The 143,390-nt window shown below is 42.6% G+C and overlaps 6 protein-coding genes across 9 annotated transcripts; all 6 read left to right on the top strand.

Annotated features, from left to right (window-relative positions):
* The first annotated feature begins 22,687 nt into the window (after window positions 1–22,687).
* Window positions 22,688–29,853, top strand: snrnp27 (small nuclear ribonucleoprotein 27 (U4/U6.U5)). Of its 3 annotated transcripts, none has more exons than XM_021307500.2 (7): window positions 22,688–22,881; window positions 26,539–26,600; window positions 26,643–26,671; window positions 27,987–28,102; window positions 28,211–28,290; window positions 28,622–28,686; window positions 29,549–29,853. In XM_021307500.2, exons 1-7 carry the CDS (start codon window positions 22,845–22,847, stop codon window positions 29,601–29,603), a joined length of 444 nt encoding a protein of 147 aa, XP_021163175.2. In that variant the 5' UTR covers window positions 22,688–22,844; the 3' UTR covers window positions 29,604–29,853. The 3 variants fall into 3 exon arrangements, with proteins under 3 accessions (XP_021163175.2, XP_021163142.2, XP_012735432.2); XM_021307467.2 differs by having other exon boundaries at window positions 26,539–26,603; window positions 26,646–26,671; XM_012879978.3 differs by having other exon boundaries at window positions 22,689–22,881; window positions 26,539–26,671.
* Window positions 29,854–33,107: 3,254 nt separating this feature from the next.
* Window positions 33,108–56,487, top strand: mxd1 (MAX dimerization protein 1). Its single transcript, XM_012879749.3, has 6 exons — window positions 33,108–34,064; window positions 34,702–34,801; window positions 43,838–43,867; window positions 50,405–50,519; window positions 51,034–51,190; window positions 52,322–56,487. Exons 1-6 carry the CDS (start codon window positions 33,998–34,000, stop codon window positions 52,516–52,518), a joined length of 666 nt encoding a protein of 221 aa, XP_012735203.1. The 5' UTR covers window positions 33,108–33,997; the 3' UTR covers window positions 52,519–56,487.
* An 11,458-nt stretch (window positions 56,488–67,945) lies between these two features.
* Window positions 67,946–75,943, top strand: zgc:65851 (Filament_head and Filament domain-containing protein). Its single transcript, XM_012879521.3, has 4 exons — window positions 67,946–68,900; window positions 70,634–70,951; window positions 71,115–71,239; window positions 74,049–75,943. The coding sequence occupies exons 1-4, from the start codon at window positions 68,151–68,153 to the stop codon at window positions 74,419–74,421; spliced, it is 1,566 nt and encodes a 521-aa protein (XP_012734975.2). The 5' UTR covers window positions 67,946–68,150; the 3' UTR covers window positions 74,422–75,943.
* An 11,203-nt stretch (window positions 75,944–87,146) lies between these two features.
* Window positions 87,147–109,149, top strand: cds2 (CDP-diacylglycerol synthase (phosphatidate cytidylyltransferase) 2). The gene is made up of 13 exons (XM_012879635.3): window positions 87,147–87,391; window positions 92,603–92,745; window positions 92,888–92,984; window positions 94,893–94,990; window positions 95,396–95,535; window positions 97,393–97,451; window positions 99,031–99,113; window positions 99,293–99,380; window positions 99,501–99,569; window positions 99,662–99,814; window positions 105,389–105,508; window positions 105,668–105,771; window positions 108,425–109,149. The coding sequence occupies exons 1-13, from the start codon at window positions 87,320–87,322 to the stop codon at window positions 108,555–108,557; spliced, it is 1,359 nt and encodes a 452-aa protein (XP_012735089.2). The 5' UTR covers window positions 87,147–87,319; the 3' UTR covers window positions 108,558–109,149.
* Window positions 109,150–109,366: 217 nt separating this feature from the next.
* arhgap25 (Rho GTPase activating protein 25) lies at window positions 109,367–132,605 on the top strand. 2 transcript variants are annotated; one of them, XM_021307181.2, is made up of 11 exons: window positions 109,367–112,581; window positions 117,278–117,480; window positions 118,861–118,948; window positions 119,144–119,257; window positions 125,134–125,338; window positions 127,436–127,568; window positions 127,662–127,735; window positions 128,604–128,725; window positions 129,109–129,263; window positions 131,182–131,723; window positions 131,839–132,605. In XM_021307181.2, exons 1-11 carry the CDS (start codon window positions 112,518–112,520, stop codon window positions 132,038–132,040), a joined length of 1,902 nt encoding a protein of 633 aa, XP_021162856.2. In that variant the 5' UTR covers window positions 109,367–112,517; the 3' UTR covers window positions 132,041–132,605. The 2 variants fall into 2 exon arrangements, with proteins under 2 accessions (XP_021162856.2, XP_036000523.1); XM_036144630.1 differs by lacking the exon at window positions 109,367–112,581 and having other exon boundaries at window positions 116,907–117,480.
* Window positions 132,606–136,530: 3,925 nt separating this feature from the next.
* Window positions 136,531–139,971, top strand: bmp10 (bone morphogenetic protein 10). Its single transcript, XM_012879207.3, has 2 exons — window positions 136,531–137,603; window positions 138,150–139,971. Exons 1-2 carry the CDS (start codon window positions 137,195–137,197, stop codon window positions 139,199–139,201), a joined length of 1,461 nt encoding a protein of 486 aa, XP_012734661.1. The 5' UTR covers window positions 136,531–137,194; the 3' UTR covers window positions 139,202–139,971.
* Window positions 139,972–143,390: the final 3,419 nt, after the last annotated feature.

Here is a 143,390-nt window from a genome sequence, read left to right as displayed (position 1 = left end):
TCCAATAACCAAAGCCATTTGAAACAGAGTAGCATGCAGCAGGCATATCATTAACTTGTAGATATGAGAAAAATGTCAGAACAGGATCCCGGATCTTATGATATGGTATGTGTTCCTCTGATTCTGAATAAGACAAGGAATTTCTGCAACACTGAGGCAGGGCATGATGTCTGAAAGCCACAGGGGGCTGCTGCCCTGGTCCCACGGTTATGAAGGGACCTACGCTGCCCAAAGCAAGACTGATGGCAAAAACAGGAAAATCGAGAAGTCGATCTCTTAAGGCTGTTACACACCAGGATAATTAACTCCAATCTTGCCCAGATTTTCCCCTTCTTACAAGCCCCGACTATCTGAAGAGATATTCCTACCATGTGTGGTGTGTTAAGAGCGATCTGGTCCGCTTGGTGGAACGTCGGGACCGCTCCAACCTCAAATCAGGGATACTCAACATGTTGAATATCCCTGAATTAGAAAATGGATTGTGTTCCCCAAGGACAAACGAGCAGGCGGCCTGATGAATGTGACGTGTAGCCAATCAGAAAGTGAGGTGAGGGATTCCCTGAGGGAAAAATATCATAGTGCAGCAAGCGTAGCGCCCCCATTCACGCTGTCTCCACTCATTTAACCAACAACGCATTTTCTTTTTGTTGTTTTTTTTTTTTTTTTTTGTTAAAATCAGTCCACAAACTATTGCCATTATTCTTATTCAACGTCCAGGTTTATTTACTCTGAATTCACGTTTAATCTTGAGAGGTTTCGCAAGATTTCCCATCTGACATCTGACTGAACCTGAGTGAAATGTGTTTGTGTGTGTTGAGCTCGCTGTCTGACTGGACACCACACACTGTAAGAGCAAACCTGTTTTATCTACGATTTTACGTAAATCTTAACTAAAAAAAACGATCTTACCTAAAAAGCATTTTAAGAAGTTGATGGTCGCTGAGAGCTGCATGGGTGTGAGTGTAGGTGCACCGGCGCTCTGGGGGTTGGAGAGCGGGCTGTCAGCACCTGAGAAGGAGGTGTCGCAGGTCTCCCCTGCAGGTTAGAGCAGAACGCAGAATGCTCTGAGTCTAAAGCAGCATAACGGCCATCATTGGCCAGGAAATATTTCATCTCTGAAACTGCATTTCCTGCTAATTCTCCAATCTGCAAGGTCTTGCAACTGTGCCAAAGCATCCACCGCGTTGCATTACGCATGAGCGTATTTGACCATTTACGGCAGCTAAAGTAGCCTAACTACCTCACACCTTGTCACAATAATCTGTTAATCTGAAGATTTAAAATGGGTTATGGATTTTAATTAATTTCAAAGGTACTTCTGTAGAGTTATGTGCCACCAGTGCCAGCATGAATAACACTGCAGTTTTGAATGCTTATTATGAAGTTGATCTATGATTAAAGTGTGATAGGATGTGAAATTAAAGTTTGAAGGCAAACATGATTCACGATTCACCACTTTACCAACTGCGTCGCCAGGTTCCCCGTCTCCATTGTTTTTCTTTTATTGATCCCGTCTTTTGCGTAGAAAGTGACGTACGCACATTACACAAGCTTTATAAATAAGACCCCAAATCCAAAATATGAATTGTTGAAACTGTGAAAATTGTGAAATAAACAAAAAGCTATGAGGGCCCACACTACAAGTCCCCGCCCCCTCTGTAATGTGACACTGGCTTTGCGCCTGCACAGGGCATATGGGTTAGAGGAGTATGGAGTGTATTCAATTATTCAATTTTGTCCCATTTTACCATCCATAGAGGAGCAGCAATCTTCCTATGGTGTTATCCTGGCTCAGGTTTACAAGACAGCCGGTGCTAGGGTGCAGTTTCTAGGACGGTAACCAGAGAGCTGGTTTCAATGGCCTGGATGTGAAGATGATTCAAACTGGAGGTCATGTAGAGGGTAGAAGTTTCTACCCAGGGAGGTTGGAATTAATTCCACTGTTGCCAGTTTACCCTCATTCATCAAATGGCTCACTATCCGCCCCAGTGCCGGCGCTCATCAATCTCCTGCATCCACCCCACACCCCCACTCCATCAACCCCACACACACTTACTTTCCCAGCTGAGTCAACACCTACGCACTCAATTTTTGTCACCTCTGTGTGTGTGTGTGTGTGTGTGTTCAGCCTCTGTCTTTTGTCCACAGAGGATGGTGCATTACGGGGGATAGCCGAGGATCTGTGGTGATCCAGACAGTTTATTCTTAGACCACATCCTGACTTTATGCTGGACAACATTCCTTACATTAAAACACATCAGTTTTACATTGTTGTTGTTTTTGTCTGGTGACTTTAATTTTAAGTACCATGTGTGCACAGTTTCTGCAATACATATATGTTCCACTTTAATAGTTTAAGGACTATTAGATGCAAAAGGTTACGTTTGAAAAAGACCTCAAAATGAGAAACTTATTTTGGATTAAGAAACATTTGATTACATAAACAGGTGCATTGTACAAGTCATGTGACTAATATCAGTTTTAAAAAGTGTTTTCTTATAGTTAGAAGTAATAATGGCCAAATTGGGAGCAGACTTTGAATTATTGAATGCCATAAAGTTTCATGGTTCTGTTACGATAATTTTCAAGTGCAACTCACCCTGCTGTAAAAGCAGAACCACACTCCTAGACACATTTTGAAAAATGCCACCAAAGTGGGCAGTGCCAAGAGACCCTGAGGGGCGAGGCTAAGTGTGGGGATGAGTAATAGAGGTTAAACAGGGGTGTGGTCAGGACGAGGGAAAGTGGCAGCTAGCTTATTTTGACATATAGAGGCGCATAGAGCGTAAGTAGAATGATGCTGGTAGTTATGCCACGATTAGGTTTTTGATGTGGAAGATTTCTTCTACCTCTCATCACAGGAGATTAAGGGAGGCTTTGTGGAGCCCAGTGGAGGAGATGACTCAGCAATGCCAGTGCTGGTCTGGCAGTGGAGGGCAGAATGTGTCCAGTTTCTGAGTGGTAAAGTGATGTTAGCAACATATGAGCTAACATTTGCTAATGTTCAAAGCAGTAACAAGGTTCTGATAACTTATCTGTAATAAAATGCTAACCTGAAAAAACGCTATGATCATTGCTGACAATGCTCACAGTTTGAACTCCTGACTCTCTACGATTTATGGCAGCCTCACTTCAGTCAGTCTGCCCCAGGGCAGCTGTGGCTACTAACATAGCTCACCACCGTCAGGGTGTGAATGGGTAATGACTGTAGTGTGAAGTGCTTTTCGGTCATCGGAGTACAAGCCATTTGCCATTTTACCCTTCAATCTGAAAAGGGAAAACTGGGAACGTTACCATATAAAAGTAAATTATATTATATGGTGGCATGGCTCCATTGTTGCACTTTTCCTTTGTTACACACTTTCTAGTAAGATATCAAGTCTTTTCAAGTCAAACGGTTCAAGTCTAAGGAAAGTCATAAGTCATTGGTGTTAAAAGTCGAGGTCAAGTTCAGAGCCTTTTAGGATTTTTATCAAGCCAAATCTAAAATGATTGCATTTCTGACTGGAGTCGGACTCTTTTCAAAGTCACCAGACTCAAATCCACATATCTCCATAATAGAAATCTGGTTGGTGTGGAGCAAAGACGATGCTTGGCTATTGGTGTGTTTTGGGTCCTTATTTTCTTGAAAACCCCATCTCAAGGGCATTTCCTTTTGACCATAGGACAACATGACTTCTTCAAGTATTTGGAGCTATTCAAAGGGATCCATGATAGGTGAAAAATAGACCCAAGACCATTTTATCCCTATAGCATGATCCCTTAGCCACCATGCTACACCATGTACTGTGTGTGGAATTCAGAGTTTGCAGTCATCTGATAAACTCCATGTGTCCCCTACACCCAAAAAGAACAATCAAACTTTTATTAGTCCATTAAATATCCCACCGTTTCTCCTAACATAGGTTTTGTTACATTGTGATCTCTTCCGCATGTTGTCATTTTTTTTCCCAACAATGGGACTTTGTGGGACGATAGCTTGGCTTTACACAGGTATCTTCTTATTGTTCCAGCACTCACAGGTAACTGTAGATCACACTGGAGCTGGTCTTTGGCTTAGTCTGCTCCATTTTGGCAAATCTTAGATTTAACGAATGAAAGTCTTTCTGGATTTGGTTTCCATTTAAAGCATTTTAAGAACATTTTATTGGACCAGCCTTTCATTCTCTGCACATCTTTGCATGTCTCCCCCTATCCAATTGAATTCTTACCATAGTACACAGTTCTTCCAAAACATAACCTCAAACACGCCTTTTAACTCAGATTTCCTGAAAGGAATGCAAAGTAACCAGCAAGTGCAAGATCTGCTGTCTTCAACCTCAACAAAGAGACACCTGTTTAAAATGTCTTGTTTTACAGTGACCTCACTGATTGAATTACATACAGCTGTTATCCTTGAAGACAATAGTTCAGTTTCACAGGATCAGCAGCAACATCACTGTTTAGTGTGTTGGTTTACTATTACTCTTCTGCACCGACAAGTGATTTATTTGCCATGTATATGTATAATTTTGTTTAAAAACTTTTTTTTGATCTGGGTAGTTATGTTGGCATTGAATAATTTTAAGTAAACTGTATTGAAAATGATCAGAGTCAGTTTCTTTAAAATAATGTAAAATCTACAATCTGCAGTGGATAGTAAATACATTAGATCTAAAGGGACAATGTTTTACAGCACCTGAGTGGGGTTGGCCTCCACGTTTTTTAAATTTAACTAAAATGGTTTGAAACATTTGTGCTAGATAAGGTGATGGTAGTTGTTACTACCATTGCAATGCAGCAAAAAGGTAGCGGGTTAGAATACCGGCCTGGGATCTTTCTGCAGAGTTTGCATGTTCTCCCTTTGCATTACTTGAGTGTGCGCCTGCATACTCCTGTGTGGCTCTGCATTGCCCTGTTACGGGCTGGCAACCTGTCCAGGATGTACCCCGCCTCTTGCCCACGGACCGCTGGACCAGCACCACCATGACCCTGCGAGAACAAGAGGGAATGGACAATGGATGACTAGTACTGTTTGTGTTTCACATCAAGATAGAGATAAACATTTGCAGAGGTCATCAAAGGTCAAATATCCCTTAACTAACTTGTGTTGTTAAAATCTTCTTTTTGTGCTGACTGAGGGTTTCATTTGATCAACTCAAGTTTTTAACAGTGCTGTGAGTTGACCTCTGATGACCTGTGAAAACTTGTGTTTTCATTTAAAATGAGAGCCATACAAACGAAAATGTTTGTTGCACAAACCAGCACTAGCGTAGCACAAGCGTTTGAAACTATTTTTGTCACATTTGAAGAATGTGGGGTGAGAAGCTTCTCTCAGGCTCTGCAGGGTTGTCTCTGGCAGTAGATTCAGGTCTAAGAAGCTCCTTTACCGGTTCTTTCATGAAGTCATCTGGTTTGTCCTTTGCGTTATAGAAACAAAACAGAAAAACTCATTATGAAATTATAACACTACTTTTGCCATGACAACCACAGGGAAGATCTGCTGTGTACTGTCATCGACTGCCTCAGGGTTAACAGTCTTAGCTTGCTAGCAAGTTCAACAGTAGCATTGGTGGTATGTCTAAACCGATTATAGCTTGATACAAATTTTAATTACTGCTCCAACAGAAAAACATTTTGAACCTCAAGTCTTATGACTTATGCTCCAATGTATTCTTTCATAATATAACCCATATAATCACATCCGCCTTATCACATCTGGACCGCATCTGACAAATGAGAATTTAGTTGACAGAACCGATTACTTCTGTTGAAATCTAGTCAAAGTGTTTGCGTAGGATTTGCTACCAATAAGATGTTCATGACCAATATTGTACATTACACTTACAAAATAATTGACCTAATTTGAATAAAAATGAAATTGCTAGTATTTAAGATGCCCCCAAATTCCTTTTTTTACAGCCTGCTGGAGTTACATCAGCAGTCAGAGCAGTAGAACTGGAGCATCGCTGAAGTTAGGGACATTGACGGACGCTCTGTGCGTCAGAGCTAAGGCAGTGCAGAGAATGCCACTGTGAGGTCCGGAGCAGCGGCTGACAGGCTCGGTGATTAATGACGACAGGGTGTGGAGCTGCTCCTCAATTAGACGCCAGCTCTACACGAGCTCACCGTCGCTGATGACAGATTGGACAGAGAGGCAGGGGAAGGGTACTTGGTCTTTCTCTCTTTCTGGCTCTCCTTGTCTTCTGAACAAAACATTAACCTCAACTCCATGACTACCACCTCTGTGTTTAACATCAGGACACAATACAGAGTTCTCGGCATCCAACAGTGACCGCACTGTTAAAGCAACCCAGATGGCGTGAACACATCCCTCATCAGGGCCTGTCACACAATCTGTGCTTCATTTCTCCACATAAACCCTGTGATTGACTCTTTTTTACGTGCCTGTTTCAAATCCTCCCTCATTCATGTCTGCAGTCAGGCATTCTGTACAAAATAAAATAATGATAATAATCCCAGCAGACACAAAAAAAATGTCAAGGCTCTTTTTTGGTTTGGGTGAGTTCCTCTCACACAATTCAATTCTTATTCTTATGTTTTCCTGGATAAGAGGAAGTGCCTGACAGTTAAATAAGATCGCACAATACCCAGAATTAGCAGGGTATAGTAATAATGTTACAAAACATTGCATACACACCAAAGGTATTCATACGCTAAGCATTATATTAATGCTAGTTGTGTCCTTTTGTTGAAGGAATCTCACCACATGCCTAATCCTGTCCAGAGTTATTTAAGAGGCGTGGGGTTATGATGTGAAAGGAAGACAGACAGCGATGCATGTACACCTAAACACACCCAGAGAAACCCCATGCACGCACGCACAGAGAAGACACAAGCAAAGTTTACCCTTACATATTTGCCACTTGAACAAAGAGTAAATCCTTAAACGGTTGTATGTTTCCCTGTAGAGTAGCACTGCGTGCAGTTTGAAAGTATTCTATTTTTGTTAATCCAAACAAGTTTTCTCTTTCTGAATTTCCCAGGATGGGAATTTTTTCTTAATTCCTCCCACTCTTGGCGTTGTCGTTGTTGTTAATGATGATGATGATGATAGCAATGACGACAATGATGATGATGATGGTATAGGTTGTAGTGCAGCACAGTGGGGCTAATCTCATTACGGACATTTCATGGATGACAGTAATTCTGCAGAAACGAAGTGTCTGCTGTGTCTGTGGCTTTAGGCCAACTACAGCTTCTTATCAACAATAACCTTCTCCTCTCCACTCTTTCATGAAGGCCAGTTTGATGGAGTGCCAAACTATCAGTCCTATCAACGATTGTTCTTCCACCTGAGCTATGGTTCTCTGCTGCTCCTCCAGAGTCGCCATGGGCCTCTTTGCTGCTTCTTTGATCAATGCTCCCCCTGCCTGGCCTGTATGTGGAGTCTGCAGGTCATGTCTGAAAGTTGGCCGTTCCCTCTCTGTTTTCAGACTTTGGACTGAACAAATCTCTGTGAGATGTTTAAAACAGACCTGTGGCTCTCATGATGCTTTGTTCTTTTATGTTCCCCTCATAGAGCTCTAATAAGGATAAATTGCAAAAATGAGGTGCATTCCAAAGGGATTTCATTGTACAGAATGTGTTAGGGGAAGACAAAAAGGTGAATACATGCACGCCATCCTTTTCAGAATTTATTTGAAAGAAATTTTGAAAACCACGAGACCTTTTCCTTCTGCTTCACAGTTTATGTCCTACTTTGTGTTGTTCTTTGACATGACATGCTTAAATATACAATGAAGTGTTCCTGACATGAAAATGAGGAAAAAAAAGTTACTCAACTATGATGCAGCGGAACTCTTGATCATATCAGCTGTCTAGTTTTTAGCGAGTGCAACTAAATCCCTCCTTGGCAAACCCAGGATGCCCCCAAACTGACAGCTGCAGCAGTTTCTATCGAAGAGCTGCTTCTAGAGGTGACTGTGTGGTTCCTTTTAGAAAGAGTGCCTTTAGTCAAGTCACTGTATTATTTTATGTTGTTGACTCAACCCGCCAAAGGGACTACAGATGGAAATTAGCTTTAGGCTATAATCTGGCATATTTACATGAACATGTTCATTAATATGCATTGTCCCTTATTAAATAAATAAACTCAAACCCAAAAGATGGGAGGCAGCAAAGTTAACTAACACAATTCCCATATGCAACTAGAAGGAAAATAAACATTTCATTTACCGAATAATGTGCTACTAATAGCACTTGGACCATGTGACCAGCTGGATCTCATTTGCTGCTGTACTGGGGGTTGTGACCAAGTTATCATCATTAGAAAACGAACGTGCCTTGGCTTGGAACAAGCAGCTGCACTGCTGATCCTGATTCAAGCTCTGGTTGGATATGGGGTCTCCTCTGGGTTTTATGCTCATACTTTATACATCATGGGTCTGATGTGTGTTTCCTGGCTGCCTTGGGTCAGTGTCTACAGTCAGAGGCTGTAGCATTATGGTTATAATTCAATTCAATTTTATTGATATAGCGCCAATTTACAACACATCATCTCAAGGTAAAATCATACAGATTGGTCAAAATGTTTCCTATCTAAGGAAACTCAGCAGATTGCATCAAGTCTTGATACGCAGCATTCACTCCTCCTGAGAGAGCGTGGAGCCGCAGTGGACAGCCGTTGCATTGTTGATGGTTTTGCAGCAATCCCTCAAACTGAGCATGCATGAAGCGACAGTGGGGAGGAAAAGTCGTCTTTAACAGGAAGGAAAACCTCCAGCAGAACTGGGCTCAGTGTGAACGGTCATCTACCTCGACCGACTGGGGGTTTGAGAAGACAGAGCAGAGAGACAAAAAAAACACAGAAGCACACATTGTGCACAGAAGCACAGGAATCCTTTCTATGTTATATGGTAGTAGTGGATGATCTGCCTCCCCTGGATGGTGTCACAGCTGATAGAACGCCAGACCAAGTGTACCTGCTATGAAGAGAAAAATGACATAAGAACAAAAAGTTAAAAACTGAAATAACAACAAGCAATGCAAATTTGTTGAACAGTAGGAGAACTCAGCAGAGTGAGAGGAATAGACCCAGATGTCCTCCAGCAGCCTAAACCTATAGCAATATCTATCTTATTCTCTGAACTGCAGCCCTAATTGGACTCTTTCTTGTTTACTGCTAGGTTTATTTTTGCATCATTGGTCTGAGTACTTAAAGACCAAAAAGGCTCACAGTGATATAGAAAAAAAGAAGTCTCTTGATTTTATTATATGTTAGCTTGTTTTTAGAATGACATTACTCAGTCCTTTGCAAAACGAGAAAACATTTTGAAAAAGAAATCCAACCGTCTGGTTTGGGCTATTTTGACTGTTTGCTGTTCCTTGAGCCTTCATCTTCATTTTCCCCGGCCACTTCTGGTCCTTCGTGGCATCGCCATGACAAGAATCCTTTTCACCTACAGGCTACACAGTCCTACAGATGGAATCCAAGATGGCTCGGTTTGTTCAGTTTCTCTCAGCGGATCTATTTAAGTGAAACTCGTTCAGCACACCAATCTTTGACTTTTAGTTCTATGATATCCATGTCTAATCTAGGTGATGTACACCAGCTTCACTGTGTTTTAATGTAGCTGGGCTATGACCGGGTTGGTTTGCCTCGCAAAAGTATTCATCTCCACTGGCACCTCATACTTTTTTGTTTAGTTTTGTCAAATTACGACAACAAACTTCAGTGTATTTGGTTTTCATTGGGACGTTGTAAATGAGGATAGGTTTATAGGACACTTTTTTACATTTTCCCCATTTGTTTTTGCAAAATTCCTCAAACTCAGTCAGATTAGTTGGAGAAAGTCTGTGAAAACTAAGTTTCAACTCAAATTCCAATGTAGGTCTGACTCCTGCTGGGCTGTTTCAAGTCTTTTTCAGCCTCTAACAGGATTTCTATCATATTTAGCTCAATCCATCTTCCAGTTCTATCCGACAAGCTTCTCTGCTCTGCTGAAGAAAACAATCCCCACAGAATAATTCTGCCACCATCATGTTTTGCATGCTGGCAGGTCTTCCAGAATCAACATGGAGCTTTTGGCTGCATCATGGTTAAAGCGCTCCTTGTCGGGCCTGTCAGTTTAAGCGGATAGCGACGTCTTGGTAGGTTTGCAATTGTGCCAAACTCTTTCCACTTTCAGATTATGTGCTGAACACTAAACAGAGCTCTGTGAGATGACCTAACCCTGCTTTTATCTTCTCCACATCTTTCTCCCTGACCTGTCGGCTGTGTTCCTTGATCTGCCTCTAAAGCTGTTTGTTCTCTAATGTTCTCTAACAAACCTCTGGGGTCTTCACAGCCAGTTTACTGATTAGACATCTGTTTGCTCATTTATTTTCTGAATTCTGAGGGCAATTGGTTTTTGTTTGAGGATATCAGACTAAATTGGACTAAAACAAATGCACCCCAAAACTTTTCAGATATTTAATTGTAAAAAGAAAAAGAAAGCAGCAATGATAACTATGTATCTTTTTCCTTGTCTTTTAAAAGTACACACTATTTTGGGTTGGTCTATTGCATAAGATCCTAGAGCAGCTTGTGGCCAAATGTGAAAAAGTTCAAGGGCTACGAATGCGTTTGCAAGGGACTCAATGTTAGTCTATGTCTTCAGGTTTGTTAAGAGTGGGAAAAATCTTTCCAGTTTAATTTTTTTCTTCGAATCATTTGAGAATATGGGGGGAGGGAACCCCTCTTTCACTTCTAATCTCCCTTCTTTGTGTTCCACTCTTGTAACCGTGAAACACCCACACGCCTGTAAATGCGCTTGAGGCCTGAAAGTAAGGAAGAAATGGGGAGGGAACATGAGGACGGGAGAAAACGAGTGAGAGGGAGAGAGCGGGAAGGGAAACTGGGCTGATTATCCAAATACAGTCATTAAAGGGGAAATGTGTTTTTCAAGCTGTCGGGATGATTAATGAGTGAGAGAAAAATCCTCACAAATGCTCTTGTTTAGTCTAACTGGCAGACATGATCCTGCCCATTGATTTATGGCAGGGCCTGCTGTGTAAGACCATAGTGAGGTTATGGCGAGTAAGTCAGGACGGTTTTGTGTGTACATGGGTGAGGGCAAGCCTTGCGCTTGTGTGCGCACGCATGGGTGCATGTATGTGTGTGCTGCCTTTGAAGGGGGGAAAGAGGAGGCTGTTTGTTCACATGACCACAGGAGGTGAAGATCAGAGCGCAGAGAGGCTCTGGGAGAAAATTTACCTCATCAGCTTTCACACTCTGCTCTGACAAATCAACAACACAAACCAGAGACGGTTAGCCGAGGCCCTTTTCTATTTATTTTATGGCTCCATGATTGAACTTCAACGGCAAAAAAAATCAATGCTGCGCCCAGAATGAATCAAGCTGCTGTCCAGAGCTACTTAGGTTTTCATCGGTCATTTCCCAATATCCCTTCACATAGACCAGATTAGAACACAGTGAACAATATTCCTCTCATTCCTCATCTGTAACCGATGTCCATCCATAGTAAATATGGACTTTGTTGTACCTAACCACGCTCTGTCATTTAGGTCAGGGTAATACTTCAAATTAAATGAGCCCGATGTCTCCAAGAAAATGTTTGACATTTTGGGGAATTCATTTATTTGCTTTCTTGTCAACAGGTAGAAAAAATGCCAATACAGCATTCATACAGCATCCGCATCCCACATATAACTGTAAAGTCAGCTATAACAGCTAGTTTACCTAGCCGTAAAGATGGAGGAAAAGACGAGTTTTGCATTGGCCTTTGGAGTGTGTTTTTATTTGTTCAACTCCTTTCTATGCTTGTGAGTTTAATAATCAGCTAATTCTAATCTAATTTCTGTTGTGAAAGCTAGATCATTAAATGTTTATTTACAGCAGACATATCATGCTTTTCAATTCTTCCTTTTCACATTAAAATCATTCAGTTGTGGTCTATATAAAGTGGAACTGCAATGCTTTGGTCTGAGTTCCTCGTTTATCTACCTCTATCTTCCTCCTTCCCCCCCATGTTCTGAGGTGCATCTGAGAGCAACCCGTTTTGGTGCTGTCTCTTTAAATCTAAAGGTGGTACTTCACACCCCAACCCCACTCTAGGTCGCAGAGTGTTTAACTTCACCCCATTACACTATTTTTGTAGTATTCTGGGGGACGTTGTAATTAGGGTTGTCAAAAATATTGATACTCCGAAAAGTACAGATACTCAAACGTATCTGGATACAATACTAACTTGGTATGGTATCGATACTAAAGCGCCCGTCGTGATTGCCCGCGCCCGTAGTGTAGATCGCATGCACTCGACAGTCAGAGGGGCCAACCGGCCAGGCAGGCAGTCCTCACCGCGACCCAACATGGAGTTGTGCAGTCACGCATATGGACCTGCGAGTACAGGAAGGCCAGACCAGCCGGTCTTAGTCGAAAAAGAAAAAGGCAAAAGCCTTATTTGGAAAAGGTTTTCATACGATGTAAGCAAAGAAGGGAAACCCAAAGATCTCAACAAGCATGTGTGCAAACAGTGCTTTAAAGTGGTAGAAACAAAGTCGGGCAGCTCAACAAACTTGGCCAAACATCTCAAGGACCGACACCCTGGCCTTCATAAAGAATTCTGTCAGGTTAGTAAATTAAAGTTCACGTTCGTAATTTAATCTTATATGTTAAACGTATTACTGACGTCAGCGCGACCGGTGGTCTGCATCAATGTTGTGTGATAAGCTGTGGCTAGCATGCTACTAGACTGCGCTAGCTGCGTTTAGCTTGCTGCGCTATTATTGTTAGTTGTTTTATTTGCCTTCAGCTGCAGCTAGAAGCACTTGTTTGATAAGCAGAGAAAATATGACTTCAAGTCACCAGAAGCTGTGAAACTAAACAGGGCGGTGGCACAATACATCTGTCAGAATCGGTAAAAACTGGGTTCTAACAACTTCTCATGTCGCTAAATCCAGAGTATGTTCTTTCTTCACGGAACCACTTGTACAGTGAAATCCCAGAGTTGTACAATATAACAAAACAAACACTCATGCAGCAGCTTCAAGGGAAACTATGTTTTAAATGTAAAACTGACCAATGGACCAGCAGAGCTCCTTCCCTGTCTGTAACCCTGCATTTTATAACTGAGTTCTGGGACATTGAGATTGAAAAAGGTGAATTTTTTCACATTAATAATAAACTTCTTATGCCTTAAATTATTTGTCATTTCTTTATCTTTTATGGTATTGAAAATGGTATCGAGTATCGAATATTTTCGTAGGTATCGATATCAAGTTTGAAATTTTAGTATCATGACAACTCAATTTGCCGATTGACACTTGTAGCTTCTGCGTCCTTCAGCTTGGACTACAAAATTGCCCAAAGAAATAAAAAATGACGGATTGACTGGTAAGATGGAAGTTCATGGCCTTGTTTGGCAGTTCTGCAGTAAATACTGTGATGAAATATATTTAAAAAAAACTTGATAAAAAACTGTGAAAACTAAATGGCTTGAAAAGTTGGACCCAAAAAGAATATGATATCTCTACAGATCCTGGACAGACTACATTACAATTTTCTACTCTCCTAGAGACTTCAAGTTCATAACATAATGTATTACAGCAGGGCTTCCCTATAAGTACATTTTTGTTTTCCTGTTTACATGACAATGGAAACTGGGATTTAACCATTAGACTCTGGAACCAGTTTTCAAACTGTGCTGTTGTCAGAGAAAACCTTTGATGTCGTGTAAATGAATGGTACAAACTCTCGTTAATATTATTTCTTCATGGAAAAGAGATGCAGAACCAAAGTCAACTAAATTGCATTTATCTATAATGTCTGTTTTAATACAACACATTACTTTTTTGTCAAATGGTTTCCCTGACTATGCTCTGTTTTGCAACAATTTATGTGTGAGATGCTAGTGGTTCAGGATATTTTTTGGAAAGAAAATAGTATGATAATTTAACAATTTCAAAATGTGGTTTTAGAATAAGGGAAAGAAGTTTTATGTTTCAATGTTAATGTTAAAAGTTAAAGGTATAGTGAATTATCTTTTTCGGCTTCAAGTTCCAGTGGATCACCTCAAACATTTCTCGAATCAGCTAACTTCGCTAGTTTTTACATTATTCAAATCGAATCATTTCCTCTGATTATCATCAAAATATTTTGTCAAATTCCTCACTGTTTTACTGGTTTCTCTTAATATTTGCTCTAAAAATTAATATTGGCACTGATCTTCTGACATTTTTGAAATTCTGTTTGAAAGCTGTTGTTTGTTCTGACAAATAAATACAATTTGCAGAGGTGGAAAACAATGAATAAAGTATAAAGAATTACCCATGGGAGGTTTTGGGACTTGGCTGGAAAGATTTGAGACTTACATGTGACTTACAAGACAATGACTTGACACATTTGTATTTGTGTGTATGTGTATTTATGTATACATTTAATATGAACATTATTATGAGGAAGCCTTCTTTGGTTTCTCTATTTCTGAGTCCAAGAGATCAAAATCAGTTTGAGCATTTTCACAGCATCTGAGCGTTTTTATTTCCAGGATTTTGACGTGTATAGGAAGGTTTTCAACATTAATAAAGCTGCTATGCAAGACAGTAAAACTTAATTTTTTCATCCTTGGCCATGCTTTGTTTCATATTGTTGAATCTGAATATTCTAAACGTTACGTTAAAACCAATTTATTTGACATAACTAGTAGCAGAGCTCTGATGGAAAGTCCCAGCACACTCTGCAGCTCCTAAACACAGCACTGCTGAGCGGTCCGGTCAAGGCTGGTCCAGATGGATGGCTAGCAGCTGCTGGCCCTACAACCTCTTCCCTCAGCGCAGCCATTAAGCCTATCTGTCTGCAATTTCCTCGTTCTTCCCCAGTTCCCTCTGAAGTCCACAGTGATCGCTCTCTCACACCCCCGCAGCTCAGCGATGCACACTCTACATACATACACTGCAGCAACATGTAGCCCTAAGCCAACCAGAGCACTCTCACAGGACCATTACCCTTATCCACCCACATCTACATGGATACACGCAATGACAAACACATTTCCCATGTAAAAATAAATCATGCAGATTTCTGCCTTATTTCTTGTGCACTTCCGTTCTGATGTTTTCAGTATTATATGCAACTATTACAGATTATAATGCAAAAAAAATAAACACAATGTGTTTCCAGCTATCTCAGATTAAGGGTGTTTTCACACCTGTGGTTCGTTTACTGTGATCCGAAGGAACCCAAACCTGTCTCTTCAAACCACGTGGGAAAGGCAAGTCTATTCATTGGTCAGATCCAAATGTAAATACAGGAAGCAGGTGCTATGAATTTAAGAATTTGCTGAGAATTTATGCATATCATTAGTGTGTTTCTGGGTACTATTTGAGGCCTATTTATCTCAGCAGTGTGCCAAATGGATTTTGAAAAGATGTCTTGAAAGCTGCATCGGGCTTTATACTTTAAGACACAGACGCACCTGCATTAGTTTGTTAGTTTGTTCTCTACTGCATCCCACAATGCGGCACAAACATGGGTGGGGGAAGGCCTCAGCATGGCTGTTTTGCTCTGTGTCCTAGGCCTAGAAAACAGCCAACACGATGCAACAGTTACATCTACAAATTGAACATTTTTCAATGACAAAAACGTAATCCACTGATCAAACGAATCAGAAAGTAGTCACAGCAATTCTGTATTAGAATCTGTGGTTCTCTGTGGGTTTGGGGAGTTTTCAACAATTTGCAGGCCAGTTTGGGATATCTGGTCCACGGCTGGTTGGAATCCCTCTCACCTATTCCAAGGGTCCCATCAGGCTGTTGCTTTCAGCAAAAGGGCTCCACCAGCAGAAAAACGAAGTGTAACAATTCACAGTCAACCTGAGATTAGTACTCATCCGCTAAAGATCTTCAGAAACTAACTGTGGATTAACAGCAGAGTTAAAGTGAAACCTTTAATATGAAGACTGAAAAAACGAGAACAAATGACTTCTACTGCTAAGAATAAAAAGCTAAGTGTCAGAAATAAGAAATAAATCTTTTTACTTTTACTCTCACTACCTGCGTATTAGGTTCTCCAACAACCAACAAGGATAAAAGCCCCGAGGAAGAGAGCAGGGTTCTGTCCAGTCTAGGCTGGATGGTTGGATAGATGAGTCCCTGACTTAAAGGAAGAGTCCAGAAGTTTCCCCAATAACCTGTTCTTCCACTCCTCAGGGGGATCATGTGGAAAAAATCTCCCAAATCCACTCTGGTCTCATTTCTTTCTACTGAGGCCTTCCTCTTCTTCTCATAAACTTGTACACGGTTTGCCTCTTGCAACTCTTAGTCATTTTCAAAGAGCTGCAGAGCTACAATGAACGGCGAAGCTAACCGCTAAGCTAACCAGAAAACGCTAGAAGTGCGCATGCGCAGCCAGCAAGCGGAAACTAACAAAAAGTGTTTCTGAACAGGATTACCAAGATTTAACCAAGTTTCATTATAAGTCCAGATTAAATAAATACTTTTACAGGTGACACCTTCGCTCTGTTTAGGGAGTAAAGGTTCAATTAATGAAGCTTCCAGGTTGAAATATGTATTTCTCTTTCTGGCTTGCTGCCATGTTAGCGTTACCTCAGGAATGGACACAATACTGGAGCTGTGTTGGTCGAACTTATTTTAACACTTGACGACCCTGAAGCTAACCTTTCATACTAAAAAAAAGAACAAAAAAAAAAACATGTTTCACATAAGTCCCCCAAAACATCTTCAAAGGTCCATAAATCCTCAAACACTTTTAAATGATCCAACTATTGTTGTATGCATCTTCAGAATGACATTCGAGAACATGAAATAAGATAGGGTCAGTCCCCTGCATAAAACAGCTCACTCCCTTTGAAAGCATGACGCAATAATCAATATTTAAGGCTACAACTATCCATAAAATGTTTCAACAGTGTAGATTTCTCAGTTAGAAGAATATATTGTCGCTGTCAGGAAAAGAATAATGTAACTTTGACCAAACTCAATGAATTCACATTTGAAGCAAGGCGATTTTTAATTCCTTGAAAAGTTCAACCCATCAAGATTTAAGCTTTCTCACCATAAAAATGACAACTGGAATACTGAAGAGGACGTTCTGCACATGACCTGCAAGGAATATAATGGGTGTCACTTTGAGAGGTTGTATAAAAGATGCTTTGTCAGCTTAACGTTTGTAACTGCTATAATAAGGGTAAATATATTTTAGATTTTCAGCTGTCAGTTACTGTAGCTTTTTTAAAAGTTTTTTTTATAGTAACGACTTTGGAAACTGGTGATTAATAACTGGCGCAATCAATAATGGGAATTTAGATGTACTTATTTTGTTTATAAATGTTCAGATGAGCTTGTTCTACCGTCATGCTCTGACCTACTGACCCTCAAACCTAATAACTGCGTGTGTATGTGTTTTCACATGCCACAGAGCGGTGATTAATGGCCCACAGCTCTGCTTTCTTGTACTTCCTTCCTGCCCATGCGCGCCACATGCATCATCACGCCTCACTATAAGTGACCCTGGCAGGCGGCTACAGCTACTGCTTGGCCTCATGGCTGCAATTAAACCATAACGTTCTTGATATGGTGAATCAGACATACTTTTACTCAAAGCTCTACATGGAAACCTCACATATCAAGATTTTAATTTTTGCAACTCCCAAAAGCTTTTTCTCCCTCTGATCTGTGACACATAATGGAACTGTTTGTATCTATTAATCTAGCTCCCTACATTGAAACTCCTCATTTTACTATTTCCGTCATCTGATTTTCATTTACTATTAAATGATGCTGCCAATATCGCATAAATCTCATCTCGGTCTAAAATGGGAGTCCCTTCATTTACCTGTCTTTATAGATAAATTTAAGGGGGTCTTGGAGGAAACATGAGTCTCCTAAGCTCATGTCTGTTTTGTCAGAAGTTGTATCAACATAAAACACCATAACTTTCAAAATTATCTTGCATGATCAGTGCTTTCTAACCTAACTATTAGACATGTGTCCCCTATACACATACAACAGAGTTATTATAGCCAGATTTGTGGAGTGCACCACTAATAGTGATCCTGTTGACAGATTCTCCCACCTAACCAGCCCCTCTGGTTAGCAAGGGGCTCGTACTACTTGTCATAATAATTATCTCCTTGCCTGGCCTGTTAATTTAAGTACACAACAATGTATAGGTAGGTCTGCAGGTGTGTGTAATTACATTAGATACAGGTGGGCTCTTGCTAATTAGCTGACTTCTGAAACCCATTGGTTTTACATTATTTATATGAAGCCACGCTCCTAAGATGTCTATTTGTAAAACATTTTGAAAATCATTCATCTTTTCTTCTTTCCGTTCACAATTTTGCACTTCCATGTGTTGGTTAAAATCATAATATAACATATTGTAGTTTGTGGTTACAACAACACCAAAGGCGTTATGATTATTTTTGCAAGGCTATCTGCACACCATGCATCACACATAACCCAAGCCCATGATATTCTCAGACTACACATTTCACATTTCTGATCCATTAAGATTACCAGAAATATTTCTATTTACTAATTGCCAACGTTTTGCAAAAGTTGACACTTTTTAAAATGTATTCAACTTGATATTTTTGACCCGTTCTTCAGCACATACGTGGTATAACAGAGTCAGGTTTGTAGGCTGACTTGGTCACACGGTATTTCAGTTTCACACACAAAGTTTCTATGGAACAGAGACCGGCGATTTGTGATGGCCGCTCCAAAACAACAGGTTTGTAACTAATTAGGCGGCGAGCTTAGTCACGGACCATTTGGAGGACCAATTGTGCCCGAGCTTTAACCACCTGGCTGATGTCTGGAGACGGTGCTTAAATATTCCATCCATCCATTGTCTGTGCTTTCATATTTATGGACAATATTCTTTCCTCGTGTTGCCATTGATTTTGTAAAGTATCCAGTCCTTCCTGTAGCAAAATACACAGCTTCATGGTGCCACCCCCATACTTCACAATTGGGATGGTGTTCTCAGTCTAGCAAGCTTCTCCCTTTTTGCCTCCAAAGATTAGGACGGTCATTGTGGCCAAAACACTTCCATTTTAGTTTCATCAGATCATGGTGCAGGTCTCCAAAATTAAGGTCTTTGTGAGTGCATGTGCAAATGGAGATCTGGTTTTTGGAGTAATGCTTCTTTCTGTCTGAATTTTGATAATCCTATCTGACCTGGCTTGATTTAATGTCAGATGTTGAGGAAAAAGCAAGTCATGTATCTTTTTACACACTGTGTTCACGTTGATATCTGATTTCATCTGTACATGTTGTATAAAAGTCGAGCTTCAGGTTGGCTGATAATTTGCTTTGGTGTCACACTTGTCTGGCAAGTAATAGCACAAACGGCTGAAGAGTCCGACATGCTACACTCTTAAATACAGTAAATGGATCATGTATTCAAGCTATCGAATGCAGAGCGTTTTGACATATTTTTACATATACCATATGCTGATGCTCATGAGAAATGATTGGAGAAAAAAAAGACAGAGGAATAAGTATCCACATCCAGTAAACACATCTCATCCATCAAAAAAAACGACAGCCTTGTCCAAACCTCTTTTGTCTGGTTCACTCACACTTATGATGCAATAATTTGTGCATAAAGCAAATATGCAACCACATGTGTTCTGGGCTGACTGCTGACATGTTGTACTGTGTTGGAGGTTTGTGTGATAGAAGCAGATTGAGTTGAAACAGAGAGAGAGAGAGAGAGAGAGAGAGAGGGGGAAATAAAGTGGAGAAAAGAATGAGCTGTGGAAAAACAGAGAGCGAGGTGAAAGAAAAAAGAATAACATGGAGACAGAACACGAGCTAGTCCGGCATGTGTGCTGGTTCCCAGCCCTGTCTGGGCCCTGTCAGCCTGTGATTTATGGCACCGAGACTGGGAGCAGTCTTTGCTGCCAGCTCGGTATTGTTACAACTGACAGCTAATGAGGCTGGACGGGCTTTCAAGCACGGCACTTAACAGAGGCCTCCAACTTCACGAGTCACAAGCGTTCCTCCTTCTTCTTTCTCCGCTTTCTTGCGCCCATTCATTTCGTCTTCCAGGGTGGCAGCAGCAGTGTGGCAAGCCAGCACAAAATTTCTGGGGTTGCGGGGAGAAAATAAGGCCGGCGACAGAGATGTATGAGCAGCGCCCCGCTACTGCTGCTCTTCCACTCTCTTCCTTCTGCACGCTAATAAACCAGAAGCATGGGGGGGGGGGGAGTTGGGCCAGGAGGGGACACAGAGGGAAAGATTCAGCTTCTGCACTTCTTTACACTCTACCTCTGAGGCCAAAATACTTCATCCCCCCCAGCAATTACTCTGTCATGTTTTCAGAGGCTGGAGTCACATGTCTCTCCGCTCAGTCTACATGTGATTATGTGAGGGTGATCTGTGTGAGGTTAGCTGAACTTTGCAGTCTTGGCAGCAGTGTGTTTTTACCTTCAACACCCGTGGCCTGAGCTGCCCGGACCACATTCTATAATCACAACCAGAGTCTCTGGCAGAGCCGCCTTTCCCTCCTTCCACCTCCTCCCTCGTCCCCTGGTTTCATGTCAGTCGTGATTAATGGCACCAGGGCCCCGGTGCGGCTTACTCTGCCAGTTCCAGCAATGTTCCCCTGATACTTAATGAACTCTGACAAACTTCTTTTCCCTTGCTCCGTTGTTCCCTTTACAATCCCACTCCCCCTCCAGCCACGTTTAAAATGCATGACACAGAGCTGCCACAGCAGCACCTTGGGCTTAGCTCTGGCCCTTTGTAAATTTCTCAAGAGGCCGACGCCTAAAAATAACGTGCCGCAGCCGTTTAAGAGTCACGGCTCTCGGTTTTTAGCCTGGCATTGCCACACAAATGAGCGGGTTCGGATTCTGTGAGGGCAAATGAAACATGACTGCTCAGATTCCTGTGGCTCCCAAAAAACTTACATTTGTACCACCTCAAATGATTTGTCAACAACTGCAGATTAAATAAGGATTGCTTACCCCCCCCCCCCCCCCCCCCCCGTTTAGAAGTTGTTGAATAAATGCAGAATGATGTAGTGTTTTAATTTTCCTCTGAAGTGATCCGCCTGGAAATGACTGTCACATGTGATGCAAGATAGCAGAAAAAGACTTAGGAAAGGGTAGAGTCTGCACTGTAATACTGCAGGCCTGTAAGGGTCTCAGTTCAACATGGTCTCTGTCTCCCCCTGCTGTTCACCTTAGGAAGGGCAGCAATCCTACATGACATGATCTTGACAAAAACAGGGAAAAAAATCCAAATACTCTTTTTAGATAGCTGTATGTACTTTGATGTTAGCTGGTTTCACCCATCCAAAAACAAACAAAACAAAACAAAAAAAAAACAGATATAATGCGTGTCTAAGAACATTGGACTCAGCTGTGTCCAAGTTCTTGCTACTGACTGTTGTCTTCAGGTGAAGCTGAACAATTTGACAGTACTCCTACCTCCACTGATATCAAAACAGCCCCGCATGGTGATGCTGCCACCACCATGCTTTACTGTTTGGGATAGCATTTTCAAGATTGAAAGCCTTGTCTTGACTGCTCCAAACATACTTATCTATTTGGGTGTCCATGACAGCTCCTTTTTTATTTATCTCGTCTGACCATAGAATGTTTTCAGTCTAACCTTTCTGACTTCACTTTATTTGGAGAGTGACAGTGTGGGCCAGATAGATCAGGGGTTCCCAAAGTGGGGGTATAGGGGGGCAAAGTTAGGACAATTCTAAGGGCCCCTGGCGGACATGGGCCCCAAAAAAGAAAATTAATATAGAAATATGAGCTTTTAGGATAATTTTTTATTTTATTTTTTTTGTCAATGGGTCCAAAATTCTTGGCGGCACTCCTGCGAGAAACCTGGGGGTCACAATACGATTTGTTGTTGTGTTCAAAATATTTACTATTGCCTTATTTGTGGAACTGATAGCAAAGTAAAATTTTGCAAGATGCTCAGCATTCCTCATTTTAACACAGGGGAAAACTGCACTTTTTTTGTAAGAGTTCTCATGAAAATACAACTTTATTCTTGAAACTTTATGACGTTACTCTCATAATTTCTAAAAAAATAAAATAAAAATAAAAGAAAAGGACAGTGAAGAAAGAAAAAAATCCCACCCACCAAAGGAGTGTCGCCATTTTTCCAGTCTGGCATTATTTTGGGGGTCACAAGGTGAAAAGTTTAGGAACCCTTGAGACAGGTCATGGTTGACAATGATCCTAAACATACATCAAACTAATGTTGATGGCCCAGGTAAAGCTGGCAAACGTTAAAATGCTGTTATGATCTGGATCTCAACCTTGTTAAAACATTTGTAAATTAACCACGAAAGATGGTTCCTTGTTGTGAAATAAGACAATTTAGATTAAACATACTCCTTCTAATAAAACGGATATATCACAGGAATATTGGCTACTGCCAGGAATGAGTTACATGCTTGTGGATGGCTACAAAAAGTATGTGATCGAGGTGCAACATATTATTAAGAACATTTCACCAAAAATGTTGGCGACTTTCTGGCATTTCTCCCTTTTCCACTTTCTTGACCGACTGGAATCTGAAACAGATCTTTCAAATATACCTTAAATGCTTAAAACACCGTAAAATCCACCCTTGTGCACTTCGCAATACTCAGATGATTTTTGTCGACGAATTTCCCCCCGTTTTCTGTTTTTCGGAGCTAGAGCCTGAACATGACGGTCATACAGGTCGATAGAGGGCGCACTCCTTCCGGGAAGGTACAGGAAGTCTGTAAACAGCAACCAATCAAAGGAGAACCTGACGCAGGACAGTCGTTAGCTTGATGCCGAGATTAGTTTATTCTTTAATAGAAACCTGTTTTTAATTACTTCATATAAGGAAGTTTACTTTGAGTCGATTGAAGAATGGGTAGGAGCAGGAGCCGAACGCCTCCGAGACGAGGTAAGGAGGCGTAACGCTGTTACTGCCAGCTAGCTAACGTAGCGCTAGCTTACATTACCGCATATGGTTCACTGTTATGATCTGAAAAGCCTCGTTTATTCCTTCTCACTTTGATTAGAAAATGGATTTAATGCCACCGTGACAATTTATGCGAGTTACGAGAATATCTCCTCCGAGATGTTGAGCTGTTTTGAGTCATCGCGGGATTATAGAAGCTTCTAGATGTGTTCAGAGCTGACTGGGGGTCCTGCTGAAGCTCTGCTCAGCTACATGAAGATGAAAACCTGTCGTTTACACAGATTACATTGAAGACCGACTTTGTCAGACGTTTGCTTTCTCAATAAATAGAGAAAACTGAATGAATTCTCAAATCTCAAACTGTTTTAAAGAAGCCATGCGCTCCTTTAGCCCCAATTCAGCCACAATGTAAACACCTACTTTCATCTGATCAGATGAGAGTCGGTAGTTTGTGGAATCTCAAAGGGCAGCTTTCGGTTCTTTCATTTGTAAATGCAGTAATCAGAGGTTTTATGACCGTCTGGACCATCTGTATAACAGATTGTTTATTGTAAAAATCCACAACTATCCACAAAAACAGCCCAAAAGGACAGAGGGGCCTCTCTTGATCTGTGATAATCCACAAATACAGAGCTGTGTACATAACTTAAAAAATCCTCTCCTGTTAAAGGCTTCCATCTTCCTATCACCACACAAACTATCCATCTATTATTAGATTTAGTTTCCTTTAAACAAGATCCGCGTAAAAATAAACCCCAGCTTAAAATTTGAGAGGAAAAAGCTTGAATTTCCTATTGTTTGATTACAAATATATATATTCTGACATATGATGCAGATTCCTTAAATCAAATGTCTTCAACGTGGGGATTTCGTAGTAATGTTATTTTCAAAGACTGACAATCTGAAGGAGGGGATGTCAGACATGGAAGGTTGTCACGTGTATATCGTGATAGATGTTCTTGTTTTACTGCCGACCCCAACAGAAAACATTCTTCAAAGCACCACTCACGGTTTAGACCGTGTTGACTCTGCCTCTGTTTAAAAGCTACAGTACTTCTTAGACTAAGGAGGATTCTTTAAAACATTATTTGTGAATTTTGAAACTTTATTCTCTGCCAAAGCTCAACAAAGAGCTGTTTTGGGGGCAATCTAGGGGCTAAATAACTGTATTTATATTTGCAGAAATAACTTTTCACCTTTTTATATGAATTTTCAGAGCGTGTGTAGTAGGGCTGCGCAATTTATCGCTAACTTATCGTCGGCTCAATATCTTGGATAGCAATAGGCACATCGCAAAGAACCGCCTGCAATGTAATAAGTGTTAGCTAATTATTCAGGATCGGTGCCCCTAATATGTTTGGTGTCGTTTCTTGTTTATTGCAACATAAAAAGTTTGAGACGGTAAAGCTGATGAGAAGCTACAGCCACGTTGTTTCATCTCCAAAACATCACAATTCGGACGGAAGCATCCTTTTCATTAAAATCTTCTTTGAGATGGAAGTGATGGATGTTTGTGTTTTTTGGTAGCTGGATTGAGTACTCATTCTCTGGGGTCTGTGTTTGCTATTATCCCTAAGTGGAAAGACATTAACATCTTAATTTCTATCTATATTTATCGCAAACTGTATCGTTTTCGCAACATTTGCTAATATTATCGCATATTGCAACCTTTCCTAATGCCATGCAGCCCTGATGTGGAGGCAGTTTAGAACAATCCAGAGCAGCTATGGTGGCCCTGCCTTGTTTCAGAGTTAATCAAACAAGGTGTTGATTAGCTGGATTTGTCACATTACCTGATTTACCTGATTACATTTTCCCTCGTTTAACCATCTGAGATGAAACACAAGCGTAATGTGCAGACCACAGCACCATTGTGATGTTTTTAACATCCATTTGATAAGGAAGTTTACCTTTACGCTGTTATATCATTAATTAGTTTTTAATTAATAATTTGTGTAATATTAGAAAAGCAGAATTCTACTGTTGGAGTTGGAGGACCAGGATATTTATGTTGTGGATGATTATCAAGGACCAGTCTGCTCATTAGTTTCTCAATTTGTTTTTGTTTTTTAATTTATTTTAGAACAAAATTAAAATCTTATTTATTAGTGGAAGGAATCTAATAAAACATATTCCCTAAAATGTTAGGGAAAAGGCAAATTAAAGGTGTTATGTGTCCAGATATTACTTCATAATGTACTTAGTAACTCTAGAAACATAAGTTTTATTCATAAATAAAAATACAGCTATGACAAAGTAACAGTAGTCTTACTGTTTTTTTTTTTTTTTTTTTTAATAATAAAGTAATATTAGAGAAAAGAGAGCTTCAGCACGGTAAAGGAGAAATAAACCTGAAAAATTCTTCTGATGTCAGACGTAGTACAGCTTTTAGAAAGCATTTATAAATTGTGAAATTAGTCATTTGTGGTTATGGTTGAATAACTTGTGTTTGGACTTTTGACCTTCTACCTGCATATCCCACCTGGGAACTAGACCTGAGAGGAAAGACTGGAGACTTACTGTTCCTTATAAAACATGATTTCTCCCACCTCTGGAGCTAGTGTACAGCTATAGACCAAACCACTAAGGATTATTAAAACATGGTTGTAAATGTCAACCTTCAAGAAAACAATGCGGTTTAGGTTAAAAAAACGGCTTCTATATTTTCAGATTTCGGTCCAAGGTCGCTGAACTTTCTCAAATGAACCCAGGCAATAAAAAGGCCTGGGTTGAGTGAAAATGGCAGCATTTAGCTGAAGTAATGTGGAGTTTAAGGCCGTGCTACTTTAAAGACCATCATCAGCGAGGCCAAACCTTCAGTTTGCTCTGGAGAACAATGGGAGGCAGCGGAGCGATGGAAAACACTTATGTTGGCTTTATATGTTTTTAAAAGAACAATCACATCCAGACAACGTCTGAAAGGATCACATAAAGTTTCATTTGGCACAAACTACGAGTCCTTTGAGGAAGCAGTGATTTCAGACATGGGCGGATTGTCCTCTGGGCACCAGTGAGTCTGTGGGATGTGCCGGAGAAGACAGCGCGGTGTTCTGGCTGCAACATTATGGTCTGCAGCAACACATAGTAAAACAATAAGCAGCAAAGAGACTGGTGTAAATATTCAGATGTTGCATGAGTTATTTTAACTGGTGTCGCATTAATCAGCCACTAATCAAAATGAATTAATTTTAAAAAAGCCTGAATCGACAGGATAGACATAGAAGAAACTCTGGATGTTGCTTCTTATTTTAATGTCGTTGTTTGTCAGCTGTCTAAAATACTGTAAACAGAGCTAAAAACCCCATGATGCTTGGCGAAGGTGGTCCAATCAGATAGCAGCCTGGATGGGACACAATGGCGCGCCAACTAGCTTTTATTAGCTTTAGGAAGCTTATGTCCAATGAAGCCATGACTGTGGAGTCAGCAAACGCCTTGTTGTTAAATTACACTTTCTAAGTTCCCAGATTGGGTCTTTGATGACAAGCTGGACAAAATGCTCTTCAGTGTTGGTTAAAAAGATTTAAACATGGCAAACAAGCCGTCACTTGGTAGATATGTGGGAAAATGTACAATGCGCGGGTGCCAGTGTGCTGTTTTAAAAGGCTCCAGTTAATGGTGTGACTCGTATCTCCCTGCCAGAGAGAAGACGGTCCCGCTCCACCTCACGGGAACACGAGCGACGCCGCAGGGACCGGGAACGCTCTCGCTCCAGGGAGCGGGACCGAGACCGCCGCAGGTCTCGATCCCGCTCCCCACACAGGAGGAGATCAAGGTGAGCCCGGGGGGGGCACTTCACATTGTTTTCTATTTGACTAGGATGTGTAAAATAATCCCCCCTAAAACATGTTTGCCATGTTTTAGGGGGGATTATTGTAGTTGAATATGCTGGGAGTGTAGACACACACGAACGTCTTCTATTCTGTACACGTTACAATAGGAGGGGTAGGTGAAAAACAAAATGTACTGTGAAAAGTCTACTGGGTATTAAGAATTTTAGATGTTTGCAAAATGAACATGTTTGGATCCTTTAAGGTTAAATCTGAGGATGGTAGTCAGAGAAAATCTGTGAAGTAAATGTAAACAGTTGATGTTTCATCTTAATTCCTAAAGATCGATTTAAAAAAATAATTTTCCACTGTGACCTTAAGTGTCAGCTGGCATTTCCAGCTCACGCTCCACCGCGGGAGGTTAGTGTCCAAATTTAGTGTCCCTTTGGGATTATTAAAGTAGTTTTGAATAGAAACGGCTGCTGTAAATGTTTTCTGCCACATAGCATGTTTCTGAAAGCAACTGTCTCAACATTCAGGGAGAGGCTTTGGTTAATCCACTGTTAAATGCTAATATAATACTAGTAACAATATGTTGCATAACTACACATTGATGTAATTAAGGTAACAGCTAAAAAATGTTTTAATACCAGCAATCCAATTTGAGATCGCATCGGATTGAAAACAATCGATTCTAAATGTTGAGAATCAGAATCAATACCCAGCCCTAAAATCCTACGCTGGTAGAGAGGTCAGTGCAGAGTCTGTTAGTGTGAAGTTCTACGTGATTTTCTGTCCCTGCTGTGTTCTACTACAGGTATGTTCTACATGTTTTTAGCATTTTGATTCCTACGATTTAGCATCAGTAAGCACTGAGCTGGGTCTGGTAGCGTTCTCCTTCTGCCCTGGGTAGGGCTGCGTGAGCTTCAAGGTCGTGCTGGTAATTGAAAAATAGGATGGTGTGTCTATATACGCTCAGTTCAGCTTTATATCAACTGGTTTTCAACATGTTATGATGTCCTCAGCAGGTATTATTAGTCCCGGCAGCTCTGGGTCATATTACTACCACGTGAACCTTGGTTAGGGTTTAAATGTGAATCTGCCAATTTATCTCAGTGGTTTTAGAAAACTCTGCTTTCTACATCCAACATCGCCAACCACTGCAGTGTGTATAACTGGACATTTCTAAAGGGGTTTTATATAAGTTTACTACCAATGAGTGTTCAGCATAGTTCCTAAGTGGTCCAAACTGAATGAACTGATTTCATCTGTCGGTGGTTGTGATAAGCCGTCCTGATGCGTTCTGTGTTCCCCGGATAGGACTCCCCCTAGACGCCATCGCTCCTCCTCTCAGTCTCCTGGAAGGCAGAAGGACAGACGGGACGACGAGCGGAAAGACTCCAAAGACAAAGCCGGAAAGCCCATTCAGATCTCAGGTACTGGCATCACCAGTGGTGCTGACATCGACAGCAACAATGTTTGCTCTGTGGAAACGTGCAGCTCAACTGATAGACCCGTTTCTTTTTCTCCTTGTTCCGCTACAGCTGAGGACATGGAGGGCAAAACAGAAGAGGAAATTGAGATGATGAAATTGATGGGTTTTGCTTCCTTTGATACAACCAAGGTGAGTGCAGCAGGGGTTGTTGTATGCCACACGGCCACAAGGTGGCACTGTGGACTCACACGGCCAAATTGAGGATTCACAAACTGCAGGTTGCTTTCATTTTAGGAGTCTCATATTTTCTGAGTGTCAGCAATTAACGAGTTCACAGTAAAGCAATGAGCCAACACACGACAGGAGAATAAATCATGTTTCTCTTTTTGCATCCGCTGATTAGAAATCCTCAACCAAACAACTTCTAATTATCTCAACCTAACCAGAATACGCTGACAGTATGTTGTGTGGCAGCTTTGAACTCTGTAGCATCACAGGCAGTAAAATTGTTTTTCCATAGGGGAAGAAAACGGATGGATCAGTTAATGCATATGCAGTCAACGTTAGCATGAAGAGGAAATACAGGTACGTCTGCACACACACGACACGTTTGCTTTATCTGGGCTATTCCACTTTAAAGCTTGAGCATCACCATTACAGCACTAATGCTTCAGAGCACGTGTCAAACTCAAGGCCAGTGGGCCCAACCCGGGCCGACAAGGCAGTTTATCCGGCCCTCAGGAGCCAAAAAGGCATATATTGTCATAAAGTAGACGCATATATCCTTTTAAAGTTTATAAAGTGGCTGAAACTGAGCCTCCTGTAGCGAATGTTGATTTTATACATTTTTTTTTTTTTACTGTAACAGCATCTTGCCACTAGATGTCAGTTTTTTCCACAACTCATTAAAACAACTCAGAAATGTCCAAAAGGAGAAAAAGTGATGCAGAATAGTGAGTTTAATGTGTAACTCACCCCAATATCAACTTTTTTTGCAGTTAAACTGTTGAAATGGGCCCAATGGTGCTAATTTGAAGTTACTGTGAATTTATGTACATTTTTATGTGAACTGCAATGAAATTATGAAATCAAAACTGTATCTATACAGGTACAAGCGGCCCTTTTATTGACTTCATGATGCCATAGTGGCCCATTATAGAAATGAGTTTGACACCCCTGCTTTAGAGCAAAGGAATAATCTATCTATGCTTGTCCTGTTTGTCCTGTAAGCGTTTTGTTTGAGTCTCAGTAAATGTTGCTAAGTTGGAGCAAAAAGCTTCCTGTGCTCCCTGACAATGGGCGTTGACTGCGTGGTCTGCTGTTAAAGTAGCCAATCACCTCTGCAGGTGTTTCTATGCAGATCCCAGCCCTCCTGGTGATGATGTAATGTGCCAGTGCTGCAAAGGAAGCGGTGATGTAATGTTTCCTGCTGTCTTGCTTTCTCTAGGCAGTACATGAACAGAAAAGGAGGATTTAACAGACCACTGGACTTCATCGCTTAGACGCGTCAACGGCGCGTCGTTCACAAGGAGTTTCTCTCCTGCAGCGGGGCGGAGAAGACATTTTCAGTTAAATGTATCTCGTACTGCAGCAAGGCTGTTTTTTTTTTTTTTTTTTTTTTTTTTAGCTGAGCATATACTGTAAATAGTTATACCTCCAGTCCTTCTCAGGTCAGAGCTGATGGGAGGTGGAGCATTTTGTTGTTGAGATATGTGCTGTATTATTAATAAACATGTTTAAAATGTTGGTGCAGTGCTGGTTATGGAAAAGCTTATTATTGTCCATCTTTAAATGATTTATCCGTGGGCCAGTCGTCAAACATTTTCTTTCTTTTTGCTCTCGTTTTCTCTGAAGTGTACATCCCTCTACTCTGAAAAGGTCTGTTTGATTTTATTTTTCTGCTGTGATCCAGCGTCTGTTTAATGTATCCTGATGTCCTGCCTCATCCAGTATTGGATGCACCTTACCACTAATGTACTAAAAAACAGGGTTAACAGTTCTACCCCTAAAACGTTTTCCTCCTAGACTTAAGCTATAAGCTCAAAATCCTGATGATACACCGTGTTAAATTATGTTTAAAGGGTTTAAATTGGTAGCTTTTTTTTTCACTCTTTCTGGTTTCAGCCATGTCTGTTTTTCTTACATAATGTTCAAATTAAAACTTTTTTTTTTTCAGGGGAGTGGGTATTGCTTAGTTTTTAGGTACTTTTAAAACCAAAAGACTTCGTTTTGCAGCATTAATATTCCATTTTTCTGTCCTAAAGCTTCAGTAACAAACAGAAAACAAGGATCCATAACTCCAGCTCAGTACCTGGGTCTGTTTATGGCCTCTGGAAAAGTAAATATGATCTTGACATGCCAGCAGGTATATGTTAAAGCAAACACCTGAGATGGAAACATTGATGCATCATTTCTGCAGATGTCGTTCATCAACTGCAGGCCAGCTGCTGGTGTACATCCTCTTTTTGATTGCTGCTGTAAAGGAAAGAAATGCTAATATTTGCTAGACCATATCAGTGGAGAAGAATTACAGGGTTTCTACTCAGCATTTTCCAGATCTGGTTAAGTAAGGAAAAAACTACTTGTATATTTAGTTTATTTCATCCTGTCTCTTGTTTTCCATCTTTGATTCTTCATTCTGGACAGTAATGTTTGTTCATTAGAGATTTTTTCCATAAAAAGTCACCGCTATCTTTGCTTTGCAAGTCTATGGGTAAACTTTGCTTTGGAAACGTTAAAAAGCTGAGATTGCAACAATGAAATGTGAAATGTGATGAAAAGTGTTGTTTAGTTATTTAATGGGACTTCATAAAAGCCTATTCTCTTCCCCCCCAAAATAGCCAATGACGTATTTAACCCGAAACCAGAAAAACAGTGCATCCATTATCCACGTCTGCATCAACCACTGCAGACATTATAGAGAATATTGATGTATTTGAGACGTTTTTGGTAGAGCTTTTATCTTCACTGATGTCCGTCTGACTGAAGCTGATCTTGTAGGTTATGCTGTTGAAAGGTGCCTAGATAAAAGGCAACGGCCTGTTTTTTTTTTTTTTTTTTTTCCCTAAAATGTCTCATACCTCACCTGAAATGCTTCTTAAGAACTAGAGCAATCCATAATATTCTTTCAGGTTTTCAGACATTAACTGTCCAAATTAACATCTGATTGGTTTATTTATTAAGTTATTGATAACTTATGCTGTTAATATGAACAGTAGCAATCAATTAGGTTGATGCATTTTCAGTAATCTAAAGCTTTTACTTGAGAAAGTCCAGTTTAGAGTGAACTTTGTCAAGAAAAGGCGAGAATACAAAAAAGTGTGAAATGTATTGACAATCTCTCCAAAAAAACAAAATAAAAGAACAAATCTGGACATGTTTGACTATAAATTTGTTTATTTTTATAATGGGTTTTTAATTAAGTCAGATGGACACCTCTATTATAGCTTTCCCACATGCGTTTTCACAATTGTGTGCCTAACAAAACTTGGCTAAATGAAACCCAGCCTGCTGTGGACGTCTGCACCAGGTTGGCCCACCAGGTTACAGAGTGTACCGAGCATCAGTGACATGTCAAGGGCTTTCATAAGGTAAAACTCACAGTATGTAACCAGTGTCACTTCTGTAATTCATACAAGCAGAAGTCAGTTCCTCAAGCCAGGACCATCGGTGCCAAAGACGCATGATTTCATACACATGTGGGTCATTTTTGGGAGGTAACAAACCGCCACTTGGGGCCTTTCTCTCTCCGCATCAATCACACCACCAAGTCATAAAACTGACTAGCAACCTAGGACGTTGGATATTTTCCCCAGTGCTTCATCTTCCTTTATTGAAAATGCACCATTTTGATCAAATTCTCTAAAATGAGAAATAGCTGGACGTAGACTGTGGAGCAGATGTTTTGGTAGCAGACATGCTTTAGTTCTTTCACCGGTGCAGTAATGTGGCGTTGCGAATTAATGTCATGCTTGTCATTTGATCTGGTCGTAGACAAGTCCTTCTTTTGTTCCTCCACAATGTAAAATCTGCCTTGTGATGTCTCGGGTCTGTCTCAAATTATATTTCTCTAAAAAGACCCGTTTGCTTCCATGATCTGTAAGATTTTCTTATTTTGATTCTGAACAACAGTTTGCGCTTGCGCGGAAGCGCCATTTGAGGAGCGTGGGCAATGTATATGAGCGTGGGTACGTCCCATTTGTGGAACGGCGCAACAGCCGACGCACTTTTGTGACGCTCAGTCCACTAGGCAAGAGCGGCGGGTGCCCACTTCTACCACGTGAAATAAACAGAACAGGTTTGTTTTGATGCTACAAATTATAGTTATTATTAAGCAAAATTCTGCCAAAGAAAATCAGCAAATCTAACGAACCTTATCACCATCCTGTTTGGCAAGACACCGTCAATGACGGAATAAACCAATATTATGGAGCTAAATTGGGGCCAGCTCCACACCAAAACCATATGGTCCCAATTTAGCTCCATGCTGGATCAACAGGTTGTCTCTGTCCTAAATCCGTTGCAAAAACGCTTCTACTCTCCATTTAAGAGTAAGTTTCCTCCCATGCTGCATCTTTACAGCTCCTACCTCCGGCTGACTGTTACCGTACGTGCCCATCCTGGGTGAGTATAAAACCCAACCAATCGCGATCAACAAAATAAAGCCAACAACACCACGGGAGCCAATCATTGCCGTACAACGCTAAACAGCATGGCACAAGAGGCGTGGCTACTCATAAAAGGGTGTTGTCGTTTTTGCTTTTCGCTTTCGGGAGTCGAAACCAATGGCTAATAAGGCTGGCAGAAACGAGCCAATCACAGCACGCCCTTGTGTTCGCAGGAAACTGTGTCCATTTCGGCTCTGCACGTTGCTTCAAACTAAAAGGGATTTAGACCCAAAATGGCTGAATCAGAGCCCCAGTAACACTACGTGCCCAATCGTTTTTGACGAATTGATGGCTGAGATGACCAATAGGAGATCGAGTTGCTATGCTCGGCATCCAATCGCGTTAGAGCACACAGTGGCTTTGTGTTACTGTACAGTAGGTAGCTGTTGTCCACATTAACAAGGCACTATTTTGGAAGCACTTTGACAAACAGTCGCTGTTCCATGTCATCCGGTTCTTCCGCATCCAACGAGACGTTTCTGCGGCTCCATTAGCAGCAAACTAGCACAGAACCAGCCAGCCCAAAAGCTTGAACCAGGAACGCTGCCTGAACTTAAAACACTATCAGTTCCTCTTTTTTTAACAGCATTTTTATATCTGGCAGCTTCAAGCTAACGTTTTTCTGTTTTCTTCCTTTGGCTGACGCTTCCCAAATACGTCCGAGATAGCAAGAACTTTCCGTCGTTAATTTGGCATTTTGACATTTTCTTGCTAACGTTAGCCAACTTTTTTTGTAATTCCTCCAAACCAAACCTGCACTCTTCAAACATCTTATTCGCCAGGAACGAATTTCTTTCGTATCTTATCCAAAAGCTGAATTTTCTTCGAAGACCTATCAACATTCAACAACTGTATTTAGTCCGAAAATCGGCTTTAAAGGAGTGTTTAGCAGTCTGTATGTGTTAGCCAGCGGCAGCTAGCTCCCACCAAGCCCTTTAAATCACCATCCGAGAGCTCAAGGAATAGAGCAGTTTCGGTATTTGACTGACTGGTGTGTTTTTTTTCTTTTCTTTTTTCTTTTTTTGCTGCTGGACCTTTAACTTGTAAATATCCCCAGTGCTATACCCTGGGACTCTAAAAACGTCCCCTCCTCGCCTTTTAAAGTAAAAGCTGACAGAACAGCCAAAGCAGAGTGTTGAAAGGAGAATCCGGGGAAGGACCCGAAGCAGGTTGGACACATATACGGAATCCCTCTTCGGATTGTTTTGATATTAGTGTTATTGTTGAAAATGGCGGCGATCGGAATGGTGCAGATGTTGATTGAAGCAGCGGAGTACCTCGATCGCAGGGAAAGAGGTAAAGTGTGCATGCTGTCGTTCTTCCTTTGTTTTTGTTGTTGTTGTTGTTGTTTTTTTCCTCCAAGACAACTTACAATGGCAGCCCTTCCTCCAGCGGCTAGAATTTATGGACACGATTTCTTTAAACATAGTTTCCTTAAATGCGATTGCAGCCCCTCTTCATTTTGCAACAAGTAATCGGACTTCGCATCCAGTGTTGTTATTATGGTGTTGGGAGTTTGAACAGCGTGTACTTCACCCAGTGGGTTGCTGATCTTCGTGCTAATGATAACAATGTCTTAATCCTAATGTATACTTCTGGGGTTTTAAATGCACGGTGCAAAGACAGTCGTGCAATTTGGACGAAGAGGGAATGGATGCATGTAGTGCAGAAGCGCTGAGATGTGCAGGAACACAATGTTTCAGTGAAGGCCCCTCCTTTCCTTCTGTTGTGGTTAGCTAGTGGGGTTTATTGTCGTTCAGGATGACATCATTGTTCAAGGTGGAGGGGGGGGGGGGGGACTGTATCGAGATACTGCATGAGATACCTGGATGGCATGCATGCACCACAGCGTAGAAACATTGCACCTGAGATGGTCTAAGTGTGGCCACGCAGCTTGCAGGACATGTGACCACTGTGTTTGTCTTGCCTGCAGAAGCTGAACATGGCTATGCCTCCATGCCACCCTTCATCAGCAGCCGGGAGAGGGAAAGCTTGAAAAGGAAAAACAAGAGCAAGAAAAACACAAGTAGCAGGTAAAAGCTGTTCAGCTTTTCTTCTTCTTTTTTTGCATAAACCAGTGGGCACTGGGTTTTGTTGCACTCTGATACTCTGAGAAACTCTGGGTTGCATCCTGGGAACAACAAATGGCATAGATGTGCCTCCAGTACAAAAAAAAAAGAAAGTATGGTAAGAACACAGTTCCTGTCATGCCCATATATGGGAAGTGGGTAAATTGTGTTGTCTGACCCAGCCTGGCCATTATGCTCTGCAGTGAAGTCAGTTTAAGTAAATCTAATTTGGTGCAGCTACGGATCATTTGTCATCTGGTCAGGTAACTCTTCTCTGCAAGGAATGTTAAAGTGGGAAGACAACAAGAGTAGATGCAGTCTCCGAAATGTTTTTGCACATTTTCATGCCAAAGTAACAAATTCCTAATAAACACTGTTACAATTGTCACACAAATAATGAATAGCAATATTAAAATGTATGTTTTTTTATGCAGATGAATCCATTTATTTCTTTTTTGGCCCATAAATGCTACAGCACAGTGCATTCCAGGTACCGGCTAGCTACCTGGAAGGTACGCTAAACTGCAGGGTGTGCTGGTTAAAGAGAGAGAGAGAGAAGCGCTGAAGCAGCGGTGACAAAATGTGATTCATATGCGTTTAATTTGTATTTCTAAAAATAAAAAAGTCATTACGGTAATCCTGTAGCAACAAAAGCACATAGTTAATATGCACAAAAAGTTTTGTGGTTGCTTTGCTCATCAGGAAGAGATACTATGCTGATAAATGAGAGGTTTTGAGTTCTAGCCAAGGATATTCCAGTATTTCTTGTTTTGATTTTCTTTTTTAATTGCTTATCAATCATGGCTAAGACAGGTTTATGTTTAAACTTCTAAGACAGGTTCCAGTCTTCCACTTTAAAACTCCATACAGCTCAATTTTTGCCTAGTCGTTTAAGGAAAAACAGCTCACCAGGAGGGGCCTTTTGCTCTGATCAAATTAGGCTTTTAAAAGTGTCAGATCCTTCTGAGATTCAGGAAATGGTTGAAACATCCCTTGTATACATATTATTATAATAATATTGCTTTCATCTTATGTACGGTGAATTTCATGCTTCATCTCGACGATGGTTGGGAAAACAACAACATTTCCTAATAAAATGGTCGCAAACAACAGAACATTTTGGCGAGGGGCGTCATGTTTTTCTTAGATTTACGTCGTCATTTATGTTGGGTTGCCTTCCTGTCGTCTGCTTGAGACCTGAGCGTAATTTCTCAAGCCATTTGTTTTGGTCTCAGTTCCTGCCTCCACGGCGGAACTGCTGTGAAACTCAAGCGTCCTCACAGTTGAAGTCTGCAGCCGCAGACTATAGTCAGCACTTTGTTTTGTTCTTTCTTTTCTTTTTTTTTTCTCTTCTTGTGACGTCCCTGCTTAGTGTTTCCCTGGTGCATGTAGGATTAAGGCCTCTATTCCCCGGCAATAATGGCCGCCTGAGTTCGACGACGGAGTAATTTTAGTCTTTGCTGTGTGTTATGTCAAACGGTGACTGACGGCAGCAAACATCAGCCTGGCTTTAAAACCAGCAGCTACTCGCCGAGACGCAGTGGGTCAGTCAAGGTGACTACGGGAGACATTTTGGGGAGGAGGCCTCCCCTGGCTTAAATGTCACCTCCTTGGGTGCTGATGCAGTCGGTGTTTTACATCAAGTCCGATCGGAAACTTCGCGGCTTGCGTCTGTGGCACACATAGCTGTGTCTGAGATGTGTCTCTGAAGTTTGGTTCGGTTTCACGATCCTTTCCAAGGAGACGTGCAGATTGTTCTTTACCCGCTGAGCCTCGTAACGTACGAGACAGGCCCGAACCGCTGGCTGTGTATGTTTGAGAACAGCGGTGGGGATTGTGCCAATATGGGCATTTTTTATTTATTTATTTATTTTTTTTGGTGAATTTCGTTTTTAAAGAGAGTTCATGTTTTTGTGTTCCTGCGGGTTCTGTTATACAAGCGTTACCACCGCTTCACGTCGTTGTGTTCCCAACACAAGGAAGCCATGGGTGAAATGTTGCGTACCGACCGTCCATCAGTTCAGACTTCAGGGACAATTAGTGCTCGCTTAGACAACCTCCACGCTAAAGCAAATTACTATATGCCGCTCACTCCGCTGTATGGAAGTATGTCTTTATGACTCAATTAAGAAATATCTGTAGCAGGAGGTCACTAAGAGTGAGTTGTTTCGGTCTGCTCAGGGATTATTAGTCACATTTGGCAGCATTCATCCGGCTCTAGCTGGAATCAAAACCAAAATAGTTTAGCAACATGAGTATGAAATAAAAGCAGGAGGAGATGAAATGGTAATGTGTGGTTATGAGATGGAGGTATGAACTAAGTGAAGAGGTGAGTCGACTTTAAGTGTTTTATACACAAAAGTATGACGAAAGAAAGGAACAAAGCTGTGTTGGACTGAGGTCTTGAATAATGTGGAAGTCTTGGGCAAACGAGAACGTTACAGATCATTAAGGCCCTTAAGGGCAGGTCAGATTTTTTGTTGCTGCTGGTTTCTGTTGATGGGTTATGTCCTGTCAAGGTCTTACCTGCAGCAAATGGCTCACTTGGTATCTTTGTTTTCAAGAAAGGGGTTTGTTTCCTAAATAAATCTTACTATGAACTGGCTGATAGAAAGCTGAAATCCAAACAACTCAATAATAATAATAATAATATAGCAGTTTGTGTGCTGGTAAAAAACATTAGTCTGCCATCAAATTACCACAGATACAGGATCTCACCACAGTGAGTACACCCCTCACATTTCTGTGTATATTTCATTATACAGTACAAAGTAGTCGGTGTACAGCTTGTATAACGGTCTCATTTGGCTGTCTCCTCACAATAAGTCAGCATACAGCCATTAATGTCTAAACCACTGGCAACAGAAAGTGAGTACAGCCCTAAATGAAAAGCTCCAAATTGCCAATCTTTTGTTTGGCCACCATTATTTTCCTGCGCCGCCTTAAGCCTCTTGATTATGGTCTTCACTAGAGCTTCACAGGTTTCCACCGGAGTCATCCTCCTCTCCTCCATGATCACACCACAAAGCTGCTAGATGTTGGAGACACAGGCACTCCATAGTGTTCTGGTCTGGAGGCGTGCTTGGCCAGTCCAGGACCTTTACCCTCAGTCTCTTTAGCAAGGCAGTGGCCATCTTTTTGGTGCAATACCGTCCTACAGCCCAGTTTCCCACCGGAGGGGATTATACTCTACCTCAGTAGGTCACAGTCTATGTCGGCATTTATGGTTCTTTCAATGAACTGCAGCCCCCCACAGCAGTCATGCAGTGTATTTGCAAAAGAAAACATCTGGATATGTTGAGCATATGCACTCAGCTTCTTCGGTCAACCATGGCTGGAACCTATCCTGTTAAACCTCTGTATGGTCTTGACCATCGTCCCGCTACTCCGTTTCCAGGTGTCGGCGATCTCCTTCAGCCTACGCCATCTTCACGTTTGCCATGAGGAGCTATGATGAACTTGCTGTGACCAGCATGAGAAAGACGTTACACAGTTCATACGGTTCAAATCTTTTTTTTTTTACAAAAAAGACATCAGAATGCTGGCGGGACACAATTGTTCTCTGCCAGTGTAGACCTCAGAGGGATTCAGCACTGCCCCTCCCCCGCTGATTGGGGGGAAGGAAGCTCCTACAAATTTGGTTGTTTGGAACTATTTCCAGTAAATACCGTAATAGTTTATTTTTAATCCATCTTATCATTACAGATTGACCAATTTGGCCTTTTTGGCTTAAAGCAGTTTCCAGTGTATCTTTTAAAGGCTGTGTCGCCTTTAAAAGTAGTCAATGTGCTGCAGGTTCTTTGATAGAGACAGTAATCCAGAAGATGGCAAGAAATTGCAAGATTATGTATGTAAGTAATCATTATCTGATTTCAATGAAACAAAAAAAAAAACATTACAATATTTGCTGTTGGTTGATGCAGTTGCCAACTAATAATGGAGGGAGGACTTAGTTTTGATGCCTTTTGATAAATGGCCAAAACAATCATATTTTTCTTGACCTGACCTGCCGATCATCAGGATGAAACGTGGCTGATTCCGATCTGTTGGCTGCTGCATCTCAGGTTATCGTACGAAGAGAATCTCAGCAGCTCTTGGTTAGAATGAGCTGTCATAGATGCATAGATAGAGAACTGAACAAAGAGAGACTTTACCGGCTCTCTTCGCCCCATACATGTTGAGCCGTTCTGGCCGGTACATGCAGTACCGCTCTATTGTGCTCTGCAGAGATACGATGGTTTCTGCATTCCATGATTGCATATCAGCGTTTGCTGCCGGAGCCTGTCTTGGTGTAGGATACAAATTGCTCTTACTTAAGGCCTGAGGATTGAAGAGGCCGACGTTTTGATAAACTCAACAAATGGCCGTTCTTTTTGTCTCTGTTCCGGAAAGATGCAAGATTTATAGCAGCTTATTTAAACTCTGGCAGGTGTTTAAAAGTGTCGCAGTGCACTGATTTACCAACCATAAAAGCATTAAGAAGCACAAAGAAGATGTGTTGTATCACCTATAGGAGTCTGCGTTTGGTAAAATATGACAGGAGACATTTGTTCTTCCACTCCCACCAGATTCAAAAGACACACAAGCCGTGTAAGAGTGCGAACATGTGTGAACGTGTTCTGCAGGGCTGCCTTTTGGACACATCAAACATAAAACACGGGATTAGTTGCAGGTTTTGTCTTCGTTTCCAGCGAAGCTTTATCCTCCTAAATTTCCGCTTCCTTTTCATTGTTGCTGACAGACCAGTTTCTGGTGTTTTGGCGTGACTTTCCTGTCAACTCTGACCACTTGTTCAGGGCTTAATGCTTTCAAAGGCCTCGGAGCCGCGGTTGTTACTAAACAGAGATTCTGCACAGCAGAGATGATTATCCCATATTAGGAAGACCCACGCTAGTGCTGAATGAAAAAGGGATCAGAGGAAAATGGCAGATTAATGTGGCGGAAAGAGGTTCGTGCATGTTGCTGTTTTGTCCTTCGTTTCAGTGCCGCTGCCAAATGTTAAAGTGTGGGGCAGTCAGTCATGTTTCTTAGAACTGGAATCAACCCTGGATCCTCATGTGATGCCCTCCCAGTTTTATGATGCATAGATGTGTGAATAATGGGGGAGGGGAATCACTCTGTTTCTGCTCGGTACACACGCATGTGTGTCGCCTGTAGGGGTAGGCCCTCATTCCCTTTTCTCTCCCTCTTTGATATTTCTTTTTTCCTCAGTCGTCTCGATCCTTGTTCTCTCACTTTTGGCTGTCTGTGGACCTCCATTGCACACTCAGAGTCCACCACCCCCACCCTACATCCAGATTCATACGTGTTACAACCAAACACCATAGCGCTCATGCCGTTCTCGTCGTACGGGCAAACAGAGCCTCGTAGAGCTCGTCATCGCTGAGTGTTGTAGCTGTTTGGCATGATGCTGTTGACAGAAGGACGGTCTCGTTGTACGCTGAGCCAGGAATCGGATCAGCAGGCGGATTATTTTGCAATCATTTCGTGTTTTCTGTTCTTTCCTCTTTAGCCTGATCAGTTGAAAGACGTTCATTTGGGGTCTTAGTAAAATGATCATAAACATAAAAATCAGCAACAGGATTTGGTGCCGTGGTCGCTGTATCAATGGGTATTATAGGTGTTATTTTATTTAGATTATTAGGTCGTTATTTGTTGCTGACTTCCTCCAGTCACCTAATGCTGAGGGCTGTATTGCTGGAAGCCATAAATTACCTGTAACCGCTGCAGTCTTGTCTTAATTAGCAGAATTACTTTGACCCAGTTAGGCTTCAGCTTCTCTTTCAGTTTGTTTTGTTCCTCTTCTTGTATTATGAAGTATAGCAAGTCAGATATTGGCTCACTTATCTAGTTGTGTATAGATTTTCTGAAATTAAGATTTGCTCAGAAGATCGTTTAGAAGTAATAATTAACAAGCCTGGCTTTATTTAATGGGACCTATATTTCCATGCATCTTGAATAGCTATTAACCATATGTGTTGTCTTAAAGTGATTCAGTCTTGATGACTGTGATGTAGGTTAATGTTTTCGGTTGGTTTTAAGCTTTAAATGTGGTAAATTAGTGGAGAGATAGTGGCCTTTTGAGCATGAACTGGAAACTAACTTTAGCTTTTAGCTTTGCTTTAGCCTTAGTTAGCTGAGTGAATCGGTATTACAGCGTAAGCTTTAGGTGACTACCAAATTAACTGATATTGCAACATTGCAATGCTCAGATTGGACTTAAAAAAGCTTTTGAACGTTTTTATTAGTGATGCACCAATCAGATATTTTTATGGTCAATTCTCAATGACTATTGGTCAATCCGTGATCGGCTTATTTAGATATTAGCTGGTTCTGATCTGACTTTAATAACTGTAAATAGAAGCAAATAAAATTCATATTTTCAAGGTTATGGGACCAATATCTAAAAAAATAAACCCAACTGAAAATAAATAAATCATATCTTCTTTACCCATGTTACAGTACAAATATTTAAAAATAATTGTTTTCTACAAGATCGTTACAAAGTAAATACGCAATTTGTCTGATTATTTTAGTGGAAAAAAAGCTTTGATTTACTGTTAAAATTGTTAAATCAATAATTTCGTTAGTGTGACTTTAGAGTAGCTTTAAGAACTTTTTTTATATTAGGACAAAAGGTGATGTCACACTGTGTGACTGTGGGAGGAAGCAGTCAGTAATTTTATTATTATTTATAAACACAGACAAATTGCCTTGGATAACTGTCTTTAGCATCGTAAAATAATGGTGAGCTTGTTCAGAGCGATAAACGTGGTTAGCTTTACAGAAGAAATGATTCCTTGGAGAGTTCTTATATTTACAGAGAGATTCAAATGCTGCTCACCAGCACTTGCTGTTTCGCTTTCTTTAACTTACGGTGGCGAGCACTGAACATCCCGCTTGTTTGTTGTGAGATCTCCAAAAGGTTGCCAGTATTACCTAATCCTGCATGTCCCTTGATGAATGGAAACGATGGAACAGCACAACTTCCCCACTAAAGAGCGTGTCATCAGCGTAACCTGCAAACACTGGTGCATTCACTGGTCAGAAAAAGATCTGATTTTTAGTTTCCGTTCATCCGTTCAACAATCACCAGCCAGGGCTGGTCAGAATATCATCATATTACTCTGTGCATCTTTTTGTTGTTTAGTGAGTTATAATATAAATGTATATAGCTGGCTCTTGCCTAGCACAGTGACAGCTAACTGAACAGGAAGCTGAAACTGTTCGGTAAGAGTCTAGCTAAAAGTTTGTATTAAGTTGTTCTGTGATCTGGAACAAAGTATTTGCAAACACCTGAGACCCGAATGCTTATGCAGGATGACGTCATGTCGAATATGCCATAGTGCAGCGGTTGCTACGTGTGGAGGGCCAAAACAACACAGGACCGAGGCAGGGGGGGTAGCATCTTTCAGAGCCAAAAATCAAGCCTGAATATGTAGGATCCTTTCACTGCCAGATCTGTTATGTCACCCGTGGCTGTCTGCCCTGCACAGGAATGTACACTGGCTGAAGGGGGGGGGCCGGCCAGAAACAGAGCACCCTGAGTGGCTGCCTGAAACATGATGATGCCCTCACAAACAGCTCTGTGCCACATCAGGAGAACAGGCTTCACTTACAGGCCTTAAACATCATCCCCTGTTGCAAAACAAAGCATCGCTTTAGGAGTAGGAATCAACTGCATTCCCAACAGAAAGTTGTAAAATGTTATTGAGATCCTGCCTCAGCATCAGCGTGCCAGCGACGGCGTGGGGTCTAGCACTGCTGAAAATGCAGTGGTTATTTTGGGCGACGTGGTGGGACCGGGAGATCAGGGGTCAGGTGGAGGTGGAGGATCTTAACTCGCTGTTTCTCTCCACCGTTGACTCCCATTTACCAGGACAGATTTCCCCCCCCCCCCCCAAATTCTGCATCTTCTCTGGTTGCATCTGAGTGTGTGATTGTGAGCGTGTGCAACACTGCAATGCAGAAGCCACGCTGGCCATCAGCACACCTCCATCTCTCATTTTACCTCTGCTCTGCTTCACCCCACCCCCACACTGATCAGGACAACATGTACGCCGGAGGATCTGGCAACGTGAACGGGCTTAGTGGCATCTACACCAGCCTTCACTTTTGGTCTCCATCACTCAGGTTGTCTTTGGATCAGTATCTAAAGGTTGCCCCTAAAAAGAGTTCCCACTTATTTAAAACTAGAATAAGGCTGCTGGCCACACCGTTCTGTAAAACTAATCAAACTCCCTTTAGATATAACTTGTTATATCTACATGTCAGGATCACTTTTTATGTTTTTTTTTTGTTTTTTTTTACTGTTTTGTTGTGAGTCTTCATTAAGTCATCACAAATCCGCATTCCTCCAAAACAGGTTTCCACATCCACATGCAGCTGCGTGGATTTCCGACCCACCTGGCTCCGATTAAACACAGGGAAGGGGTTTGAGAAGAGAACCAGCGCCGACTAGAATGACCAAATTTCATCATCAAAGCCCATCAGCAATCACCTTGAGCCACGCGCTTATAAAAACCTCACAGTCTGGTCGATACGTTCCATTAAGAGCATTTTAAAGTCTCTGCCATGATTACAGGACAACTGCTGCATCTCCCAAAAACATCACCAGCCAGGCTCATATTAACTTTCCCAGTGTGTCTTTGGTGCATCGTTAAGCTTGCTGCTCTTTTGTTTAAAACCCAAATGAATACATTCTGTATGAAAAGGCCTTAAAGGGGGGAAAATAGAAACCCTTCTGTTGTTCAGACTCGGGCATCAGAATAGGCAGCTTTTTCTTCGTCTCTCCTGGAATCTCTTTTTGTTAGCTTTGTTGACAACGGGCGCTCTCCCACGCAGCCCTTTCTGCGGCGCTCACTCCTCCACGGTTAGGTCCTGGACTGCAGAGATCATGGGGCATGCAGGAGGGATCACACAGCCCGTGGAATCGCTGGCTCTGTAATTATCTTTGATTTCTCTCACTCATTCTTCTTTTTGTCTCGTCCACCCCTGCAGGTCTACACACAATGAGATGGAAAAGAACAGGTAAGTGATAAGTCTTCATATCTGTGCGTGTGTGCGTGTGTGCGTGTGTGTTTGCATGTCTCTGCTGCTCCTGAATTAGTGCGTGGTGGAGCGTCGTCACATGGCGCCCAAATCCCCCTAATGCATTCTGTCACTTACGGTACCTGGGAAAACACTTCCTCATTACGGGGTTAATCCTACGCCGCTGGTGTGTTCAGGTGTCATTTCACGAAAAGCCCTCTAGCGTGATTTTTATCGCACCGTCTTGGCCTCCTTATCAAAGAAAGCTCACTGCTATGTTAGTCTCAGTATGGGAAAAACGCACATTAGGAGCTTTTAAAGGTCTTTGCTGCAGAGCTGAACAGTATTTCGTACACCACCTTCAGGCCCTTGAACGTTTTAACATTTGACCCCATTCCGAAAATAAATTAATTTGTATTCAGTCGCCTTTACTCTATTACCTCTGAATAAAATGTAGGACCAGTAGCCCTCAGAGGTCGCCTCATTAGTAATTAGATCCCGTCTGGTTGGGACATTATGTCAGTATAATCCAGCTGTTCTGTGAAGGCCTCCGCCACGGTCAAACACGGTGGTGGCAGCATAAAGCTGCGGGGCTGCTTTTTGTCTGTAGGGACAGGGAAGAGTTTATGTATAGAGCTAGATACACAACAGCTATGCTAAACGATTTGTTAGAGGGATTCACCTCCCAGAAGAATAACCGCTGTAAACGTAGAGCCAGATCTGCTGTAGAAAGGTTTTCATCCGATCATTTTTATGCCTCTGAACGGGCCCAGTCTGAATCCAGAGGGCAATCTGTGGTAAGACTTGAAATTTGATATTCAAATATAATCTCCATACAATCTGACTGAGCTGCAGCTCTATTGTAAAGAACGTTTTTGTCTCTAGATCTATAAAGCCGGTCGAGGCTTGCCCCGAAAGAAGTGCAGAGGAAGGCGATCCTAAAAACGTATTTACTCAGAGCTCAACAAAAATGCATACCACACTTTTCAGATTTCTTTTTTTAGTCATAAAAATTTCTTTTTAGCTTCACATAAAGTCACAATAAAAGCGTAGATTTGTGTGCTTGTACTGTGACAGGATGGGTGTAGATCCTTCTGAAAGGCCCTGTAACATTCATTCGAGTTTTAGAGCCCGTGTGCTTCACATCAACACTCGCATTTAACAAAAATGTTTGATAAATGTTTATTCAAAGTGTGAAGTAAAGCCGCATTTGTAAAGTTTTGTAGTTGCTATGTTTCCGGTTTGCTCTTGATAAAAGGGTGAAGTGTACAGTTTGCTGGGGAAAAGCCCCTCAGGTGGGGGGAGGCGTTTCGTAATCCAACCCTCAGGTGTTAATAAAACGCCACATCAGGTGCTGACCTGAACAAGAACTCCCAGTATGTGCGCTCTTACTGAAACAGCCCTGTCTAAACCAGGATTGGTGGATATAGTAACGCCTTTGGCTCAGTGCTTCAGTAGGCTGAAGCTAACTGAGCCATCATTTGTTCGCTCTGGACTCCCGATGAGATGAGTGTCTGTGTCTTATCAGCTGACTAGGTATCGCCTCTGCTTTTGGATTTAATCTTGCTTAAATGCAAAAAAAAACAAATTGACAAAAATAATACAGTTTTATCAGTGGATCGCTATGTAGCTCTTGAAATTACGCAAAACTCTTTGGGTACGACTTAACCGTACTCTGTTTCACTCCCCCAGGTTCTTCACCCAGAACAAAGTGGCCGTCTCTATTGTAGACTTTCGTAGTAATAAAAATACCATTGAAACAGAAACTATACTTTTAACATATTTGATCCAGGAAGTCAGAGGGATGTTTGCAGCTTCAGTACTGGACTCTCATAGATAAAGCCATGGCTCAGCGAAGACCTGCTTTTGATTGCCTGATTTATGTAGCGCTTTAAAACAACCAACTAAGGTGACCAGATCACTTGACAGAAAAATCACATTCCATAAAAACATGCAACCATAAAAGCGTTCCCTCTCCATCCACATTTAACCCATGAGTTATTCCACGCAGCAATATCATCTTGTGGCTGATATGCCGCCTGGTGGCAGGGACGTGACTCGGTTTTCAGACTTGGACTCGTGTCGCGCTGGAATCGCAGAAAGGCTTCAGGCTCGCCTTGAACTCGGTCATTAAAGACTCGAGGCCAGACTTAGACCCGTCTAGGACTCCGGTCCTATTTATAGTCTTTATCTCATGTAATGAGGAGTGAAAGCGAGCCAGTGTGTGCGCTACAGACAGCAGCTCTGACAGGTGATGTGCTGCATGCACATGTTTTCCGTGGAAAGGACGCCCTTATTTAATAGCCGACGCCATTGACAGACCGCGGGCTATTAAAGGCTCGCGCCGATGTGTTCACCTTAGTGGTCGTTTCCCAGTGACGACCACACAGGAGTCCCTCTGACCAAAGCCTGAAAGTTTTCACTTCTTTCAGGGGAAAAAAAGGAAAGAAGGCTCCGACGTTGTCTCTCTGTTAGGCTTTGCTGCACCATTGCAAAGACTCCACCTGATTACCGAGCAAATGCACTTGCCTCTGTGTTCATTCAGAAATGGGTCACTCATTACACGGTCCTCCGTGATGAACCTTGCTCCGTGGCAGCGAAGCTTTTAATAGTGAATGCAGGGTTTCCAAGTATTAATAAAGAATCCGACTCAAAGGGAGGAGGAGAAAAGCAGATTTAGCGGGTCATACATGGGGAAGGAGTGGGCAGGGTGAACCTGAGGATTAAGGGATGCTAGAAGGCCAAATAAAATGTATTTCATTCTAAGAGCAGAACCTAAACTCGGATGTACATTCCTAGCCTACAGCGGTGCAGACTGGATGGCCTGCATTGGATGAAGGAGATGGCGATATCAGTCCTGACTTGGACTCCTCTGCTTGGCTTTGTGAAAGGCAAAACGCTGTTGGTCTGTCATTCAACCGACGAACTCAAGGTTACCGTAAAATGACTTCACGCACCTTTTAGCGTTGACGCTGGAGTTGGGGTCCGATTCTTCAGCTCGGTACCTGGAAGGTCTCTTCTCCGGCTGCAGAGTGGGAAGCCAGCGATCGGGGAAACCGGCATCTTAAGCTCGCTAAAGCTGACATTGGTAGAGCAGTTTAATCCTTTCTGGTAGATTGGACTGGGCAGTGGTTGGATGTTAAAGTGACTGCAGGGTTAGAGCTGGGACGTCTGAATTAGACCAGTCAAAACTCCCGCTTCCTCTTTTAGTTGCACTATGGATTCAGGGAACTAGTTTGGACTTTTTCCACTTATTTCTCGTCTGGTTGAGAGAACAACTGTAGTCTTTAGTGATGGAAGACTGCGCTCTGGACGGTTCTTGACATCTATATGAACCGAAATCTGAGAGGGACAGTTGATCCAGAGCAGCAGGTCAGATGATAGGCTGAAGGACCTACGCTAAGGTTTCCTCTGGGGAGGATGGAGCTCCTCGGCGCTGCGTCTCTTCAGGACGGTTTGGCCTTACACAAATGGCTTCCAACAGCAAATTAAAACCATGCCCTGGTGAGAACTTTCTGAACCTTGTATCTACTTCCTGTCGATAACCAGAAATCCCGAGCTATGAATTAGTTGGTTGGACAGCCATGGTAGTAGGGCAGGCGGAGACGCCTCCCTGTACAGCAGCGTCGGCTCAGAGAAATCCCCAAACGCCTCTTCCCAGCCTTATTCCGTACCAGCCTGCACGCAGACGCCGGAGCAGGCCTGTTTGCTTCACCGTAACCCGACTCCAATCGCCAGCACATTTTCTATTCGCACGCAAGCTTCCCCTCGCTGGCCGTGGCCACTCACTTTGGAGGGGGGGGGGGGTGAAAGCGAGGACAGCGAGGTGATTTACTGCTGTCGGGGCAGAGGGCTCCGGCTGACCTGCATGTTGTTCAGAGTAGAAAATAAAACTATTTTCAGCTGCAGGGGGACAACACAGCTGGAGCTGGTAGGGCTGGGGGGCGGGGGGCGGGGGCGGGGGGGGGGGGGCTTCAGCTTTTAGCCTGGAAGTGGCTCCGAGAGGCGCAGCTCCTCAACACATTTTCACTTATTGACACACTAAACCCGAATAACCCGTTGCTGATAAAAACGCAGCGCTGCGGCCACGTCGCCCGGCTCTGACCTGCGCCGGTGGATGAGCCTGCTGTTGTTTAGCAAACATTAGCTTGTCCTGTTGATCCCTTATGTCAGAACAACCTGGGCAGGGACATTTCCGTGTTATGTAATGGCACTTTGGGCGCCCTTTGGACTGAGTCAGCTGAGAAATAGCCGCTTGTTTTCAGCTGCGGACGGCAGCTTTGTGTGTGTTTGTGCAAAGGCTTCTCGCAGCACTGCATGGCTGAGGGCATAATTAAATGCATCCTCTGCCCACATTCAAAGCAGTTGTAGATCTCTCATTGTGTCCGATTTGAATAACTCTCGGGCACAGACGCTCTCTTCCTGCCGGCCTGCGGCCGCCCGCTGCAGATGGGAGGGAAGCGAAAGGCAACCTTTAGACACTCGCTGTCAGGAGGAGGCTGACGTACACGGGCCCACTCGCTCAGGCTCACACAAGCAGTCAGACACGTACACACTGCTGACGAGGCTGGAGGTGTGTGTTGTGTAACGGGAAGGGGGGGTCAAGTTTACCTCCACGGCACCAAACTTTAGCTGTTGCCAGGGCCGAGAGATTTAATGCAGGAACCGCATCAGTGAAGAGAAATGGAAACCGAGGAGGTTAACGTTAGCAATCGGGTCAGATGATCTCAGGATTGCAGCACTGATCTGCCTGCTGGTTTCCTTTACTATCACTCCACCTTCTCTGGTCCTAAAGGAGTCAGACAGAAGTGGTTACATGGGGAAAAAGAGGGGACAAGCAGCCAGAGGACAGAAAGCTACACCATTAGTAAAGATGTGTATAAAGCCTCAGAATAACTTTTATTAGAGTACCGTAATCCCACAGGGAAGTTTGAGGAAAATCCAACCTTTTAAGTATGTTTAGTCAGTGGCCTGATCATTAGTTCCTCACCGGGCCTTTGGAAAAGAAACAGACCCACAGCAGCACAGAACCTCCCTGTTGCTCAGCGGTGGGCAGAAGGCGGATTTCCCCGGCGTTGGCGTGGAAAACCTCAACCTCAGCCTCGTCCAACCAAAAGTCCCGGTTCCAGTTAACGTCCCAGCGGTGTGTAGCAATGGCATGCCTCCCAAGCAGCCCGTTGGCATGTAGATGGTGTCTGATGGTTGTTACTTGGTGACCCCGACCTGCCACTCCTTGCTCAGTTCTCCAGCAGTGAGCTGTTTTTACTGCCCTCCCCGCTGCGTGTGGTGACAAGATAAATATGGGCCCTCATCCAGCCTGGTGGCCAGTGGCTAACAGAACGGGGCCCTCTGTGTCACATTATATTTATTGTTCAGGGACGCAGAACGTCATGGATTAGTAATTAAAGCCTCCTAAGACTTAATAAATGAATTCTTCAGTTGCATTTATTCTAAAACTTTTAGGCGTGCTATTGATTGGGCCTTTGAGGAGTTAGCATAATCTGGTATTTTTAGGACGGCATCATTTCCCCCTCCGCTGAATAAATGACAGTTTTAGCTTGTTTTTTTTTTTCGTCGTGAGAGTGCCGTAGCGCTGAACTCCCATCTTCACCGTCAGCGGCAGGCCTGTGGCTTGTTTCCTCGTCAGTTTAGCGGCAGGACTTTCAGGAAATGGGAAGTTCTCCTCGTCTGTTAATTGTTCTCAGAGCAGGAAGTGCCAGACAAACGTTGCGTTGTCCGACTTGACATGCACCCGTAGTTGGGTCTTTAACGAAAGGTTCTGCGTTAAAAACAGACAGTAAGCCAGGCTGACAAACATCTGCTACTTGTTACCCAGCAGGGATACTTCACTACGTCACACACTACTGGATCACATAACGGCTCATAAGTCTGACACCAACGGGTTTAACTTTTGAAAGCGTATCTTTAAACAAAGTAAGCAAATGTGCTGCTTTCGCTGGGCTCTTGTGGAGCGCGTTCATAAAGACACGCTTGTCGAATCAACGTGTTGCCACCGTGCTCCGCTCCTTTTATTCACAATGAAACCGATGAATGATCCATCCTCCCCCCGGGTGGTTCCGAGCTTCGTGGGCTTTAGTAATGTGTGACCAACAGACAGAAGAGTAATTGCAGTGTAGGGATGGTTATTACTAAGCTGCCTGTCCAACGTGACGCTCTGAAGCTGTTGTTACAGCGCCGGTTGTCTGGAAGGAGGTCGGCTCGTATCGTTGGGTCCAGCGTGTGCCGCTGAGTAAGATGCACGATCGGCTGCAGCACGACGTTTGTGGAGGAGGCGGATTTCACGAAAGTGTAGCCGGCTGTATGGATCACGGCGTTTTTTAAAGCAGCGAAATCCAAGAATATCTCAACCCACATGGATCTGGGCTCGCCGTGGATGCGGCTGGATAAATGTGTACTTCCTGTGCGCTTAGCTAAATCGCCACGGGGTTGATGTTTTTCTCTGTTTCTGTGAGGGCGGGGGAAGCAAAACAATTTGATAGTTTGATCCAGTTTTGTTCTCCTTTTTTCTCTCTCCAGACGGGCGCACCTACGGCTGTGCTTAGAGCGCTTGAAATCTCTCGTTCCTTTGGGACCAGACGCCAACAGGCACACCACCCTCAGCCTGCTGATGAAGGCCAAAGAACATATAAAGGTACGCGCGTGTATGAAACGTGACATGTAGTGGGAGCAGGCTCATATTGAATTCAGTGGCTCGCAGGAGGATACAGCTTCCTTCATTCTAAACATCTCAAACTCAGACTGGATGTCCAGTCCGTTCCCTTCGTGATGCTGGTTGTTCTCTAACTGACCTCTGATGCCAGAAACGGGACAGCGGGGTCATTCTGAGGACAAAGTACACACAGGGGGACTATAACTACTAATTGAGTAACTTCTGAAGGCCATTAGCTGAACTAGATTATCTGAGTCAGGAGCATCTGAATAAATGAGGCTGAATACAAATGCATGCCACACTTTTCAGATCTTTAGTTGTAAAATACTTTGTGTTGGGCCCAGCACATGATATCCTAATCAGATACTATAATGTGAGCAAATCTGATAAACCTGTGAGGGTGAGTACCGTACGGCGAGGAGCACCACACACGCATGCGTTCCCGGCAGGATCAGCAGCTCCTAACGGGCTCTGTTTCCTCTCCCCCACTGTTCAGAGGCTAGAGGAGAGCGACAGGAAAGCTCAGCACACCTTGGAGCAGCTACAGCGGGAGCGGAGACACCTGCGGAGGCGTCTGGAGCAGCTGGGAGTGGAGAGGACCCGCATGGACAGCACCGGTTCTACCCGCTCAGACAAGTCTGACTCTGACCAGGGTGAGCTTCCACTCAGGACCACGTGTGTCCACCATCATTCATTTAATACCCAGTCATTACCGATAGACTGCTCCTTCAGAGCAAGGGAAAGAAGGGGGTCTGTGAAGCTTTATTATTTGAACAGGTAAAATCTAAATGTGTATAGAAATGCCTGAAGAGAGATCCTGAATGCCTCCAGAAGATACCTGACCTAAACCCTAACAACGGGTCTCTAGCCTGCCAGTCAGCTGTTCAGTGAAACTATCCAGAGCTGCAGCCTCACAGGTACATCCTGTCAGCCTGGTATTTCATAGCAGCGCCGCATTTCCCATTACCTGCCAGCTGAGACTGCATCAGAACCAGAACCGTTATCCTCCGCTTGAATAAGTCGTCCTTTTGGGAACCCTAGTCACACAATAAAAACTGTGTGGATCTGAAAGTTAGATATTTTGGGGTCTTTGCAGAGGAATCCGCCCCTAGCTGTCTGTGTGATGGACTACATGTGAGGCGGTTCTGAGGGGAGAAACATGGTCACATGCTTCAGGTGAAACAGGCCTTCATATACTGAGCTCCAGGTGCTGGAGGTGCTTGGGTCCTCATATTTATCTGACTTGTATGTTATCATACTGTATGTTCACATAAAGAAAACCTGCTAAAAACGATGATGTGAATGAAAACAAACCATTTCTAGGAGTCCTCAGCCAGAGGAGAGCTGCGTCGATGAGAGCTGTGTGGCTGCTTCTCTGGATCTTTGACCTGCCGACTGGATTTACATCCCATCCAAGTTCAGAGCTATAGGATAACGAGTTAATGAGGAGCATTCTGGATGCTTTTCTTTTTACACATATATATTCAGAGCATGGTTTTAAACAAAGACAAAAAGATTTCAGAGTTCACGTTAAAATCTCTCTTTAGCATTTCAGCTAGTGATGAACGGGGTTAGCTTGACTAAAGCCGCTGTCTCTGTGTGAATGGTCTAAAGGATGCAGATCATCGTGTAGATGTTTCCAGATTGTCCTTTAAACAGACATAACAAAGCAGCTTTGCTTCTGCCTGTTCAGCCTTTCTGTTTTTCCTCTGACTCTCTCTCTCTCTAGCTCTCCCGCAGGCTTTGATTTCTAAAGTCCTAACCGTGTTGTCTGGGTTCTGCAGAGGACCTGGACGTGGACGTGGAGGGGACCGACTACATGCTGGGTGACCTTGAGTGGAGCACCAGCAGCGTGAGCGACTCAGGGGACGAGCGAGGCAGCCTGCGTAGCAGCTGCAGCGACGAGGGCTACTCCAGCGCCAGCCTGCAGCGCCTGCTGGACACTCAGGAGACGGCCAAGCAGCTGGCCTGCGGCCTATAAACAGCCCGCATCACCCACCGAGCCAACACCCACCTCCCCTCAGTCAGCGTCTCACCACTGGTACCTGCTCGGACCTCCCCCGACCCCCGACCCCCGACCCCTCTAAGGACCGACCGCGCCAGACGCCTCTCCCGCAGTCAGCTCTGGCTTCCATTCAGACTAACGGCTCTGAGACCCCCGCGCACATCCAGCTCGTCATCAGCGGTCAGTCTTAAGGGCGCCGCCCGCTCCACTCCGTGCCAATCAAACGAGTGGGATTTTAAAGACACTCCGCCCCCCTTTCTGTCCGTCCGTCCGTCCTCCAGAAACACAACTTTCAGCCAGAGAATGTTACCACACAATGTCCCACTGCCTCTTTTTCTATGCCTCAAGAGCCATGGGAAGCACTTAGAAGATTCTTCTCTTCAGTCGCACACACACACACACACACACACACACACATTATACATGAACACACACACACACTTCCATCCCTCCTAGTCGTAAGACGTCTCGTTTGTGACACGGGGCTGGTTTTTTCTGCCCTGCTCACCAGTAAACCATCAGTGCATGGTACCTTGCACTGGAAATTGCTTTTATAAACAAAACTGTCATCTTTTTCAGACACTGTCTCTTTTAAAGGCCACACCCCCCTCCCCCTACCCGTACCCCCAGTGCCGCTACGGCAGCGATACTCCCAGATGAAGTGAATGTTTGTGAAACATGTCAGTCGGCAGACTCTGTGGACACTAAACTGGACTGCGAGCGGCGTTAACCCCTCGGAGCCGGCAGCAATTCAACCTGTAGAAGCTAAGCTTTAGCAGGCAGGCTCCTTTCACGTCCACCTCTGCCATTCACAGCCAGAAGGGCAAACCAGACAAGCCAGGCTGCAGCGTGAGATTGGGAAAGGGGTTTGTGGGAGTGGGTCGGACAGGTTCTGCCTCTCTCTGATGACGGTGGCGTTTCTACAGCTCCCCCCCCCCCCCCCCCCTCCCTCCCTGTAACGTGTGGACGGCGTGTCCGGGCCCGGCAGCGGGCGCCACGGCCCTCAGCAGCAGCCACCAGGCCGGGTGCCGGGATGTTTTGCTAGGTGCTAGTACATCGTTGTACGCTGATCCTTCACTGCCGCGTTCAGCAGCTGTTAACAGGAAAAGCCGTCCAGAGACTCGAGCACATTCCACTATATAGAGCAGAGAGCGGGTGACACTGAGAGATTGTTGTTGTTGTTGTTGTTGTTAAAGCGGCCGTTCACACTTGTTATCTGTAAGGGGAGAGGTCAGTTTGGGTCAGGACAGGGTTTTTAGTGGGAGGCCCAAAGTTTTCTGTGTTTTCTCCTCTCAATAGCACTAAAATGGTGAAACCACAGAGATTCCCTTGCCTTGCCATCATAGCTATTTATTATTTCTGGAGAAATATACACCTTTTAATGTAAATAGTTCTCAGAAAGAGTTCTATGTATCTCCAAATGTATTTATTAGATATCCTAAATATATAGATGTCTATAAAAAAAAATCTATTTAGTCATAGCTTATGTTCATTTTTGTGTGTTTTACTGAGAGTTTCCTACAACGTAGTTGGTTTGCACAGCAAAGTCAATCCTTAGAATATTTAGACGAGTCTCTTGTGCCTCGAGGCGTTTGTGTCTGTTGAATTTGGCACGTTGCTCCTAGAGCACCACTTCCTAGTGGTTCGTTTTCTTTTTCTCTTGTTTGAAAGCCGTCCTATCCTCGTATTGGTGTGGGGGGAAAATGGAACAAAACAAACAAACAAAAAAAAAAAATCTCAATACCTTAGAAAAATATCTATTAAAAAGTTTAAAAGTGAAAGAGATGCACCGATCAGGAGGTTCTTGGCCGATGCTGATTTCTGCTTGTCTTTGATCTGCTGCTTTCCATTTATTTATTTTTTTATGGACTGTACCATGAAACCAGTTTCAGACTATTTGATGGAAGTATTAGTTTTTAGATCCAACAGAAAATAAAGTAAATACAAGATTTTCCCAATTTGTCCCCAACTGGGTGCTGTACATTACACCCACCTCTGCAGATTTGCTTGTTTCATACCTGATTGGTTATTTTATTTATTTTCTCTATAGGTCCAAAATGGCGTCCTCTACTGTGGGACATTTTGTAACTAACGGGTCAACTCGTGGACAGATAGTACCTACTTAGTGGACTTTTTAAACCTGGATTAAAGCTGCCATTATTTAACTGTAATTTAAAGCTTTAGGCTGCTAATTGGTTAAAAGCAACCGATTTTACATTCAAATGTCTAAAAATCTTTTTAGCATTCCTTAATTAGGCATTGATTTATCTTTTTAGCGTTTGCTTCTTCAGAAATTTAGCCCATAACATGATCTGATATGAAAAAGAAATGGTTCTGCATTGATCTGTATCCAGCACTTTGCTAAGCACACATTGTCAATTTGTCAGTTGACAATGGGGCGAACTGACCCTGATATTTATCAGATTTTAATTCAGCTGAACATAGTGCACCAAATCACATGCTGATAGTTGATGCATTTTTAGACCGAAAAAACGATTGCAGATTGGTCCTGATCTGATCCGATCCTCCAATCACAAGAGGGTAAAGGAGAAATTGGCTGATGGATCGGTGCATCTCTATTGATAGAAATTTGGTGGCCAAATTCTTGGAGGCGATGATCCAACCCCCCCCCAGCTGTTTGCATCGCCCCCGCGCCTACAACGCTCAGACAACATGGCCGCCCAGCGAGGCCTAAGCTGCCCTCAGCGGTGGTTCTGATTGGTCACGGGCGGGGAGGGGCTCCCAAATACCTGAATGTACAGAGACTCTGCAGTGCAGCGGCGTGGCGCCAATGGAAGCTCCCCGCTCGTGCATGCTCTACCTGTAAAGCTCAGCTAAAGCCTTAAAATGGTACACCAATAAATAAAAAAAACTCCAAAAAACAAACCTCTAAAAAAAGAAATAAAAAAAAAAACTAGGTTAGGGTTGTTTGGTCTGTGCGTGTGGCATGCTACTTATGTTTGTCATGTTGAAGCCCTTTTGAAACGGAGAGGAAGCGCGGAGCCACGGTCACACAGGAAACGGGACTTAAAAGTAGGTTCGAGTGGGCAGGTGTGTTCACTGAAGCGCCATCTGTTGGTGTGTGGGTGCGTTGACCTCGTCACTGTCTTCAGAGAGAATTTTATTTCCGGGTGGCAGAGGTTGGGCGCCCTAGAAACATTGGCCATATTCTGTTTCCTGTTTACTACTAAAATGAAAACCTCTCGTCAGTCTCATGTCACCCCCCCCCCCCCCCCCCCGACACACTCTTTGAGCTTTCTTCCAGTCTACCTCTGTGTTTTCTGGATTGCATCCCTTGATTTGCAGCACTCATGTGCAAGCACAACACCATCCCTTCCTCGCATTTTGCATGTGTAGGCGAAGATGAATTTGAGGGTGCCTGTGACTGGGCGCTGAAACCCCCCCCCCCTCCCCCCTCCATCGCCCCCTCCAACATGACGGCGCCGGTGCTCTCAGCATCTGCCTTAAGAAGCCGGTGCTGAATCTCTCGAAGAACAAAGCCTACAGTCAGACCAGTCGTTTAAGCTTCAGGGAAACGCTCTCCCTGCATCCATGGTGGCTAACCATGCCTTAAAACGGTAACAAAAGTGCAACCCGACACAGGTTAAAGACACGCGTGAGTGCTTGTATGATCCAGAAACGGTGGTCATTCCTTTTCATCGTGCATTACACACACAGCAAACACTCAGAGACACGCGGCGTGTCACAGCTCCAAGAACATCTTCAACACCTGCCGCCTTTCTCTTCAGGAAGGCCCAATGTCTGTTTCCTGGGTAATAGGATGTTTTCTGCACTTTTTAAAAATGGGAGAATTTGAATATTGTCTTCTAAATAAAAATCACTTATGTTGGGTAAAAACAAAATGCCCTCTGACACTGAATTGTGGAGCAGCAGTTTATATTTACCAGTGATCCTAAAGAATAAACTATTTGAAACCCTTGTTTACCCGCCTGTCTCTGTCTGTCTTTTTTATAGCATTACCCTCAGCTGTGCTGATGTTAAAAGGATAAATAAAGGCTCTGATGAAGGAACCCATCCCACTAGTTCACCTTGCTGAAGGACGTAAGGTTTTCCTGAGTGACAACACTCCATACAGGCAGATAGGTACAGTAGAAACGGGAATATAAAGATCATTAAAAATGTATCCATGAACATAAAGTCCAAAACAGAATAGACTTTCACATTTGAGTTTTAAATCTACAGACTCTTACAAAAATCTTAAATGTTTTCCCCTTTTATCGCATTACAGCCACAATAATCGCTGTATTCTAGTGGTCAGGCCAACACAAAGTAGAGCAATAATGTGAAGTAGGAAAAAACTGATGGATTTCAACATTTTCCATAATTACTGATCCAAAGTGTGATGTGTAAGTGTTCAGCGCCCTTTACTCTGAAATTCTCATAATGCAATAAACAGAAGTGACCTCTGTAAGCTAAACTCAGCATCAATCAGGTTCTTCTGCAAAACTGATTGAACTAACTGCATCATGAAGACCAAGTCAAGCATGTTTGTATAGCACAGTTCAGCTCGTAGCTTAGTTGAATTTCTCATCTGGAGGCCTTCAATGTCTCCCTAGTTTCCAGAACATTTCTAGAAATGTGTTTTTTAGCCTGTTGCTGTGCCAGGGAGCTTTAAAAATGAAACACTAATCTATGCAGCTTGGATTTAGCTTTTAGATGGGTAGTGCAACCCTAGCACTCCCCAGCTGGATCCATTCCTTCTTATTGTAATGCTAGTGATCAGACCAAAATTTAAAAAAATAATAATTTAATGGTTTGGACATTTCAAGCTCTTTAATTCCACATTTTTGACCAAATATGTGAGCAGCAGAATTTGTTGGCTATTAAAAACTCACCACACATCTCATTCTGCTCTTGAGTCTTGTTTTAAACTTCTGATTAACAGGACCTGTGAGCATAGATCCTGTGGTGAGTTAGTGTCTGAAACAACCCGCAGGATTATTTGTAATGAGCCATAGCAGCATTCTGTCTTCAAGTTCCATGTAATGGAGACAAAGGCCATGGTGGGCATCCCACTGGGTAATAACATAGGAAGAAAGCTGTCAGAATGGCGAACATCCGAAAGCAGCTGAACGGATCATCTGAGACATTTAGTACTAAAAAAACTGCCATGCTAGTTTAGATACTGTTTGTCACCAAACCACATAGGATCATCCATGAGGCCACACCTCCTCTCTTTACAATATATATAAAAAGTATGTAGCAAACACTAAAAGTGAACCTTATAGATTACATCATCAGAAAAAATAACTACCAACTAGTGTCAGGGTTCTGTAATTACATTGGAGGTATTTACTGGATCTTGGTTTGTTATTTAAACATATTTACAGGCCTTTTTTAAAATTGGTAATAGAGATCAATACAATCCAAATAAGAACAATACAGCTACAAACTTACAATTATAATTTTAACAGAGAAATAGTTTTTGACAGTGGAGCTCATACTAAACGTTGAAATCAGGATAATTTTTTTCCATCGATCACGTGCCGTCCGTTCAGCTTGAGCTTTTTTTTGTACTGATATTTGTGCTTCATAAAAGACATAAAAGCTGCCAAAATATCAGCATTATGTCTTTTTTTTCAATCACTAACAAAAAAAATGCTAAAGCTGAGATACAATATTTGTATGCAGTGATGTGTTTTTATATAAATATGCGTTGATCTAATGAGATGCAATAATGAAGAAACTACAAAAACAAGCTGAACTAAGCTCAACTATCTGTAAGAGTGAAGCTATGTAGATGTAACAATGGTCATTGCATACCTTAATCTAAAATTGTTTTAAAATATATGTATATGTGATTGAAATATGGAGATAGTTAAATTACTGGAAATGTACTTTTAAGGACTTAGTACAAGCGTTTAAAAATTTTGTCAGTTCTATCCTGGTTGCTGACCCGCCATCTTAGAGAACACGTCAATATAACAAACATTGACACAATGATCGCTGCGAGAGGTTGGATAAACGTCAATTTGAGGTCTTATCGGGTGAGGACTGAGCTGTTTCAGGAGTTTACACTGAAAATGTTTCTACAGGTGTTGATTCTTAATCCTGGGAGATGTTTCTGAGCTGTGAAAAAAAAGGTTTACCGCAGAGGCAGTGTGTTGATCAAATTTAAAATAACTCCCAATTTGCCGTTATGACCTTGAAGATCAAATGCCGATGGCCAAAATGGTGTGCGAGGTTTTCCGAGGTGTTTGGTTTGGACCACAACCTTCAACTTCTTGTCACAACTGAAGAACGTCAGTAGCCATGTTACATTTTGCATCTTCCATACTATTCAGAACGCACTTTCCTGATGGACAGATGGGGAATCTAGTTCAGCAAGGCTGGTGTCTGATCTGCAATCTGAGAAAATCAAGTAATTGTACAAGATATCTCAAACGTAGCGTGTACAGCGTGCATAAAATGGACCTAAAGACAAATTCTTGAGGAACTCCACGGTCAGAATCAGAATCAGAAATACTTTAATAATCCCAAAGGGAAATTACAGTTCCAGTACAACCATCCATCACATACATCACAAACATTTCGGGGGAACGATTGACTGAGGCCTTGCTGCCGAGGACCCCGCCTGACGCGGTTTCCATAGGTCGCTGCCTTTAACTCTGTAGAAAGATAGGAGCCACATTTAGGGAGGGAGAGTAAAAAAAGACATATTTCACACTTTATCCTATTCCAGGATACAGTTTGAGATATAAAAAAACTCGCATGAGAAAAGCACAAATGACGAGACAACATTTATGCAGGGGGTTAACCTTGGAGACTAGTTGCATGAAGTTCGTATGTTGTTGTGGGCATCAGTTATGTGTATGTGTTTGGGTGAAAGTGGTTATATTTCCATGAACGCTCTCCAGAGGCCATTGTCCTTGATGTTATCAACCAGCCCACAGTTGAGAAAGCATCCACAGATGTCTGTGGGGGAGGAGGGAGTGGGGGGTAGTTCTGAGCTCTCTCGCCATATCATCCAGGGGAGTTTTTTTGATAGGGGAGGCATAATCCAAATACACAATTTGTTATGAGAACAAGCTGCACCAATTTTTCCGTCAGCTTTAAGTCCTTCGTCGCTGGCTCCATGTGGCGAATCCAGTATTCCAAATTTGTTGGGCTTTTTTCCGCATTTCACATCCAGATTTTATCCCATTTCCCCTTTAAGTTCAACCACCGAAGCCAGTCTGCGTTCCAGTGCATCCAGCTTGCGGCTCTGCTCCTCCAATTTACAGGTCTGCTCGTTCACCGCCTTAGTGATCGCGTCATATGCAGCCAGTAGCCTGATCAAGGCCATAATTGCTACCGACATACGCTGAATTTGCTGATACATCAAAAATCCACTGAATCCAATTAGCAGAAATCCAAGCCCAAACATGTATATGTCTTCCACGTCCTCGACTGACAAAATAGAAAAACACACCATTTTCCATTTACTCCAAGAATCTAGGGTGTATCCCACAAAATGTGTCCCATCACGACAGGACAGGTCCCCTCCTCACTGCCTACCCTTCAAAAAAATTTGATCAATAGCATTGAGAGACCAGCTGACCAGATCCATAGTTTTCAGCATTTGGGTGATATGAAGACAGTGCTCAGAAGACAAGACACATCAGCAGCAGGGGGGGAGGGCAAAGAGCTGAGAGAAAAGTGACCGTCTCCGAAGAGAGAGAGAACAGAAGAGGTCAACATGGAACGTAGGAGTGAAATGTCCCAAATTTGTCAGAGGACTCAGACTACAAAAAAGTAGATACCATCCGTTCCCTGCTACCCAGTTTCTCCACACTGCCTGTCCCAACTGCCAACCCACAACCTGGGATTTCCTAACCTCTCCGCTGTTTTTTGGTCATCTCACAGCGAGTAGTTGAGGACATTATCAAAAAGATGAAACCATCCACCTGCGCCCTGGACCCTGTCCCTGCAGTCCTGGTAAAATCTAATCTCCATACCATAATTCCCCTTATCACAAAGGTCATTAGCCACTCCCTCCTGTCCGGCCAGGTTCCATCAACACTGAAAACTGCTGTCATCAGACCATTTATCAAAAAAAAACATCCTAGACCCAAAAGCCTAGACCCAACTACAGGCCTATCTCCAGCCTTTTGTTCCTTTTAAAGGTGCTGGAAAAAGTAGTTGCCGCTCAGCTTCAGGATTATCTAAAACAACACGACCTGTTTGAAAAATTTCAGTCTGGTCTCCGCACTGGCCACAGCACAGAAACAGCTGTTGATGACAGCAGACGCTGGCTCCCCATCTCTTCTCATCCTCCTGGACTTGACTGCAGCATTCGACACTGCGGATCACATCCTCCTCCATCATTTAAACTCAACTATCGGTGTCTCTGAGTCTGTCTATGACTGGTTTTCATCATACCTCAATGGAGGAACTGAGTATGTCATCTTGGTAAAGGCTAAACCCATGGCTCACAACGTCACCTGTGGTGTCCCTCAAGGCTCAGTGCTCGGTCCCACCTTGTTCATTCTGTACATGCTCCCCCTTGACCATGTCATCAGCCGGCATGGGATTTTATTCCATTGCTATGCTGATGACACTCAGCTCTACCTCAGGACAAACCCAACATCCTCTGCTCCTCTGCCATCATCAACTCTGACTACCTGCCTGGAGGAGGTAAAGGCGTGGATGAAGCAAAACTTTCTTTAGCTAAACAGCTCCAAGACCGAAGCCATCTTAGTTGGCACTCCACACTAGGTTCGGTCATCTGACATCACAAGCATCGCCATCTCTGGACAAACTCTCAACATCTGCTGCTAACCTGGGTGTTAAAATGGACTCTTATCTGACCTTTGAGGCTCACATCAAACACCTCTGCAAGACCTCCCTCTTCAACCTCAGAAACATTGCCAAACGTCGTCCCACACACACTCCTGCAGATGTGGAAAAGCTTGTGCATGCTTTTGTGTCCTCCAGGCTGGACTACTGCAATGCGCTCCTCATCAGGATCCCTGAGAAAAGCCTTCAGAAGCTGCAGTACATACAAAACATCGCTGCTCGGATCCTGATGAGGATGTGCAAACAGGACCACATCACCCCCATCCTCAATCTCTTCACTGGCTTCCTGTCCCACTCATAATTGAGTACAAGGTCTCCTTCCTTACCCACCAGTGCATCGATGGTGATGCCCCACCATACCTCAAGGAGCTTCCCTCCCCACAGACCTCAACACGCACAGTCTGATCTGCCTCAACATATCTGCTGAAACCACCAAGGACGAAGCTCCGTACAATGGGAGATCTACTTAGCTGCTCCCAGGCTGTGGAACGCTCTCCAGTGACCACCTGAGGACCCCACAGACTGGGAAAGCTTTTAAACGTGGGCTTAGAACCCACATTTTTAGGAGAGCATTTAATTGAAATATTCCCCTTTTACTTATTGTCTTTGCTTATTTTATCTTTTTTTTTTTTTTTTTTACTTTTTTTTAATGCTCTCCATGTGTTTTTATTTAGCACTTACCTGTTGTATTATGTAGCACATTGGGATTTGTATAAATATAAAGTGCATTACAAATCCAATGCATAATAATAATAATAATAATAATAATAATAATAATAATAATAATAATTATTATTATTATTATTATTATTATTATTATTATTATTATTATTATTGTTATTTTATTATTATAATAAGAAGAAGAAGATATACTCACATTTACCGCATCTGCCGCTTTGTCATGATTGGGTACTTTTTGGTTAAAAGCTGTTATCTGTTATCTGTCTGGGAGAGCTTGGATGTGTCTTTGATCAGCAACCACTTGACTTCCAGCATTTACCTGGCATGTTAACTACTAAATCACATCTAAAGGTGGCACTAAAATTTTATAAGAAAGTCTGCTCTTTCAAGCTTCTCAAACTCAAATACACCTGGGAATTAACAGTGAAATGATAGTGATGATGTGCACAAAAACACCAACTTGTTTAACGTCATTCTGGGGAAAATGCTCCCTCAGCAATATGCTGGACCAGCTCTCAGTACTGAGATAGCAGGTCTCCATCCACCGGGAGGAAATGAGCATCATTAGACTGCGTCGCGCGCGGTGAAACTGTGCGGCAGCCAGATACGGCATGGCTGCGTGCCTGGATGACGCCGGCACTACACCGTCATCCTCCACCGCAGCTGATGGCTCGGATCAAGGAATGGAGAGCTGAGTGGGAGGACGTGTGTGCGTTTCTGCAAACAGATGGACATCTCTGCATGAAGGAGGAGAGGGATCCCAGGGGGACCAGAGTGAAGAGGCCACAGCACACACCATCAGTGTGTCCGAATGGGGAACAAAAGCGAGAGAGCCCGACGGCCTACAGGGAGCTCGTAGCAAAGCTTTCTCACTGAACCGCTCGCTTAATGCTTGTGAGGAGCACCTGGCATATCAAAGCGGCAAAGAGAAACCAGCTTCAAAGGGCCGGCGCTCAGGGAGAGGGTTTGGTGTTGGGCCTCTGCTGAGAGCTGACATTTCTGAGTTAGTGGAAGCCACGGAACGCACCAAGACAGCTCCACTGTTACACTGTTTGATTTCCCAGTTTTTAGACGGAGGCCTTGGGAGTGTGACGTGTGGGAGTGGACCTGTGAGAAAAGAGTTTTCACTTGGTGCTGACTGAATGAAAGCACCGCGGGGTTGTCCTGGTAGCAGGAGGTGATGGGTTTAGGGATGTGCTGCTTTCTTGGTGGTGCAGTCAAACTCCAGGAGCCATTAAAGGAAAGATGAACCAACGCCGCATGATCCTAAACGATGTTTAGGTAGTGTAGTGTTTCTACTCTTTCTATCTATCTTTTATTTCCATTTTGTCCCATTTGATAGCTCCGTAGGCCACAGTTTCAAACAAGAAGTTGTTCTCAGTCTGTCCTGCGTGACTGATTAAAGGTCAAATCATTGAGGTCATGAAAATTCAACGCGGCCTTGTTCAAATGGCAGATTTTTGTCATTAAGAACACGAGACTCCGACAAATCATTTCCAAACCCTTTTGCCGCATGTAATATGACATATTTCCCGTACAGTTCAAATATCCAATATAAAATAAATTCATTAGAGGATGAAATGTCAAAGAAATATCAAGCTGCTGAGTAAAAGTTGTGCATGAGGCGTCACTGTCTGCCTGTCTTTATTGCTGCTTCTCTGTGCAGCACACTGCTCTACAGTGTTGTGTTTAAAGCGCTTTGTAACTAAAGTTAGAACTGGAATAACCCGCTTGCCTACACAACCTACACACAACCTTGAAATATTACTTTGTTGGAGCGCCTTCTGTTTCACTTTTAAGCATTTCGTTTTTTTGACTTCACAACTGCCATCTGAACCTCAAATAAAATGCTGCGGTCCCAGAAGGGTTCTTCTCAAAAGTGCTTCTTTACATCTTTTGGCTAAAACCGTTTGGAGAGCAGCTGCAAAGGATCCATTCATCTATAGCTGCAGCATCAATCCACCCAGATGTGATAAGCATGGCAACAGTAGCGAGTTCTGTGACAAAATGTTAAAATGTCTACAGGAAACACTAAGGGCTGAGATGAAAACACAGATATTAAGTTAATAATAAGTAAAGAAACAACAACATTATACAGAATGTCATAAAAATTGAAAATAGGGATTTTGGATCTACTTTCTCTTTAAAAACATCCAAACTGCCAACTGTCCCTGCAGCCTCAGGGAGGCCTTTTTAGAGTTTTGAAGTGAAGACCTAGCAGGAAAATGTGAGTTCCCCTAGTGTAGAACAGATTACTGGATCAATGTGTGCTTCTGTACTTTTTTGTCTCTCTTGTTGTGTCTCTGCTCTGTCTTCTCTAACCCCAGTCGGTCGAGGCAGATCACCGTTCATACTGAGCCTGGTTCTGCTGGAGGTTTTTCCTTCTCGTTAATGGGGAGTTTTTCTTTCCACTGTCACTTCATGCTTGCACAGTATGAGGGATTGCTGCAAAGCCATGTACAATGCAGACGACTCTCCTTGTAGCTCTACGCTTCTCCAGGAGTGAATACTGCTTTTGGGACTTTGAAGCAATCATCTGGTTCCCTTATATAGGAAATTTTTGACCAATCTGTATAATCTGATTGAATTTGACTTTGTAAAGTGCCTTGAGATGACATGTTTCATGAATTGGCGCTATATAAATAAAATTTAATTGAAAATTGTTGGATCAAGGATTTACTGAAAATATTTAGGTTTGAATGGAGTCTTGAAAAAATGGCACTAAAGCAACAGATTTAGATCACAGATTGGACACAAGATCAAACTAATGTCTAAATGCAGTCCGTAATCAAGTAAGTCCCCCGATGACCGGGCGGCTTGCAGAACAACCCTCGGCAGCAAGAACTGATCATTTTCTAAGGTGTCCTCTATCACAGAAGGTTCTACAGGAATTCTGGCCCACCCTCCCATCCTGCTGGTGCTCATAAACACGTAAGGGTATTCATTTAATCACAAGGCCCCCCACAGTCCAGCCTTGGCTTAATTTTTTTCATTACACTGAGCTCTGGACTTTGACTGGGCCATTGCATCAAAACGTTAACTCTTTTCCTTTCTGGCCATTCAGCTGCAGATTTGCTGCTGGGCTTGGCCCAAAATATGAAGGTTTTATACTTTTTTTTATTAATATAGAGGCACTTTTCTATAATCAAGCAAGTGCAACTAATAACACATGATTTTTTTTTTTACCCTCTTAATTCCTACAAAAGTGGTAAAGTTGGACTTTGTTTTCTACACAATAGTTCTGCATTTTGAATTCTGTTTTTGTAGAATTAATGCTACCTGGACACAAAGTAGTATTATTGTTAATTTAAGGTGTTATTTATGATATTTTGTGAACAAGGACTTATTATTTTATTGGTGCCTGAGATTCAACATGTTAAAGTTAAAATAGGGGGTGTCCAGCTGCATCTTAATAATCCAGATAGAAAATAAATAAATAAAATGTACTGGTCCTCCGGACAGGTTCCTCTTTGTTGAAACGTTTCATCTCTTCTCCGTGGGACTTCTTCAGTCTGCAGAATTGTGGAGGATAAGCTGCCATCAGAGCACTGATCAGATCGGTTGGCAGCCTGGTGGTCCCCTTTTGCATGTGAACAACCAGGTGTGATTATCAAACTTAGACTTGTCGGTCCACTATGCAGAGGCTCTGCTAATAAGGCTGCGTTTAGCTTATAGTTTTACATTTTAAGTGAACCTCCGTGCTTTTTCTATTATCATGTAGAAGCAAGTAGGCTCCAGCTTCCTCAAACATAAGAGATGAGGAGGCTGCGCATTTTTGGTACTATACTGCCATCTAGTGATTCTGATTGATAGCGGGCAGCATCCATCGACACACACACACACACACACACACACACACACACACACACACACACACACACACACACACACACACACACACACACACATATATATATATATATATATATATATATATATATACACATACATACAGACATCCATCATCATCTCCAGCTCTGCCCACCAATGGACCAGCCAATCCACTTCCTTTCTAAATGCAGACTTGTCATTATCCTGGATCAGGCCAATGACTGCAGACTTCAGGTTTTGCACAGCCGTCAGGTGCAGTCATCTGTGCGCAGAGAAGAGGAGTGGGGAGAGAACCCTCTGGGGGGTTTGTTCTCTGGTCAGTCTACATGCTTGTGATCCACCAACAAGTAGAGCTGGGTGAGCTTATGCTGGCAGACGACTGGTTTAGGTGTCGAACTTTTATTCACAATTACAAAACTGTATTTATTGGGATTGTATATTATACACCAAAGAAGTGCATAAATGTCAAGTGATAGGATCGGAGGACAGAAGCAGCCAGAAGGCCCCTGGAGAAACTGCAGAGAGCCACAGGCGAGATGGAAGAATCTGTTGACACAGCAGCTGTTGGTTATGTCGCGTTTAAATGTTACTAGAAGCCACAAAAGGACACAGAAAACATGTAGAATAAGGTGTTCTGGTCAGACCACTAATTTAAACCTGTCTAGTGGGGAACTAACACTACACATTACCCTGAACACAGCACTAGAGGCTCCAAAAGAGTTGGGTGGAGGTTGACCGTCCAGCTGAATAATGATCCTAAACAGACAGTCACAGCTACCCTGGAATGGGTTAGATCAAAACGAATCCCTGTGTTGTATACCAGTCAAACTCAAGAGCTACAGGAAGCCCAATCTGATAATCGGTGGTTAAACTTGAAAATATATGTTTAGCAATCATTTCCATCCAATCTCAGCATGATTACAAAGAATGATTAGCACAAACAAGTCTGCAGATGTGCAAAGGTGGCATGAACGTCCTGAACAGGCTTGTGGCTGTGACTGCAGCAGCTCAGAGGGGCTGAGTATAAATGCATAGGAATTTTTTCAGCATTTTGTTTTCACTTTCCAACACGTCACTACCTTGTGTTGTTCTGTCACATATTCTGCGTTTGGGACGTATTAAATATGACGTGACAAAGTAGGCTACTATGAATACGTTTGCAAGTATTATTTATAGACTGAAACTGAAATACATTAGTTTTAAAGTATTTAATCAGTGTTATTTTTTAACAAGGTAGTAAGGATCCATTGAGGTCTCTTTAAGATGACTGCGCAGTGTTTGGGCTGCGGCCCAGACAGTCTGTGTTCAATGGTTCTGGAGGCGCCTTGTAGGATGTTTGGAGGTGGCGAGGCTGCAGTCCCCGGAGTGGTGGGGGTCGTCTCCTCTCCACGCAGGGGCGTGGTTCTCCTCCCGCCTGCTGCCTGGATCAGAACCAAGGCCAGCACAGCATTAAACTCCTCCGGTTCCGGGCTGGACTCAGTAACTCATATCGCTTCCCAGAGTTATTAAGATTTGTTAAGTGATGGATGTGTGACCTCCTTTTAGATGCGTGGGGAATCAAGTATAAATCAACACCACACATGCAGGGATTCTAACTGTGAATCGGTTCCCTTATTTCAACATGGACATGCTAACGTGTTAGTTTTTCTTTATCTTTTTCAAAACTGGTTAGTTCACGAGTCAGATCAGCATAATGCGGATGGGAGGCACTGAAGGCGACTGGGTGCAGACTGCAGCACCACCACACATTCTGGCTGTGCACATCGATCCCATTTGGTATTCTGCGGGGCCAGCAAAGAAAACTGCAGTGGCGGTGCATAGTATAGATCGTAAGGTAAAAGGTCATAAATGTTTAAATTACGGGTAAGATTTTATTACTATTAAAAAAACCCGAAATAAATACCCCGCCATAAAACTAAAAAGTTTGGCTGATGCATACAGCATGTTGTGGCCATCGTTTCGAGTAGTTCTGTTTATTCCTGAGCTGCGGTGTACAAACGGATGAGCTGCATGAGTGACTCGGTGTCTCCCAGGAGGGTGGAGGCTTTCTGCAAAAGCCTGCAGGTTTCCCCCATTCTCTGTTGTTGCTGCGTCAAATGATGCGCCGCAGTGCCCTGACTATAAAAGGACCTGTCCGGGCCAGACATCACTCGCATCTCACTTTCTATCCTTCCCGCGCACTCACCATCACACACCTCTGAGCTCCACACACACACACAAGCACACACACGGTTGCTCTCTCTCTCTCTCTCTCTCGCTCTCTTTCTCTCTCTTCTCTTTCCCAAAGTAAAGGAAACATGAGTTACTCCAGCGACATTTACAGCAGCAGCTCCTATCGTCGGATCTTTGGAGATGCGCCCCGGTCAGGTCGCGTGGGTCTGGGCAGCAGCAGCAGCAGCCCGTCCCGCCTGCACTCCGCGGGATACCGAAGCAGCCACCGCAGTTATGGCTCCCCTTCTGTGGTCTCCTCCACCACCTACCGCAGGACGGCGGCACCCGGCCGCGTCTTCTCCTCCATGCCGGACTCCGCCATGGACCTGACCCAGTCTACCGCCGTCACCAACGAGCTCAAGATCATCCGCACCAACGAGAAGGAGCAGCTGCAGGGCCTCAATGACCGCTTCGTGTCCTTCATCGAGAAGGTCCACAACCTGGAGCAGCACAACAAAGTCCTGGAGGCCGAGGTCACGCTGCTGCGCCAGCGCAACAACGAGCCGTCGCGCCTGTACGAGCTGTACGAGCAGGAGATCCGCGAGCTGCGGGCGCGCGTGGAGGAGCTGACGCACGAGAAGAGCCAGATGCACCTGGACTGCGTGCAGATGAACGAGACGCTGGAGCGCGTGAGGGAGAAGCTGGAGGAGGAGAGCCGGCTGCGCGAGGAGGCGGAGAGCGCCCTGAAGGGCTACCGGAAGGACGTGGACGACGCCACCCTGGCGCGCCTGGAGCTGGAGAAGAAAGTGGAGTCTCTGCTGGACGAGATCGCCTTCCTCAGGAAAGTTCATGAAGAGGAGCTGCAGGAGCTGCAGGCATCCCTGCAGGCATCGCAGGTAGACATGAACAAAGTGTAAGCAGAGCAAAAGTTAGTAAAACCAAAATAAATAAAATAACGTCTATATGATAAGAGGCATCTAAGCCGCATAAGTACGTCTAAATGCGGATGAGGGGACTTAGGGTTAAACTAACTGGCTAAAGACGCCTGACTTCTTTAATGGAGTTGATTTAAACGGGACCTCTGGGCCAAGAAAGCTCCGTCCCATCCGTCCTATCCAGTGTTTTATTAGGCACTGTGGCGCACTTTTTCATGTCCCCGAAAGCCCGTGATGCAAGTTTTAACGTGATGTTTTAAATATCTCACACCGTCTTTGGCTTAGCTTGTATAAAATACCAATAAACGTTTTTTTATCCTACTCTCACAGCCAATAAGGCGTTTTAAGTCGAACTTGTAGGAGTTTTCAACACCTTTTCCGCATCCCGAGCCCCTCACATCCTGAGCACTGCGCACTGGGAGATTGATGATGCTGCAGTTTCGTTTCAGCACCAGGCGCTGTCCCGCACGCCTCTGAGCCCGCGAGCCTCCCTGCAGCATTCGCGCGCCTCGTCACGAAGCTGTCCCCAATGAACATTTTAAGCCAACACATTTTTTTTTCCCGTCATTTAACTGAATTGTTGCGTTTTTATTTCCCGTTACCTTCACCTTCAAGTATTAGGGCTCATTAAAATGTAGCAAATACATTTAAAAATTGGGCTACGGCGCCCAATGAAAAAGGTTAGAGGGGAACACGTAAATCCAGGGGTGTGGTCGTCCTCAGGGACAGCAGGGAGAAATATCTTTGCTCCATTTCAAGCCACAGCAGCACAGATCGGAAATCTACAGATTAAAATATGAAACCAAATTCTGTAACATGGTATGTGTGAAAAAAATAAAATTTAAACTAGTAAAAAATAGTCCAGTCTGGAAAAGTTACTGCCCCGTGTTAAGGCAGACTGTAAAGAAAAAGTGACAACTGTTGGGAAGCATATTGGTCAGGCTGTAAGGGCTGCTGGGTAGATTCGCCCGCCGTATCTACACTGCCCCGCGGGGAATATGCTTGGCACGGAAGATATTGACTGCAGTTTTCTGCAGCGGAGGAGCCTGAGTCAGCAGTTCATCCATCTGTCCTGCAGCAGCTCACAGCGCATCAGTGCACAGCACACCCCATGCATCTGTAAACACTGTCTCCAGGAGGGACGAGATCCGCAAATTTAAACAAAACAAAAATAGCTGATTTAACAAAAGAAAAGTGGGGAAAAAAAGAACAGGCTGTTTTTCGCCCTTTGCAGAATTTAGTGTTTATGAATTTAAAACTCTTTACTTTCCATAATTACTCACCTGAAATTCTGGACACTAAGGGCAGCACTATGATTGCGGCTCATCCAAACTTTTTATCTCCTTAGTTAATGCATTGAATCATGAATTGCGGAAAAACACAAATATATGAAAAGATACAATAGAAGCTGATTGATTTAACAGCTTGAGACTGAAAGCAATGTAGCAGTCCAGTGGTTCTGCTTTTGGTGTTGTGGTACTGTTTACCTGAGCTCAACAGTTCAAAGAGTCCATGGAGCAGCTGCTCTGAAACAGATCCTGGACAGAGGGCAGGGACACTCCTGTGACCTTCTCCGCTCCGCTCGCTCCTCTCATGGGGAATGTGCTGCCCCTCAAACTACAAGAACATCACCACTAGTCAAAAAAAATTAAGTACTAACTAAAAACTTGTATTGTCGGCTTTCCTTCATCCAGGTGTCGGTGGAGATGGAGATGAGTAAACCGGATCTGGCTGCAGCCCTGAAAGACATCCGGACTCAGTATGAGAACCTGTCAGCCAGGAACCAGGTCCAGGCCGAGGAGTGGTACCGCTCCAAGTTTGCCACTGTGACAGAAGCTGCCGCGCGCAACCAGGATGCCATCAAGCACTCAAAGGAGGAGCTGAGCGAGTACCGTAGGCAGGTGCAAGCCCGCACCCTGGAGATCGAGGCCCTCAGGGGCCACAATGAAGCCCTGGAGCGGCAGATTGCTGAGATGGAGGACCGCCACAACAATGAGATTGGAGAGATGCAAGTAAGTAAAAGATTCATTATATATTAATTATATGTTCGTAAAGAGACCAACTCTTAGCAGCACAGACCATCAGATGAAATGTTTCACTGATAAATTCACAGCACAAGTTTATTGTTAGAGGGGGCTATCAGATTTCAGTCTGTAACTTTGGTTGTGTGTGTAGGACACTATTCAGCAGCTGGAGACTGCCCTGCGAAGCACCAAGGGAGAGATGTCTCGTCACCTGCGGGAATACCAAGACCTGCTGAATGTCAAGATGGCCCTGGACATCGAGATTGCTGCTTACAGGTCCGATTGTTTTCCAAAGTTAACATCTATATTTCTTTTAGGTAGCAGGGAAACAGTCCACGGTTCTTACATAGCATTAACAGCATTCCTCAACAGTTTCTTTACATGGTCTATTGTTTATGTAATTACTAGAAACAGTGACAAGTAATGGTTGCAAGTCACCATTGTATTTCTGAGGATAGACTATGCTACAACTTACTGAGTTGGTGATTATTTAAAAAAAAATTATCTGTGGTAAACGAAGTAGAACAACCAAAATTGAGTATTTGTATAGGAACTCATGGTTTCAGCACTTTAACAGTCTTCTGGTAGTTTGTTCCAGATAACTGGATGATAAGAATGAAATGCTGCTTCTCCATACTTAGTTCTGGTTCTGAGAATTCAGAGTAGACTTGACCCAGAAGACCTGAGTGATCTGGTTGGTTGATCCATTAATAACAAGGCTGTGATGTATTTAGGTGCTAAGCCATTCAGGGATTTATAGACTAACAGAAGTATTTTAAAGTCTATTCTCTGAGATACAGGCAGCCAGTGGAAGGACTTCAGAACTGGGGTGATGTGCTCTACTTTCTTAGTCTTAGTGAGGACGCGGGTAGCAGCGTTCTGGATCAGCTGCAGCTGTCTGATCCACTTTTTAGGCAGACCTGTGAAAACACCGTTGCAGTAATCAATTCGACTAAAAATAAATGCATGGATACGTTTTTCCAGATCCTGCTGAGACATTAGTCTCAATCTGCCTATATATGGATGTCATTAAACACCTTGATAAAGGCGGTCTCTGTACTGTGGTGAGCATGGAAGCCAGACTGGAAAACGTCAAAGCGGCTGGTCGTTGTTAAGAAGGTGTTTAATTGTTGAAACACAGCTTTTCAATAATCGTACTGATGAAAGGGAGGTTGACGATAGGCTGTAGTTCTGCAGTAGCAATTTATCTAAATTGTTCAGCAGTGGTTTGATAATTGCCATTTTTAGAGACTGGGGGAAAACATCTGACAGAAGGGACGAGTTTATTATCTGAGTCAAATCAGACGCTATAAAACTGTGGGTAGAACATCAAGGCAGCAGGTGGAGGAACTTAGCTGGTGTATGATTTATTCTAAGCTTTTGTAGTTCATTTGGTAGAATTTGGACATTTAATCAAAATCTGTTCTAGTTGGAGACAACTCTGATACAAAACTTGATATGGATGTACAGACTGACTGATCCTCTAATCTTTAGGATTTTCTCAGTAAAGAAGTTAGCAAATTCATTACAGACCCTGGTGGAGTGGAGTTCAGAAGTCACAGACACAGGAGGATGATCTTAGAGAAGAAAGATTCTCTTGCATTTTTTAGTCGTGAGTTATATCTGTAAAGTCTCTCTTTATAGATGTCATGGTGAAGCTAGAGTCTAGTCTTTCTCCACCTGCATTCAGCTTTTCGACACTTCCTTTTTAACTTCTAACTGCTGGAGCACTTTAATTGGAGCAGTGCAGTCAATGATGTCTGAAACTTTAGACTGGAAGTTATCTACTGGTTCATCTACTGGGTTACAGGACAAAGTGGAAGTAGAAGAGTAAGCTTGATCAAAAGTTTCAGTGACATTGTCCTTAAAGATGTGTTTTCTCATTTTGCCCCTTTGACTAAATGAGTCACTGAAAATGTTGCTTTCAAAGAAACATGATCAGATAGAGCAACATCAGTTACATTGACCTGGGGAATGTTTAGATCCTTAGTGATGATCAAGTCTGAAATATGTCCCAGTTCTTTCGCACCTCTGTCTTCAGGGTTGTCAGCATGAATGTTGAAGTCTTCCACAATAATTAAACAGTCGTGGTTAACACATATCACAGATAGGAGGTCATCAAAATAATTGGATCTGGACTTAGGAGGCCTGTAAACATTCAAGAACATAGTTCATATCAGGCTCTTCACCTGGACTTAGACTGGTTTAGTTATAAACTGAAAGCTGTTGTTAAAATGAAGCTCTTAACTCATGAAAATTAAACTTTTTGACACGTTCTATACTTTTTAGCCTCAGTACACTTTAGTTCTATCTTGAATCTTTGGACATAAAACAACAACTTCTGTCTTGTTTGGATTAAGTTGAATGAAGTTCTGACATATCTACTTACTCACAAGTGTTTTTAATGAAATGGAATGAGAATGCTGTTTGTCAGCATTCACATAGCAAGATATCAAAAGATCTACTCTGTAATCTGATGAAGGGTGGACATTTACATATTTGTATAAAAAGGGACCCAAGAAGGCAGCCCTGTGCAACCCCACATTTGATATTTCATAGATATTTGATATTTCATTAGATTTGATATTTGATATTTCATTAGATATTCTTTCATATTTATAAATGCCAAATGACCCAAAGTAGTCCCAGTCTCCCGAGTAAAATCGGCATCAATCTGGGAGACACTTAATTTTACAGTCTATCAGTAAATACGTTCAACTGTGGCAAGCATAGCCCCTGAGATCCTGGCCAAGAGATGCATCATGGTTAAGAACGATGTCATTTAAAGCTAGTACCAGTGCAATTTCTGTGCTGTGTCCAAAATCTGACTGCAACGCACCGAAGAGAGTTTTTATGAAAAATGGGTATGTTTGTTTATAAGCTGGCTTTCACTGAACATTTCCAGGCTTACTGGGTTACATATGAGTCTGTTCTTACAACTGATCTGATATGACAGCTTGCAATTATCGTTATCATGGAAAAAATGTATTTCTCATTTGAGATGCACCGAGAACTTTTGAAATTCAGACTGCAAGGAGGCCTCATCCTTTGTCCTCCTTACCTGTTTGCCTCTCTGTCTGAACAGGAAGCTGCTGGAAGGCGAGGAATGCCGCCTCAGCTCAGTGGGCAGCGCCATGGTCCAGTCTGGTTATCCTGGTTTGTCCTACACGTCGGCCCGGGCCTATGCCTTCGGATCTTACAGGAAGCCCAAGCCAGATGAGGAGGAGGAGGAGGCAGGAGAAGAAGAGGAGAAGGAGGAAGAAGAGGAGGAAGGGGAGGAGGAGGAAGCTGAGGAGGCAGAGGGAGAAGAGGGAGAGGAGCAGGAGGAAGGTGAGGGAGAAGGAGAGGAGGAAGAGGAAGAAGGAGAAGGAGAGGAAGAAGAGGAGGAGAAGCCAAAGGAGAAGGAGGAGAAGGGGAAGGAGAAGGAGAGCTCCACCGGGAAGAGCAGCAAGAGCTAAACTGCTTGTGTCATCATCAGCATCAGTAACTCATCTCACAACCCACCGACCACCTCTGGGTCTGCTCCCTCTTCATGTCATCTCTGTGTTTCCCACTCACTCACTCACTCAGTCACTCAGTCACACCCATCCGCCCGTTCCAGATGCCTCCCACCTCCACACCTGTCCGTATCTGCTCTGCAGATGAGACGGCATCACTTCAGCCACTGTCAGGCGGAGAAGTAGCTTTAGCAAGGAATTTATGGTTACAACAGTAATAAAACAGTTCACATATTTATTCCCCGCCGGTGTTCTGTTTTCACATTTCTGAAGTGCAGAGGGCTAGCATGATTGTCACAACAGGGAAAAGAGATCCAAAGTGAATGCTTCCTCCTGCAATATGTGCCATTGATGATCCACATTCACATTGCAAAGAGCATCCCCGTCTCAGAGGTAACAATGTAGTCAGCACACAGACTTTGAAGATAAACGCACAGATCCTGGAGCATGAGAAACAGCCAGACCAACTTTTATGGTGCTATTTGATTTTTACATGTACAAGTTGGGGAGTCCGTTACATGAAGGATTTTATCATAAAATGCACCGCGACCAGCTCTCGTTCCTGAATGTGAATGTCAGCTTCAAGGCAGGAATCTTATAGCAGAAAAAAAAAAAATGCTTTGACGTGGTTAGGATTTTCTGACCCCACATTCCAAACGCTCCGACTCATTTCAGTCCACTTAGTTCTGCTGTCATCCTGCTTTCATTTACTGCAGCACTGCAACCCTGAGCTTGGAGAAAGTTGTCTGTGCAAGCGTGTGTGAGGCCGTGCGGTGTTGGAAAGGAGGAGCGCTGTCGCTTCTCTGGGGGGAAAAAAATGCAAAAATAAAGCTTTGTGAATGAAAATGTAGAGCTTTACCTGCTGTTATGTGTATTTTTGGAGGGACTATAACCAATCCCTACTGTTGATTGATTCATGTGTCAAAGAGTGTTCTTTCACATCTCAATGAAAAACAAATATTTCTTATTTCTTCCCATGTAAACACTGTAGCCCCTTTGTTCCATTAGGCTGGACCCAGAAAATGAATGGGTGTATGTGAGAGTCTGTCAGCTATTAGATGCTGTGATTTATGGTGTAGAGTCATAAATAAGGGCTATATTAACCATATTTTTCTCTCACTTTGCCCTGAATTATTTGTTTTGCTGTTGTTCTTCATTTGATTTCCTTTGGTTTTGGTTTTGTTTTGACAGATGAATCAAGCAACAGGTCTGATTGCATGGCCTGACACCTGAAGCTTGAATATTAGCTGGATGAGAAAGACTTTTGCTTGTTGTGTGTTCAGTTAAAAAATAAAATGGAATAAAAAAAAAACTTGCCTTAACCATAAATGAAAGTAAAATACACATGTTTTCCACCCGTATCTCACTTGTTCCTGGTAAGAAAGAGGAGTGCTGACACTTTCCAGATTCTGCTATACAACTGTGATTGTACATGCTGCTGTTTCGTCTCAAAGCCAAATAAAGACATTTAATAAACAAAACATTTCCTTTGTCTTTGTGTTTATATGTCTTGGTTTTATTTCTGACCATTGTATGTGAAAGTTTGCAGCACATACTTTTTCTGTTGTTCTGTGTATATCTGGCCTGGTCGCTGCAATAAATTACCCTTCATGAAATGAATTTAAAAAATACTACAGGAAGTCTTAATTAATCCATTGCTTCTAAACAGGAAGTGACTACAGCTTCCAAGAGGAAGGTTGGATGTTGGTCATATTTTGAAGACCTCTCCCCAGGGCTGAACAGAGCCTGACTGAACGTAATAGAAAAACTTACTACTATTTGTGAAACTGGGAGACAGGCTTGCTGTAGGTGTTGAGAGGGCGATACGGAATGCCTTCTGGGACGATACAAGGCAGCGTTTTCCTGAGATGCAAGGGCCACCCAAGGCTGCATCGATTTTTAAGTTCTTTTTCAATCACTCAGCAAGACGGTCTTTTGAACTGCTCACACTTTGGTCCAGAATTCTGAGAGAACCACCAATAACGATCCAGTTCAGAGACCGGCAGCCAAATCTATAGGGTGAGCTTCCAGCCCGAACAGCTGTGTGTCAAGAACCTCCCTGTTTGCAGTGAATGAGAGCGAACTGTATCTGCTGAGGTTCAAACTCTGTTCCCAAACAGAGGTGACACCATAGTTTGATATCAGATCACACAGGGCTCTTCTTACCAGTGGCTCAGAGTGGTTTATTTAAAAATAAATGTTAGTTTTTTGACACTAATGTCAAGTTTAATACATATTGACGCTTCCTGTCCATTTTGTGTAAGCTTTAGTACTGACATTTATCCAGCATTCCATTTGAAAACGAAGCTTCGTTTTTAGTCTGGTTATACTTTTCTGATATGCATTTGTTTTTATGATCTTCAACACATAATTGTAATGAAAAAGCAAAAAAATGTATAAATCTGTAAAGGGGCAAAATCAGTTTTCATAGTACTGTATTTAAGAACCTCTTAATAATTTCACATTGACCAAACTGTACTACTTTTTTATGCTTCCACTGACAGAAAACCTGCCTTTATAGATCCTTCTTAGTGACACTCCTTTCTAATAACATGCATTAACGTACTTTTAACCCGATTTACCTACTGAATATGGCAGCATAAGGAAATGGCAGGAAATCTTTTAGAAATTGTTTTCCAGTCTAGCTTCTTTCACAGCCTGCCTCATTACCTTGCACCCTGCAGTCAATAGCTCCTGAGCAAGCTGGATAAAGTCTTTAAGGTGTTCCCGCTGGCTCATGTCTGCTTCTGCCTGCCAGTGCTGAGAGTTGAAAGATGAGGTGGAGTGAAACTGAAAGCCAACGGCAGCTCAGGCCCGTCGGCACAACTGTCAAGAGCAAGAACTTATTCACAAGCGGACATTTTTTTATTTTCTTAGTGACCATACTTATTTGTGTTCTTCGTTCTCTGAACTAAAGACAAAATTTGATTATTTGGATTGATTGATTGATTAAAAATAACTATTTGTTAATTACGGAAACAAAGCAGCCACAAACCTAACGGATGGCCCAGCCCAGAGGAGCAATACCATCTGACCAAGGTTCCGCGGTTTACACTGATCTGCAGGTCAGTGGTCTTTTAAGGATGAAGTATTAATTCTGGATAGGGAGGAACATTGGTTTGAGAGGGCAGTAAAAGAGGCCATTTTTGTGAAGAGAAAGCTTTCAATAATCTGGTGCTGTCTGATGAGAGTTTATATGGTGCATGACACAGGTGTGTCATATGAGCTTGATTGCAGCAAGACTGTATGACAAGGTGAAGACGGGCAAAGATCATGACAATCGGAGCGTCTCCAGTCAAAGGCTACTTCAGGTCCACTGTAAAACAGGCTGCTACTGTAATGACTGGAAACCAATTCAGCCAGACAAGATCTGATATTGTAAAGAAAACAGTTTATTGAGATGAAAAAATGCTGTAGGTCGAAAGTGAATCAGAGTCCGATCATGGCAGCTTGGGGCTGATAGGTGCTCAATGGTCAAAGGACAAAGGACAGGCACAGGGTCAGAATTGTGATAGCAGAGTCAGGCATGATGGTCAGGGGAAATAACCAGAGTCCAAAATCTGAAAGCAGGTCCAGGGTCAGAGTCGGGTGATCAGAAATCCAGAGACAGTCTACAGCAGAATCAACAATCAAGTCCGACAGAGGTAAGGCAGGCTCAGAGAATCAGGAGGCAGAATCAGGTCAGGTAACAGGCAGGCAGACAGACAGGAATCAGAGTGCTGGATTAAACTCACCGATGGCTCGTAATAATCTGGCACTAGTGACTGGTCTGAGAGCTGGTTATATAGTCAGAGGTGCAGGTGGATCTGGTGAAGGCTGATTAGAACGGGGCAGAGCTGCACAGGGGTGTCAAATGGTGAATCAGACCAGCACCGGGGCGAAGATCACAACAGCTACAGGAGATCCATCATGCCCGAAGTTATCATGGTCTACAAGGAATTCGGATAATGTGGCACAGCTGTCATGATTTGGAGGTGTCTGGTTATGGTTTTGATTTTCTTGTCAACATAAGTCATTGACAAGAGAAACATGAATCTATAGAACATTTGTTTAAGTTCTTTAAGTCTTGCCATATCCAGTTTTCCTTGTTACTGCATTGTCTCACTTTTTGCCTTCTAGTTGCTTGCATTAATTTTTACTTATAGTCTTGTGTTTGTGATTTCAGTCAGATTGTGCCCTTGTATATCTATTCAGCTCCATTCGCGTTTGTTTCCGTTTGTCACCTTCTGCCATAGCCCCAACCAATTACGCTTATTCGGTTCACCTGTCGTCCTGTCATCAAAGTAATGCTTGCCACCTGTTTTCCCTGCTATTTAAACTCCCATTTTTCATGTAATCCCTGCTTGATTATACTGTTTGCTTTACCAAGTTGGTTTTGTCCAAGCCTAGCTTGCTGTCATCAGTAAGTTTTTGCTTTTTACTTTTCATGAAATTATTTCACTCACCAATTTATCCTGACTGCCTGTTGGCATTTAGGGCCCACTCCCAATTTGTTATTAATAAAATATGTTTGTACTGGATGACTCAGCATCCTTAAAATACTGCCGTACTGCTCTAAAGAAAATCATCCATTGATGAAAAGCAAAGCACGGTCTGGGCTCCTTTCTACTTTGCTTGGAGACCAGATAATCCTACCAGAAATGGCTCCACAGTGTTCTACCTGACTGGTCTGTGTTCTTTGGTCCATGCTGTTTGTTCACTGATGCTCTTTAAACATACGTTGTGAAAAATATCAGCCATCCTCCTTCCACTTCACAAATATTTACCCATGTGTGGTGGTGTATCCCAAAATCCTATAATAAACAAGGTTTGTGGTCACTCAAGGAAATGCGAAGATGTGCACAGGGTATGAATACTTCTTGGTATGTGTAGCTATGTAGGAATTACTTTACACATAATGAGCAGACCACAATGAGGGCGTTCTGGCTGCTGGAGTGTTCCTGCTGTTTTTGGTGATGAGGACATTAAAAGCTCAGTCGGAGGTAACAAAACCAAACTAAGTTAATTTTTTTTCCCCGCTGAATGGTTCAGTGATTCAACTTGCTGCAGGTGAAACTGAACTTGCTGCAGGGCTTCAGGATAAAACCAAGATGCTCCTGACCACGCCCTGAATACCTTAGAGAATTGCAAACAGTGCTTCTGTCAGCCTGTGCTGCTGCGTGAGCAGTCTGCTCGGCTGCCTGAACTCAGAGTTATTGACAGCCATTTCCCTACAGTGACACAGAAAGTCCAGACTCAGCATGGACCAACTCCGCCTGCGACCACGTCAGAGGGCACATTTACTGAAAATTAGAGTCCGATCAGCTCAGCAGACCGGTGGTCCTGGCTGGACGTTCTGTGCACTCGTCCTTCACCTGGCCGTGCTGCTGCTACTGCTGCTGCTGCTGCTGTGTGTCCTCAGCTGAGCTGTCAGCAGATTCTGTTGTTGTTCAGGTGCATACATAATTGAACCTCTCCCTCTGCTCTGTTCTCCTGGGACCTTTTTCAGATGAAGCCATAAACACTGCAGCACAGCATTTCAACGCCTCTCATTCCTACTCAGCCTGCTGCAATCTCACAAGCAAGTCATTCCAGGAGATTTATATACCTGCTCTGTTAAATACTCTTCTTGTCCAACTTTCTATAAGGTTTCTGCTGTTCAAATCAGTAACAGGAGGAAGGATGTTCCCAGTTTATAGTTTATTCAAACAATACTGGACAGTTTTTGAAGAATTAAGTGTGAGGTTAGCACTCGGGATGATGAAACAAGTGGATTGCTGTTACAGTCTCATTGTTGTTTCTCGTCCTCTCGTCTGTCTTCCGTCTCCATGTCTGTCTGTGTCTCCCTCTCCTTCTCTTCCTCTCCCTGTACCTCTGATGCTAAATTTAGACTCCTGCATTGCAGATGTCCCAGAGCCCTGCGGTTCTAGTGGAGCCCCGGCCAAAATTTGGGCCGTCCGTGACTCAGAACCACGCGGCGCAAAAACAGCAAACTGTCTGTCCAGCACTGGAGGAGACAGTCATGCCACGATGGCCTGGAGAAGCAGAAGGATTGCACTGCAGCAGAGGATGAAACGGTTTTAACCTAAAAACACTGCAGTCCTGATCCTTGTGTGGGTGGGTAGGAGAGCTGTGATGCCAGGATAATGTTATTGCAGTTTTCTCTGTGGTATCTCTTCGTCATCAGATGTCCATTTAATTTCATGTGAAGAGATCATAAAACAATAAAGCAGAACATGGTTATCATGTTGACCTGTCTCTCATCTTAAAGTTGAATATAAATGACTTATACTAGCTTGTATTTCTTTGTTTTTCTATACAGGGATGATTTGCACAAAATAAAATAAAAACAAACTATTGCAAGCATCTGTAGATTCCAAAATAGACATTCAATAATATTTGAGAATATAAAACATAAAAAAAGAATCCCAAAATATCTTTGTCCTTCCAAAAAAAAAAAAAAAAAAAAAAGTCACGATCCACATACAAATCCCATAAAATAAACAGAAAAATAGATTTTTTAGTTTTTGTTTTATGCATTTTCTAATGATGTGTTCACATTAACTCTTTTCTCAAACACTTATGTTCCAATTTTAATCTCCCTAATTTTGTTAATGCAAAGAACTGCTTTAAACCTGTTAGTTGGGAAAACAATATATTTAGCACAATGTGAGTGGGGGCATTCAGAGCTGTGCTGTCTGCCTGTTGTTAGTGCCCACAGTGAGACAGAGGCCCCACAGCGCAGTTTGCTGTGGAAGCCTATTGAACTGTTGTATTGGGGCTGCAGAGCTCGCTCCTCTTCCATTCCTGCTGCAACAGCGGTAGGTTATTAAATATGCATATCTGCAGGCTGCTGACAGGCCGCAGAGCAACATCAGCACACGTCCATACTCGGCTCAGCACCTAAAGCTTCTGCTGCTGTCTAGTGTTAAAGGTGTGAATTACAGTTGCTTTTAAAGATTTTCAACAATGACAGTAATCAATAAGAACCTATTCATCCATACATAAAGTTGTGTATGGTGTGTAAGACAACATGAATTGACTTCCGAGATCCATCCATCTATTTTCTAACACAGATAGCCCTTGTGGGGTCGCGGGCGGTGCTAGTGCCTATCTCCATCTATCAATGGGCGAGAGGTGGGGTACACTCTGGACAGGTCACCAGTCTATCAAAGGGCAACACAGAGACAGGACAAACAACCATTCTCACACACACTCACACCTAAGGAGAATTTAGAGAGGCCAATTAACCTAACAGTCATGTTTTTGGAGTGTGGGAGGAAGCCGGAGTACCTGGGAAGAACCCACATATGCATAGGGAGAACATGCAAACTCCATGCAGAAAGACCCAGGGCAAGGGTAGGACTTCAACCCAGGACCTTCTTGCTGCATAGCAACAGTGCTACCTGGAGATAATCTTCCTGAAAAAATAAAATAAAAACGGGATTTCACCACTTAGTGTCAGTCTTACCTAACGGATCAATGTAAGCGTTCACATCCCCTCAGCATTCACCGCTCCACCCTGCTCTGTGACTTTACTTAACCCACCACTTCATGGTTGAGTTTCTGGCAGTCCCATTGCTTCCATTTTGTTACAGTACCGAGAGAGGACTGTGGAATGTTTAGTGGTGGAGTTGTCACATTACTAAAATTTTAAGCTTGACAACGATACTAAGAGGAATACTTTACTTTTAACCGATACAATTTTTAGACCGGTACCACCACGGCAATTTTTTTTGAAAGCACAGGGTTATTTTTGGTTAAGAGAAAAAAATAAGTAATTATTTACATTATGACAAACTTCAATTTAACTACCTTAATTAGGACAAAACCAATAAGTAGGGGGTAATTCACCACTCGTTTAGAGAAATATAACATTTAGGTAAAACTTGCTTGTTTGGCAAAACAGTAGACAAGGCAACACTTACAAATGTACAAATGTTGATATCCTTTATTGAAGTATGTACCTTTGATTCTCTTGTGCAATTAATTGTATTTTATTATTATTTATTTATTAGTCCTAGTACAATTTCTGCCTTTCTGGCAATTTTGCATTGTATTTGTTTTTATTAATGAACAACAGCAGCAGAGTTCCCACTTTTTTCTGGCTCCACTATAACCTGTGTTATTATTAGCCACATTTGCCTGAAACAGCTTAACAACTAAATGGAGGAGTGATAAAGAGGGACCAGTTAACACTGTTGTACAGTTTAATCTGTATTTCTTGTTTGAAAAGCAATAGTGTAGTCAGTAGTCACTTATTTAATGATGGATAAGATGTTTCATCACAGTTGTTCAATTCAACTTTTATCCAAAGGGATGAATCACGTCATTTTGGAACTGTAAATTGTTCTAGAAAATAACTTCAGACCTTCCTTCAGATGTGCAGTGAGATTTATGTCTTTATCAAAATGCAATTTTACACATAATTCCAGAAATCTTTCTGTATTGATGTAATTTAGAAGTGCATTATTTTTATTTTATTTATTTTTTATTTTATATGGTATTTATTTACACAGTTTATTTGTATTTTATACTTTTAACTTAATATTAAAGTAATGTTTTGTTTTGATGCTTAGTTTATTGTAATATTTTTGTTTATTGCATTTAATTCTATTCAATGCGTTTATAGTATTATTTTAGTGTCTTCCATGTTTGTCTGTGATGCCTGTGGTAGTTGGGTGCGGGGTTGGTGTGTGTGTGTTGGGTGGGGGTGCCGGTGGGATTGTTCGCCCAGTGCGCCAAACAGGCTAGGACCACCCCTGCATTCAGATCCACACCTCTAAAGTTAGATAGGCAAGTTTTTGAGAAGGGCAGCCTGCACTGAGCATCCATATGCACCAAGTGCTGTTTATTGACCTGAACAAATCATTTACTATATCTCAAATTAAGATGGACATGGTGCTGCTTTAAAATAGGCAATGCACTAAATAGCACTAGCACTTCAGTCCATCGTGTAAATGTACAGGATTTAGTCATTAAAGGGACAGTGTCTAACTAATTTGGCTTTTTATTTTTTTTTTTATCAAGTACCTTTCATAAATACATATTCTACCATTGTCTAATAACATCACATCAAAAATGAGAGCGTTCTCACAGCTTAGAATTAGTGGTTTATAAATACATAAGTGGTGGTGCACCCAATGAAAGACGCCATGTTGTGTCGCTATTTGTGATTGCAGTAACCAAAAGGGAATAAACTTGTTAACCTTTAGCGTTTTACCTGTATATGAAGGAGTGTAAAACAAGCAAAGATGACCATTGAATATTTTACCTGCCGTTCTTTATTGAAATGGAGGACCATCCACGATGAGAGATGGAAGAGAAAGTAACCAAGAAAAGAAGTAGTAATAACCAGGAGAAAATGAGAGGCAATATTGGCATAGCTATAATTACCAGGTGAGGACAATTTGTGAGGGAGCTGGTGTTTGAAATCGATGTGGAGGTTGCAGGTTTTCTGCTGGATAGGTACGTTAATTCAATATAACAGCAACATTTATTTGGCCGTTATGTTACAAACAGGGCAGTGTAGTCCAGCAACTACTCCGACAGAGATGGAAGACACTTCCATCTAGTTATTACACACTTAATGGTGAAGCACCAGAGCACTCTTCTTAGTCATTTGTAGTTTATTTAGCGCACCACCAGATGGGAGTAAATCAAATTAAAACACTTGCTTTGTTGACAATAAAATAATGAAGTTAAACATTAAAAACATGAGAATTAAAGAGGTTTTCACATCTGTAATCTGGAGTTAAGAGCAAGGTTTTTCTGATATCTTTATTGGTATTAATGTCTGGACCCTTTGCACTGTTTGTCAACCCTTAGCAGGTTGACAAACTCCTCATCACCTGTTCCGCCTAAACTCTTACCCAGTAAGTCCTGCATTCAATTTGAAGATGTTTTTTTTACTGGGAAAATAGAATAAGATGAGTGTCATGGTTTTTAAGTGTTTGGCCCACATGCAGACACAGACGGAGCAGGAACAGTTTTAAGATGTTTATTTAAAGGCTCAACAAAGGGGAGAGCACACGCTGTGTGCAACAGGTCGACGTCTGAACGTCAGAGCTGGAACGACTGAGGGAAAAAAAAGAGGATGTGTTTACATAGGATCGAACCAGGGGGAAATGTTTCAGAAGCGACGCCGCTTACCGTTTGGATGGGGAGACCTGTCTGGGGGGGATGAGTGAAAAAGGAACTCTGTGACCGTAACTCTCAGATGGGAGGTGGCGGCTGAGTGACAGGAAGGCTGGCAGATGTAATGCAGGCCGGGGGCCTGAACAGCACCACTGCGGCGGCAGGCAGGATAAGCAGCTGGAAGAACCAAAGTGTGACTGATGAGCCAGGTGAATCCAGGAAGGAGGTTCTCACGCCCGGCTTAGTACCACCAAAGGAGTAGGAGAGGAGATGCCAGAGCAAAATCTGAGGGGCGGGGATTCGGATGACTGATCCTCAGAGCACAGAGCCAACATAGGTGAGTAAATCCAAAACACGACAAACTGGAGAAGATAGGAGACAGGATTAGTCCAATAACAGGGTTTCCAAAAACTCACAGGTACGAAGCACAGGAGGCAGCTCTGTGGCCTAGGCATACCACAATGGGGTAACACTCTGGCGTCTTCCAGCTGTCTGTGCACTCCTTTTAAGTCAGAGACGAGGTTCTTGATGAGCTGCAGGTGCGGGCCACGCCCACCCGTAAACTGCAGCCACCTGTGAAGTAGAGTTAGGGAGCACGGAAACAGAGAACCCTGACAATGAGTAGTATAGTATGGGTTCCACTTCTGGTAGCTTGATTGCCATCCCTTCTACCTCCAGAATTATTGGTACATGTAGACTTTTGTACCACTGAAATAAGAGTCTTTGACTAAATGTTTATGATCTGAAATTCTCATCTTGCTGCAAAATGATTTTTCCATGAATGTTTTTTGTTTTTTGAAAAAAAAATCCTTATTGTTATAAAATAAAACAAAAACTAAACAACAACCTCTTTAAGCATTTTCATTCTGGTTCATTCCACATCAATGACAATGCTTTGGTAAAAAGCTTGAACGGCATGTGTCTTAAATGCAGTGCATCAATAATGTCTGTCTTGGTTTTACTGGATCATTGTTCTGCCCTCTATTCAGTTACAGTACGCCCGAGATCCTCATGGGTAAGACCGAAAGGGCGGGTTCAGCTAAACTGGTTCAGCTCTTATTTGACACAACAGAACTCCTTTGACATGATCTCTCATGCTTAAATTATTGTGTGTATAAAGCTCATAAGTAAAAGTTACCTAACAACATTCAAAGCAGATTTATTAAAACGGAAAGTAAATATAATTTAAAAGGAACTGTCATCTTAAATTCTTTTTAAAAATATGGATGTATAACTGTGCTGTGTATTAGTTTGTGGAATGATCTTGACAGTGAGGCGAATCACTAATTATTTTTTTAGTTTTCTAAAGAAATTAGAAAATGGTTATGATGAAGCGTTATATTAGTGGTTAGGATGATATTTTGTGATGTATCTTGATGTTTTGAGTGTTTTTTTTCCCTTGTTACCAATGGTCCTCTGTGATTGTGATTTCTGTTTTTGTGAATAGGGGCAAACATTATAAGTTCATACTTCCTTTTGCTTGATAATTTTGCTTTGATAATTTTCTTTCTTTTTACCTTTCTTTTCAAGGATAGTTGTTTTGTTGCTCGTTTTTTAATGAATGAAAAAAAAAAGCTAAAATTATGCTGTTGTGGTATAATTTTATATTTCTGCGTCAAAGTATTAAACATACATGCACTAAGTTGTGTTCAAAATTTAGTGTGGATGGTTCAGAATTTCTTCAGCTTAATGCAGAAAAGTCTAAATTCAATGATTTTTGGAGTCTAAGTACACGATGAGGGGTGGGTGGGTGGGGGGGGGGGGGGTGCACACTCGGCAGTATAAATTGTAGTAGCATCAGTTTAGCATTTCATCCCATTATGCCCAGCCAGCAAGGCCGCCACTCTTCCTGACCTTCTATCGCTCTTTTATTTGTATCTGCCAATATCTAATTTCCTTTAGTAACTGTTTTGTTTTCCAAAAAAAATAATAAATGTACATCTTATTCTAAATATAATTACAGAACAAAGAGGAATGGTTGTTCAACTCAAAATGTTAACTGTACTGTTATTGGTCTATGTACATTAGATCATCAGTAACATTAAAAATCAAACAATAAACCAAAAGATATTAGTAGGCATTTACTAAAGTCTTTAAGATAGTTTCCTACAGGCAGCTTTACTACAACAGTAGAAAAAAATCCTGAAATTACAACTTTTAGTTTCAAGGCCACCCCAAGAGTTTAAGTGGCTCCATCTGGCCACCCCTACGAAATATTTCTAGAGGCGCCACTGATTTGGACCTCAGTTTTATAAATCTCTTAAAGTCTATTAACAGACTTTAATAGGAGTTCTACCCTCTCACAACCTAAATAAAAAAAACTTTCCTGTCTAAGCAGGACACAGAAAAACTTGTGTGTTTTTATTTTCTGTATGGTTAGATTATGGCCGTAGTATCTCTACAGGTCTCTGGAAATAAAAATAAAAATAAACAGCCAACCTGCATGCCTTTTCACCTTTGTTCTTTTCGTGCTTTTAATGCCACTCCATACACCTCCGTTATTTTATTGTTCTTGTAAAGCGCTTTGAATCACAGCCATTCAGCGTATGAACGGCTTCCTCGCATTTATTTTGAAAACCGGAAACTCTCCCTGACGTCGACCTCGCTTTACGAGTGGGAAGGAAAAAAAAAGTGTTGCCGTGCAAACATTTAGCTGAAACCTTAGCCGAAGTTTATCGGACCAACAGTCTGCTGCCGGAACCTGCGGACCTCGGCTGTCAGCGTCAGGCGTCCAGCGGCCAAGATGACAGAGGTGCGGCACCGCGGAGCCAAAGACGGCGAGCCTCCGCTGGAGCAGCAGCCATCAGAGGACAAGGTAACAGGGTTAGCCCGGATGCTAACAGCACGTAGCCGCTTAGCGGGGGTGGATGATGCTGTTCTGTGGCTGGAAGCGAGCCTCACCAGGTCATCTGCTCTCGTCTCGTTAGCAGAGACGGAGAGGTCAATGGAAAATATGTGTCTTCCTGGAGACACCGTGTTAAAAGCTACTATAGATGCTCCTCGTCGTTCGCGGATGCTCGTTATTTATCTTTCTGAACGTTTCGTGAAAAACACGCGTCGCCTGAAATCCTGACATTAAAGTGGGACGTTTTTGACGCACGATCCACGCCACAGAAATCCCCGTGTGTCAGATCGGCTCCATTTCTCACGGAACCAGTTGTTTTGGTTTGATCCCCAGCCTGACAGCGAGGAGCCGCTATAAATGAACCAATGTTTGGGTTATGGAGAAACATGGACCTGCCCGGGCTTGAAGCTTTAGCATGACTGATCCAGAAAAAAAAAAAAACCTTCACAGCGTGGATCACGCTTCACTCACAGCGAAGGGACGCGAAAGCTTTTCCTGCGTGGGCTGTCCTCTCGCTGGGGTGTGATGGCCATGTCTGAGCGCCTGGTCAGTCATTAAAGGGGCGTGGCGCCGGATGTATGGATCCGTCAGAGTCACAGCATCCCAGAGAAGAGCTCAAAGGAGCCGAGACGTTCCTCACCACTAACCAAGAGGCCGACCTGCTCGCTTTAATCACCTGGTGAAAGTCTACTTTCACCAGGTGATTAAACTACTACTTTTTTTTTCTATCTTCTCCTACCTAAATCTTTCCTGCACAGTCACGAAATGCCTGAAAAAGTAGGATGGCGTTTGATGATAGGCTGAAAAGTAGGAAAACAACCTGTTTCCATTCGTTTCTTTTATATCATCTATAAAATAATTACAATTAGTTTGGAATAAAAAAAATCGTACACCTTTTGGTTTTGGTTATAGATGCACCGATCATCGATTGTTGCACGTCTCAGATCTGCTGATTCTCATGTTAGCCAGTTCCAATTTCTCCTCAAGAACTATAAATAACAAAGTAAAGTTGTTTTCTGCTTTCCGGATAAATGGTTTTGCTATTTATTATGAAATAAAGCTATATCTTTTTTTCTAATACAGCCCAAAGCCAAGGAGCCGACTGCTGCATGTCTGTTTTACTTCTCTACATAATACATTATTAAGTTAAGTGCTAAATTTGTTTGGACATCTCCAAATTTAGAGGTTTTCCATATTGCAAGATAATTAAAATCCGTTTAAAACTACAACAATGTCTTAATATTTTATAGGAAAACATTCAATTAACTGTGTAGCTCATTAAATTGTTCATTGATCATTTATTCTAACTATACAGGAGCTTTAAAAAGGCTTTTTATTGTGATAGATGATAAAGTATTCTTATGGTGTGATCACAGAGTTAGTGATTAGCTCGACTGATGCACTTAACACAGTTGGCATTTCTAAGTGTTTTATTATTTGTATAGTAAGAAGAATCTTACTGTAACACCAGGATTTCCAGAAAGTCTGCAGCATTTCCCAACCCAAAGGTTTCCATTACAGTCACCACCAAACAATCAGGGCTGCTCCAGAACTGAGCAAAGTACTGCTCTCAGTAAGGGCTGAGGGTGGGTCTGTGGAGACCATTAGGCAGTTAAAAAGTTCTGGCCTCCACTGATGCAACTGCAGTTAGCATAAAAAGACGCACTGGACATCTTCGTTTATTAAAAAGCTGAATTAGCGCTGGTATGACAGGAGATCAGTGTTCCCTTGTCTCCCTGCTGTTTTAGTATTGCCTCTCACACTGTTAATGAGGGCCATACATAGAAAAAACAGCCTTCCTCTCACATCAGATGTCAAAACCCAGGGAAAGACATCTTAATTTGACGTCCATGTTGTGCAACTGGAGGCCAACGTGATCACCAGTGGGTGTTGTACTATTTGGCAATATAACTGAAGAGATGCATGCTGCCAGAAATGTAAATCAACAGTTTCAGCCCCTTAGCTGCCAACTCTTATCAGTACCGCATGTCACCGCAACTACAGCTGCAGACCTTTAGGGTTTTGGTTTGGATCTACGAGCGCTGCACACTGAGGCTCATTGCCCATTCTTAGCAAAATAGCTCAAGCGCAGTCAGATTGGATGGATAGCTATCGTGAGCATCAGCTCCTAAGTTTTACCACAGGTTCTCAGTCGAAGCTCTAGTGGGGACCACTACAAGGCCTTCCTAACTTGGGGATTATTTGATCTAAACCAGGGACCCTCAGAGAGCAATTAGAGCTAAAGAATTAGCTCACAAACCCTGAATTCAAGCTCAATCCTTCATTCAGTAAACTTTTTAGCAGAACTGCATGTTTAAAAATAAAAAATAAAAATCTTTCTGAACTCTCTGATAAGGGGCGGAGCTTGATCATGGCGTGTTCCTGGGTCTGTGTTTGTGATTGGGAGGATGTAACGACCGAAGTATTAACCTTCATGATAGGCCAGAATGCTAAAGGAAGGAAAACTGTTCTGTGGCAGTTTAGTTTGTATCGCACCACACGTCTATCGATCGATATTTATTGTTATTGAATTATCGTCCGGCCCTAGTGAGGAAGTTGTCTTTTAGCTGAAAAGACTGCAATTGACATCAAGTGGTGGGGAATCGATATAGTTATGGTTGATAACTTACTAATTTAACGCGACTGAAATGTATCATCCATCAGCAAGGATGTGTTGTGCTCACTTGATGCAGGAATGCTGGGCTCTGTGGTGTAAGAGTTGTGATTATAGATGCGAAGCAAACAAATAAAATACCCCCCGGAAGTTTGTTTCATTTTTCTTTTGCCATGTTTTCTGTATGGGAAAAAAAAATATAATTGCTTTTCAGAATCAGTATTTAATCTCAACTCAAAGTATGTCAAATATAACCAAGTTAGACGGCTTCCAGATTGATTGGACTTTATTTGTTGTGTGCAACAGGGCCTCGGTACCAGAAGAACGCCTTCATTCCCTGAAAATGCAGCTTTTGCTCATGGACTGGTCACTTTAAGAAAAAAATAGGGGAGGAGTGTAACTATTTTTAACTGGAGCATCCTTAATGGCAGACATTGTCTCCATAGAAACCAGCACATAGAAAATGGTTTGGGGACTGTGTCTATATGTGTGCCTACAAATCTTCAGTGTGTCTCGGGCAGGATATTGCATAATGGTGTTTAATGTGTTATATACGTCTTCCTGCACATGTTGCTTATACTGAAATAGAATTCCATTATTAGTAAAAAAAAAAATGACTGCGACATTGTAAGTGAAAGTACCAGGGAGTCCCTCATGATGTAGGGGTTCCCTCTTCATCGAAGGGCATTCGTGTTTCATTAAGACGCCATCCAGTCAACATATGTCTCTGACAATTCAGCAATATGGACGGTGATTCTTGGCCAGCTGCTTTGCTTCCCACACGCAGCTCTGCCCCGACAGAATAGCCTGCTAAATTTAGTACCTCGTCCTCCGACACGATGAAGCTGATGGAGATCACCCAGCAGCTCGATCCCTCGTCATCATTTGTTAAAGCAAATTTCAATCTGCGCTACACAAAGCACGCTCTTCCCAAATAAATGTTGTTTTGAGGCTCCTTATGTGTGGCACTATCTTTGGCTGTGTGTGTGTGTGTGTCTGTGTGTGTGGATATATTCAGCCTGGGCTTTATTTGGTTGCTCACCCTCAATAGAGAATGCAGCTCTGCTACATGACTGCAGCTTTGGAGTGTCCTTGATGTTAACATGACCTCCAAGATGCTTTATGAGGAGTAAGATTAATATTTTAGCAGCTACAAACTGCTAATAGCTGGAAAGCAGCTTATAGTCTTGCAGCATTGGCTATATTGTCCATGGCACATTAGCTTCTTTTTAGCTAGGTGTTAGCTTTAGCTGCATGTTCCGTTTTGACCTCTGAGGTCTTGTCAGGAAAACTGCCTGGAGTTCCTCCTTTGGTGAACACACTGGCCACCAAATTCCTGTCTTTCCTTTAGTATTTATTGCTTGTTTTTGTCTTTTTCTGCAGTTGTAAAATGCGTATAAACCTAAATATGTTGGAGAAACATGAGGGCTGTTGTAGGGTGTTGTCATGTTTGTCGGTACTTTAGCATAGTTTAGGAAACAGCTTGATTTTTTTAAAACGTTAAACTCATCTTCTAGTCCACCAAGGCTTTGTCGAATTAAAACGTCAACAATAAGCCCCAAGCTTTCCACTACCTGGAATTAGGACAGTAGGCAATGAATGGATGTGCTTTACGTGAGCATAGTCTCCAGACCCCCCAGTGGTCGGAGCACCAACGTCAGCCGCAGACTCACTGACAATAACGGGCCTATTTTTAGCTTCATGAGGTCGGCCCCTTTCCTGGCTCAGAGCCGGTGAAAGGCTTTTTGGGTTGGCTGGAAAGGAAAACATTGTGCTTAAACATTCCAGCTTCCCTGTCCTCCTCAAAACGGTAAACCATCTGCTGTTAAGGTAAAGGATAATATCCTGGCCAGTCTGCTGTTTTAGTCGGACTTGTTCGGACAAAAACATTCTACAGTTTTCATATTGTGTGCTTTATTATTAAATACCACACTGCAAAAACAGATCTAAAAATAAGCAAAATGTTCTTAAACATTATGTTTTTATTTATGATTTGAGCAGGTAAATAAGATCATCTGCCAATGGAAGTAGTATTTTGACCCCTAAATTAAGATAAGTTAATTAGACATCTTGCACTTGAAATAAGATGATGGAGATGAATTGTTCCTATTTTAAGTGCAAAAATCTTATTCTATTGGCAGATCATCTTATTTACCTGCTCAAATCAAGGACAGATACACTAATTTTCAGAAAATTTTACTTATTTTTAGTTTTGTTTTTGCAGTGCAGCTCAAGTCTTTGGGATGACTGTTCCAAATAAACCAATAAGACATCTTTGCACTAGGAGTTTCTCAGCCAGTCAGTAGAGGTGTTTCTTCATTGCCTAATGATGTTTTGTACGAAAGCTGGTGGCTCAGGGTTGACTCCGTTTCACATGTCAAGGCAGTTAATGCCATCGGGGTGTTTAGTGCGAAGGCCTGGGAACATGTATATTCTGCATATTGTAAAGCAAGCTTTTACACTGACATGATATACTTCAGCGTCATGGTTGTCCAGAATGGTTCAGCATTCGTCTTAACAGAGCGTCAGAAAACCAAACCTGTTTTTCTCTCTCCCGTGTGTGTCAGGGCTCAGACAGTGAGCTGAAGGCAGAGAAGGATGCGGTCTCAGACAACGAGTCCAAGGTGGACTCGGGAGTCCCAGAGGTGCCGGTTTCTGCTGATGACACCCCCGAGGTTCTCAACAAGGCCCTGTCTGGACTCTCCTCAAGGTACACTCTCTTTTGGATGTTCTCTGTTATGTTTACAAGTCTAATGTCAGTTCTGCACTGCTTAAGGAGAATAATTTATTTAACTATTATCTTCTCAAACCAAAATGGAGAGATTGACATCTCTCTCTCTTATTTTCCACAGATGGAAGAACTGGTGGGTACGAGGCATCCTAACACTAGCCATGATCTCCTTCTTCTTCATCATCATCTACCTGGGCCCAATGGTGCTCATGATGATCGTGAGTAAAAACCACTGCTGCTAACTAACTCATTTTCTTCAAACTTCTGTGTAGCAGCGTAATAGAGAGGCCTGGCTGTTATACCTGCTGGAGTTGTGTGATTTTAAAACAAATCTCTGTCCGCGCCCTGCCCATGGACATGCAAAAACATGAATTTGTATAATACACTAACCCACTCGCAACGCAGAGCGAGCAAGCTCATTAGTTGGTATTTTCCAATAGGGCTGAACGATTTTGGAAAATAATGTAATTGCGATTTTTTTTTTTTCTTAATATTGCGATTTAATGCGATTTTTTTTTTTTTTTTTTTTTTTTTTTTTTTTTTTTTCCCAGTTTAATTTATCATGTGTTTTAAAATGTATACAAACAACAAATCAATTTGTTTCCTCGCCATGCAGATCAGTTGCTAAAAGACCCACAGCATCTAAACTCGGAGCAGTAATGATTGCGTTCTGCCTACAATATATTTCAATCAAAATTGCAATTTTGACTTTTCTCCCCACTAACCACAAACAACAAAAATGGCCTCTAAATAAAGATGTTTGTAAACAAGGACTATTTTAAATATGAACTATTAATGTTTCTATTGATCAGACTATTATTCAAGAGAACAGCTTTTAATTTAATTGGACATCAAACCTTGCTGAACATAAAGTGCATGTATTGAACTGATTGACCAGTACTTAATGCTTTGTATGAATATACAAACTCTAAAACAAGTAATAAAATTAGATTTTCTCACTGCTGCAACTGTCTTCCCTTCCATGTGGAGGCAAACCCACTTCAAACATTTTACTGACACTGACACAAATGTTTTGTGTCGTGTTACGCTTTGAAAATGAAGAATCAGCCAATCGATGTTTTGGATTCTGTGATGGTCTTGTGCGTTCTGTTGACCTCACTGTACCAAACAGACCTCACAATACTTCTGTCTCTTTGGTGAAGCTCTCAGACCCAGAGTCGGTCCGGCAGACGGCTGCTCACACCGAAGCAGTGTCCGCTGGAGGTCTCTTACCTGTTAAAAATCAGTCCTTCTGAATGAAAATAGGAGCCATTTTTTTTCTGCAACATTCTTGTGTCCAGATGCCAACACTGGACACAAGAATGTTGCCCAAAATGCTAAAGGTCAAAGGGTCACAGAGGCAAGGATGAGAAAAAGATGGGCATGCATAGCACACCTGATATCGTCACTGCTCTATTTACCAATATTATCGCCATTACTAGATTTTCTAATATCGTGCTGAACAAGTTTCACTGTTTTTCAGAACTCTAGACTCCAGTTGGTCACTTCTAGTTGAAAAAGAAAAGCCTTTGCTCAGACCTGAACTGAAAGATTCTCCACTAAACAAAAGTTGTTTAAAGCACAGCTAGATTGTCGTCTCAGTATGCTGAATGGATTGCTACACTCCTGTTACTCAGCCATTCTATAGGAAGAAACCGGGACTGGGGACGGTCTCTTCTAAACCTTCTCCAACAAGTAAAATCCATTTAGATGGTTTATGCTGTGTTCTCTCACTCATCCTCTAATCTGCTACCCTGCATTTTCTTTATTGCTTCTGCATCAGTGTGTTTTTCTCTTTAAATCTTAGCCAAAGCATGTAACAGGGCATGAGGCACAGCACCAGAAATAAATGCTGTTCTCGCTGGAGTCCGGCAAGCTGAAAACTAAAGCTGTGAAGTGGCCCAGGAGAGTCGCGGCTCTCGTTTGGCGCTCTGAAATGAGCCTGAAGAAGCCATTACTCGTCTTTTTTCTGTTCTGACGGTGTAATTTATTCTTTTTAAAGCCCGTCTGACTCTGTGATGGCGTGCTGCAGTTCAGCACGCCATCAGCTCCTGCACTTTGAAAGCTCTCTTAACATAAACCTTTTCATGTGAGCCTTCTCCATGCTGACGGCGTTCTCTGTGCAGGTCCTCTGCGTTCAGATCAAGTGTTTCCAAGAAATCATCACAATTGGGTACAGCGTGTACCACTCCTACGACCTGCCCTGGTTCAGGACGCTGAGCTGGTGAGAACTCCACCATATTGCAGTGAAATATATTAATAAATAAGAAGTAAGCCATATTGGTTTGTTTCTCATTACATTGTTCAATGTTTGCTTTGTTGCAGATGTTCTGAGGTTTGTTTTCTTGGCCTCTTGTAGTTTGTCGGACTTGTGTATTATTATTCTAATCAGTAAATAATAGCAGCAGGCTGTGAATCATCAGATTTTTAGCAGTAGTAGGGTGCGCTGTAGTGTGAACGCTTATTTTCATTGTGCCACAAGCCTGAAAAAAAAAAAACCTGCATAAAATTCGACTACATGCGTGAGCCTTGCAGGGTTTCTTCAGGCATGTGGAACTGATGTGATTTGCTGCTTCCCCCCGCCCGGGGGGTCCGACGTCTATATTTACTGCAACCTCTGGCCCTGCAGGTACTTCCTGCTGTGTGTGAACTACTTCTTCTACGGCGAGACCGTGACCGACTACTTCTTCACGCTGGTGCAGAGAGAGGAGCCGCTTCGCATCCTCAGCAAATACCATCGCTTCATCTCCTTCGCGCTCTACCTCACAGGTACGCGCGCGCCCAGGGCGGAAGCTGAGAGGGAGTCCTCTTATCATGCCGGTGTTTAGTTTCTCACTATGGACTCTTACTTTCTTTATTTTATCTCCAAGATATCACATTTTCCTTGACTGTGATGGGGAAAGTAAAATCAAGTGGCAAGTGTTTCAAGAAAAAACACAGATCAGATTAGCCAGTAACTATCAGATACATCAAGGATTAATACCCCTAGTTTTTCAGAGTTTGTTTTCTGCAAGGTGATTTTCTTTGGGAATTGCTGAGCTACATCACCAGGAAGGATAATCATTCCTGGTCCAAATCTGAAACACGTGCACTGCAAAAAGAGAACTAAAAATAAGTAGAATTCTCTTGAAATTAATGTATTTGCCCTTGATTTGAACAGGTAAATAAGATTATCTGCCAATGGAATGAGCATTTTTACCCCTAAAATAAGATAATTAGATATACAGCACTTGAAATAAGATGATTGAGATGAATTGTCCCTATTTTAAGTGCAAAAATCTTTTTCCATTGGCAAATAATCTTATTTACATGCTCAAATCAAGGAAAAATACTCTCATTTCAAGAAGATTTTTCTTATTTTTAGTTATATTTTTGCAGTGTGGTATGAATTTGTATTCAGCTCCCTTTCTCTCCTACATCCAATCCAATGCAACCATCTATCTACTACTAAATATGTGATCCTTACTCTACATCACCATGAGCACAGCGCCCCCCATGGAGAAACATGGTAGTGGCAGCATCATGCTGTGGAGATGCTTTGGTCCATCAGTGACAGGGAAACGGATCAGAAGGAACAGTGGAGCGTAGATGCAGGACGGTCCTGAAACAATACCTGCTCGAGGTTGAAGTAGAGATTAGTCTTTCAGCAGCACAGTGACCCTAGGATATAGTCATGTGATAGAATGGCCTAGTTAAAGTCCAGAGCTAAAACTTGAAAACCAGTGGTCACACATGCTCTCCATCCAGTCTGATCTTAAGCTAATTCACAGAGAAGAATGGGCAACATGTCAGTCTCTGCATGTGCAAAGCTGGTAGAGACATACCCCCAAAATATCTGTAGCTGAAACTGCTGTGAAAGATGGTTCTACAAAGGGCTGGCTCGGGTATGCTGAATCAAAATGGAAGCCACACGTTTAGATTCTGTTTGTTAAGCTCCTTTTGCTTCCACTTATCAATTATTTGTTACCGTGTCACTGAAAACACTGGTTCAGTCCTTTGAGGTTTGTGGTTATTGCCTGACAAAACGTAAAAAGGCTCAACACGTTTATTATGAGAGGAAAGGCTCCTTCATATTTGCTGATAATTTTTTTTGGACGGTCGTGTCCCACTTCCTGAGCTGCAGCATGTCAGTTAGTGCTGCAGCTTCTGAATGGCACCAAACAGGATGTGGGGAGGAAGGAAGGCAGGAAGCACTCTGACTCTGTTTGTGTTGCTGCTTTAGGTTGAAGGTGAAACTGAAGACACAAACAGTCTCCTGTGACTTAAAGTAGAGAAACTTTACAGCTGATCCTGACTTAAACCATTTGATAGTGCTGTCCCTCTAAGTTGTTAAATCTCTCCTTGATGGAAAAAAAAACCGTAGCCTTCATTATCACTACCGTAATCTATTGTTTTGTTCGATGAAAACACTTTTTGTCTACATTAGCTTTCCAGCTTCCTCTCCTCACACCAGTGCTGGTAAACCAAAGCTGAGGCCCTAATGTAACGGCAGCACAGCCTCTTAAAATAGGTCAAGCTAAATTTAGCTTGAATTCAGTTTGACCACAGCCTCATTTGTTGATGAATTAATCTCGTCCTCCAGACCTGTGCTAGTTTATTGTCTCATATGTTGCTCTGCCCCCGCAGGTTTCTGCATGTTCGTGCTGAGCTTGGTGAAGAAACATTACCGTCTCCAGTTCTACATGGTGAGTGGCCAGCACAAAACCATAAACTGGTATCTTTATGTAGTAGAAGACACTCGTATACAGTCGCCGAAAAAAATTAAAGGAACACTTTGAAAACAAAACCTGCTGGGCATCCATCCTGATAAATAACGGGTAATGTTTTGGGAACAAAAGGACGCCACGCCACTCGATGAAAACCATCAGCCCACACAGGGCTTGATCTGAAATCACAGGGAAAGTGAAACTGAAAAGCTGATGCAACAGGTTGGGCCAATTTGCTCAAATGTCATTGCAGCAACTCTAAATATTACTCAGCAGTCAGTATAGCCCCCCCCCCCCTCTGCCAAATGTGTTTGTTTGTATGTCTGACAACCTGGTGGCGTCTGATGGACCTAAACATGGTGTCCCAGAGATGTTCTGTTGGAGTTAGGTCAGGGGAGCATGGTTGCTAGACAATGGTACCCATTCCTTCATCTTTCAGGAACTGCCTGCTAGGGATGGGTACTGACTTCAGTCCTTTTATAGATATGGACTGAATCCCATCAGCACTACCAAGTACCGATTCACGTAAAATCAAACGGTACCATGTTTCGGTATGTAAATGCATCACTGTGACACTGAAGGAGTGGAAGAGTGGTCTATTTTCCATGCCGAGCATGAACGCAGCATTGCACGCACAAGAGCGTGGTGAGGTCAGTAGCCGCTGGTCCAGCAAACAAAGCAGGTCTTACTCACCTGTAGTCAGAGCAAAGAGAGCAGAGACGTTCCCTCTGTGTTCCCCACATAGCAAATGTATCCTGCCCTGAATTACACAGAAAAATAAGTTTTTAATATTGTTTTTTTTTTCTTCTTCTCGGAAACTCTTGCACTAAAACAATTCCCCAATTTTATTCACAGACGGCTTCAATCCCGTATTCACCCCGTTCACCGTGTGCCTCTGTTGTTTTGGTAAAAAATCATTTTATGTGCTGTGGATTCAGGATTCATAAAGGTTCATTTGTAGATCCAAATAAATGCTAAATTTAAAATTTTAGAGATTTTATTACTATGCTAACATTTATTACTACATAAACACATAAGTAAGAGAAGTAGGTACCGTTAAGTATCGGTACCGGGTATTGGTACCGTATCGGTTCAAATGTGAAAAGTACCCATCCCTACTGCCTGCATACTCTAGCCTCATGAGCCAGGCATTATCCAGCACCAGGAGGAAGCCGGGACCCACTGCAGGAGTGAAGGGTCTAACTGATTTCAGTCTGATGCCTAATGGCAGTCAGGGTGCCATGGTTTATCCTGCACAGGTTCCCATCCCTCTATGGATCTGCCTTCCCAGACCTCCACTGACTCACCAAATCAATCAGCTTAACGTTCACTGCAGCTTCTCCAGAACCTTTCACCTCTGTCAGCTTTCTCTGGGAGGCACAGCAAACTTTCTGGCTAAGGGACATTTGAACAAACATCAGTAGAGATGTATGTATACATTCGAGCTTCTGAGTATAATTTTGAGCAGTTGTCATTCGGAGATAATAAATCCTTTCTGGGCCGCCACACTTGGCTGTGCAGATTTGGGTTCTCAGAACCGCCTGTGTTCTCTCCACAGTTTGGTTGGACCCATGTGACTCTGCTAATCGTGGTGACCCAGTCCCACCTCATCATTCACAACTTGTTTGAGGGTATGATCTGGTAAGTCTGTACTGATGCAGTGTGGTTGAAGCTGCATCCTGTCTCTGATTACGGTCTTAAATCAATTAAACTCCAATTAGCAGATGAGCTCATCCAGTATTTTTCCCCACTGTAAGGTTGTATCTCTGTAGACTGATTCACATGATACATTTCTTCTTTTTTCCCCCTCCTTTGAATAGGTTCATTGTTCCCATTTCCTGTGTGATCTGCAACGACATCATGGCCTACATGTTTGGTTTCTTCTTCGGCCGAACACCCCTCATTAAGGTTGCACAAAAACTAATTTTCATGTCGATCTTTTGCACGTTTCTGGGGGTGTTTTGGTTACATAAAGTATACCGAGCTGCATGTGACAGTATAACAAGCTTTGATTTTTGTCTGTTGCAGCTGTCGCCTAAGAAGACATGGGAGGGATTTATTGGTGGTTTGTTTTCCACCATTGTGTTTGGCATCATGGTGAGATATTTCACGTCCATATATGAAAAAAAGTGATTTCTGAATTTCATGAGCTGTAACTGAAGAGCATCGGGTCCTTCTCCTCCTTTCAGCTGTCCTACGTCATGGCTGGAGTCCGCTACTTTGTTTGCCCGGTGGAGTTTAACAACGACTCCAACAGCTTCCAGGTGGACTGTGAGCCGTCAGATCTGTTTCAGCTGCAGGACTACACCCTGCCCGGAGTCCTGGAGTCCGTCACTGGATGGGTAAGCCCTGTTTTCTTTCCCAATCCATCCTCTATAAAACAAGGCATGATAAAAATGACCAAATGACAAAAATATCCTCCCTCTCTTTTACTAATTCCCCTTATTAACCCATCATTAGCAGGAATCATTAGAGCAGAGTTGTTGAGTGGATCTTTATTGCTGTAGCACCAATCCGTAGATGTCTCATCTCACTACCATACACAGTATCTCTTTTCAATGTTTTATATATTTTAGGCAGCTTGGCAAGGCGAACACGGCCCTGAGGGAAACATGAAAGCATTATGGCTTCTCACTGTAACGAAACCAAGGAGGAGCGTTTCAGCTGCAGTCAATGAGAGTACCGCCCAAATTCATGCATAGTCGGGTATAGGGCTGAACAATTAATCGCATTTTCAATATAATCGCGATTTTAAAAAACCGCCAAATCGCAGAGGTCTGCAATTTTTGGCTATGTAACAATCAGGGAATTAGACACGTCCATTAGGTGTCGGTAAAATGTTTAAAGTGTGTTTGCTCCACATGGAAGGGAAGACAGTTGCAGCAGTGAGATAATCAAATTTTATTACTTGTTTTAGAGTTTATATAATCATACATAGCATTAAGTTCTGGTCAATCAGTTTATAATATTGACTGGTTACACTTTATGTCCAACAAGGATTGATGTCCAAATCAATTAAAAGCTGTTCTCTTGAATAATATTCTGATTAATAGAAACATTAAAAGTTCTTGTTTTAAATAGTCCTTGTTTACAAACATCTTTTTTTTAGAGAACATTTTTGTTACTTGTGGTTAATGCAGAGAAAAGTCAAAATTGCAATTTTGGTTGAAATATATTGTAGGCAGAACGCAATCATTTCTGCACCGAGTTTAGATGCTGTGGGTCTTTTAGCAACTAGTCCGCACTGCGAGGAAACAAATTGATTTGTTGTTTGTATATGTTTGAAAAGACGTGATAAATTAAACTGGAAAACAATCGCATTAAATCGCAACATTAAGAAAGAAAATCGCAATTAGATTATTTTGCAAAATCATTCAGCCCTAGTCGGGTAGCATTAAAGACAACGTTAAAGTTGTTGTCAGGACACTTGGAGGGGTGCAGCGAGCCACAAGGGGGGTCTTAGAAGTCGATTGATTGGCTGCTTTCATTTCTGGTTGTTTTGGTTATTTTGGGAGATGAGAGGGCCATTTTGTGGGTGTTTAACAGAGAAATCATTTTCTCATGTGGGCTTTATGTTGGGATTCTGATAATTTTAACTGCATTTTTTTGGTTTCGCCGACCAATGTTTACGTAAACAATCAGCATGTGGGCTCTAAGAGGAGGACATTCCCAGCATGCTACTGAACCGCCTCAGCCCCGTTATGACTAAAATGCAATCGGAATGGGCTGAGAATGATTATTGTTTGATCGCTGAGTAATGAGGGTGAAAAGGGGAATTTAAGCAATTTACTGGAAACCATGGCCATTAGCTCGTAGCACAGAACAACTGCAACACTGTATTCTGGCACTTCTCCCGACACCAAAGCGGCAAAAAGCTGCTTGTTTTTTTGTTTTTAAATGCGCACATCATCGTTTAGTGTTCCCACAAAACTTGGTAGCAGAATCTTTAAGCATATTTTCAACAGACTCTCTCTATGATTGGAATGAATGTTTTCACCATCTGACCCCGAATGTTGTTGAAGAAAATAATTTTTTTACCTTTTTTTAATTTTGTGTACCTCCTTTATGTTGGAGTTGTGGAAAAAAAATAAGTGGGAGAGAAACTTTGAGCACTAAGAAGCAACAGACCAATCTGATTGGGTAAAAACCAGCGTCGGGTCTTTGTGCCGTCTAGAAATGTGGCACGGAGCAGGAGTGGTGAGGTCATGAGTGGAGGGATAGCATCACAGGCAGTTGCACATTTGAGATTATCGCTTTTCAGGTTTGCATAAGGCTGGGTGCTCATGTTGTCTGTTTCCCGGTCATGTGGGGTGTACCGGGCTCAGTAGCTAAATGCTGAAACGTGCCGGCCACCCAAACACACCCTGAAGGTTCTGGTCTCCCCTGGACAGACACCAAAGGATTGTAAAACCCTGTGACATCTGCGCCTGTCATCCATAAAGCTGCTTGACTCCTCCAGGGTGCCTCGATAAACGGCTTCAGCCAGACCACAGGTTCCCTTTGCATAAACTCCCTCTTGCCTCTTTCAGCTTTTCTGTCACAAACCTGCAATCAGAGACGCCTCTGAGCTGCTTCTGCCCTTCAGGAATCACTAGTGGAGCGACACAGCCCACAACAGGGAGATTTGTTTTGAAATTACGCCTGTACTGCGGGTTTATCGGAGGTCTGCTTTAAATCACCACTACGCGTAAAATCTTTTGCAAATCGCCCTGTACCGTTGTTTTCTAAATAATAAAGGCGGAAAAACGTGGCGTAAAGATCCTGCCCTTGCTTAAGACAAATGCCTCAAATTTAAGCTGCATACCTCACCTTCTTACTTTCCTCGCCGGAAATAATTTCTGTGTCTTGTGTTGCTTTTAAATGCTGCAGCTGTCTGGTCGCCCAAAGCATCGTCTAACCATACTACACGACTCGCTCGACCCACGGAGGCGGCTTGCCCAGACACCAGTCAGCTGATGTAGGGGCTGTGGCTGCCTCACTGGGCGAATAGTAGACGCATTGGTCCGTTCGTAACAGAGCAAAGACCTGTGTGTTAAGAGGGATCCTTTTTAAAGGGTGAATCCAGAGTAAATGAAGTGACGGCTGTAACATTTTGATGGTTGCCTCACCTGTAGTAGATGGATGTCATGTCACAGAGAGCTTGTTGGAAAGGTAAGGGCGTCCAAGCAAAGCAGACATCGATCCATCAATCCACCTCATCAGCTGATCCTGAGTCTGTCGGGACAATTTTCAATCACCTCCTTCTAATGTACTCCGTTTTTGACAGAGGTCGATCGGATTGAAGTGTCACAGTGTAGCCTGCTGCCTCAACAACGGTCAAAGGTTTTCTTTGTTTTAATTTTAGTAATGATGTTACTTTTATGCGTTGTTCACGATGCAAGGTTCCTTGAGCATCTTTAAAGATGCCTGTAAAAAATGTGTTATTACTATTTAGTTCACATAGAAGCACTGAACCAAAACGCCATTAAACTTAAAGTTCTTTTAATTTGTAGGCTGTCAATATGTTAATAACGAAGACTTGCACCCCAAACGTCTTCAGTTTAATTTAAATGCTGACGTCAGCTAGGGAACTTTGTCCAACATGATCTTACCAGAACCAAAGAACCAACAAAGTTTCACCAGGAGGCGAGGACTGACGCCAAGCGGTGTCGTGCTCTCTTGATCAACGAATCTCGTGTCTGTTTCGTCACGAAAGACCTTTGTGCGCGTGTTTTTGGGTGGAGAGGGGAGAGGAGCCATCTTACTGGTGTTGTTAAGGGGTCAGCCTGAAAATGTGAGTCTCGGTTTACTTGCAACGGAACCCTGGTGCTGTTCTGCTACAGGGAAAAAGCAGATGAACCGTCTCGTAAAGCATGGAGAGAAAGCCAACCAAAAGGGAGGAAGTGAAAAATAATCAACAGGAAACATATTTGACCTGAATACTTTGAAAGCCCGTGCAACCACGGCATCATGGTATGGTCTCTCTCTGCGCTGTCTCGTACTGTAGTGCTGCAGTCGCCTCGCCTGCTGCTCACACCGGCCAGCTGCCTGTCACAGCGACCGCAGAAAAGCAGCCGTCACAGCTGCGTCATGTTTTCCAGCCTCCATAATCCGCTTTCATAAGTTCAGTGTGAAAGATCACCCAAAAAAATAAAATAAAAATAAAGGTGTTAAATTTTTTGACAACCCCCCCCCCCAAATGTTGTGCCGTGATAGTACCCTAAAGGCTACGACAAACAGCAAATAATTAAATGGGTGTCTGACTTCGTTACACGAGCCACCGATAGGATCCAGGCCTGAGTGAGTATTCGATAGTACGTGTTAAACAGATGTTAGCAACTGTCTGACCACATATGAGCTACTCTCACATATTCAGGACACCTGTATTAAGACCGCAGATGCAGCGGTCCCGTTTTAAACCAGACGACCGAAAGGTACAGTGAAACGAGTCAAATGGTTAAATGAGACCATGCGAGAAGCCAGGTGACGGTGCAGGAGAGCAGAAAGAAATGACAAGGTCACAGGAATGTTACCAAAGCCCTGTTACCATTTCTCTGGCTTGTTTAGAAGTGTTAAGGTATAGTTCCTTGTTCGAAAGTCGTTTCTTTTTAAATAACTTTTTTTATCATCCAGTGGAGCTCGCTCCTGGGGAGAAGAGCTGGAGTCTGCCAAGATGTCTAACTGCAGGCTAACGGCGCTTTTAAAATGAATTTCTTCCAAATCACACCCACAAATCGTCGTAATCCACATGTTCTACCATCAGATCTAATTCCATTTACTCCTCAACCCACAAACCTGATAGACTACTGATATTTGGAGCAACTTCCGTCACTTCTTTGTTGACAGGGTTCAGTCCACCAGGTCTTTGAGTCTTCTGTACAGAACCCATCAGTAGACAAACCATCTTTGTCTACTGCTCAGATTCCCCTCAGTTTAACCCTGTTAAAGTAGTTGACTAAATAAAAAGTTTGGGTTCTCCCTGTGATTCATCCTTGCAAGTCTTTTAAAATGGATGTTCCCTTTAAAAAGGCCCTCAGTTTTTGCTGTCATAAACAGCAGTATTTCCTCTTGACTGGTTTTTAGGAGGATGTTACAAACCCTCCTAACTTAAAAAAACAACAACAAAAGGGCCTCAACCCCTTGGTATACTCACATTTTAGACCAATCTTAAAATCTGTGTTTCTTTTAAAAATAATGGAAAACATTTGTATACAATTAAGCAGCTTTTTGAACAGAAATTGGATGTTGGGAGATTTTCCTGTCTGGTTTGAAACACCCACACAGCACCGGAAGAGCACCATGTTCAAGTCAACACCATGATCTGGATGTAACAATCCAGGCTTTTCTCACAACTCAACTCAATTATTGCAATTCACTTTATACTGGGCTCAGACAGGCCTCCCTTTCATGGCTTCAGCTCGTTCAGGAGGCCGCTGCTCGTCTTTTAACCGGTGCACGCGAACATGTCTCACCCGTTCCCCCTTTTTCCCACCGGATGCCGGTTTGCCAAAGAAGTGTTTGTAAAAATCCTTCTCTTTGCTTTTTAGTGTGTTAATGGCGTCGCGGCTCTAAGCTTTCTGTCTAGCCTTATGTTTCTCAACGTGCCGTTAGATCAGCTGACTGGCTTCTGTTGGTTGTACCAAAAACTAGGCGGAAGTTCAGAGGAGGCCTGGCCTTTTCATTAGTGGCTCCAAAACGGTGGAACAAGATGCCATTAAATATTAGACCGCCTTCCTCTCCTGCTGTTTTCAGCTTTTTTAATTTTTTTTTTTTTATATATTTCATTATTATTGATCTGTTTTAGTACTGTACAGCACTTTAGTTAAACAGTTTTTTTTTTAAATGTCCTCTTTAAATAGGATGGATTTGGGTTTGAACTGTGGGTCCTGGTTTGGCGGTGGCTGCTTGGCTCCAACACTGTCTTCTTGTCTCCACAGACCACGGTGCGTCTGTATCCATTCCAGATCCACAGCATCGCTCTCTCCTCCTTCGCCTCCATTGTGGGACCCTTTGGTGGCTTTTTTGCCAGCGGCTTCAAGAGAGCATTTAAGATCAAGGTAGGAGTGACGCAACCAGCCCCCAGGAAGCTGCTAACGTCCCCACAGACCGCCCCGCCTTCAACATTGCTTTTTTTTTTTTTTTTTTTATACAACCATAGACCTGCATAGATTTGTGTTTGAATTTCGATACACATTGAAAGCTTTTTCTCCTCTCAGGACTTTGCCAACACTATCCCAGGTCACGGAGGCATTATGGACAGATTTGACTGCCAGTACCTAATGGCCACATTCGTTAACGTCTACATTGCCAGCTTCATCAGGTAAACTCTCCTGCCTGTATAGATCCATTATGACCTCCCCATACCCTGTAAAGGTTGAAGCTCTGAAAACCCAGTGAAAGCCTTAATCTGTCTCATTCAGTCACAAGCTTTGTTGTTGTTGTTTAACGTTGGCTTTTTACCATGTTTTTTAACTTGATTTTTTTTTTATGAACATCCTTAATTAGAGAAGTGCTTTTTCTTCCAGTCTGAACTCACGTTGGTTTTCCCTCTCTGTGGACGCAGAGTTTACTAACTGGAAAGCAGCACCTTAAAGCTTGGTCAGGTTAATCTGTCCCATTAAAATGAAAATACACCCTCCTTTGGCTCTAGGGATGATTTGGTATTCCCCAGGTTGTGCAATAAATGTAAAACTATCTTTTCATGTACAGATGCAGCATATTAAATATGAAACTGAAACTGTGTGTGGAAAGACTAATCACACCCCACAGTTTCCCACCTACACCCCGTGATCAGGAGCAATGATGCTGTCATTTTCTGTATGAATTTCATTTTTTTTACTTCAGTAAGCAGGAACCTTGGCTTACTGTTCTTTAAAACATTGTGTGCGTTCATTGATCTTTACAAACATTTGTTTTTATGCCGTTCTCTTTGGTCCGGGCTTTGGAAAACTTTTTTTTCTCTTGATTTTCAGCCATTCTGATTCAGATTTGCCGTTTTAGTTTGGGCTCATTGTCCTGTTAAGCATCTTCCTTCTACATCAAGCTTCTCCTTCGCTGTACGGAGGAGGTCAGGGTTGATTTTAATATTGCAAGGTGTTTAGGCCTAGTGGCTTCAAAGCAAGCCCAACATTCTCACACCTCCACCGCCACGCTTGACACTTGGTATGAGGTCTTTCTGCTGTCATGTTAGGTTTTTGCTAAATGTAGAGACGGGTCCAGAAGTCCCTCGATTCATTCAGAAATAGCTTTGCAAACCTCAGTCATGCTGCCCTTTTCTTTTTGGAGGCAAAATACTTTTGACATTCAGCTCTTCCACACAAGCCATTTGTGTTGGTTCCCTGAAATTAAACTGTGCTAACAGAGACAGAGATGCTGAGGGTTTGGTCATTTCTCTGAGCATTGCACACTCCAGCCTTGAGGTGTATTTCCTGGGGAAGATTTGGCAGCTTCCTAAAATGTTGAATGAATGATAAGCAGTCGACTTGCATAAGCTGGGTATTGCTTTCCCTCTTAAATCCAATGGCTGCATCAAGGGTGTACTTAGGTTTTCCACACATGGATTCTCCATGGACATACAAGAAGTTTTAAGTGTCTCCTGTGCATTTTGAGTTAAAAACAAGGCTATTTCCTTTCATTCGATGAAATTACTCTTCAAATAAGATTACCAATACTTACTATTATTAAAGTAAAAGCAAAAAGGACATTGCAGTAAAAGCACTTCAAAACGTTACTCAAGTACATAACTAGTTTATCTTTCTTTCTTGCTTTCTTGCTTGACAGCGATTTAGTTATTTTGGACATTTTTGTTTGTCAGGATATAAGTCTGAAGTTTCATTCAAAATGGTTTTAAATAGTGTTAAATTGGACTATGTGACACCTGCGGAAACCCTGCATCAGCATCCTTTGCCATGTCTTCTTTCTCATCTTCACGCCTTATGCTAGTATCATTTTCCTCATCTTCATCAATTTCTCCCTCAACTTTCACCCTCCTTGTCTCTTTATCATTCCTCCTTCCTCAAATATCGCCCTTTCTTCTTCCACATCATCTCTCACCTTTTTGCCAAAGAAACTGGAAATGTCTCTTATTTTTCATTCATTTATTCATTTTCATTGTGATCTACAATTTGCAAGCAACAAGATTTAAAAAAATTGCATCCTTATTACCTTAAAAAGCCTTTAACAATATAATCAGAAATTATTTATCACATCCCCAAAAGTCCCACTAGCAGTTATATTTAAACGTCTTCTTCTCATTGTAGCCCGTTTGTTATTCTCCCAGTCTGACCATAAGGATGTGACGTGGTTTAGTGGTGCGGCCTCATTGGTGTAATGTTGATCCTATAGAACTGTCAGTGACACTTCAGCCCCTGAAACAGCGGCCCCTAAAAATTTTTTTTCATATATAAACTCTTCATAAACTTATATTTACTGTAAGCAGAACTAACTAGGGAAATATACTAAGCCAGTTCTACACCAGGGGGTCAGTAGCCACCCCCTTTCCACCCTGTTGTTCCGCCCCTGAAGTTATTCAACCTTCTGCTATTTGCTAACGTCTAGCTTGTAGTATTTAAAGGGCTTCTTATGTGGATCCACTAAATATTGAGCTTTCTAAAGGTTTTTAGCCCCATTTGTGCTTTTTCTGACCAAATTTTAAAAAATCTCACTGATACTTAAAATAGCTAACTCTTTTCAAAGAGCGTTTTTGCTAGCTTGACCTGTTAGCACGTCTTCATGAAGGACTCATGATTGTAAAAATGATTGGATTTAACTTTTTTAATAGGTGATAACTGATCTGGGCCTAGCTAAAAGCAGAAATGTCAGATTTTCTCTGACATATTTACCCGACAGAACCCTGACCAGAGGTGGATTCGTCTTTGCTCCATGTTTGATGTGTTAACTTGCTCCACCAAAGGAAGGCACCTCCACCTCCTTCTACAAGATTTCCCTCTGATTCATGTCTCCTTTCTTCTCAGGGGCCCCAACCCCAGCAAGGTGATCCAACAGCTCCTGGCCCTCAGACCCGACCAGCAGCTCTACATCTTCAACTCGCTGAAGGCCCACCTGACGGAGAAAGGCCTGCTGCCAGCCGTGGAGGCTGCCGCTTAGAGCCCGGCCCCCCCGCTCTCCCTGCTCCCCATTAAAGGTGGTGAAGAGAGGGAGGGGTCAGTGTGTGTATCTGTGAGCGAGGACACATCAACGAAAAACCTAGACAAACATTCATCTTTGGGTCATTCCGTTCCATTTGGGTTGGAGCGTTTTTTTTTTTTTTGTGTCTGTTCTGTGAATCACGTTTCTGACACCTGTGTTTTCAGCTTGAGTTGGTGGGTTAGCGTTCAGTCAGAGTTGATTTTTTTTTTCTTTTATCAACACTTAAATTTTGGTCAGATGTCCATTTCTGCCTGTTTACACAATATCATCGATATTACTGGTTCACGTGTGTTTAATATTTTACCGTCTGTTGTTTTTAAATCTAAAGCAGCGCTCTAAACCCGTTAACACAACGTAATGTTACTGCAGCACCGCGTCACCCTCTCCCGCAAATGTCTGCTTAGATTTTCTGTTGATTGTGATGACTATTTATACAGAGATGGTTTTTATATTCCAAATGTTCTATTGTATCTTAAAGTTGTCTATTTTATTCAGGCTGTAATGTGCATTTTTGTATCTGTTTTTGTTATGATTTGTTTCCATCAGTCATTTCAAATCCTCTCCATGGTCGACCATATTACTACCATTACATCACCACCTTACAGTCGGATTAAATACTGATCCCTAAATATATCTCTGAACGCGGGCGACCTCACGCTCACCTGTTTCATAGTATGTCTGTCATGCTTTAAAGTATTTGTTTAGTGCAGCTGACTTGCTTTTTGAGGGTTTTTCTGTTTGATCGCTGGATTGGGGCCATTTCTGGTTTGGGGCCATTTCTTGTCGTCCTGCAGCTTCACAGCCTGGACGCTCTGCTCGCATAGTTCAAACACTGAACCTTTAGTAATGATGTTAGCAAGTCGGGCTCAGGCACATTCGCTCATGTTGCACGTTGCCAACATAGTAAGCTACTGTGTGACAGTGTTCATTCCTGGAGGTTACATGTTATTAATGCCAAGTGCGTTTTGATAGTAAAGCATCTGCTCGAGCCTCTAGTGTTTGGTTTCTTTCCGGTTAACACGTCTGTACACACTGACAGTTTTTCCTGTGGCCGAGGCTGCAGATACGGCACACAGTTTATTTCCCTGGTCTTTCCAGATGTGATTTGTTCTAACCCAAGTCCAGGATTTTGCCGGCGTCTTTTTTTGGACGCTAGTAGGCCTGCCCTAAGACATGTTGCCGGTCAGGCCGATGTTTGCCGCGGCTGAAATATTGGTTCAATTTATCAGCCAATGGACCTATTGGCCTTGTTCTGCATCGTTAATTTTGTAATCTTACAAATATTCCTCGCCAGTTAAATTTATTTGTTTAATTGGATGTTTCCTATTTTTGGGGGCTTTGAATCTTTTGTTCACTAATAGGTTTGCCCAGAGACACTGCCTGTCGGACCTCTGAATGGTCACCATTAATCCAGCAGCAACTTTTTATGCGAACACAGCGACAGTTTTTGAAATATCGGCGTAATATTCTCGGCCAGTCAGTTTCTTGGTGTCATTTTTACATCTTACGTTTTCAAAGTGTCTGCCTGATTTAGCAGCCGGTTAATTTTCTAGTCCTTCCTTTGCTGTCGTGGATCTAAGGCAGTGCGACATTAGGGAAACATGCAATGGCAATGTTATTGTGGCATTGCTGTATCTGTAGCTATTTACTCACATTTACCTCAACCTTCTCTTTCTTTCCTAACAAAACCATGTCCACTATCTAGGAGCTTTACCATTTCAGTCACTCTGTGTCAGGCATGGGTATCGACGGCAGCAAAAACTATTTTTTTCCATGCAGAGCATGAATGCCTGCTACTGGAAATACAATAAAGATACATTGTGCAGCTCTACTAGTATCTACTGTGATATTCCAGTCAGATAACACGTTTTTCTTTACAAAGATACCCTTAAGAACACGAACTGAAAGATGACCGTCAGTTTCAGCCAGTTCTATAGAAATGCAGCTCTAAATGTTTTCGCCCTGTCTTCGTCCTCGTCCTTCTCCAAAGCCATCTAATATTGGCTTTAATGTTATTAGAAATGATCCATCAGTGTTAAAGCTAACTTATACTGTTTTTGTTTTTAGATTTTCTGTTACCCTATTTAGTTAAAATTCATCCTAGAGGATTAGCGGTCCAAGTAATGTAAAGGTTGTCAGGCCCCGCCCATTAATCCATCGTTCTGTGTTGGAGGGGGGGGGCGACACACAAACTCATCAGTCCTAAATAAAAACAGAGGACTTCTGTTTAGAGGCGATGGGGCTCTACAGAAACAAATCTCTAATTGTCACAGTCCATAGGAAGCAGCGGCTAATATAGCAGCCAGGCGAAGGTCGGCAGAGTGAATTATGACTTCATTCAGAGGTATTCCTTGCTTTCACGGTTATTTAATAAACCATCTTCTCATTTTACATCAGATAACCCAGACATTACTTTTCCTCGGTGTTTGAATGTAATGCTATGATTATTTATTAATGTCATTCCAGACATGGGTTAGTCTTTCTTAATTGACTTATTTATGAAATCTCTAACTCGGTTGTAGTCCGAAGACATACGTCGGTGTTCTTTTTAGCAGTCTTTTGTATGCAGACAAAGAAAATCTTCCTTATTGCCATGTGAGGAAGAAGTATTTTAGTAGCTGAAGGGTTTCTTTGCTGTGTTTGTGTGGCTGTTGTTAGGCTCCTGTCCCGTTCGCTGTCGTGCATCAGCTTGACTACTCGTTGCTTATGATTTAAGTAGTTTCCTCTAAAGTAACGCGGCAGAGGGCGTCCCGTGTATGTTTAGCCTCAACGTCTCCGCGATGGTTACATTTAACAAAGTTTATTTTGGGCTCCGCAGCTCTGCACTGCCCTTTCACTGCCTGCCAGAGGGAGCCAGAGCTCCTGCGTGGACTCTGACTTTGAGGCTTCACATTAATGGACCCATTCTGGCCCCTGGTACTTCTGCTTGGAGCTATCCGCCGCCCCTGAATGAAAGAACCGGTCTCTCTCTTTTCTTTCTTTCTTTTTCTTCGTCTTTATGGCGCCACTGAACTGTTGTGCACTGTGTTTCGCCAGGAGTGTCTCAGAGGAATGTATGGGAGTTCATGTCTGTCCCTTGTGCTGTGCAGGCTCTCCTCCCTATGTGAACATTTTTACTTGATTATGCGCATAGATTATCTTATAAATCTGTAAAAAATTCCTGTATATCTATTCTATATCTGTGCAATGGTTTGTTATATTGTACAATATCTAGAGAAAAAGCCGTATTCTTTAATGCTGAAATGTGTTTTTTTTTTTTTTGGCTATGTTCGGAGAAGAAAATAAATGTATTTAAAGACATCATGTGGTGCGCTGTGTGACTGCTTCCTTCTCTTTTTGCAATCTTCCCCATTTTGAAACGTATTTAATTCATTTCCTGGCTCCTGCACCTACAAAAGGTGTTCATTTGTTTGATGACGGAGGCCTTTAAGCCAGCGGAGGACTAGGCTTTCACGTTTTTAGAGAAGTGAGTATGCAGATGCGGCGGCTGGATGGATTTTGGTCCCGCTGCAGCCCGAGCTGTGAGGCAACGCGTTCTCTGAACCAGTCATAACAAGATGCATAAAACCATTTCCTTTAAGGAGACGCTGGTGGTTTCTTCTCTCTCTCTCTTCTCTTTTGACATCGGTGAACATTAGTCACTTGAAGACTGCGCTGCGTGACGCCTGGGCACCCTCCACCCCCGGTCATCTTCACGAAGACGGGCACAAACATGGAAGTGGAGGCAACATGAAGGGATGCGTTACACACAGCTGCTAGAGGAAAAAATAGAACAATTAACACACAGGAAACAGGAAGTGTGATCGGCATTATCGCCAGTTTGAGTGTGGTGTGTGTGGTGTGTGTGTGTGTGTGTGCGTATGTGTGTTTCAGAAAGGTGCATGTGGGAACCTAAGCACCTACCTGCGTTGTTGGATAATGTCTCTGAAACTACCTCGCAACTGGGATTTCAGCACCTTCAAGGCTGAGACAGCTCGCATAGGTAAGCCTGGGACGGTGTTCGCCTCGCTGGCGCTCAGAGGGCATGAGAAGCTTCCTTTCTGCTCATTTACAGACACTTTGCAGATTCAGCTGACGTTGTCTATAGATACTGAAAAAAACAACCTCTGGGAATGTTGATTGAGTTCTTTCTTTACTTGTTTTCTTTTAACTTGTGGGATGTACTGACTGGGGTGTGCGTCCGTGTCTTTATATAGAACAAGTGTGCCTGTAACCTACTGGTGTCAGTGTGGGCTTTGTCGGTGGTTTAATGTTCTACGCTGATGACAACCAGATTTGTTTTTAGAACATTTTCTAAAGCGCAAATCACTGTTATCCGTTTTATGTGTCCTGTATGTAGAACTTTAAAGTGTTTGCTAGTGTCTGAACACCGTTGACATGCCTGTGATGATACAGACCTATATCCATGCAGTGACTGCACCTGCTGGCTAGACCAGCTAATGCCATATTGAGCTGTGTTTGTTCAGGATGGACTCGACGCGGTAGCTTGCCTTAGTTCCTCTCACGACACAGTGTTGCAACACTCACATCACCAGAGATCCTGAAGCTGCTAACACCGCACGTCGCTTCTGCCTGCTCTCTAATCTAATCAGGTTTTACAATCGGCCAAACTGGATGTTCAGCGCAGTGGTAGGAAGTAGCTGCATGCACATGTTCACTTTATCTACTGCTAAAGTAACTTCCAGTGCACACTGCGCCATTGTCCACGCTCTTTTATTTATTTATATATATATATCTTTTTAATTTTTATGAGGTACATAGTTCTAAATTTCTCATGGCTCTTGGGGTGTATTCATCAGACCATGTCGAGTGACTGATTTGTAACCTTAGAAGTGCACTGATGCAGGCATTCAGCAGGAAATTTATGCAAGAGCAAGGCGTCTGCAAACCTTTAACGTTACGTAGCTCGGCCTACCAATGTGCATGCGTTTGGAGCTTTGTGTGAATGTACCTGTACTTCCTTATCTTGGCTCTTTAGGATCTCCAAGCTATCACTTACCTACTCTGGGCCGATAGATTCATGCATCATAGGCCGGTCCTAATTCAGTAGAGCATCACTTTTGGGATGATGGATTGAGTTACAGATATGCTTCAGTTTTAGAAGTTGCACAAATGAATGGAAGTCCATACAATATCCTTAAACGGATAGAAACGTAACCTTGTGTGTGAGTGTATCTGCTCAGTCATGCTTCATGATGTCCCTTAGTGAGGACCTGAAAGGTCAAGCTAAGTCCTTGGGGTTTGTAACATTCATCCTCAATCACCTTGCTACAGAATTTCCGGATGATTTCATCGAGCACTGCGCAATCTTTAGTGAACGCTTAATTTATTCTTTTGTGGTATGGTGTCTTGCAAAAATATTCAAACCCCTTTTCCCCATTTATTAATGTTTAATCTGCTAACTAGTATGTATTTTATTGAGAATTACACGACAGATAAATCCTATAAAGTATAACTGAGAAGGAAATGGAATATATGCCTTTATTTGTTTTTTTTTACTAAAGCTTGGGTGTATCTTTATTCAGCCCACTTTATAATGATATACATAAATAAAATCCAGACTGACCAAATGCCTTGTCAAGTCACCAAACTAGTAAATAGAGGACTTTAACCAGAGAACCAGATACTAAGTCAATGGTAACTTTATAGGAGCTGCAGAAATCCACAGCCAAGGTTAAAGAATCTATCAAAAGGACAACTATTAGCCTTGCACTCCCCAAAATGGGCCCCAGTGGGCCAAGTCCACACTGAGTATATTGAGAAACAAGCTGGTGGCAGCATCATGCTACAGGGATGATTTTGATTTTTAGGGACAGAGAAGCTGGTCAGAGTTGATGGGAAGTTGGATAGACGGCATCCCTGGAAGAAAACCTGTTAGAGGTGACAAAAGACTTAAGAAGGGATGGATGTTCACCTTCCAACAGGGAAATGACCCTAAGCATGCAACCAAAGTCACCACAACTTAGATAAAAGCCTATTCTAATGCTAAAATGGTCTAGTCAAAGTACAAATCTAAATCCGACTAAGAATCTGTCACAAATCTTGAACATTAATTTACATAAAGGCTCTTGGTCCAATTTGACTGCCTCTGAGCTATTGAGCAAATTGAGCAAAAACATTGGTCTGTAGATGTTCCAACCTGGTAGAGGCATACTTTGAAAGACGTGTTGTTGTTGAACATGTATACCAACTTTTTGCATTTTATGTGTAAAAAAACCCCAAAAAAACATGTATCTTTTTCTTTCTGTCTTTAGTATGTCACATAAAATCATCTGAAAGTCAGATGTTGTAAACTGTCCAAATTTAAAACGGTCAAAGGGGCCAGAAAAGATTTGCACAGCAATGTCTCTAATAAGGTTACAAAAGTTTATATCTCAAAGCAGCTCGATCATATTTGCCTTAGTTTTGCTTCTGAAATGCAATGTTTAATGTTCTTGGTTCCTTTTTTCTAGGATTTCTGGACTTAGACGATTGATTTGTGCTTATGGCAGAAGTTTGGTAACAAATTCTCTGCTGCAAGCAATGAGCCCCTTAAAACATGCTTTACATTTGGGTAATATGGCTTTAATTAAAGGCAAGAGTTAAGGCAGTTTTAGAGGTTTTGACAACATAAAACTGAGAATGAATGTATTAGTCTGCCACACTGAAATCATTTCATTGTGTAGTGAAATGCTTGATCCTCCAGCATGACAGTGTACAGTTGCTAGAAATACGAATAAATAGGAAGCTTATTGAAGGATTTTGTGTTGGTGCTACATTACATCAGGCAATTTGTGACAAAAACATAAAGTTAAAAGTGGAGTTTTCCTTTTTCTTAAAGAACATGATCTGACCCCACCCCCACCACCACCCCCAAAAGGTATACTACAAACCACCACTTTTGAAGTGGCGGTATATGAATCATTGAATCATCCAGACATATTCCAAGTCAATTACGCACATTCCAAACAATGCAGTCAAGTTCATCTTATTATTCCTACTGGTTAAAGCGTTCAATCTAAGGAACCCGAGAAAAGTCACTGATCTGTAACATTCACCCCTCCCTGAACAATGGATTGTTACTTTCATACGCCGTTGACACGTGCATCTAAATTCTCTGTTCGCCTCAATGCTCCAGACTAGCAAAATGCCAAAATGGAGTCCAAAATTGATTAATCTTCCAGCCACACAGAAGACAAATCAATTGCATTTGATCACAAATCCCGGGATGATGCTGTCAGGCATAAATCCTGTGCAAGCACCAATATCAGGAGGGCCTCTCCTCCTACCAGTGTTCTACATTCCAACCCTCACTTTTGGTCATTAGATGAAAAAACTAAACAAAAGAAAGATGTCCAAACAGAGGTTAATTCCTCGCTTAGAGAGCCTCTGCTATTCTACATTGAAAAGAGTCAGCAAAGGTGGTTCAGGTTTATCAGGTTGCCTCCTGGGTGCAATTCTTTTGGAGGTTGAAGGTGAGCATCTCCTTCTACAAAGAGAGCCCAGGGGAGGCCAAGAAAACATCCTTTGGCTTAGAGATGACTTGGGATCCCCCAGAATGAGCTAGAGAGTGTAGTCCTGTTGCCCCATGGCCTGATTGGCTGAAGGGATGGATGGATACCATTTAACGAACACAATCAGCTGGATAATTTTCACGTTATGGTTTATATAATTCTGTAAAGAAATGAGTATTTGAATCAAATTCCTTTTATTGGTTCCCACATGTTTCGCATGGAGGGGTTATGGTGAGGTGACGTAGAGATGACAGACCCGGCGGCCACCGTGAACGGCTCATCACTCAGTGGGCCCATCTTGAAGGAAGGGTGTGGTGTGAAAGCGGGCTCAGCGTGTCGTGTCATGGTTCCTCAAAGCGCCTGATCCAGGGGAGGGTGGTGCTATTCAAGCTAGACCAAAGGACTTCTCATGCTTGTAGGTGGAGACCTTCAAAGTGTAGCGAGCCTCCGGCAGGGATGTGACAGCTTCCTGTTTATCCCTGTGCCTCCCTTCTTCTTCTTCTTCTTCTTCTTCTTCTCCTCTGTCATCTTGCTTAAGAAGACACGGTGGATTTAAGAACAACTGAGGGGAGCGGGCTCAGTCTGAATCCGGTCATCTCTGTGCTCCCACCACCCTGGGTGTCACTCAGGCGGTCTCCAGCCAACTCTGTCTTCTTAAAGCACGTAAAATTCGGCAGCTTCCTCTTCATCCCCCCCTGTAAACCTTCATCTCACGGCCTCTTGACACACAGAACTCTTAGGCAAAACCTGCCACAGCTGGGGACCTTCTGAACAAAACACCGCTCATAAAAAAAAAACACATCACGGTGTCAAGTTTGGCGCAGCTACAGCCTCGCCATTGGCCCCCGAATGTCTGACCCTCTCACTCATGGCCCGCCTTTTTTTTCCGATCGCTCTCGTTTCTGTAGAGCAATCAAAGCTGCGTTCATGCACCCTCAACAGGAAATGGCTCAGCTAACAGCAGCAGTTTCCTTTCAGCCTCAGCCGAACATAAATAGGCTGTAGTCAGCGCTGATACGCCGATGCATATTGATACAGAAAGGAGGAAGTGGCGTGCAGCAGCTGAATGCCCCAGATGTTTTGATAGTATTTCACAGCTCAGGCTGTTAGACAGTAAAGCTGAGGGGGGGTGGTACGGAGGGCGACGGCGAACTTCACAGAGCGCTTTCTTGTGGTGTCCGGCAGCCCGTTCCAAGAGTGTGATTCCTGCAGAGGGGGCCCCTGGATCGGGCTCGCCACGCTCCAGCAGATCCATGGAGCGGCCCCTGAAGGCCGGCTGGCTGAAGAAGCAGCAGAGGTCCTTGGTGAAGAACTGGCAGCAGCGCTACTTTGTGCTGAGAGGCAGCACGCTGACGTACCACAAAGATGACAAGGAGACCACCGTGCAGGTGAGACACTGGACAAAATGGCTGTGCTTTACAAAGAAAAAGCTTTACCAGAGCAGAACCTTAGAACCTGCCTCCTCTTTCTGAGGAGAGGACTGTAAGTTAAAGGCTGTTCCACGACTCTGCTGGATGTTGATGCATTCTTTAATGTGTAACGGTCAAGGTAAAAAAACAAAAAAAAACAAAGGCAGATATCAAATATTTGTGTTCAAATGTTCATTCTGTTGCGTTGGATCATGTATTTTGATTTACGTAGGTTTATAAGATTTGTGCTTTTTTTTTTTTTATCATTTCCAATCGACACCACAAACACTTAGCTGTGTGCTTAACTTCCTGCATACAAATTAGCAAGTCCTGTGGCCACACAGAGACGATTCATTGGAAACAAAACCAAGACATCAGCGTTTAATGTGCTGTAGCTCTGAGGAAAGATGAATAGAAACAAAGCAAAATACGTTGCCAAAATGTTACGACTGGCTTGCTTGAGGCGGCCAAAGTAAAAGCACTAGACTGACGGTGCATTCTTGACCATGGAAACGCCACATGTAGCCGATAGTGTACCAGGAAGAACTGGAGGGGTTGCGTGAAACCACATTCAACAACAGCAGTAGGGCTGGACGATATAGAAAACAAATATCAATAAAATAGAAATCATATTGATCGATATCAATAATTATCAACAAATTCAAAACATATATTTTAAGTGCAGCCCTGGCCATTTTGTGCTGTTGCTTAGCGACCTATTTTTGGATACAGTACTCACAAACACTGAATTCAAACTCAACCCATTATTTAAACAACTTTTTTTTTACCAAAACTACAAGTTTTTTAAAAAAAAGAAAAAACAACGTGTGCTCTCTGAACTCCTTGAAGGGGGCGTAGCCTTTCCTGGTTCTGTGTTTGTGATTGGTTGGGAGGATGTAATATTAACCTACATGGCTAAAATGCATAAGGAAGGAAAATTGTTCTATTGAACTTTTTATTGAAACTTTTTTCTATCATTGATATATGTCTATTGATCAATATATATCATTATTGAATTATCGTCCAGCCCTAAATAGCAGCACCAACAACACTGAGGTATTGATTCCAACCGAGGCAAATAGGTCCAAAACACTTTAATATGATGGCAGGAAGCTATCACTTAATAGAAGACTTAAAACAGATCGTCGTCCATATTTGGTTTCCTGTTGCATCGTCTGCTGTGTGTTACCCAATCTCTGCTGCTAATGGCCCTATTTGACCGCAGATATCTGGGCTGCAGGACATATAGTTTGTGTACATCTCCTCTCATATATAACCTAGGCAAGGCTAAAAAGTCTCTTCTGCTAGCAGCTTCGAATATCCCATCTAATATATTTGTGTTCTTCCTTTATGTCTAAGGGAGTCATCCAGCTGCGCTTCAGCAAAGTCAGTGAACTCCCACCAAGTTCAGATGACCCTGGAAAGTACCTCTTCGAGATCATACCACGTAAGCATGCGCTAAACCTCCTGATGGGGATGTTTCTATTTCCACGCTAAGGAAATACATTTATACCTCTTATACCAGGAACGTTTGGAGGAAGGTTTTGCTGCCTACCTCATGACCTTTTGCATCATAAAAAGTACCGTAATGTTACCTCAGCAAAATTCTTCATGAGGAAAACAAATGGTTGACATCTCTTAGGTTCGACTGGAGACAGGGAGCGATGTCCGTATGTGCTCATGGCCAGCTGCCAAAGCGATTTAGACGACTGGGTCCGCACGCTGCGCAGAGTCATTGGAGTACCAGCGAGTGGAGGTGGGTTAAAGCTTTTTACTTCTGGAAGGGATTAGATGCTCTGATATTAAGTGAATCACCTGGAAGGAACATTTAAAGTTGAACCCCATGTTTTCTTTAGTGTTGCGCCGATGCCATTTTTTGGCCCCGATACCGATACCTGGCTGTGCAGTATTGCCCGATACCTTTACCATACCGATACCATTACTTTGAAATTTATGTGTGTGTGTGTATATATGAAGAACTGCATACTACTTGGATGTAAAATAATTGCTCTCATGGCTTTGTCAAGCTGCTACCTTTGTAAAGCAGGAAAAAGACTGATACAAAGTGAATCCAGTAGAACTAGTGAGTGTCGGGAGAGAGAAGGCTGCGTTCAAGTGACATACAAACATCAGAATGGTATCTGTGACCTATTTGTTGGTACTCGCCGATACCGATACCACCATTTTAACGCGGTATCGGCGCCCCGGCCGATACTGGTAGCGGTATCGGTGCAACTCTAGTTTTCTTCCACATGCAGAGCAGCGATTGGTATTTAAATGAGTCTTTTTGGTTGGAGCTGACACATCTAGACCAGGCACCAGAGAGCATGAGGGGCCTCATGGATGAGCGGTAGCGTTTTCAGTCAGTTACCAAAGCATCTGATGTTATTCTGAATTTGGGGCAAGTCTTGCACAGCGGTGGAGTGGTGGCCTAGTGGTTAGAGCATAGTGCTTGTGTCCCAGAGGTTCTGTGCGCCGCACAGAGCTAGCCCTCTGCTAGCCCCCTGCTCCCCAAGGGGATGGGTGAAATGCAGAGAACAACTTTCATTGGAATGTATGTTGCAATGACAATAAAGATGATTACTATTATCGATACTAGGTTGGAGCTGGCCTGAGATTATCCATCCATCCATCCATCCATCCATCCATCCATCCATCCATCCATCCATCCATCCATCCATCCATCCATCCATCCATCCATTTTCTGACCCGCTTAATCCCTCATGGGGTCACGGGGGTTGCTGGTGCCTATCTCCAGCGTTCATGTACTTGTTATTTTAGTTTTGATAAATCAACTTAATAGCAAAACTATAGACTAAAGACTCAGTACATTTGGGTGTGCTTCGGTGGCACAGTGATTAGCGCCCACGACCCATGTGCTGAGGCCTTAGTCCTCGATGCGGCCAACCTGTGGTCCTTTGCCGCATGTCTCTCCCCCTCTCTCGTACTCCCTTTCCTGTACGCAAAACGAGCCACTAGTGCAGTAAAAACCTAAAAATAAAAAGACTCAGTATATTCAGTGGTCATTTTTGAGTTTCTAAAACTAAAACAGCACAACATGCTGACATGGTGGCACTTCTCTAGTTTCCACATGGCTGTCCATGCTTCTATGACTTGAAACATTACCTCCAAATAGCAGTATTGGTTTTTCTGTAGAAAAGGGAAATGTGAGTTCTACAGCATATTCCATGGACTGCTTAGTAATCAGCAGCTTCTGTCTTCTCATCGACTCGGGCGAGGGTTCCATAGCTGCAGTTTGTATTTTTGTGGAAAACCTCAAACTGTATGACCTGTTTTGTCTCCCAGCAAATTTCTCAGAGGAATATTTGATTTTTATTTTTGACGTGAGGTCCTGTGACGTAATCATCCGCACGCAATACCTTACCCACAGACATTTTATCAACGTAAGACTGAAATCAAAGAGATAACACGCTGCGTCTCTCATTTCTAATAGTCTGCAGAAAAAGGGGATTTACACTAAGATAAAGCAACTCTAACTCAGAGTCTGCACTTCACCTGCCGCTTAGTTTGTCTCTGTGGTTCTCAGCCAAACAACATGGGGTTTACTATGCAAAATTAACGGCAATATATCAGCTCACACTTCACATTTTTCCTGCATGTTCTTAAGGAAGTCTGAGACAATCAAAATGAAGGTTTGCAGTTTTAAAGATGAGGTGCATTTTGCAGGGAGCTTTGAGGTTTTATGTTTGACGCTAAATATACAGAAAAACCACTGCTGGTTGGAGAGAAAAGACAGCGAGAGTGAAATGAATACAATGAAACACCATCTACCTGTTGGTGTGGAAGTGATAGCTGCTTTATGCGGTCATCCATTCCTGAACGGCAATCGTTGCCATGAAACCAGCAGAACAAGGACACAACTTCATGGTCTATCCAGAAGGGATAGATAGATCACAGTGAACTCTCTTTCTAAACCTTCTTATATTTTCTGAAGTTAACTTTGAAAAAAATGATAGAAAAGGTTCTGAAGTTCTAGTCAACTCCCAGCAGATTTGGAGTTAGACAGAGTCCCAGCGGGGAATGTCCCAGTGGTGACTGTTTTTGCCTCAGACGCTGGTCCAAATTTGTCCAATATTAAGTGTTGGTTCTCAGTCTAGCTCCAACTTTTATTACAGTGCAGACTTGTCCACTTCACACGAGCCTACCACTGAGAGCTCGGCAGCGCTACAAGAGTGTGAAGTGCTTGAATCCCTCATGCACAACCAGCTGAATCATGCGCTCAAAGCCGCCCAAGCTCGCCATCCCTTTATCTTTCATTGCTTCCTCTTTATTTCTTGCATTATCATATCAAATAATGTGGACGTGCTCTTTGTGACCATTCTTTCTGTTTAGCATCTCCTCCATTGCTTGCTTATATCCTCTGCAAGGTCCGTGAAACTGCTGAGGATGCAGTGCAGGCTTTAATCAATCAGTTAGAAGTCCATCCATGTGGACACCAGCATCAGCAGCAAACCTCTGAACCCCAGATGGCTCTAGAAAAGACAAAAAGCAAACGTGTTACAAAAAGGATCATTTTAGTCTTCATTCTGTCCAGAAGGAATGCTTCTCGTCTCCTTAGAGTTTCCTTCAAAGTGTAAAGAGACAGAATTCATAAAACTCTTCTCTACTCATCGCGAGCATTCTGAGCGCTTCACACCAGAGCCACATCCACCCAGTCACACTCACAGACTCGTGCACATTCATACGCCGATGATACGCAGACTGGTAGCAACTTGGGGTTAAGTGCCTTGCCCAGTGGCACATTGACATGTGACAGGAGGTTAGCTGGAATCGAACCCCCAACAAATGTAGCGTGTGCTACATCTCTTTACTTCCTGACAGAGTTATCTGGGTGGAGTCCTGTTGGGCGGTGGAGCGGATTTTGCTACAGCCGCATGACGTTTCTGAACTGCTAACTTTCCATGTGACAACCCTACCACTATATATATAATTTTATTTTTATTTTGAAATATTTCCAAACTGGACTGCACGATGGCGCAGTGGGTAGCGCTGTTGCCTTGCAGCAAGAAGGTCCTGGGTCTTCCTGCATGGAGTTTGCATGTTCTCCCTGTGCATGCGTGGGTTCTCTCCGGGTACTCTGGCTTCCTCCCACAGACCAAAAACATGACTGTTAGGTTAATTGGCCTCTCTAAATTCTTGTTAGGTGTGAGTGTGTGTGAATGGTTGTTTGTCCTGTCTGTCTCTGTGTTGCCCTGCTATAGACTGGCTACCTGTCCAGGGTGTACCCCGCCTCTCTCCCATTGACAGCTGGGGACAGACACCAGCACCCCTCGTAACCCCATGAGGGATAGACGTGTTAAAAAACGGATGAATGGATGGATTGATATTTCCAAGCTGCAACCATGTTCACCAAACTAGTTTGTTCCACCAGTTGTTTATAGCAGCTTAAACACTTTACCTTGCAGATGACATAAAGCTGTTCAGTGGCTCAGCAGCAGGTACAGGGATTTGACTGCAGTCAGCTTCTCTGATGACAAAACAAATAAATAAAAATGCTGTGAGGGAGCCCTGGAGCCGGTATGTGGGATCAGATCGAGAAATCGCTGATGTGATGGGATGGATGTATCCAGCATCCCTGGCACACACAATGTCACATTTCAATAAAGTTGTTTGGTTAAAATACCAAACAATGGTTTGGTTAAAGCACCAACAAACTAAACAACGGTACCATCTGCTGCTTTTCAATGGTAATTTCTCCTTCCTCCTACACACTCCCTTTTATAAAATGCTTTTAATACTGTACAGAGCCTCACAAAAAAAGTTCAACCTGTCCCTTAAATATGAACTCTAAAATGGAATCGCTGGTTCTGAACGATTACTAATGTGTGTCTGCGGTCATCACAGCGACAACCAGCGATGACAGCATCTGATGGGTGATTATAAATGTTGCAGCAAAAGTGCGATAAGCCATTTCATGCAGGACTTATTAAGATCGGCTTCTGGTATTTATAGACTCAAATATGTATATAAATGCAGTGCAATTACTCATAAGTGGACTCTATCGACTGAATAATGGGGTTCTAAAAGCGAAGTTTACCTCAGGCACTCATGTGCAGAACATGTTGAGAACAAAATGTTACATTTTTGGCTTTTCGTGTAAAACGACTTGTGTTGCTGAACAACAACACTGCATATTAGACTGGAAATCCCATTCCCACAGTGAAACATGGAGGTGGCAGCGTCATGCAGTGGGATGACCTTTTTTCAGCAGGGACAACCAAGAGAAGGGCAAATATAGCTAATTATGGAACAGTCCTGAATGAGAAACTGTAAAAGACCGCCTCAGATGTTCACCGTCCAACAGGTCTACAACCCTAAACAAACGTTGGAAAAGTCTAAATTCAAGCATATCTATTTTTTTAGAATGGTCCAGTCAAAGTCCAGATATAGATCCAATGCAAAATATGTGGCATAATCTGAAAAATGTGCTCCAAATATGCTCTCTATCCAATCTGACTGAGCTGCTGCTATTGTTTTAAACAAAAAAAATATATATATATATATATATTTAGAAATGCAAAGCTGCTGGAGAAATACCCCAAAGAAGGAGAGGTTCTGCAACTTGACTCTGGGCATCTGATCATGAATGTAGCGCTTTCACATGTTTTAACATATTTATCAGATTAATCAGTGGTTGAAACATTAAAAAAATGTGGAGCCATCCAATGTGTATAAACACTTTTACAAGGGATTATAAACAATATAAGAATAAATAAACCTCCTTCTAAAGATTCCAATCAACATTCCGCTCTAAATTGTGAGTATCGTAAATGTATGTCCACTCGTTGGAAGAAAGACCCCCCTGACTGAATTAGAGGCAGCTTGAAATGACAGAAAACAAACAGCCAAAACATGGAACTGGTGTTGTGAAATAAAATGAGGAATCAGTATCAGTCACAGTTTCTTAATTCTGACCAAATACAAGGTCAGTGTGGGTGTAGCCTGTCAGCACTGGGTCAGACAATGAACAGAATCAAATGGACCCATGAGAGTGGTACACTATACCTGGCTTTGTTAATCCTCCCCCTGGAACGACGGATATCGATGACTTTGATCCTCCTCTGTCATTAGATTTCTTTAGATCTGGACTGATGTGCTGTAATCTTTTAGCTTACTTCATGTTGTCAGTCGGGCTTCCTGTTGTTCTATTGCATATTCTACAGGCCTGGCAGTAATGAGATCTACATGTGGCTAATAAAACTAAACTCAACATTTGTGGTTAATCAGAGTTTGTGATTTTACAAAGTAGTGGAGGTTATGGGGGATCTCTGTTAATGAGTGTTTAATTTTATATATATATATATATATATATATATATGCAAATTGTCCTTTGGTTAACTTTGTCTGACATAATTTGATGATCTGATTGATGCTATTAAAATATTGATAAATATGCATTTAACAAATACATTTTCTCAGTACTATAATACCTTTTGCAAAGTTTCTGCAAAGTTTCTGCCACATCATGGCAGGAAACTCTGACTATCTGTACTTTTGAGGTTTTGCAAGAAAGGGAAAAAGATCAATGTTTGATCTCCAATAAACAGTCAACACAATCATCATTCAATATTCACAAATCACCTGATCAAGGTTCTGCTCCCTCTCCAACAGTGTTTGGAAAGAGTCTTATAGACACTTTAACGTACGAGCAGCGCTTTGGACCTCACACAGTACCGATCCTGGTGCAGAAGTGCGTGGAGTTCATCACAGAGCATGGGCTGGAAGAGGAGGGAATCTTCCGCCTTCCTGGTCAGGACAACGCAGTCAAACAGTTCAGAGACGCCTTTGACGCCGGAGAAAGACCCTCCTTTCCCAGGTAATGCATCGACGAGTCACTTCACAGCATGGCACACCGAGCACTGTCACACTAGTTGTAGAAATTCTCAGAACAAGTGGTGGCTGTGAGCACAGGTGCACTAGAAAATTAAATTCAATTTAGTTCAATTTTATTTATATAGCGCCAATTCATGAAACATGTCATCCCGAGGCACTTTACAAAGTCAAATTTAATCATATTATACAGATTGGTCAAATATTTCTTATATAAGGGAACCAGTTGATTGCATCAAAGTCCCGACAAGCAGCATTCACTCCTGAAGAAGCGTAGAGCCACAGGAAGAGTCGTCTGCATTGTCATGGCTTTGCAGCAATCCCTCATTCTGAGCAAGCATGAAGCGACAGTGGAAAGAAAAACTCCCCATTAACGTGAAGGAAAACCTCCAGCAGAACCAGGTTCAGTGTGAACGGTCATCTGCCTCGACCGACTGGGGGTTACAGGAGACAGAGCAGAGACACAACAAGAGAGACAAAAAAGCACAGAAGCACACATTGATCTAGTAATCTGTTCTACATTAGATGGTAGTAGCGGGTGAGTCGTCTTCTCTGGATGATGTCACAGTTAACAGAACATCAGACCAGGTGTACCTACTATGAAGAAAAAAGAGAGAACAAAAAAGTTAAAAGCTGAAATGACAATAGTCATTTCAATGTAATGCAAAACTGGAGAACAGTAGAAATCAGTAGAGTGAGAAAAACAGGCCCTGATGTCCTCCAGCAGCCTAAACACTTGACAACTCGAGATCTAACCTGTGTGGAAGATCTTTGAGCAAAGAAAGCCACTGCCTTAAAAGGAGACATCAGCATCAGAGTTTCATGAAGAAGAAAAAAAAAAACCAGGAGGGAAGAGAAAAAAAAGCAGAGAGAGACTGAACGATTTCAGTCTTCTCTGAGCTGAGGGCGAGACCACATCCTGTTCTGACAGACTCAACATCACAAGCTTTCCTGACAGAGCACTGTTGACTAGAACATCCCGCTATCCCCAACCTGTTGTCTGTAACCTCATGTACGTCAGGTCCTCTCTATTTTTTTAAATTAACTTACAAGGTTTAGGTTAAAGAGCTGAGGCCAGGGTGAGCAATGCAAGAAATGACAGTGCAGGCCTAAAATGAACTAAAAAATGTCCGCATACAGTCATGGGTTATTGTGTTATCCTATGATGTAACAGGACGTAACAAGAAACGATTTGGTCTTTACCAGCCTCTACAATCAACCAGCACACTGTCATTGTTTTTAAAAACAAGAGGAAGACAAAATGGAGATGTTGTATGCAAAAGAAGAAGAAGAAAAAACAAAGTACAGCGCATGATTCAGTAGCATGCAGGCGTTATCTTTAGCAGGGGGCTGTTTTTTTCCCCTGCAAAACAAACCCAAGTTATGGTTATGTCACTGCTGTGCTTGGCAGGGATGAGACGTTTCTGCTGATCTCCTGTGTTTGGTTTTCTCTCATCATGTCACTCTGACTAAAAAACATAGCCTACTTTGGTCTCATGTGTCAAAATGTCATTATTCCAGATGGCCTGTGGTTTGATGCGAGGCAACGTGAAAGGGAAGAGTCTTCTTATGTTTGTTTTTTACAGTAATGCTTTTAAACGAGTCCTCATCGTTCAGCCTTATACTCACAGCAGTCTGGTAAATTTTAACGTGTAACCCAACCGAGGCCTGTAAAGTCTGAAATGGATCTTTCTGGTTCTTTTTGCAATTTCTCTGAGAACTGCACAGTCTAACCTTTGGCTGCGTCTGCTTCAAGATCTTATCAGACCAGTAACTGCCTGAAATGAGTCCCACCTGTGAAATAACTTCTACACAGTGGGATGATTGGCTTGGAGTTGTTGGAAAATGGCTGTATAACATTTATCTGATGGGGAGATTCTTGATTCTTGACGAAACTTTCAAAGTATTGTGCATCTGGAAACATTTTGACTCCACGTGACTAAAAGCAAAGAATTTGACTTCACAATAATATAAAGTTATCCAACAATATTTATGACAATAAAACAAAAATGTACTATTTTATGGTTTTGGGTTCAAATACACAATTATGCTTTTGGATCAAACTCACCGAACGTTTCCACAGTGACACAGATGTCCACACGGTGGCGTCGCTGCTCAAACTGTACCTGCGGGAGCTGCCTGAACCTGTGGTGCCATGGTCTCAGTACCAAGACTTCCTGGACTGCACAACCTTGTTGGACAATAGCAGCAAAGAGGTATGCTTCTATCTGAACGCCGGCGTGTTTCTAACAAGCCAGCCTGAAATATTTGAAACCGGCTTTGAACCTGTGGCTCGTGTGTACCTGCAGGGCTTCGCGAAGCTGGAGAAACAAATAGCTCTTCTCCCCAGAGCCAACTACAACATTCTCAGTTATGTCTGTCGGTGAGTGGGACACTGATGCACCCACCACATCCTGCAGGTCCCCCCTGGGCCTTGCAGAAGTATTCATACCCTGTTATACTTTCAACCTTTAGTGGAACTTTATGTGACAGGTCAATCCCAAGTAGATAAATAATGGTGTATTCATCTTTCAGGTAGAACTGTGTATTGTTTTGGGGTACGTTTCTAGCAGGTTTGCACATCTGGAACCTGAGATATTGGCCCATTCATTCTTGGATAGAGAGCATCTGTGGACATCCATTTTAGGCCTTTTGCAACAGATTCCCAATGGACTTAAAGTGTGGACTTTGACTTGTCCTTTCTGACACAGGGTGCACACTGCTCTGTGGTCACACTGGCTGGATGCTTAGGGTTTCTGCTGTGCATGAAGATCAAGCTTTCACAGCCTTTAACAGGTTTTCTTCCAAGCATTTTACCTCCATCCGTTTCCCCACCGACACCGACAAGCTTGCCTGTCCAAGTGAAGTAAAACATCCCCACAGCAGTGGTTCACCCACTCCACAGGTTTATTCCAGTCATGTCTGGCATACTCCATATATCACCAAGGTTTTCTAAACAAACCTCTGAGGCTTTCCCACTGTATGCTGATGTTAACTTACACAGAGAGATGGGTTTTATTTACTAATTAGGGAGCTTTTGTGGACAATTTTAACTTTTTTTATATATAAAAAGAAATTTTAAACCACATACGTATAAGTGTCCCTCCACTTATGATGATGCACAACTTTGTGACCATCACCTAAAATCCAGGTCAGATACATTAAAGTTTGTAACATATAATCCGGACGTGCTCCAGGTCTGACACATGCCACTCTCCCTTTTTTCTTTTTTTTCTTTTTTTTGTCGTCAGGTTTTTATTTGAGGTGCAGCGACATTCCAGCGTGAATAAGATGAATGTGGAGAACCTGGCTACTGTGATGGGAATCAACCTGCTCAAACCTCAGATAGAAGATCCGTACACCGTTATGGAGGGTGAGAGCATCTTAAAACTCACTGGCCTGCGCTTGGAAACGGTTACGTAGTGCAGTATTAAAGCTTATTTTACGTGCTTTGGTTTTAAACTGTTGCGATCTCTGCAACTGTTATTCTCCAGAGCGCACGAAAGAAAGCTGATTCTTTTGGATAGCAAAATTATAAAAAGAGAATATGACCTTCAACGTGCTTCTTCAACCCGTACGACTTCTTCATCAGTGCTGTGTCTCTGTGTGTACTCTGTCAATGTTAACTGTTAGCATAGACAGACAGAAAGTCCAATTACCAGTGGACTTTGACAAAAGGAGGGAACAAGAATGTTCTTAAAAGCTAAAACATTTAGAAGATAATCTTTAGCCCTTTGTGTTTGTTTTTCTTCACAGCGACTACTCAGATCCTGAAGCTGATGACAGTGATGATCAGACAGCATGAAGCTTTGTTTCCTGTCTCCAAAGACGTGCTTCCAGCCTCCCCTTCAAACAAGGCTGATACTCAGAAGAACGCCCCTCGAAGCTTTGTGGGCTGGGAGTCAGCGGAGGTATGTACTGCTGCACCTTTAACCTTTTCTAGACTGGCGTGCAATTTGATATGTACGTATGTACGACACAAACATCACCACCTTTCCATCCTTGCATATAAAACATATAGGTCACATTCGGTTGGGTCTGTTGTTTGCGGACGTAGTGGCTGAGGGAATCAGCTTTCTTCTAAAGTAGGCCCTCTTGCAGCTCTTTCCCTGGTACCTGCACCCTGAGGCTAATGAGACTATAGGGGTCCGCTGCCCATAGGATGTGTGGAACTTTCAGAATGGCTCTTAATAACTTTGGCAAAACATGATAATGAGCCAACTAATGTTTTTACCTAAAGATAATGGGAAATAAAATGGGGTTCTTTAAAGATGAAAACAAATATCCAATAGTACATACGGTAGATCTTGAGCACAACATTGAGGTATTTCCCTACATGCACCTGAGGCATTGTTAAAGTGGTTAATAAAATGCTGAATATTGTTATCACTATTACTATTATTGTCAATGTGTGTGTGACATCATTCCCAGATCCAGCCTTCCAAGGCTATTCTAATGCACCAGTAGCATAGGCTAGTTTGCACTACTGTTGCTTCAAACGCTAATAGTAGTGTAGTACTAAGAAGTAAAGGCTGATTTGCACTATTATCAGCTAGAGTAAGTCTGTGTGCTGTAAGGTGAATGGAAGCTGTGATTGTATTTAGATCCAAGTAGTGCTGAGCCATAATTGGTCAATAAAAGTGGAAATAACAATAATAAAGGAAGGGTTTAAAGGTCTTCCATAAGACAGACAATACATGCGACCTGTCAGGGAGAACTTGGGGCCTCCAATTATCTGAGTATTCAACAAGATGGTGAACAGATTGCAACCAGTAATATAAACTTGATTTTACGCTTGTACTGACATGCGTTTGCAATCTTAAAGGGTACGACAAATTGTTTTTTGTGCATCAAATTATTGCTAATTGAGGAAGATTTAAAAAAGAAGTCGCTTATTTACTTATCCATAATATCCCTCAATGCTAAAGGGGAATTGTGTGTTTAGTTGGTGGCAATTGTTGAAAAGAAATTGTATTATTTATTAACATTGTTTATTCAGTTTAGACTGAATCAGATGATGGCTAAGAAACTGGATTGTTTATTTGAAACGGTATTATGATCATTTTCTAAACCTAAATAGAGACCTATGAAGAATGACACCTTCACCACCATGTGAAACTGGTTTAGTGTCGGTGAAATTGATAAACAGCACTTAGTGTATCTGTAATGCCATCATCAGCACACTGACGACAACATTTAGCTTACCTTTTCCCCATTAAAGCTAAAGAAAGATAAACAGTACAGTATCCATAATTCTATATGCATCTGACCACATCGAAAGAAGTCTGCCTCCTGACCCCCTATTCTGGGGTCCTCTTACTGTGAGGAGATCAAGAACATGCGGCAGAGACCGTGTGTCCCTCATGACCTGAGGACACCTGCAGATCCCCCAGAGTGAGCTGCAGACCTGCTGACCCTGAGACCCAATCTTAGATAAGTTAATGCAGAACAATGGATTGTTGGAATGTCACGTATTACATTCAACGCCAACATTATCCGGTGCTATACAGTAAAAGTAGGTCAGAAGTCTATTAACTATCCAGTAAAATCACAACAGAACAAATGTGGCGCAGAAAGACGGAAGAGAAGGCCAAGCTCAGGGCAAAGATAAAAGAACAGCCTTTCAGTAGTGCAGATGTTTTCTTTTTCATCGCTGCTACGGGTCAAACCAAAGGAAACTCTGAATACCATTTATAAGTTTCTATAAAGATAGAGCCAGCAGTCCAGTCAATTGTTCATGAAGATAAACCACATAAAAGTAATTCTGTTCCTAAATGTCTAATTGATTCACCTTATGCCATCTAAACTAAGCTTATCTGTTTTGCTCAGCTGGGAGATGCATCTATGTCTGAGTCTCCAGAGGAGGAGGAGGAGGCGGATAGTCCGGGTCCACTAAGAGGTGACTTCAGCCCCAAGCCCGTCTCCCAGGAGCCCTCCTCTCCCTGCGTAGACGACTGGACCGGAAGTCCCCGCAAACGCACCCAGACCCTGCCCACCTTCAACTGCCCCCTCACTGGGATGGCAGCCAAGGCGGACGCCCTCAACAGGTGGAGCCGCTTCCACGAGAGCGGCGACGAGAAGGGCGGGACTTTGTCTGAGGACATTTTCAAAATCCTTGACCTGCGGACTTCTGGCTCATTTTTCGGAGGATCTCAGATGAGCACCAAGGAGGGCGAGGACAGATTACCGGAACCGAGGGGAAGTGACGACAAAAGCTCTACCGCTGAGCCCCAGAAACCTGAGAGTAGCCCCCAGCCTGCCCGGGTGCTGTCCCACCAGAAGAGCGCGGACAGCCTGAGTGTCAGCAGGCCGGCGCAGCAGGTCAACAGCAAGGCCGGACAGAAGGGTGGCCCCGAGGAGCTTGGAAAGACGTGAGTCCAGCTGACAGTGGTGGCATGTTTTTGACCTGAAACAGGCGAATAGATTGATCTCCACATTTCTAACGCCCATCTGAGCGCTCTCTGTCTTTCTCTCTGACTCTTGCAGTTTGGAGCAGCAGAACAAGGAGCTGAAGGCCACTGTGGCGGAGCTCCAGGCTGCTCTGGAGGCAGAGCGCCACCGTGTGGCTGCTCTAGAGATCTGCTTGAAGAATGCAGAACGCAGCAGAGAAGAGGCCCATAGACGGAACGACGAACTGCAAAGAGACTTGCAGAAATTCCTTTTCCGAGAAAAGCAGGCACGCACTTAAAGGGAACTTGTCAGTAGTCTGTGTATTTATAAGACTTATAACGTTACCAGAACTAATTTAAGAAAAGAGCAGTTTGACACTGCTGGAATGTTTTATTTCCTTTCTGTGGGACACTGAAGATAAGTTATTGGTTCATGTTGCTTGTGGTCTAATGTCACTTCTAGAGACTTTAAAGTTGAGTAGATGCCTCCTCACCATTCAGTCAGTGTTATCAGGGGCAGCATTTACACAGAGCGTGGAGGGAAGGAAGAGCCACACCTGGAAGGAATGAAAATAACTCAGGAACACATGAACAAACAACAAGATTCAGCAGGACTGAGTGAAAGCTGATGTGCATGTCCCATGGATGGCACATTAGACCTCCGTCGGTTCTAGCATAAGTCAGTGAAAGCACAAATCCAAGCCTTTAATGAACAAAATAATCTTCCGTCAGCATTGATCTATTTCAACAAATACGAGGGCAGGGTTGGACTAAGATTGACGAAAAACAAGACTGAAGCAGTGTACCGTTGACCAAGACATTAGCGGCTGAATAAATAAACACAAATCAGAAATTGTCAAACAACAAGTCCCACAACTGATTTTTTGTCCCAGTTAACAATGTGATTTATGTTGAAAAGAAATATAGTGATGAAAATGCCCCTGTTTGAAAATCAGCTGATGTCAAATTTGACCTTTTCAGCATGTAGGAGGTGTTATTTGGAGTACATTCATAGAAATGCAACAGGTTATCATTATTTCTGGCGAAATGTCAAAGAACACACACACACACACAAAATGTAAAATGAACCACATTACGTTACAAAGTCATCTTCAAAAAGAAGAAGATGGATTTACCAGTAAATATTACACAATTTTTGCCAGCTGTACTGCTAAATATTTCTCACAGGCACAGCTAGAGAAATGCTAAACAGAGACTGAACACCTCTCCCACAGACATGAGGCCACTTGAAGGTTAATAGCTGTGTAATTAGTAGGCAAGTGGGGTTTAAAATGACTGTCTCTCTGACATTACCTTGCGGTTCTACTGCCCTAAAGCGTGAATCTGTGTTAGTTTTAAAAACTTCAAAAGATGAGTCATGCCCATATTGTGTCTTCAATCAACATCACACTGTTTTCCCACCTTTTGCGCTGACCGTAAATACACGTTGTGAATTTGTTCCCTCCAACTCAGGGGGGGGGGCTTCTCTCCATACTGGGCAAACAGCTGGAAATCGTAAAGTTTAGAAACTAAATAAGCGCGCCGGAATATTGCCTCTTTGAAGCTTTGGTCCAAGCATAGTTTCTGCTGGCTACACACATCCACATCTTGTTAAAAACTGAGAGCAGTTATGGAGACCATATGGAGCCAGGCCAGGACGAGCTGTGTGTGCAGCAGGACACTGCCGCTATCAAGCCTCCCTAAGCCCATCAGGAAGATGTGATAGTCTGTTGCTGCAGCAGTTTAACAAAGCAGTAGATAACAACACGTCTGTCAACTGTCAGCCTGGCAGATGAGTGGCAGAGGCAGGAAAAGCTCATTCTTTCCCATCTCTGTGACGCACTCAAATCAGGAGTGTATCTGGGGGGTCACACGAAGAAGCTCAGGAATGACGGATAGTCGCATGGTGGAAGAGGGTTCAGGTGACTAACAGAGAAGCTATTCAGACGTGCTGAGGAGCAGGCCGCTGTCAAAGCTTGCATCCATCTTGTTTTGCTGCAGCATAATGTTTGTTTTAGAAAACCTCCACCTTTAAATTTGAATACTTCTATTTAGTGAGGAAAAAATCCCATGTGAAGAAATAATTGTTATAAAGGGGGCTATTTACATACTATGACTTTACGAATTTCTACGCTAGTAGCTCACCCTGCTTTTCTGATTAAATCACGCGCTATGTTAGCTTTTTATATTTTGTTTCTGTGTTAGCTCTTTGTTTTTGCTCTATTTGTTACTAAGCAAAGCACCGTTGTGTATATTTAGCAAAACAAGAAAACGTAACTGGAAGTATGAGATTATGCATGCATTACGCATGCACGCCAAGAGTAAACGAGGAGAAGCCAAAGAAACCACACACACACACACACATATATATATATATATATATATATATATATATATATATATATATATATATATATATATATATATATATATATATGACATTATAACAACGTTAGAATAAATTAATACAATCACAAGTATATGTTCATTCTTGCCTGTGAAAGGTAATGCCAGTTGATCTTGTTTTCACTGGGAATCATTTGGTACAAATCCACGCACCGCATGAAAGAGGCATCTTCTCTGAATTGCTCCAATATGCCACCTCCAACATGGCGGGAACATTGAAGGCCGATTCAGCGCCCAACGAGGCATGCACACATATCTGCCTGTGATGAAACCGAGCAGCTAAGTCAGCAACACACAGTGGAGGTGCATAAAGAAGTAGAGTAAAGTAGCCCTAACCCTGATCTGGTTGGTTTTCGACCACACCCAGCTGTCACTTTACTGTGAGGCATTGCAGGATGGTCTACTGGCTCTCACAGTAGCTGCGTCAATTGTCGCAGCTACTGTGCATTTCCGTGGTACTGCTGGAAAATGCCACAACAGTGTTTATGTCTGCTGATTGCACCCAGTGCAGAGTTCTTTTCATTCTCTAAGAGGACTAAAATAACGCTATAAGGATGAACAGTTGGCGTATATTGTTTTATTTGAAGATGAATATAGATTTTTTTCTGTCGTTTTTAATGGTCATAATATGTGACTAGGCCCCTTTAAACAAAATCACATGTGGAATGATAATTGGTATACATAATAACACTGTCAATTAAATGTAACTGAATAATTTTTTTATTTAGATTTGTAGATAATTTGATCAACTTATAGTGTTGATCAAATTATCTCGGAAATTCTAATTAGTAATCCATGTCTCTCTGCTTCCCAGTGGTAAAAATACAACATGACACCCTAAAATAATGAAAATGAGGATGGTTTAGGATCCATATTTATTTTGCCACCCCTTTAACCCTAATCTTAACCCTCTCTGAAGTTCACTGTTGGAAAACTGCAGCAAAGAATGCCATTTTGGGGCCACCAAGTTTCCATGACAACCACTAGATGCCTTGCACAGCAATTACTTGTTTGAAAATCACGTTTTCTGCCATCACAACGTTTTGCAGCTTTTTAATTCTACTGTGACTTCATATGGGACTGTGTGGTTTGATCAGAAAACAGTAAGATTAATATTTTCAGCGAAAAAAGGCTTGGAGTGAAAAAAAGATGATCTGGCAAATATACGGAAAAAACACTTCCTGCACTCTGGTAAGTGCAGCGGAGGATCTGTGATGCTGTGGGTTTGTCTTTCTTTTAAAGTCTATGGGAATGGGAATCTCACTGAATTGCATGATATTATGGATTCTTTGATACATCTCACATCAAAATCAGGCAAATTGTAACAGTAAACTGAAAATGGGACATCACTGGGTCTAACTAGCCTGGCCAGACAGACTGACTTACACCGGAAACACGGTGTATCAGTCTGGAAAGGAGCTGGTGGAGCCCGATTTCAAAGGCGGGACTAGCAGGGTCAGCGTTAACAGGTTAGAACCAATCAGATAACTACGGCTGTGACATGAAAATATCCAAGCGAAGCGCTCTGTTTTTGTAATTGGTAGTCTGTGAAACATGTCAGGCCATCGAACGAGTTTTGCTGCTCTTTTAAAAAGAAAAATAAATAAATCTGTACGCACACATGCTTTCTTAATTTCTATGGCACCAAGCAACAAAAACCTTCATATGTATCTTGCCTGTTATGGTTACAGAAAGGCGCTGCTGCATTGTGGGTAATTCTGCCGCTGAGAGTAAAATCGGAAAGTCCCGCTTCCCGTGCTGATTGGTCTGGTCTGCTTCATGCCCCATGTAAGTCATTCTGGCTGGCCAGGCTAGGGTCTAGCAGGATGATTGTCCAAAACATAAGGCCAAATCAACACATTTAGGGTCATGGTCATTTCATCTATAAAAATGTCCTTACATGAAAGAAAAACATTCAGATTATGCTGCTGCACTAAAAGACTTTTAAAGGCTTTTGAGACATCCTTACCAGGAGTGTTAACCGTTTTGTCGTCTGTATGTAATATATATATATATATATATATATATATATATATATATGTTTTCTTTAAAGAGGCTACTTGTTCTGTCGGTTACTAACATGGTATCGTAAGAAAAGAGAATACATTTGAAGTATAATATTGAGTAAATTGGTTTTTTTGTTTTGTTTTTTTTACTTGAATTATTGTGTACTTTTGTGTCTGAAGAGCAACTTGGCTCAAAGGAAACTTAATGGCTGTTAGATACTATGAAGGACCTACACCTCATTGCCTTTCTATTTCATTTGGACCAGTGTTGTCTGATGGAAGCATACAGCTACATTAAACCATATCAACAAACCCACAGTGTATTTTGTCAAAAAGAAATGCTCAATGTAGCTTGGACAGACGCTTGGAGAACTCCACCATTTACAAAGCAAATAAACAAATGAAGAGTATCATCCCCGGAACGCCCACCAAAACAAAATAGCCCTTCCACAAGGAAGAGGCTACAGGACAGTGTTTACAAAATCCTCATTAAGGAAGCTGTGAGATAACACACAGGCTACTGCATCACACAAAGTTAAAGGGAAGGCAGGCTCGCACACACACACACACACACACACACACACACCAAAGAGACCATAAGCACAGTGCAATGCGTAGCCCACCATATCATAGATAAGGGGTAGAAACCCAGAGCTGGGAAGAGAGGCGAACACAGACAGAGTCTGACAGAGGAGAGGACGCAACAGAGATGAGTCGGACAGACAAAGACGAGCCTTGGCCACCTTGTCACCGCAACCACCGTCCTGTTGCAAGGAACTTCAAAAGGTGCGCATTAGAATAAATCTGCAGAGGAGCGCTAGGAAAACACAAGCCTAAAGAGGGGTTCAGGTTGGTCAATGCGAAGGTCACTACCTCTTCAGCTGCTGCCAGGGAGCCACAACTGTCGCAGGCCCTAGGTGAACTATTCGCTCCTTAATTAAACCTTTGGACAAATACAGTATATATATTTTTGGCCTTATTGCTTGAGCTTATCCATAGGCCATTGGCATAAACTAGATTGCTGCAGATTTTTTTTCTCCCATGGCGAGCATTTGGGTCTCTCAACTGGGAACCATTTGCACATCCAAGACTTTGCTCTTGCTGTTTTCCTTCCTGCTGCTCCGGGAGCCTCTCTTTGGAAAAAGCAGCCCCATCTCCAACTCTCATCAGAGGTATCGCCCTGCTCCAGGACTCGGGGATGGCCATGGAGGGGTGGTGGATCCGATGCTGCTGGAGCAGGGTGACAGCACAAAGATGCAAAACCTCCTGGAGAGCCTGAAGCAGCAGTTTCTGCGGACTTTTAACCTGTCCGGATCGGGTCCTTCCACCCTGCCTCCTGGTAGCGCACGGGAGGACCCGCCTGAGTACATGATGGAGCTTTATAACCGCTTTGCCAATGACCGCACTGCCATGCCCACAGCCAACATCATACGCAGCTTCAAGAATGAAGGTACAGTCTTTCTCCATTTTTTCCTGATTCATGACAGCACTATTTTTTCTCCGTTTTGTTCTGTATATAAATTTGGTTACAGAGTTTCTCTATGCACCTTACATAGGTCAGTAGACCAATGCCATTATACTAACACACATTGTAGGTTGGTACAATGGCAATAAAGATTATTTTATCTGATATATTTTTGGAACTAGTAGCGAATAGATGAAAATTCCTTTTCAAGATCTGCAAACTAAAGGGATGTTCATAGAACAACTTAGGGAGAAGGAGTTTGCTTGCATTTCTAAAACGTTTTAACAATGCTGTTGCTCCAAGCTTGTTGACTCTTCCAAACGCCCAAACAATGTTAACTTTAAAAGTGGCACATATCATTTGCAGGAAAAGGTTTGTGTGATAGTAGTGTGCTATTACACAGACAAATAGAGAGTAAATGTATTTCTTTGCTTTGGGATAATATCCACCTACATTTTGCATTTCAAATCTAGCTAAAAATCAGATGCAACACGGAGCTTTAATCTCCAACGCCTTTTTTGTTTTGCCTAGATTCAAACCCTAGTGTCGTGGGTGCTGGAGGGGCGAGACGCCACCCACTGCTCTTCAACGTGTCAATCCCCCATCACGAGCGCATCACGGCAGCTGAACTACGCCTCTACACCCTAGTCCAGACCGACAGACACCTCTATGCCGGTGTTGACCGGAAGGTCACCATCTATGAGCTGACATCGCATGACTGGCTCAACGTGACAGACGGAAAGGCGATAAGGGGAGACGAGTTTGTAGCGGTGGAGGAGCGGACCGACTTTTTGGAGCTGGCTTCACGTCAGGTGTTTGGAACAGATAACGGCTGGGAAGCCTTTGACCTCACTGCCGCTGTGCAGCGCTGGTGCAAATCTGATGGAGCAACGACACATCGTTTGGAAGTTCACATCTCCAGCATCGCTGATGACGAGATTGCTGGGAGTGCGAAAGAAGCCAGCAAAGATGAGGGTCCACCTGAAGGTGACATGAGGATTGAAAGCAGTCCAGAGGAGAAACATAAACCCCTTCTGATTGTTTTCTCTGATGATCAGAGCAGTGATCACCGCGATGACAGGCGTGAGCTGAATGAGATGATTGATCATGAGACTTCTAGCGCTGTACTGCAGAATGACTTTGGGACAGACATGGATGGGCTGTGGGGTGAGGACAGAAGTGAACCAGATGAGGAAGACCTCATCCAGATGCGTTCCAACTTGATCTATGACACGGCTTCCCGCATTCGTCGCAATGCCAAAGGAAATCACTGCAAGAAGCAATCTCTGTACGTAGAGTTTAAGGACATTGGGTGGGATAGCTGGGTCCTTGCACCTACTGGTTATGATGCCTTTGAATGTGCTGGTATTTGTTCCTACCCATTGACAAAGCACGTCACACCCACTAAACATGCCATAGTCCAGACACTGGTAAACATCAACAGTCCCCAGAAAGCAGCACGAGCCTGCTGTGTGCCCACCAAGCTGGACCCCATCTCCCTACTCTACCTGGATGACACAGGCGTGGTCACTTACAAGTACAAGTACGAGGGAATGATGGTAGCCGAGTGTGGCTGCAGATAGTCCACGCTTGCATTCAAACTCTCGGTAAAGTCTTACCATAGCACCAAAAATACTAAACACAACTGGCAAAGATTGAGCCAAGGTCTCCAAGAACTGAAAGGGAAATCTCTTTTAAGAGACTAGGAGTGCTCATTTAAAACTGATGAACATTTGTGCACTGCAAGTGGACAAACATGTATATTGTACCGTACAACAAAACAAGTACTTCATCTTGTAGAAGAAAGGCATGAATATTAGTTGCTACCTGTCACATAATGGAGTGAAAGTAGAGCTGTGCAACAGACCTACAGTCCGTTTGGTGTCCAATGATGTGAAGGTACGCTCTCACACCCACAATGCTAAAAGGATTTCTCTAAAAAGTGTTCGGACTGGTGGGAACTAGTGGGTCAGTCATCCTCCTTCCTCTCTGTTCCCCTGACATCTGTCTTCCTCTCCACTTATCTCTGGCCTCCCCATGCAATGCAAACACTAATCAGCGTTTCATGAGCCTTGGTGGTGTGAAATGGCCTGCCTCCGGCAACCTGATAAGCCATGAACTCTACGGGCCCAGCTCCTGGCTCCTGCCACTGCCTGATACGTGAGCTCTGTGCAGGGGTCCTGTTGGCAAAGTTGTTTATCTCGACACTGCTTCCTACTTCACATGGCTATTTTCCACCCCCCGGAGTTACTGCGATAGTAAGGTGTTGGAGCTTGAGAAACATGTGCCCCCACCACTCAGGCTTGGAGGACTTGAGGCCATTTGGGGCAACTTTAGATGTGGTGGGGGCATGGGGGCATGGGGGCATGGGGCATGGGGGCAGGGGTTGTCCATGCTCCTGGGCAACTTTTTCAACTAACTGACCCGGGTCCATGTCACTCTGGAACCTCTACTTCAAAGTAATCCATCACTTCCTTGGAAACATTTAGGTTAAAAACGGACTCTAAATCTGAAGGTAAATGTGGCGAAGAGGCCACACAGTCACAGTATGTACAACACCTAAAACAAAACTATTTTCTTTTTGTTATAAACCATTTGATATGTTTGCTGCTTATGTCAAATAAAATACTATTTATTGTTCTAATTTATTAATTTCTACAAAAGAGTAAATAATGACATATGTATATTTGTAAGTGAGAATAGAGATTTTATGTTTATGACAATGCAATTGCAGCACAAGTAAAATTTGTTGGGAAGAGAAATGGTAACAGTTTGTAAAACAATAAACAAAATACTAAACTCACTGCTTGTCACTGTCTCAGACGTATGAAATGTCATATTAAGATGCTTGTTAATGTTTGGAGCTAGCATTTCTCAGCGAAATGAAGTTTTGATGTTGACCATGACTAAAATATATGTTTTTCACATACACGAACATCCCCCAGAGCGTCTTGAACTGTCAGCTGTCTTTGCCGTTCTATCAGGACGACACTGTTGGAGCGGACACAGAAGGCATTGCTGACATTCAGATCATTCATACCACCGATATCAGCTCAAAGGTCAGAGTTCACTGGCAACACACAAACACAGAACCATGGGAAAATAAGTGGAAGGCATTCTAATGAAGAAATCGGGTGGTCTGTTGTCTGTGGTGAAAGCTGGCAGGCTGCAAACACTTAGGAGGAGAACATGTAACCAAAAAGTGTGCAAAGATCTGGTTGTTAATATTTCTGACTGCCTGTATAAAAATTACTGACACAGGGTGGTTTTCTTTGATTGTGTTCTTGAACTTGCAGCTGAACGAGAAAATGTTTTGCTAATTTTACTAGTGAAGTGACGACTTTGAGGGTTAGGTTTAGGATGTGCGTGTCAATTAGATTTAGGTTAGGGCTAGGGTCAGGGTTCGGGTTGAAGATGAATAGAAGTCTATGGAAGTAAATGCACAGTCCTCAGTATGTACATTAAACAGGATGTGCGTGTGCGCTTGATCTTTGCATTATATTCTAAAATAGCAGCAGCCCCTGTTATCAGTCTTTAACTACTTTTGTTCCAGGTTTGGTCTTTTTTTTAGCTTTATCTTCCCTAAACTCTGACCAACGTCCTTGTCGCTGATGATGAAAAGCAACCCCACAGCATGATGCTGCCACCACCACCATGTTTCACAATGTATGGGAACAGCGGGTTTCAGGGTAATTAGTAAAGTTAGTTTTTTCAAGGCCAAAAAGTTACTTTTGGACTCATCAGACCAAAGGAACTTCACCACTTTATACAAGCCTCAACATCATTTTTTATTTAGCAATGAGGTCTTGATGGTGCCTAGAAGCCATTAAGTTAGAGTGCAGTAGCTTTCATTTTTTCATGAGAAAATCTGTACCTGTCATCTCCAGGTCTTTGTTAAACTCGGTGGTGGGTCTTCTTGGCTCTTGGACAACTCTTTGCATTATTTTTTTTGCCCATCTGTCAGAAATCTTATGAGGGGCACATGGCCATGCCTAGTTATGGTATGATAAGGTTTCATTCACTTCTGGATTATGTCTCTAATGGCGCTCACTGGAACATTCAGAAGTTTAGCGATACAGCTCTTACAATTGCTGTAAGCGTAGTATGTTTTGCAACAGTAAGACTTTATTGTGAATGTTTCCTAAGTTTTACTTTACTTGTTATTCATACCACTTAATATAATAATTTTGTAATGACAAACCCTTTTATAGGCCATCAGTTAATAATAAATTACCTGATATTGATTTCATTTGCACTGACAGATTTCACTTGGTTGCTTGGTTTTATTTGCCTTTTTTCGAACACCATTTTCTTCATGTGTACAATACTTATTCCATGTGCCATTTCTTCTTTGAATCCATCTCTTCATTTGTTAACTAATTTGCTTAGATATGCATGCATAGATTACTTGGGATGTTGCAAACATCTGGTGCAGGTTTTTCTCAGTGGCCCCATCAAAAATATCAAAAACGATACGTACAATACTTCCATCAGCCGCTGTGAATCCCAATGAAACACATTGGGGTAGGTGGCTGTAACGTTGCTCTATGGGAAAAGTTTAAGGGGTGTGAAAACGTTTGAAAAAAACACATATCTGTGATGAAAAGCAGCTACTAAAAAGTCTAGTAATGATGACTCAGCTACATTTTTAAATGGCTGGGGTCCTCCTACAAACTGTGCACTGGCAAAGCTCCATTAAAGACAAGTGCACAGATTTGTTTGTCTTTTTTTGTCTTTATGGAAACATTTGGACACTGAGAGACCTCTATTGTCCCATAGAGCAAAGGCCGTCTTAAAATAAATGGTTAATGACTGTAGTGTCACAACCTTAGCGACTGTAACAAGACCAGAGTTCGGCTATTTCAGGCTCTCTAATTGAATATTTACAGAACTCTAGAAGACATATGAATCTGGCCTTTGTCTCCTGATACAGTATGTTGAAATGGGAAGTTTGGAGCATGTGGCTCCATGATAAGGATGGCTGAGGTCTGCTCTGGGCTTTTTCAAGCTTGTGTTTTGAAGCATCTGCACGAGTCAGCCCGTCTGAATGTTGTTACACGGCAGCTTACAACCGATGTCACCGGCGTGATATGTTCAAGAGCATGTACCACAATGGGTAAACAATCCTGAGAATCTCCCCCATCGTACATCACGATGCCTGCTAATGGACGTCGACGTGCCTCTCGCTGTGAACGTGTGTTTTTGGTGTGTGCCACCCAAAGCTGCATGACTCGCCCTAACTCTGACGTGGGGTCTGTAATAGGGCCTGATTGTTTCCTGCTTTGGGCCATGCTCTTTATCGTTTCATCTCTTGACAACTCCGCCACCCAGCAACTCATCTCTCACTCTGTTCTAGAAAGTTGTTGTTTTTGTTGTTTTTTTTCCCCAGGAAAAGCGATTTGCTCAATCCCTGCTTCATGTTCACATGCAAGTGCAGTGTTTAACAGTGTGTAGTTGTTGTTGTTGCGCAATTCATTCAAGCTTGTGAAAAGTATTGGTAATGAAATACAGATGTTCTGTTTGGTCTGGGCCAAGTTACACAACTCTGAGGGATTTCCAGTAAAACTGGCTTTTATAAACTTTCATTCTTCATTACAAGTTATGCTTTTAACTCCCCAGAGAGACTCAAAATAGAGTAAAGATTTTATTAAGAATTGCAAGGGTTGCTAAAGTTATGTAATCATGTTTATCTGTTAAGAAAAGATGCAGCTGGGCTGAGAATTGTGCTTATAAAAAAATACCACACTACTTTTCAAGTTTCTATCAAAAGGT

The sequence above is a fragment of the Fundulus heteroclitus genome, chromosome 12 (assembly GCF_011125445.2).
Source record: "Fundulus heteroclitus isolate FHET01 chromosome 12, MU-UCD_Fhet_4.1, whole genome shotgun sequence".
NCBI classification, from domain to species: Eukaryota; Metazoa; Chordata; class Actinopteri; order Cyprinodontiformes; family Fundulidae; genus Fundulus; species Fundulus heteroclitus.
The sequence above is the reverse complement of the archived record's forward strand: the minus strand, read 5'-3'. Positions and strand labels throughout refer to the sequence as shown.

Excerpts from the sequence above, each read along its gene's own strand:
- snrnp27 (XM_012879978.3), top strand. The coding sequence starts at position 22,845 with ATGGGTAGGAGCAGGAGCCGAACGCCTCCGAGACGAG. Across the intron at positions 28,291-28,621 it reads CTTCCTTTGATACAACCAAG|GGGAAGAAAACGGATGGATC; the intron begins GTGAGTGCAGCA and ends GTTTTTCCATAG. Across the intron at positions 28,687-29,548 it reads AGCATGAAGAGGAAATACAG|GCAGTACATGAACAGAAAAG; the intron begins GTACGTCTGCAC and ends TGCTTTCTCTAG.
- mxd1 (XM_012879749.3), top strand. The coding sequence starts at position 33,998 with ATGGCGGCGATCGGAATGGTGCAGATGTTGATTGAAGCAGCGGAGTAC. Across the intron at positions 34,065-34,701 it reads CCTCGATCGCAGGGAAAGAG|AAGCTGAACATGGCTATGCC; the intron begins GTAAAGTGTGCA and ends TCTTGCCTGCAG. Across the intron at positions 50,520-51,033 it reads AGGCCAAAGAACATATAAAG|AGGCTAGAGGAGAGCGACAG; the intron begins GTACGCGCGTGT and ends CCCACTGTTCAG.
- zgc:65851 (XM_012879521.3), top strand. The coding sequence starts at position 68,151 with ATGAGTTACTCCAGCGACATTTACAGCAGCAGCTCCTATCGTCGGATC. Across the intron at positions 68,901-70,633 it reads CATCCCTGCAGGCATCGCAG|GTGTCGGTGGAGATGGAGAT; the intron begins GTAGACATGAAC and ends TCCTTCATCCAG. Across the intron at positions 70,952-71,114 it reads ATGAGATTGGAGAGATGCAA|GACACTATTCAGCAGCTGGA; the intron begins GTAAGTAAAAGA and ends TTGTGTGTGTAG.
- cds2 (XM_012879635.3), top strand. The coding sequence starts at position 87,320 with ATGACAGAGGTGCGGCACCGCGGAGCCAAAGACGGCGAGCCTCCGCTG. Across the intron at positions 92,985-94,892 it reads CAATGGTGCTCATGATGATC|GTCCTCTGCGTTCAGATCAA; the intron begins GTGAGTAAAAAC and ends TTCTCTGTGCAG. Across the intron at positions 105,509-105,667 it reads AGAGAGCATTTAAGATCAAG|GACTTTGCCAACACTATCCC; the intron begins GTAGGAGTGACG and ends TTCTCCTCTCAG.
- arhgap25 (XM_036144630.1), top strand. The coding sequence starts at position 117,115 with ATGCATATTGATACAGAAAGGAGGAAGTGGCGTGCAGCAGCTGAATGC. Across the intron at positions 125,339-127,435 it reads GAAAGACCCTCCTTTCCCAG|TGACACAGATGTCCACACGG; the intron begins GTAATGCATCGA and ends ACGTTTCCACAG. Across the intron at positions 127,569-127,661 it reads TGGACAATAGCAGCAAAGAG|GGCTTCGCGAAGCTGGAGAA; the intron begins GTATGCTTCTAT and ends GTGTACCTGCAG.
- bmp10 (XM_012879207.3), top strand. The coding sequence starts at position 137,195 with ATGGCGAGCATTTGGGTCTCTCAACTGGGAACCATTTGCACATCCAAG. Across the intron at positions 137,604-138,149 it reads ACGCAGCTTCAAGAATGAAG|ATTCAAACCCTAGTGTCGTG; the intron begins GTACAGTCTTTC and ends TGTTTTGCCTAG.